The sequence below is a fragment of the Podarcis liolepis genome, assembly GCF_965112155.1.
Source record: "Podarcis liolepis genome assembly, chromosome: 9".
Taxonomy (NCBI): domain Eukaryota; kingdom Metazoa; phylum Chordata; class Lepidosauria; order Squamata; family Lacertidae; genus Podarcis; species Podarcis liolepis.
The window spans coordinates 39795933-39940111 of NC_139564.1; the positions used below are offsets into that span (position 1 = coordinate 39795933).

General features: G+C 42.4%; 2 protein-coding genes across 7 annotated transcripts; both read left to right on the forward strand.

Annotated features, from left to right (window-relative positions):
* The first annotated feature begins 1780 nt into the window (after window positions 1-1780).
* Window positions 1781-39209, forward strand: ARFIP1 (ARF interacting protein 1). Of its 6 annotated transcripts, none has more exons than XM_083520101.1 (10): window positions 1781-1969; window positions 9208-9287; window positions 13713-13814; window positions 22825-22933; window positions 23342-23437; window positions 25913-26025; window positions 28425-28646; window positions 30152-30309; window positions 32744-32918; window positions 37796-39209. In XM_083520101.1, the coding sequence occupies exons 2-10, from the start codon at window positions 9210-9212 to the stop codon at window positions 37952-37954; spliced, it is 1212 nt and encodes a 403-aa protein (XP_083376227.1). In that variant the 5' UTR covers window positions 1781-1969; window positions 9208-9209; the 3' UTR covers window positions 37955-39209. The 6 variants fall into 6 exon arrangements, with proteins under 6 accessions (XP_083376227.1, XP_083376229.1, XP_083376230.1 ...); XM_083520100.1 differs by lacking the exon at window positions 1781-1969 and adding an exon at window positions 3597-5187 and having other exon boundaries at window positions 6869-9287; XM_083520103.1 differs by lacking the exon at window positions 9208-9287.
* A 12204-nt stretch (window positions 39210-51413) lies between these two features.
* FHDC1 (FH2 domain containing 1) lies at window positions 51414-104556 on the forward strand. Its single transcript, XM_083460249.1, has 12 exons — window positions 51414-51757; window positions 66112-66739; window positions 76456-76517; window positions 77097-77199; window positions 84154-84239; window positions 84328-84428; window positions 88947-89017; window positions 89144-89251; window positions 90223-90293; window positions 91958-92075; window positions 95979-96143; window positions 100236-104556. Exons 2-12 carry the CDS (start codon window positions 66266-66268, stop codon window positions 102258-102260), a joined length of 3384 nt encoding a protein of 1127 aa, XP_083316375.1. The 5' UTR covers window positions 51414-51757; window positions 66112-66265; the 3' UTR covers window positions 102261-104556.
* The last annotated feature ends 39623 nt before the right edge of the window (window positions 104557-144179 follow it).

Below are 144179 nucleotides of genomic sequence, written 5' to 3' on the forward strand. Positions count from 1 at the left end.
ATTCTCCATGCAATCAACAGCACATGAAGAAAGAGCAGAGCCATGTGTGCTAGCCCTGTCATTGCATGTGTGCCAGGCTTGCCCCCACACTGTCTACAAATTAGGTGCGTATCTCCTAAGCAGAGACCACTGAATAGAACTAGTGTATGCAGCCTTACGTTTTCTCCACATGATGTTAATTACATGCAGCCCTGGCACACTAGCTGAGGACCTCACTGCAGCTCAACTCAGCTATGCCACCACTCACTGTCCTCACTGCTACCCCCCTCTCCCCTGGTGGTGTCTTAGCAGCAGGTGGCACTGCTTTTTATTGGAAGCCATGCTTAGGTCCTATCTATGGTGGCTGCCCACCATCTTAATTTACCCAGAACACAATGATCTATGCGATCCAAAGATGGTGGTTACCACAGATGGCAATCAAGGTCAGTCCTATTCTAAAGTGGCACCACTGCCCTTCCGAAGGTTAGATGCCACATTGGCAGCTCAGCAGGGAAGGTGGGTTGGGCTGTTGATTCCATGGTGGTGGCAGAAGAGGGGGTGAGGAACGCAGCTATATTAAGGGTGGGGTGTGTGTGTGTTATCAGGTGCGGTGGAGGCCCGTCGGCAGCACCTGAAGTCTCGTGTACAGTGGAACCTCGGGTTATGTACCGTCCTCCTTATGAACGCTTCTGGTAACGAGCTCTGCTAACCCGGAAGTAGGTGTTCCGGGTAGCAAACTTTGCCCTGGGATGTGAGCGGAAGTCGTGCGGCAGTGGGAGGCCCTATTAGCAAAAGCGCACCTCAGGTTAAGAACGGTTTTGGGTTAAGAATAGACCTCCACAACAAATTAAGTTCGTAAACGAAGGTACCACCTCTGGATGCCAATGGGATCTGTTCCGGAGCCCCATTTGCATCCAGAAGCGAACGCAACCCACATCTGCGGGTTGCAATTTGCCACTTCTGTGCATGCGCATGACATCATTTTTATTGTCTGCGCATGCGCGATCGACGAAACCCGGAAGTAATGTGCTCCGTTACTTCTGGGTCACCACAGCGCGCAACCCGAAAATACTTATCCCAAAGCTACTTCAACCCGAGGTATGACTGTATTTCCGTTTGCCACTTAGCACAATCCCACCTCTCGTAGGAATCACAGAACTGTAGAGTTGGGAGGGAACCTGAGAGTCATCAATGCCCTGCAATGCAGGAATCTCAACTAAAGCATCCATGACAGACAGCCATCCCACCTCTGCTTAAAAACCTCCAAGGGAGGCCCACCACCTTCCAAAGGAGCCTTTTCCACTGTCAAACAGCTCTTGCCGTCAGAAAGGTCTTCCTGATGTTTAGTTGGAATCTCAACACCTGAAGGCAACCCTGTTTAGGGAAGTTCCCGGGTGAAACAATGCTCTTCCTTGTTTTTGCAGCAGGCAATTGAATGCACCTCTGGGAGGGCGGGAAAGGAAAAACCACACACAGCACACCCCTCGCTTTCCGTTCCCACTGGCGAGCCGCAATTCGAAGCGGAGGAGCCTTAAAGGGCAGGGCACCCTATTCTACTTCTGCGCATTGGTTGCCCTACACAACCGGAGGAGCTCCTCCTTTTTTCCGCTAGGTCTGCAGCCGCGGCCCGCTTGTCGCAGGCGAGAAGCGAGAAGCGAGAAGGGGGGAGGGGGGAGACCGGCCGCAAAACGACAGGCCCGGATGCTGTTGCCATGGTGACAGCAACGTGGAAGCGGCTGCTGCCGCCGCCTAGAGCGGCCCCTTCGGAAGGTTACAGAGCAGCAAGCGGACGCTCTACTTCCGGCCAGGCAGTTCCGGTTGGTGCAGCCGCTCAGGGAGGGAAGCAGGGCGGGGAGGGGGGGTAGGGAGTGAGAGAGAGAGGCTGAAGTAACCGGCGCCCGTTTCCTCGCGAGCCCTTTCCGTTTAAGCTGCTCGGCCGTGTTTCCGTGGCTTTTGCGGGGGGAGCAGCTGGAAGCAGCCGAGCTTGAAGGCAAGTGAGGGAGGGAGGAGGAGGAGGAGAAGAAGGGTGTGGTGGGTGGCTGCTGTGGGCGGGGGTGACGAAGAGATGAGCGCCGTGTCCCCCCCCAAAAAAACACCTCCCCTCAGGCAGGACCGACGCGGAGCCCTCAGCGCCTCCCTCGCCGAAGCCCTTCTCGTTCCGCCGCTGCCGCCGCCTCTCCCGTTACTCCGCTCCTTCCTCCTCGCCCGCGGCGCCAGGCCGGTGTTCTTGGCCTCCTCCTGCTGCGGCCCCGGAGCTTCAGCCGGGGCCTAGGCCACGTATGAGGGAAGGGCGCGTCCCCCCACATTTCGCTCTTTCCCGGAAGAGACTGTTTCCTATCCGCTGCAGCCTGTCTGGCAGGCAGTGGCTCAACAGGTGTTGCTTTATTTTTATTTATTTTTTAAATGTCACAGCACGGAAGTATAGGACGATGAGGGAAGATTAGACCTTCGCCTGTTAGGTAACAAATCCGCTTGGGAGGCCTGTCGGGAAGGGGATCCTGGTGCGCACTCAGGGTTCCTGGTCTTTATCTCCTGGAGGGTGGGGCAAAGGGCAGGTGTAAAGCTGATGTGTTTGTGCCCAGGAGGAAGTACTTGTGCTCAGCGGAGAAGTACAAAGCTGCTCATGGAAAAACGCCCTTTTTAGTTTTCTTCTCTTTCTCACTTTATTTAGCCTTTAAAAAACACACAAAATCTTTAGGTTCCTTGGTGCTCGCACCCTTGACTTCCAAAAGTGAAGTTGCTGCTGCTTTGTTTTTGCTCAGGGGTTGTATTCTGGCCATGCACTCTGCTTTCTGCCCTGCTTCCCCAGAATCCATGACTCCCAGCCATTTGGATGAGTTATAGATGAAAGGTTTGGGGCTATGTTCACACACAGGTGGTTTTCTTCGTTGTGAAATGGAACTTGTAGTTCAGTACTGTCTGGGATTTAAAACTTGAATAGTTATGTCTTCTTATGAAGAAATTTAATATTGGATCAGTTCTTAAAGATTGTTAGGGTGGAAGTGACGTCTCTAAAGTCAGTACGTGAAGCTGATTGTCAAGCTAGAAAATACTGTAGTCATCCATAGGAAACAGACATGGAATGATTTCTGCAGGTACATTGAAAATACGGTGAGATGCACAAATGTGGCTGCTGCTTAGTTGAATAATGTACTCGGGTCTCCTCTTGCAAATCTTATACCACAGCATTCATCTTGCAGAGTACACTACTCTGTGTGTATTGTACCAACTCTTTCTGGAATTGTGGCTTTTCTGGTTTTATAGATGACTAGAACTTGGAGGATTTGCCCAAGAATGTCCCCCCCCCCCACCTGCCCCATGCATGCTTCTCCTTTCAGTTTTATGTGGAGGTCATAGCTTATTGTTCCTTAAGACATGTTTCCCTGTGTCTTTAGAGACAAACATTTTAAACACAAGGCTAATCACAAAAGCATGCACGTAATTCTGTGTTGTATTTCTGCTTTAATTCCATGATGTTTGCTGTACAGTATATATATTTGTAAGCTCTTACAGTTTTATGCTTAATAACATGCTACAAGGAGCAGCAGTTGCCACCAGTGTTTTTCTTTAAAATCTTAGGCAACTTTTTGGAAAGCCCCCAAAGCAACACACAATATTAAAATATGCTCATAAAATCAAAAGAAAAGAAAAGGCAGAAACAACAGAACCAAATAAAGCCTATATTTGAGACCCAGGGTGTAACTTTTAAAAATAAATAAAAACTACGCAGCTAGTGTAAAAAGGAAGTAATGGCATATATATAGTCTACCTTCTGCCATTATGATATTGTTTTATTGAAGGAAATTGTTGGGGGCTTTATAGCATGCATATATTATGGGATCATAATGATTCATAATATGACATAGTTCTGAGATTTCTGGTAAAAGAACTGGAATATTTTAGATTGCTTAATTGTGCTTCCAGGTCCACAAATTGTGATTCGGCTTGGTAGGTAGTGAGACTTTATTTGTTCCTGTGCCAAGATCAGGGGTCAGCAAACTTTTCCAGCAGGGGGCCGGTACACTGTCCTTCAGACCTTGTGGAAGGCCAGGCTATATTTTGCATATATATATATATATATATGAATGAATTCCTGTCCCACACAGATAACCCAGAGATGCATTTTAAATAAAAGGACACATTCTACTCATGTAAAAGCACGCTGATTCCCGGACCGTCTACTAGCCGGATTTAGAAGGCGATTGGGCCTGATCCGGCCCCCAGGCCTTAGTTTGCCTATCCATGCGTTAGGTGTTCTTCTTTTACACCCACTGACAAGGAAGGGGAGTTTTACAGGGAAATGATGGGAAGAGGTATATAGCAAATCCTAATCCAACCTAAGATAAGATACTCAGATGCTTCTTTAAGACAATGAACAGATGAGACTTGACTGCTACATTGAGTTTCAGCATAACCTAAATGAAAACTTGGATGTGGCAGGCTGCATGAACTGTTTGATGTGTGGTACAACATGGCCAAGTCACTGCTTCATGTATGCTCACCCGCAAAATCCTGTTTCTGTCTACCTACTCATATTACATCCCACAAGTGGCAGACTTCGGGTTTTCAAATTTCAGAGGTGCCCTGTGCAACACCAAAATTCAGCACCCCCTTTCCTCTCGCCTTCCATTCTAAGTCATTGTTGTGGTTTCCCCTGTGGCACCTTCTCAGCTTGGCACCCAGCACAGGTGAACCAATCACACTCCCTTAAATCCGCCTCTGACCACACCAGTTAGATGCAGGCTGGTGCTAACCGTGAAAGAAATGCTTCAAAAAAAATTTACTTGCATAGTTTGACTTACTGGAAGCCTTCCCTGCACATTTAATTTTCTGTTTACCACTAGTGTATTTGTGGGTTCTTGGCAGGTTAGAAAGGCATCATGTAAAACCACACTGTTAAACATACTAATTTGCAGTGAACTTTGCTTAACTTCCTCAGTCCTCAGAAGAACAGCGATTAATGGTAACTACTTCCACTTGTTGAAAATTCTCTCCATTTTCTCTATTGTGATTGACACAATGTCATTCATTATGAAGTGAAAGTTTGTTTAATATTAGATTAATATTCAAGTTGATAATGTCCCCTTTACACATAAAGTAAAAGTCTTGGACAAGACCTGATTTTTATTGTATTATTTTTTTAAAGTTCAGTGTATATTTTCTGAACTCATGGAAGAAGAGAAGGAAAGGGGCAATGGGTTTAAAGAGGTCATCTCACTGTATTTTGTTTCTACTGTTTCCGGCTGCTTTTAAAAAAGGAGGAAAGTAACTGAAAATTGAAACTAACTTCGGATTATTGAAACTGTGTTTAAAAGAGGACATATTGACTGATACAAATACAACTTGTTTTCCCCTAGTGGAAGCTCTTGAAATTGGTTACTTTACAGGAGCTGGGCTAGGGGAATTTCCAGTGCAAGATAAGAAAAGTGTGAGACTTTGGAATTGACCTTGAATTTCTAAAGTGTTATGGCAAATGGAAGGGGAAAAACAGTCGGGATGTCGACAGAGGAGGCCTTAGTGGCTGCATTATTGAAAATAAATGATTCGCTGGAACAACTTCACAAGAAAACAGATGCGAGGAAAATGAAATTGGATGTTGCAAATATTGAGACTGATTTAATTGTAGAAAGTTTAAATAAGTTGGGACAAAAGGTGTATACCAATTCAGAAACCACCCAGAAACTGATACAGGAACCTACTCTGATACGGCAAACTGCAGATGTAGTCAGGGAAAAAACCCTTGCTGCTGAACTTAAGGGGGTACAACTGGAGAGGAGAGTCCCATCCATACAAAGACAACTTGATGAACATAAGCTGACATTCGTTATGATTGAACTTAGAGAAGAGCGGATGAATTTGGGGACCAGGGCCCTGTCTGAGTTGGAGAAGGAAAGCCTGACAGAGCTTCAGGAGGCGACAGGACTAACATTGGTTGAGAAAGAGAGGTATTTGGGGGTTAGTATGACCGCCAAAAATGTGAATCTGCTTAAGGACAACTGTGAAGGATGTTGGATTGAAGAGAAGGGGAATTTGGAAATATGGACAAATCAGAAGTTGTTACTGTTGGGCCGAGTCGTTGTGGTGGGGATGGGGGCTGCTGTGTTGCTGGGGATGTTGCTGTTGTTTCAAACATTGCAAGCTCTGGATGGGATGGAGGGTCTCAGGAGGTGGCAGAGGGATGCTCCTAGAGTTGTTTGGCAGAGCGGGAAGCCTTGAGTTAAGCTTAAGATATTGATGGATGCTAAAGGAAGGAGGTGGACCTGCCCTGCCAGACCTTTAAACTTCGTTGTGAACCATCTGTCTTTTGCTGGTTGAGAGAATGGTTGCTTCTTGAAAACACCGAAGTGTTGGATAATGGCAGACGAAGTTGATGGACTATAGGGAATTAGCGGAAATGACTGGCAAGATCCGAGACCAGGGTGAAGAGTCGGTGGAAGAAGATTGGAAAAAGTTTAAAGACTATATATAGAAATATTGTAAAATTAAGGATTGTTAGAAAAATGTTGGAATGAACTTACATGGCTTTAGTAGAAATGTCATAAGGAATTAAGTATAAATAGATTAATAGAAAACTAAAGGAAAAGTATGGCAATAATGTGTTAAGATAATTATAGAACAGAAAACAGAGTAAGATGGAAAGGAATTGCTGAAACAAATAATAAAAGTAGAATACAAAAAGGGAGGTGTGAGGAAGTCGCTGGAAATAAGAGAATGAAATATAAGATATTGAAAATGTCTGAGCTGTTTTTAAATTGTTTTTGTTTGTTTTTGCTTGATTTGTTATTCGTATTGTTTTCTCTTTCTCTTTTCTTTTTCTCTGTGTTTGTAGTGCTGTGTTGGAAATTTTGAAAAAGTAATAAATATCTTTTTTTAAAAAAACAATAAAGAGGTCCAGAATGGTAAGACCATATGGTCAGAGTCTTCAACAGCAGCAGCAAAGAGTAAGAGCTGAATATGGGGTGAAACAGTGTGGGCTTTCCAGCAGCCTGCATATCTGAAAAGAAAGGGGACTAGTGTTGTTCCTTGACACTCAAATATTTAACAATTATATATTTTTTCAAGTTTCTGAAGTGCTTCAAGTGCATAGTGCAATATCTGCTAATTCTATTGTGCCAACATTAACTTCTTTTTTAGCGGGTGAGTTTATATACTTAAAATGGCATTTAAAAGTTGTTAAAGGTTTGAAAAGTTTTAAGTGCTGCGTTTTGGCTATGATAATGTAGCAAGATGTACATCAGTGTAATGTAATCCATGTGATTCAGTTTCACTATCTTACGTTCAGCGTGTTCTTGTATGCTAGGTAATGTAGCCATGTGATGGAAATACTTTTAATTAGATGCAGTATAAATAAAACATTCTAAATTGGTTATAGTGTTGAAATGATGATTCTTCAGTGGACAGGTCCATTACTTTTAGTGGGTCTACTCTTGAGTATAGCTAAGGTTGGAATCCTAACCTCACATGCCTGAATGTAAGCTGCATTTAATTCAGTGAATTTACTTCAAAAAAGACATGGCTAGGATTGTAGCCTTAGTTGGATAGTGCCTTTAGATGCTCTAGGTCTCTTGAGTTTAGTTGTAAATAGGCACTGAAGGCATCAGCAGTCAGTCTTCCTGTTCCCCTCTATAACCTTCCTACAGAGTGTTTGCTCAGCATTCAGTTTTGGAAGGGAACTAGGAAAACTTAGGTTTAGGGGAGGGTTTTTAATCAGGAAAAGTAGGAGCATACACATATTAAATAAGAAAGTATAGTATGCAGCATAGTCTTCTGCAATTTCCAAAAGATCCTTCTTGTTTATGGATCTAATCGTTCTGGAACAGGAGTTTTATAGCACTAGTCAGGGCTTGTGTGAAGAGGATGGTAAATTGCAGCATAAAGGAAAACTTTCTTTCATTCTTTTCCACCTACCTGTAACATTTTCCTCTTGTGCTGTATAATGCTAAAAGATTTGTGTGGACTATCATCAACAAACCTGATCCATTTGCTGTGTATCAGAGTGGTAGAGATGAAGACTATGTATTTTTAAAGGAGATGACCTAATTCATATCTCGCAGGCTTAAATTATGAATTGGAACATAATTTTGTAGTACAGTTCCTGGTTCAAAATGTACCAGCATGTGTTTAGGGTAGAAAGTTTAGGAATATGTACATTGAGATAAAATTCATACTTAAATATGAATATTTGTATGGACTTCTTTTTAAAATCAGATTAATGTTAAGATAGGACTGACCATGCTTAAGAGTAAATGCATGTAAAATTGACCCATGTCACTAGTGGACTGATCTATTCATCGTTAAAATTCGGGGGCTGGGGGAGGTTTCTGGAGAGGGAAAGAAAAATAGTACTAGTTCTGCTCCTCCTTCACCTGAAACCTCCCTGTATAGTTTGGAGAAGAGCCTTATTTTAACCTCATGACAATCTTCTCTTTGACCTTAATCCCCCTAATTAATCCCAATTATAGAACGTTGAGAGCTGTTACAAGCTCACCCAGAACAATTTCCCTTTTTATCTAATAACACTCAACATTCTGTATCTCAGCTGCCTTCAGTATTCTGTAGGTCCTGGAAATTAAGGATTAGGTTCTTCTGGGGGCTTCCCCCCTTACAACTAAAAACATTTCTGCAAACCTAAAAAAGTCCCTTGTTATGAAGAAAGTACTGTCCACTTTTTGGATTTCCCTGTTTCAGTTCCAAACTGATAGTCATGAGGCTATGTAGGTTTGATTGGCGTGTGACCGCTGACGTGTATGCAGATTTTGGCCCCGGAAAGGGAGCAGGGGCAGGGTTAGGGTTAAATGTGCATAAGTTGTAAATTACCTGTATCTAAAATATTGTTGTGGATATCTAATACTGAAAAAGGTTCTCAGGTGCTGGTATACAGCATTGTGACCTTGAGTTTATTGTGTTAGTCTCAGCATTTTGATCTATAGGTAGAACTAATAGTTATTTGTTTTTAGATTGCTTGGGAACATTTGTATTTTTTAATTAGTAGTTCTAGTTTAGCTGAGGGAGCCCTTAACTATTCTCTTGTTGTTCTGTCCCTTGTGTTATGAAAGAGAGTAAAAGTAATTTACATTTCATGATAACATTTGCTAGTGAATGAAAAGTGTACTAATTTGGATACATATAGTCGGAAAGGTTTGTAAATATTTTGAAGGAACTTCCTTAAAGCACATAATTTAGTTACTTGGAAGAACTCAATGCATGCTCAACTTATTTCACTTTCAGGTATGTCAGAAAACAGCAAGAATCCAGAAACTGTTGATGAACTTCACCAGGCTCCAGAAGAACTCCAGTCTGACTCTGAGGTGATTGGGTGATACAAGTGGTTGTAGCTATTTAAAATCAACCAATCCAGTAACAGGCTCAGACTGGGGAGAAAATTGAACCAATCTCTTTTAATTGTTCTTGATTATAACAGAATATTATTTGTCAAATTCAAAACATGATTAACTGAAAACAAATTAATTTTTACATTTGATTTTGTATTGCCCCATTAAACAGCAAAGTATTCTTTCAGAGCATAGGAACAATAAGGATTTTATAGATAAGCTTGCAAGTGTTCTTGTTGTCCCTTAGCTTCATTTTTGTCCCCACAGGTTTTTGGGTGGTTGGGCCCACCTGGTGCTTTTTCAGGAAAGATATACATGACAGACATCTGTGAACTTATTGATCCAGATTCTTGTGTGTTTATAGAGAAATAATTAATAATAAGATAGAATCACAGATGCTAGATGGTTTGATAAGTCTTTCATCACTATGCCCTGGTACATAAAATCTCATAATAACCCCCCACTGCTGTTCTTTGGCAAGATCTAGCTGAAAAGCTTTCAGTCGGCCAGGTAGAAGACAGGGGAGATAACATACCCATCTCCGGTATTTGCACCCTCATAATATGGATCTTTGGCTACCACTTATTTTGAGATTGAAAATGTTGCCTAGTCTCATCCTGAATTTGAGAGACTATTGCAGTTTCAGCTTTTGTTGTAAGGGCACAGCTTCCCCTTTTCGGGTAAGGAGCTTATTTGGTGCTTGAGTAACTTCTTGCAAAGTGTCCTATTAAGATGTGGAACAAAATAAAATGGCTGAATCCTGCTCTTAAGTCTGTCCTTGAACAGCTACAACTGGTGCAAAATGCTCCAGGCCACTTTTAGGTGATTATATCCCGTTGTTGCTGCGTCAGTTGTACTAGTTGTATCTTAGGATAAGGGCAGAGCCTTGTTGGTTGTGTCCCTGGTACTATGGCAAGCTCTGCATAGTGCAGTCCACCAGAGCTTACACCTGCAACTTTTAGAACAGTTGTGGGAAGTTCTGTTTTTCTATAAGGGGCCATACTCCCACTTGGTGCTGATCTCTTGGCAGCTGCATGTCAGTAGTGGGCAGGGACATTCTCTTTCTGGAATGACTCGATCAAGAGAAACACAAACATCAGGCGAAGGTGGCTGCGCCCAACAGAGTCTCTAATGAATTGCTTTTTAACTTGTAAACTGCTTCACATGATGGTTGACTGCGAATGTTGGAGGAAGAGTCTGTACATTGTAAAGAACCCTGTGAGTAGTGGCTACTCAGTGTTGGGAGTAGAGGCTTGGCTTTGTTTTATCCCGAAATGCAGCTTGTTCCCATAGGAAGGAAGTGTCATTCATTTAGGTGGGGAAAATGGACATCACCAGGGCAGTGGCAAAGCATGTCTCTGGTGAGTGCCCAAGGTAAGAAGGGAGAGAAGTCTGCCTGGCTGAATGTGGAGCACAAAAATCTTCCATGCTGCTTTCACTCTAGCAGGGGTCGGGTCCATCAAAGCACGACATTATGCATGGTCAGCCAGTGAGCTTCATGACTGAGTGGGGATTCAAATTCTGGTTTCCTTGGTCCTAAAGCGACTTGATAACCAGTACACTACATAAGTGTGTTTGGGATTGAAGCCAGTTCCATTGGACTCAGTGGGGCTTACTTCTGAATAGACATGTACTGGCTGTAAATGAAGGATGATGATGATGATGATGATAAATTTGTATACTGCCCCATACCTGCATGTCTCAGGGCAGTTCACAGGATAAAATCACAATATCAAAACACAAGAATGTCCCCTTTCCACCCAGTAAAGTGAGATGTGATAGGAAGGGTAGGACACTCATTCCTTCTTCCAGAAGTTCACTCAGCTTCCCTGCTCACTGCTGAGGAAGATAAACCTTTTCCTCTGCATCCACCTCAGAAACTACCAAAGCAGGGGCAGAGCAATCTGTCTTCCTTAAGCTCACCTGGCATCCCTCACAGACAGACCAGATTAAAAGTATGTGGAGGGGGATGAGGAGACTGCAGGCTACATAGGAATGTGCCATGGGTAAGTTTTTATGTTGAGTCAGACTTCAGTACAGTTTGGTGGTGTCTCCCTTTGGCTTTGAGAAAGCAGGGAACACAACCCTAAATAAGCAAGACTTGTGATATAAAAGTATTTAAAATAATCATAGCTGGTTAAATTTTGACCTGACTGATGTGATTTGGGGCATTTTGTGTTTAGGCTTCTTAAATTTTAGAACATGGTGCTATTGCGCTGAATTGTATAGCTGTAGGCTCAAAGGCTACTCGTGCCTCCAGAGTCATATAATGCATTGTAGATTTTATAGTGTGTACTAAAGTTTTATGAAGTGTCTTTTAATTTGTATTGAGAAACTTTTTATGGGTTTTTTGTTTTTTGTTTTTGCATAGAGCAACGCTTTTGATTACATCATAGAAAAAGTATTACACCTACGGAAAGTGATGCAATAATACCTTATTTCCTAGCATGAACATAGGATTGCATGTTGCTGGCAGGTGGATTTTATTCAGGAGACATACATGAGCAAAGAGAGAAGTGCATAACTGATAGCCTTCTTTCTACAATCTGTCTACTGGCAGAAAACAGAAAAGATTTGTTTATATATTGCATTTATATCCCAACCTTTCTGTGGGCAGGATTCAAGGAGCTCAAGGTGGCGTACATGGTTCTCCCTTCTGTCTGTTCTATCATTACAACAATCCTGTGAATTAGATTAGGCTGAGAGACTATTACTTACCCAAGGTCACGCAGAGAGCTTCATAGCCAACTGGGTATATGAAACCAACCGCAGTAGGTAAGGATTTTGCTAGCATATATTATGAAATCATGGTTCAGCATCAAGTGAACAGACTAGTAGAAGCCACAGAGAGGAGTGCCTTGGGAACTATTAAGCAGCATACATCAAACCATAATTTGGTTAAAACTATGGTTTAATATGACGTGCAAACCATGCCATTGCTTTAAGAACTGAATGCTACATTTGATTGATGTGACCTGATCTGTGGCAAGGCAGGTCTGCTTGAATGACTATTACAATATGTCATAAATTGTAATTTACAGTTTACCCTTACCTGGCTTAACTAATACAGCTAGTGTCTTAGCACTTTCAGCACTGGTCACTCTGCATGATGTACTCTGTGGTGACTTGATTGGTTCAGGCTTTTACCACATAGTCATGTGGACTCTTCGTTAGGTCCTTCCACAATCTAACAAAACCCAGAAGATGCAGAGAGATACTCTAGCCCATGGGGCATATGCCGTTTTGCAAAGATGAGCTAAAGTTACAGATAATAGCTATGTAGTGTTTTTCGCTCCATAAGATGCACATTTTTCCTCCTAAAAAGTAAGGGGAAATGTGTGTGCGTCTTATGGAGCGGATGGCGCTGCGCAGAGAGGGGGAGCTGCGCAGCGCCCCAGCGAAGCAGGAGGAGGAACAGAAGGGGCACCATTCCTCCTCCCGTTTCACAGGAGAGGCGCTGCGCAGAGAGGGAGAGGGTTGTTTATTAAATAGTTTAGTACAACATTTGATTCAGAATATTTTTTTTCTTGTTTTCCTCCTCTAAAAACTTACGGTCAGGTGTGTCTTACAGAGCGAAAAATACGGTAGCTTACACGTGTGCATTAGTCTTTTGATTTGCTTTCAGTACCTTATAAAAACAGATGCCATAGTTACATGAGTTTTGACTAATAAAATTGCAGGTGTTGTGTGAAAGAGGAAACAGTTTGCCGGTAAACTACTTATTCAGCTGTTTACAGTATCAAAATTGTACATCTGCTGAGATTAAATATATAACCTATTATAATACTCCAGTGTTAATGTGGGAACACCATGGGAGGTAAGTGAACAGCCGTTGGTTGGCCTTAGTCTTATGTACACTTTTATAGAGAAGCTGGGGAAACTAGAGTTTTACCTGGCACTGTGACAATCGGGTGCTTGATCAGATGCACTCATCAGCCTTACGGGCATTAATATTTGAGGCTGCACAACAAGAGGCAGATGACTCACATGCGGTGCAGTTCTCTTAAGTCCTTCTGTGAGCATCTTTTGATAACTGAAAAGGGTTGCCATGTACCAAAGTAAAAATAAATATTATGCTGTTTGGTAATGTTAAGTGACAGGAATATCTAATGTACTGTGACTAGGAGGCAGAAGTTACTATGTGGGCCATCAATTGTTTTTATGTGTGTCTAGCACTGGGGTGGGAGCAGACTGACCTGAACAAAGGGTACTTGATCTACTACTTGCTTTTTGTTTAGGAGACTGAATAATTTAACAAGCTATGTTTCATAGGATCATTGTGTTGGGATCTGCAAATATCCTCTTTGTGGTTCAGTGAAATGTGGTAGTTTAGCGAAATAGGTAAACATTTAATATTAATATCATTTTATAACACTCAACATATTTCTCTTCAAACTATAGGAGTGTTCAATGGCTGAAGAATCTCCCAAAAATTCAGCAGCAGAGATTTCTGTGACAAGTAATGGAGAACTTGAAGATACACATGAGCACAACTATAACAGGGTATGAGGCATAACTAAGCAGTTTAACAATATGTATAATAGCAATGGTTTTTAGTGTTTGAGTTTAATATATTTTCTCAGCTAGTGGCTTAATATTTTTCATGGGGAGTGTTACTTTTTGAATGATGAATTTGCACATATTTAGATCAGCTCAAAATGGGGTTTTTCTATTGTTAGTTTTTTTAAAAAAGCTTTTTGCTTTTAAAATTATTTTTGCTTTAAAAAACAGAATCCGTGGTACTGTAAGTTGCCTAGTGGCATTTTGCATTGGGCAACACATATTAATATTAATAAATAATGATGATGATGATAAAAGTATAGTGTAAATTAAATCTCTGAGCATTATACTAATAATCAAATTAGATTAATGCCTGGAGCAAGCAAATTCTAGGGTGAAAGTATTGCCTAGATTAATCTAATGTTCTCCTGCTTGGAGAAGGCTTGCCAGCCTTTTGTCTAGAGATGAATATAGGTTTTATCCTTTCAAATCGCAAGATATGTTGCAAATAACTCTATAAAAGTAATAAAACATAGAAGAGTAAGATGCTGTAATGTTTTAATTTCTTGCAGTTAAAGTTATTTGTAGATTTCATTTAATATTTTCTAGAGTATAATTTGTTTTGATTGTTGGGAATAAGGAAAGTCCAATATCCAGGTGAATAAATAAGAGAATCTGAGAACGTATTAGACTGCTAGACTATTCAGGTTATTCTCTCCTTGTTGACTCCAACTTTAGTTGTATTTTGAAACATTAGCTTTCTGGGACTTGAAATATATGCTTAATTTCTATCAAGTTGTGGTGACCAGGAATTTTGCTTGGGTAGGTAGGGCTTGTTAATACAGGCAGGATGAGAATATGTGGCTGCAAGTACATGAGGCACAAGGCTTCCCAACCTCAAGCCACAAAGGGATGGGGAGGAGAGCAAGAGCTATATGCTTCAGCCACCACCCACCCACAAACACCTCCCTTCCAGCACCAGACTCACGGGACCAGTATGTTTTGCAAGCAGAGTAGGAATGTGCTGCCACCTCCCTCCAGCACCCGTTGATTATGATTGCTATTTGAAATAGCATTCCATTGATACTAACTGATGGGATCATGATGCCGTGTCAGTTTGAACTTGAGGATTCTGTCTTAACTGCTTTGTGAATCAGACAATTAATGTAGCTGCAGTGATTTGAGAGAACAGGAGGAAAAGAATATCTAAGTATTGCTTTCTTTGCTGAGAGTGATAGGGGAGGTGTGGGAGCAAGTGGTGGTGGGGTGACTGTAAATGGCAGGATAGCAGAGTGTTGCGGCAGTCCTAGATGTCTGCTCAGATGTAAGCCCCCATTGACTTCACTCCCATGTAAGTGAGTATGGAGTTGCCGCCTGAATTCTGAAGGTTTGTTATTGATGGGAAGGATGAAAAAAGGTTCGTCTAGGTGGCTATGGAGAGGCTGGTCAAAGTAATAAGTGATGAAAATCAGTGCTGAGGGTGTAGAAATCTTTTGCATATGTGTCCTTGTTTTGCATGCTTTCTTTGAAGTTAATTATTTTTAACTTTCTTAGAATGTTTTCTGTGTTACTCCTTTTTGCAAAGAGCACCTTTTTCTGGCTGCAGGAGACCTACAAATATGGTGTGTGTTGGTTATTAGGGCTTATCTTCTGGATATGTAAAAGTATCATGCTCCCATTAAAATTATCCATAAGCAGGCTAGCAACTTTTGTTGGCTTATTTACAAGGCTGACATTGTTAAGTGAAATATTCTTGCCGAATAGGGATTGCTATTGTAAAATAAACACTGCATGAATAAAATGAAATTGTAACATACTTTTGTGTCCGCTAGGGGCTGCTCTGGTATAGGCTGTGTGGTTTGAGGGATAACCTCTTTCAGACTTGAAAAAGTCTTATGTTTTATACCTAGCTGGTTGGCTGTGCCCATAAAATGTTTGTAGAATCATCTGCTGCCTCTGTAAAAGTAGGAGAGCACTTTCAACAACTATTGAGGGAGATCAGATCTATTAATTTTCAGAGGGGAAGGAACGTACCAATATGAGAGGATGTGGCAGGGCGTTTTCCAGTTTATTTAAAGATTTTATAAAGCCTTGCTGCCACTTCATGTCAGTGGAGCTGCAATTTGCAGCCTAGCAGTGTTGCAATATGCTGCTACAGAATGGATCTATGGAAAAAATGGGGGCAGCCCTTCCCATTGTGTCATTCTGTGTAGGACAGGGGTCAGCAGACTTTTTCAGCAGGTGGCCGGTCCACTGTCCCTCAGACCTTGTGGAGGGCCAGACTATTTTTTTGGGGGGGGAGAATGAATTCCTATGCCCCACAAATAACCCAGAGATGCATTTTAAATAAAAGCACACATTCTACTCATGTAAAAACACGCTGATTCCCGGACCATCCGAAGACGATTGGGCCATATCCGGCCCCCGGGCCTTAGTTTGCCTACCCGTGGTGTGGGATGTTACAATGCTGCTGCTGCTGTTACTTAAAACGGTGCCAAGGCTTTTGATTGAAGGAAATCATTATTGCCTGTCTGTCAGAAGGATTTCCTAAACACATATAGTTGTTTTGATTTTGTGTGGAGTGCCCTACCTGGGTGGATGGAGCAGCCAAGTAATTTCGTTGTCCCCGAGAGGGGGCAATGACAATAAAGATATTATTATTATTATTATTATTATTATTATTATTATTATTATTATTATTATTACATGAATCTTGCTTCCCCTTCATCAGCCCCAGTTCTTCCCTCCATATTTGTAAAAGCGTTGTTTAGAGTATAGGATGTTAATCATTGTTTTATTGATTTCTAGAGATTCAATTTCCCTTCTTTTTTGTTCTATGAGTTTAAGGAGGTTTTTTGCTCCTGTTTGTAGTGTGATGAGAGGGTCATAATTTATTGTTCTAATTTACCAATTTTGGGGGTTTGTTTTTTAAGGGATTCTCTCTCCTTTATCCAGGCTCCTCTGGTGACCACTTTCATTGTGTCCCAGAGGAGGGGGTTATTATGTTGCCCACATAATTGTCCTTAAAGTATCTTTGGAGAGTTTTCAAGAGACTCTCTAGCCAGTTGGTTTGTGATCAGGACGGGGCTGAAGGACCGTGATGGGGTTGTTTGTGTTTCCTTTCCTATTTTGAGAGTAACTTCTACTGAGGTGTGCTCTATGATTTTAATGTTACCAATGTTTGTTGTTTTTACCACGGGGAACAGGCCTCGTGTGAGCTGAATTCTGTCCAGTCTGGACATTGTTCCATGGCATTCAAACTGGAATGTGTGGCTGGTGTCTTCTAGGTTCTTTTCTCCCTGGATGTCATAAAGGCCTCTGTTTCTTTGAATTCTCAGTAGTTTGTAAGAGTCTCTAATTGTTTGGGGTTTCCCACTGAGGAAGGTTGCCCATGGGGTTGTAGGATGGATGTCTTTTAGGGAGGTGCCTCTCGTATTTAGGTTGAGGTCATCTCCTAGGATTGCTTCCCCTTTGGAGGAGGAGAGGAATTTGCTTAGTGTCTTTTGGATGAACTCTAGTTGTTTTGTGTTTGGGGCATTTATGGATCCATTTGTCAGTTTAGTTTCCCATCTAGTACCCCTTTAGCAAAAATGAATCTGCCTTTTAGCACTGTTGTGGCTTTAAAATTTACCGTATTTTTCGCACCATAGGACGCACTTTTTCCCTCCTAAAATGTAAGGGAAAATGTGTGTGCGTCCTATGGAGCGAATGCAGGGGTGAGGCAGGCGGGAAAAGCCCCCAAGAGCCGCACACAAGCTCTGTGCGCTCTTGCGGGCTTTTCCACAGGAGGGAGAAGGGACTGACTGGCCGCATCAGTCCCTTCTCCCACCTCCCAGAAAAGCCAGGAGAAGCCGCGATCTCTTTAAAGGGGTTGCGCGGCTTTTGCGGGCTTTTGCGAGAGGTGAGGGAATTCCCCCACCTCCCAGGAAAGCCAGGAGAAGCCGTGCAGCCCTTTTAAAGTGTGCGCGGCTTCTGCCGGTTTTGCGGGAGGTGGGGGAATTCCCCCACTTCCCAGGAAAACCAGGAGAAGCCGCAATCTCTTTAAAGGGGTTGCGCGGCTTCGGCGGGCTTTTGGGAGAGGTGAGGGAATCCCCCCACCTCCCAGGAAAGCCAGGAAAGCCCCGGCAAGGAGAGGCTGCACGGGGCTAAAGGGGAAGCCAAAACAGCGAGCGGGATCCATCCCGCTGGCTGCCTTGGCTTCCTCCATAGCTGCGTGCAACCCCTCCGGCAAGGAGAGGCTGCACGGAGCTATGGATTCTGTAGCCCCACGCAGCCTCTCCCGGGAGGGAGAGGCTGCGCGGTGCTAAAGGGGAAGCCAAAACAGCAGGCGGGATCCATCCCACTGGCTGCCTTGGCTTCCTCCATAGCTGCGTGCAACCCCTCCGGCAAGGAGAGGCTGCACGGAGCTATGGATTCTGTAGCCCCACGCAGCCTCTCCCGGGAGGGAGAGGCTGCGCGGGGCTAAAGGGGAAGCCAAAACAGCGAGCGGGATCCATCCTGCTCGCTGCCTTGGCTTGTGCCATAGCCGCGCGCAACCCCTCCGGCAAGGAGAGGCTGCACGGAGCTATGGATTCTTTAGCCCCACGCAGCCTCTCCCGGGAGGGAGAGGCTGCACGGGGCTAAAGGGGAAGCCAAAACAGCGAGCGGGATCCATCCTGCTCGCTGCCTTGGCTTGTGCCATAGCCGCGCGCAACCCCTCCGGCAGGGAGAGGTTGTGCGCAGCCTGTACGCTGCTCTTTGGGGCTGGGGGGGGAATATTTTTTTTCTTGATTTCCCCCCCTAAAAACTGGGTGCGCCCTATGGTCCGGTGCGCCCTATGGTGCGAAAAATACGGTAGGTCTCTACTGAGTACTATGACTACCCCGCAGACCTTACCTGAGCCAGGGGCCACCCATTGTTGACTGAAGCAGGGTTCACTCAGGAGTTTGCTTCCTGTATTTGTATTTCCTGTAGAAAGGCAATGTATGATTTCATTGTGCTTACATACGAGGTGATGTGTTTTCTTTTGATAGGGTTTCCCAGTTCCCTCAAGTTTAGTACAGTTGCTTTTAAGCTAGCCATTTTGTATGTCTGTTATATGTGATGTTTTCCTGCCAACCCGTCTGGGTTGTCCTGTGTGTATCTCCCCTTACATTGTCTGTCAAACCTAGAGTGTTGTGCCGACATACAATGTGGGAGAAGGGGAGTTAGGGTTAGAGATGGGCTGAATAGTGGGGGGATATGTTATAGAGGGTAGCCTATATGTAGTTATATGAGTGTTTGTTTGGGGTAGCTTGGACCATTTGGATTCCAGCCTGTTGGTCCGGTCACCCATATTAATAACAGTTAAAGCTACAGGCAGCTGAGAATAGGCATCATTCATTTTTATGTTTCTTTGTGGATTTTGGTCATTGTCAACTCTGCATTTCAAAGAGTTGCCAGTGAATTACATTAAAGTGACAAAAGGTTGGTGAGAGAGTTGTCTATAAAGCAGGTGCCCTATTCCAACCAGGCCTTGAAAAAGTTACAGAAACTATACATGTTTTTTAAAACCTTTTAAAGCATCGAGCTAAAAATTGAGATATGGGTAGGCTTTTGGCATGGTTTTTTGTGCCTATTATGGTCATTAACATTGTGGTTTTGAAACTAATGCTGACAACCTTTCTCAATAGAGGCTGGATCTCTTGATTAGAGATTAAAGCCTTAATCCCTGGTGTTTGTTCATTGCTATAAGACTTTGGCACTTAGTTGAAAACAAGAAAATGTTTCAGATGTGCCAGAAGTTGGGTGTGGTAAGGGGATGAGAGTGACTCTAGGGAGGAATATTGTACAGAGGTCCCACAGAGCAGCATACTTCTATAGAGCATTAGCAGAATGGGCAAGTAACAGAATGATTCAGAAAACCGAGATTTGTACCTGGGAATAAAGTTGAGAAAGCCACTGAAAAGCAAATCTGGTTCATATCTTTATCAAATCTTGTTGAGGGTATTTAAGGGGATTTACCAGGGCTGAGGGGAACACCATAAGTCAGCTCTCTCTCTCTCTCTCTCTCTCTCGCTCTCACTCTCTCTCTCCCCCCCTTTAAAAAAACTAACAAACCACACATAGTTTTCTTGTAGAAATAAGCATCCATACCAAAGGAAATCAGTGCCTATTCCACCAGTCAGGGCAGTGATTGCTAGTCAACTGAAATGTAAGTTGTATTTCTGGCAAAAAAAGGGGAAATAAAAAAAACCTACTTAGTTGATCAGCCTATGCAATGCTGGGAAATGTAGCAGGGTGTTAACTGTGTTTCTTAACTCTGCCATACTGCTGGGTGGCAGAATGCTACCTTTGCAACTTTCCTTATTTCTGTAAGTTAGCATGTAAGGTTCTGACTTTTAATATGAAAGCAGAATACATGCAGTGAGAAGCCTGGACTCACAGACTTCTATGATTTCAGCCCTGGTGTGGACAAATTAGGATGCAGCTGTAGGATTCATTTATACAATCAAATCTCGGTTCTTGAACGGCTCTGTTTTCAAACTTTTCAGCTCCTGAATGCAAAAAACCCAGAAGTAAATGCTCCGGTTTTCGAACATTTTTCGGAACCTGAATGTGTGACGCGGCTTCCGCTTGAATGCAAGAAGCTCTTGCAACCAATTGGAAGCCACTCCTCGGTTGTCAAACGTTTCGGAAGTTGAACGGTCTCCCAAAACGGATTATGTTCAACAACTGAGGTTTGACTATATCCTCATTTTACTGTGGTGTAGTATTTCTTGAACTACTCAGCCATAATTAGACATTATGTTGAGAAAATCTTAGCTACACTAACATACCACAGACATGCCAATGCTATTGCTACCAGAGGTAATGGCAAACCCTGGGCTAGAGATGCTTGTCTCCTTTAATTTTCATTATTATTATTATTATTATTATTATTATTATTATTATTATTAGCTTTTCACCATGAGGTCCCAGGATTGGTCAGCACAGTGTAAAATACAACATTGAAAACAGTTTAAAACAAATTGCAATCACAACTAGAGTGGGTTCTTGTTTCACCATAATTGTTTATATTGAGGTTTGTAAATCCACTTGAAACCATTTCCTATTTTGATTAACCAACAAGTCATGAACCATAGTTTATCAGTTCAGATATTTCAGAAATCCAAAGTTAAATTTAGTTAATAGCTTGTCTAAATTGAGCCTTACGTCTTAGTCAAATGTAATGCTGCACATTGTTTGACATTATGTGCATGAACCTAGAACTCTGCACTCCCTCCTTCCCCTGACACATGGCAAGTCCCTACCTCTGATACATGTTTGTCTTGGGGTTTGTCCCAGCTTACAAACCAAGCTTGATCCTAGTCTACAGGCAAGTGCAAATTACAGTTTACTTGTATGTATAAAATTGCAAGCTATAGTTTGCTGCAAATAAGGATTGAAGAAGAAAGCAGAAGCATGTAGTCTGTAGTTTCTAAGGGTTTGTTTTGGCAACATCTAACTATAGCCTGCCATAATGTCTAAATGTAAACTTCTAAAAAACTTTTTAATTTTTTTTAAGGTAAAATAGTTCCCAATTTGGGGAATGGAGGGAGTTGGGTTTTTTTAACCATTTCAAATACCTTCTGAATTTGATGCAAATCTCTGACATTTGTGTTCATTTTGGAATTGCTCAATCATCCCTTGCTCCCAGGTCCTCTTTCTCAAATCTTCCCATAACTGTGGGTCAGTTGCATGGAGGACTGGCAACAGTAAATACCTTAGGCTTAGGACCTGGGCATACCAGCAGTTCCCTTTGTTGTCACTGAGCAGCGGAGGAAATGTAGCTTGCTGTGTGAAAACTCAAAATCTGGGGCATCTGCTGTCCCCTCCTTAACCAGGTTAAATTGGGGGGAAGAAGCAGTGGGATCCAAATTCTTGTCTAAGCCTTAATTCATGCTGTATCAGACCCAGGTTGGTTCTGAATGGAGCCCTGGGGACTTTGTGGCACTAAGTTGTGCTTGATACCACACATTTTCCTAACATGCTGTTAGGGCTAGCTCAGTTTATTGATGAGGACAATGATAATAGAAAGCCGTTTGCTAGAAACTGTTACGTTTTATTATCATCTCATAACTATATTCACCAAATTTGGCTTGTTGAGTAAACTGTTGCAAGAAGTGGCTTCTATATGTAAGGTATCCCAAACTTAAGAGATATTCTCTAAGGCAGAAATTATAAAACTCTGTCCTAAATGTCCTAAACACATTTATTTAGAATGCAGTTGCATTGAACTTGATGGAACTCGTTTCATTCTTAAGCCTTCCAAATGGCAGAGGGATACTTGAAGTCAAAGCAAATCCTTTAGGAAAGAAATTAGATATAAGTACTATATTGACCCAATCAAGGTGCATTCTAGACCACAAGTTATATTGCCCTCTCCAGTTCCTAATAGAAACCACTTTGTCTTTGTAAACCATTGGTATATAGCAGGCACATCCAACTCCCAAGAGACTGCGAACTACTCCCAGTAGAGCCAAAGTTGTTGACCTTTTTTTAGGGGGGGACGAAGCCAAAGACCTTTTTTAGGGGGGGGGGACAAAGCTTCTTTTAGGGAGGAATAGCAAAGCATGTTAGCTTTATTTTTTTGGGGGGGGGGACACCGTTCACCTATAACAACAATGTTTTCTAACTCGTTGGCAAAATACCCATTTGACACAACAAAGGAAAAGAGCAGTGGGGGGGGGCGGGAACTTTCACTCCATTGTTTATCACTACTGCCGATCTATAGGGATCCCGCGGTGCACCACAGTCATCCAGGGATCGATCTACTGGTTGGACACCCCTGGCATATAGCACCTGGTTCACAAATGTAAGTGAAATGTATGATGCAGACTGCAAAGCTGTACTGTGTTAAGTCATCATAATAGAATCTCATGACACCATAAACTAGATTCTAGGCTGTCAAATGCCTTGTTATAGAGGAGCTTGATATGTTGTTATAATGCCTACAAGTTCGTTTATCTGGGATCTTTACATGGATTTCCCTTTTTATTCAAACATTTCTAAGGACTTGAAGCACTCAATACCAGCTGGACTTGGTCTGTCTGAAACCCAAATTACATCACATGGCTTTGACAGTACCAAAGAGGGAATCATTGAAGCTGGACCATTTCAAGGTAAGTAATTACTGATTAACTAAGAATATTTACTACAAATACATTAATGATAGAAAAGGGATTCTATGTAGTATTCATTGTTACTCATTTGTATGTTTAAAAAAAAAAAGCACTTTGGCCGGAGAATATGTCTATTCGCAATTCATTCAATGAATTTGTACATGAAAAACTCTGCTGAGTTCTAAAGGCTAGTTCATGGTGGTGGTGGTGAGATAAATAAATGGTCAGTATACACAAAAGGGCTTGCCCTGTGGAGCAGCCCCCATAATGGAGCTGCCTCTGTTTCAAAGCAGCCCTAACATGAAATGTTGATGTACAAGTTTCAGTCTAGTTTCTCTAGTATTTTCTGTACATGTAATGTGTTGATCGAATAAGGATGGATTTTCATGGTGTATGTCCCATTTTCAGGTCCCTCGTCATTACCCATGTCACCTGTTGTATCTCCTAGCAGCGCAGCTGCTAGCAGACTGGCTGAACAAGGGAGTGATTTAATTATGCCGAAAGGTATTCAGAGGTTTAAGCAGATAACACTCTGGCTTATACAATACTAACTCCCAAGTTAGCAGATAATTCGTTATGATTCCTTTACTTGCTATTGCTAAGCATAACAGCTGCTTTTTCATGGTTCTGTCACTTGGCAAAGTAACCAGTGCATTTTTCTTTCTGTATACTATCTTTCTTTACTATTAAACATGATCAAACAAATATTATCATCAGGAGAATGATTTGAGGAATGACCTTGCTACTGCAGTTTTCTCTTGTAGTGGTAGTAGTGTTCCATTATAACAGGAATATATAATTTCCAAGGCTATACCATGGACTGCTTGGCTTTGATCAAGTTAGTCTAGTGTTGGTACTTCGTTCTGAAAGGGTAGAGTATTTCCCAGGTCTATTGTACAAGGCAGCCTCCCCCATCCAGGTGCCATCCAGATGTTTTGGACACCTCCCATCATTCTTGGACATTGGCCATGCCAGCTGCGGCTGATGGCAGTTTAGCCCAAAACCCATTTAGGACATCAGGTTGGGGAAGGCTTTTGTGTGTAGGGTATTCTGCAGACATTATTTGAGATATGATGAAGTTGAGAGTATGTGTCAGTGATCAGCACTGAAATCTCTAAATGTACCTGAGACCTTCATGTTTTAGCCTTTTAAAAATTAAATTCATGCATGGTTGGAATTGTGAACATATTTTAAAGGTTATAGAAAGCACTTGCTATCCAGTAATTGTATGAGCCACTTAGAATGAATTGATAATACTTTGGTTTACAGCAATTTAAAATCTGCTTGCTTGTGGCTCTGCTGGATCATCTGTAGAAATCAAATGAATTGATACCTTCCTAAAGTTGCTATTGGTTGTTAATGTTTAGGTCATAGCCCAAACATGTTCCTACTGGATTGTTAGCTTTCACATAGCAAACATCTCAGGTTGCAGCTTTTAGAATTGCAGGAGCTGGTGTGCTTCTTCTCAACATGCTCTATCCTGTATACTAAAATAACATCATCTGTGGGAGTCAACACCATCCTGACAGTTCATCTTTGTACTAGCAAGCTGCAATGCCACACACTTTTTTTTAAGTTAGCTATGAGTATTGCTATGAAGGAACATATCATAAAACTGGTATAGGTGAGGCATATGTTGCAATTTGGAATGTTTTCCAACAATTCTGTGCTTGTTTTTGGTGGGTGTTTGTAAAAAGAGCAGACTTTATGCACTCCCTATCTGCAGTTCAATGCCACTAAATATAGAGTGCTGATGGTAACATTTTAAAATTCACAGCCTTGGTTGCAATTCTTTTACTAACTTCTACTTATGGTTGGGTTCCACTGCTCTCTTAATTTTGAAGGTCATGGTAAAAAATCGTTTCAAAATTATTGAGATGCCTAACTGAATCATTGCATGAATTTGGGATAATAATTCTGATTTGGAATATGGTGCACTGAAAAAGCCTTCTGGTTGATGAAACTGCAATGTGGCTGCTTTCTCTCCTCTACCTTGCAGTGTATTTGTAGTCATCACTAGAGTCACTTTAGAAGCACTGTGTGATTCTTCACACATGTCTTCTGAGCATAAAAACATCTGAAAGGGGTGATTCATCACGTGCAAACACATGGTAGGCACATCCTAGGTTCACCACAGCTCACATGGTGGACATACTGGAAAGACATCTGCTTTAAAAAATTGGAAGCCTTCTTGAGTAATGGGGTGCTATAGAAGTAAGATGGGGTTGGAAGGAAGAGTGAGCAGCACTCAAGCATGCTGTACAGGTATTTAACTGTCAGAGCTATCTATCTATCTATCTATCTATCTATCTATCTATCTATCTATCCATCTATCTGTTTGTTTGTATATTAGTTATAGGGAAATTAATTCTGTCTGCATATCTTTTTAAAAGTGAGATGACATAGTTACTATGTCATGTAGATGTCCTCTTGTGACTTGATCTTGTTCCTCTCAACTCTGAAACAAGTCCCATAGAGTTCAGCAGACTGGCTTCCAGTTAAATGTGTGTAGGCTTGTAACCATAACTGCTATGCAGATATTTAAAAGAACAAGTCTTCATAAGCTTTACTGCAACACATGCCTTTAGTGAAAATACAAGATGCTGCATATTTTCCACATGCTGAGAGAATTGTTAATTCATCAGTGTACTTGGACATTAGTTCATATTGTGAACAATGCAACAGCTGGCAAATGCAGTAATTAATTGAGTCTGCTTTGTAGCATTTTCTAATATCCTGTCCGTATTGGATAATTTGTCAAAGTATTTTAAAGCTTCTTAATTAAGATCTCCAAATTACTGACTATTGTAACTTAAATCCAAATACCCAAGCAATCTTGTTCTTTAAGGTTCACCATAATATTAACACAGAGATTAGTGTGCTATTCACTTCAGAATGAAGCGGGAAATGCTTTACTTTGTAGCCTTCTGTTTAAGTGGCACACTTCAGCATGCCTATTTACATCTGGTTTCTAAACAGGCAATCTAAGAATGCAGCAGAAAAGTGGACCAGTTGTGCTAGCAGAGGAGGCGAAGAACCCAGCCATGGAAAAGCTGGAGCTTGTAAGAAGATGGAGCCTAAATACTTACAAGGTTTGTATTTCATAGTTGCAGTTTAGATCCCACAGATGCAAGCTAAGCATTCTCTCTTGGCCTGTTGGCTAAGAGGAAGCACTGTTTCCAATACTTCACATGTAAAAGGATTTGGCATTTTACCAGAATTAGAAGTCTTAAGAGACTGACGTGCATTTTGAAAATTTAATCTCCTTCTGCTACAGTGACCTCTTGGGATGAAGAGAGGCTTTTGGAATAGTGACATGTAATAAGAACCTAATTTGTTTTTCTAAAATTTACTTCTTCAAGATTATTTTGAGTACTGTGTGAACTTCTTAATAAAGTGGGCTATTAAGTAATTGCTTTGAAGTTATTTGAATTGGTCATCTAATAGAACTGCTGAAATTGGCAAGAAATGCAACACGTGTGTAAGATTTACACACAATAAGATCTCTAATTTCATTGTTATGTGTGCTGCTCATTATGTAGTCGGTAGATTTTAGATTGGAAAGGAAGGGGCAGTGTGTGTTTTAATGGTGCTGTATTGTGCTTAGGGTGTATAATTTATTACGTCATTTTGCAGCATATTCCCAGTGAAATTAATATTCACACCTTTAATCTGGAATATACTCTTGTTTACTAGGACAAGACTCTGCCCTACCTATAAAGACTGCTTATACTGCTACAGCTATATATGTACTTAAAATAGAAAACAAACTATTTTTGCTTCTGAGTTATGTTTTTTCTTACTAGCATAATTATACTAAAGGCAGCGGGAGGTATTCTTCCAAACCTGGGAAGGATATTTTATTTATTTACACCATTTGTATACCACTTAATATACAAAAATGTATCTTAGCGGTGTACAGTAAACTAAAACAGCACCAACAAACGTTACAAAAATACCAGGGAAACCATTCATATAGCTTACTAATAAATAAAGACTGCTATAAATTCCTTCTTCTGACACATTTCTTCCTTGAGCACCTCTCAGTCGCCTGGCTCTCACCCATGGCCCAAACAAACTCACTGATTACTCCAAAAATCTCACATCAAAGAAGGTCCGTAGAAACTGGCGACATCACCGTAGTTTCCAACTTTAGGCACCAAGGAAACGCTAGGATGCCAAACTTTTTCAGCTTAGGAAAATGTAGTATAAGTAACCATTAATGGATTTCTTCCTCATATAGCTAGTTCAAAGACACATTACATCTTTCCCATATGTATGTGCGCCTCACATGGAGAAACTTAATGTGCCTGTCTATACCTATTCATAGATGAGCTCATTTATAAATGAGTGACAAAATGTGTCCATGGGCTGACTGTTACCTTGCCCTCAGCTTTGTGCACCTCACTTCTGCATGCTGACATAGCATGTTAAGGCTGATTTGCATGCATTATTTCAACAAAGTTCAGGCTCACATGCTTAGATTCCCTCCCTCATTTTCTGATTCACAGCAATTACAGTATATAAATGCCACTTTCAACATGGGAGTGGCTAACTGGCTATATCCGTGATCCATGACTTCCACATTGTTTTTTTCCATTTACATGTATACCTATTGAAAGTTAGAATTTCTTTCAATGCGGAATCAGGAAATTGTATTGTGTGTGAAGTGGGCCATATGGAACTTGGTAATTTTAAGCAGGGTTGTGAATTGGCTCCCTGCTCTCAGAGTCTATTATGTGCATCCCAAATCATTCTGTGCTTTCATGTTTGATCTTTTTTGTTGATGGAAAATTTTAAGAATTATGATTGTTTCAAAACTTGCTGCTGTATTTGCTCTTGATCATGTTTTCTGTTTATCTGCTCACCGTTTGGCTGCCTCATCAGTTGCTGAGGACAGTATTCCTCGTTAAAGTTCCTGCAACTTTTTAAAAAAATGCAGTGGTTTCTTTCTTCACATTTCATTGTGGCCCTGTGCTTGGTTTACTATTCAGAATATTGGTGAGTTTCTTTGTGTGTTACAGCATATTTACTTAAGCCCACACAGAAGATTGACTAATACTAAAATCTGCTCTCTATTTTTCAGGATGAATTGAAATCTTTTTAATGAGCTTTTTCAGTCTCGAATGGCTACATAGCAGCAGTAACCCAAAATGACACTTTTACCCTTTAATCTGAAAAATACACTTGTTCTTTTTTCACATACAGAACCAGTATGAATTGTACTAGCTTGCTCTAATTGGCTTTTCACAGAGTTAAGTGAGTGGAATACATACTACAGGGATCACAGATCTACTTTTTAGAGTTATAGATCAACATTTGAATCACTAGTGTGGTGTACTCAGTATTTTAATATAATTTTTGGAGTCCTAAACAGGCTACGAATTGTGAAGAAAGCTTTTTGGGTGTGTTTTATTTATTTAGCAAAATATTTATACTGCCTGATTGTAAGAAAATTGTAATTTTACACTTTGTTTTGCAAACTTTGCAGTGTACTCGCCAGATTATCTCTGAGAAGCTGGGTCGAGGCTCACGAACAGTAGATTTGGAATTGGAAGCTCAAATAGAAATACTGAGGGATAACAAAAAGAAGTACGAGAACGTCCTGAAATTGGCACAAACATTGTCCACACAGCTTTTCCAGATGGTGAATACCCAAAGACAGCTGGGAGATACATTTGCAGACTTGAGTTTGAAATCATTAGAACTCCATGTAAGCATTTAATTGCAATAGAAAAATAGTAAAGTTACAGGAAAATTGGAAATGCCTCCATTTGTTTAGTCTAATTTTTAGTACGATTGCCTGATAACAGATAGCATAATTTAAAAAAAGAGAACAGCATGAATTGTTGCCTTGCATGTTAATCACTAGCTTTCTCGCTCAGTGGGGCGGGGGAGCCTTTTTTACTTATCAGGTCAGATCACCTGGTGTTACAACTATTTCAGTGGACACCATCTCCCTGCCTAGAGAAAAGAAAGGGGATGGACAACTGAAATTGCAGCTAAAATGGAGCAAAAGTATCCCTGACCAGGAAGGGAGTTCGCATTGAAATCCACAGCAGGGTTCAACTCCTTGTGCATCCTGATTTCTGCAGGGTTCAAATATGCAAGCTAGTTCCTGGGGTGGGGGGGGTGGGGAACCTAGCTCATGCACTTGAGCCCCACAGGATTAAACTTGCCAGACAAGAGCCGATGTGCAGATATTTTGGTCCTGCATTCCCTAGGGGTTGGCTGTGTAAGCAGCTGATCCAACCATGTGTCCACCTGCCCCACATCTAACATCACATGACATCAGTTGTGAGCCATGTGGGAATGGTTTTGGCAAATGGCTTCACAAGCCAAGTGGGGAGGCCTGGTAGCCCAAATCTGGCACATAGGCTGGGGTTCCCCATGCCTGCTCTAGCTAATCTCTGCACATTTGTTTCAATTTTTGCAATAAGCTAATTTAGGGCAGAAGCTGTACCTATTTGTGCTTAAGGTTAAGCCATGGTTTCTTATACAAACCGTGAGTTATTCCACAGATGATCAGACAACAGTTTCTCCAAAACTTGCTTTGTTTTTCAGCTAGTTTTGCCTTGTGCCTTTGTAGTTTGGTGAGCATTTGGGATGCAGTAGCCCAACTAGCCAATAATGCTTGAGTGTTTGTGCATTACACTAAGCCATAGTTAAAACAAATCAAGTTCATAAGCTAAAAATAAACCATGGCTTCAGATGATGATTTGCTGGAAGTAAATGAACCATAATTAAACCACTGGGTATGATTTGCACGTATTAGCTAAGCCATGGATTAATAAAATTACCGTAGTGTTATGTACAAACAGGACACCACAATTTTTACCCATAGAAAAGCCATTCATTCCACTTTTAAAATGATTATAGACTTGTGGCATATAGAATAAAGTTCTTACAAATTGAGAATTCAATTTTGTGAGAGAAGCTAATCAGTAAGCTAACACAGGCTATTTTAAGGCTTTGAAGTCTCTTGATTGCTATGAATAGTGTCAATAATTTGGCGTTTAATAAATAATGGAAAGTTACAGTTACAGATAGGTAGCCGTGTTGGTCTGCCATAGTCAAAATAAACAAATTCCTTCCAGTAGCACCTTAAAGACCAACTAAGTTAGTTCTTGGTATGAGCTTTCGTGTGCATGCACACTTCTTCAGATAATGGAAAGTTAAGCATTCAAAAACACTGTTATATTTCCAATCTCTTAACAGGAGGAATTTGGATACAATGCAGATACTCAGAAACTTCTTGCTAAAAACGGTGAAACTCTACTTGGGGCAATTAACTTTTTTATTGCTAGTGTGAACACTTTGGTGAACAAAACTATTGAGGACACGTTAATAACCGTGAAACAATATGAAAGTGCCAGGTAATGGATTATACAATATTATCTGATGTCTTCCTGAAGTATGTAGTTTTAACACATAGGCTAGTTGTTTGTTGAATTTTGAGTTCAGATATCATTAAGACATACTGTCCACAGAAACAAATTCAAATATACAGTCTGAGGCATTTTTACCCCGCTGTTTAGCCCGAAAGCCCTCACCAGCTTACATGAGATCAATAGCAAACAAAGCAGTCCCTGCCCTTGGGCTTAAGACATGACATAAAAGGAAACAGGGATGTGGAGGACATGTGAAAACTACCCAACTGATGCACCAGTTACAAATTTATAAGTATGTCAGGAAACCATATTATGTAGCTACAGCCTTTTTCATACCTTTTCTTTCTGGTCCTTTTCCACTGCTGAAGAAGCAAGCTGCTGTTCATCTTCGAAATTAATCTATTTGAGGGTGTGAGTTGATGTGGGGAACATTTCAGAGAAAGATCTGGCTATGCCATAGTTTCCAGTACTTGCTTGTAAATGACTTTATTTTTATCTTACTCATTTAATATATACCACTCTGTACTGAAGACAGTCTCTATACAGTTTACAAAATAACAATTACAAGACAAGACAAGACAATAAATACTGATAAATTACCATATAATTCACTGCCATAAAACATTTTTAAAAAAGCAGCAAAGCTACAGATTTTGAGACATCTTTATATAGAGTTCAGCCTCCCTCTTGCCAAGGCACATTCCGACTCACAAAATGAAACACTTACCCCGTTAACACATACACATCACACACACATTCTGCCTGTATTTATATAAATCATACATCACCTACTACTCATTCAGTACCACACACACATCCACCAGTACACACAATCACTCTCCCACTCAGTCACAACCGCTATCACCCGTCACTCCTTCCACTCAACAAAAATGTACTGCAGAAGCACCAGGAGACAATGAAACCATTCACTGACAGAACCACATAAATGACACTACACATTGCCACCCATCCGTCACTCAGAGATTCGCTGTTACTGATAGCAATCTGGCTCTCACCCGGATTGCTCTGTCTCACCCAAAGATGTGTTGAACTGCACACACCCCTCCCTGGTACTTCTTTCTGTCACCAAAGGGCCCTCAGACAATTAAACCCATGCAAGAGGCATTCCAAAAGGCAAAACTTGAAGGAGGGGCGCTCAGCCTTGCTGGTTCTGTAGCTCTCTGAGTGGATGGCAGTCATTAGCTGGTTCCACACTTCCTCTGCAGTTCTGCTCCAACAAAATGACTCCCAGGGCACCCAGTTGCAAAGTCATAAAAAAGTCAGTATCTCCCTCATAGAGTGCTATAGTCTCATTGACGAGGGGAAGGGTAGAGATCAGTCAAGGGTGGAAATGCCATCCATTATTGCTTTAAAATATTCTAAAGCAAGGGTGGGAAACCTGTAGCCCACAGGCCAAGGTTGGCCTCCTAGACCTCTCTATTTGGCCTGCTGAGCCATTTTCCCTAAACCACATTGGAGCAGGTATCAACATGCCTACAAAGTAATAATTAGGAGCTTAAAGTTTGCTATTGATTTTTCCTCTACTGGAGAAAGGTGCGCTCCCGCCACTTGTTGGGTGCACCTTGCTCATACAGCACCAAAGGTTTGCCTTGAAACGCTGTTAAAATGAAGCTTGTTCTTTGCATTTTAGCAACAGTTTCAAGGCAGACTGCTTGGTGCTATAGGAGCAGCAAAGCCCCACATACTGTGGTTCCCAAGTGCCCAACAACCAACTGGCTGTGGGGTGCTTAGGAAGTGCTGTGCAATGGACTTTCATGGATGGGACAGCCCACCTGCCAGTCTTCAATCATAATGAAGTCAGGTGATTGACAGATGGGTTGTACTATCAAAGCTGGCCCATGTGGTTTGGTCAGATAAAGATATGGCTCATCAAGCCAAAAAACGATTGCCACCCGTGTTCTGTAGCTTACAGTATTGCAAAATACCCTGCATGCTCCCATGAGCATTATTGTTGAAACCTGCAATATGAATGCTATCTGATCTCCCCTGCTCATTTATAACCAATTCCTACCAGGCACAGAAAGTGGAACTATTTGTAAGAGGCTCCAGATGACAAAATAAAAGATTTTAGCTTCCCCCATATTATCATACATTTGTAATCTTTTGAAAACATCTGTTACATGTATTGGTGAGACCCAGGGTAGTGTGAGAAGAGCAATAGATTGCTGTTAAGTAAGCAGACAGACTTATTGGTTATCACTCTGTGATTACTTCGGTCCATGTCATATTCCCAAATGGGAGCCTTTGTTCCCTTTTTCTGATTGCAAGAACTGATACCTGGGTTACTTGCGTGGACAGGGATGATATGTAAGCCTTTAAAATGGGGGGCAGAATTATATGTGTTTCTATTGCTCCATGGAAATATGCACAGGTCATTTTAATTCTTTCTTCTTCTCAGGGTTGAATATGATGCTTATCGCACAGATCTAGAGGAGCTGAATCTTGGCCCACGAGATGCAAACACATTGCCAAAAATTGAGCAGTCGCAACAACTATTCCAAATACATAAGGAGAAATATGACAAAATGCGCAATGATGTATCAGTTAAATTGAAGTTTTTGGAGGAAAACAAGGTAAGGAACTGCATTACTTCCTAATTTGCTATATACTTGAAATTCAACTTTGCATTATCAGCTATATATTAGATCACGCAGTCTATTGAATTTGATTATTTCTGTCTCTTTTCTAAACTATTTAAACTTCTGGCAGGTAAGTCCTAGAATAGATTTGAGTAAGAGCATTAAATCAGATTCTTTTTCTATTCTTAACTCCTTTTTGTTTTTCTTGTTTGTGCGTAGCACGACACCTTAAAATTATTTCAGTGCCATATTGACAACAAGGGGTTGATAATGTACCTGACTATTCATGAGGACCCTTGGAGCCCTTGAAGACAGATAAAATCAGGGCTCAACTGATTATAAAAGTTCACCACTGTAAAGGGAGGAGTGGAACGCTAACCCTGCTGGTAATTTTGGCTGCTGAGCTACAGTGACATGGACACAAGTTTCAACCCCTGCCACTGATCGATAGTCTAGCAGAAGTATGTGATGAGCAGCCACAACAATTAACAGTCCTGCTTTACTGCAAGGGAAAGTGTGACACATACACGCCTTCTAGAGGTGATATTAGCCCCCTCAGTTCTGAAATAGTTGTCATATTTGGTGAAATTAAAATGATTTATTGTCTGGCAAGCATAAGTTTTGCCAGCACTCTTCCCTTCCTAGAACTGCTTTTGTTTTGAGTTCCAAATTAGATTGCAAATTCATTTTTTATCTGAAGCTTGAGATGTCGTCTAACGTTGTATGCTTACTTGCTTCAGTTTTTGGAGAAAAGCTCAGAACATGAACTGAATGTTTCTCTTTCTGACATTAGTGTATTACTGGAAACCAAACTCTGTAATTTTGGGTGGTTGGTCAGTGTTTGCTGGCCAATATCATTGAGTTCCAGTTGCAGTACTACCATTAGTAGACCTCTGTTTCCTGACCAAATATGTCATTTTGGCTAAATATGTGGAATGTAACAGCTATAGCTATTCTTGTTAACATATAAGTAGTGTCGATTGCTGTCAGAATTGGAGTACAATGAACTTCTATACAAAAAGGGGCCAAGACTTTTTTTTATTCTCTATTTGACAAGTAGCTGCGTTGGGCAAAGGCAAACCTCCCAAAAGATTTATTTCATGTGTAATAGCCCACTGATTAAAAGTGCTAGTTTGAAGCAGTAGGACAACTATATAATGAGCCACTATCTGACTGGTTAATAGTTCTATTTGCACCATGTTAAGCCGCAATTTGGTACCTACCACATTGAAGGTACATATATGTACTTCTAAGACAGTTCCATATTTATACCTGTTGTGTTGGCTCCTTACAGGGAAATGAGTGGCAAAAGCTGTGTGCAAGCTGTGACTGATGTGCGTGGGTTGAAAGGAGGGGAAGGTGGAGACTTCATCCTATGGACTGAATGCGGTTCTGTAATATTTGCCAGATAGTCAGTTTACTTGAAATGCTGCAGGTTTCCCCTTTGCATCATTTTCAGAAATTTGCTAAGGATAGTAATTTGAAGGTCAATAATTCTTATGTTGATTGTCTTTGAATTCTGTCACAATGACTTCATTAGCTATAGACACCCTAAGGGGAAGGAGGTTTGGCAGCCATTCAGATGTTAAGATAAATTGATATCTTTGCTCTCTTCACAAAAAATAAAAAGCTGTACTGACAATGTGCAGTGATAAGTGTCTGTAAGATGTCAAAAACTCTTTTGACAGTTAGTAGCACTACCTGTTATTCTAGCCTAGTCTATGTTTGCACAGATTGCACCTTATTAAATGTAACCAACAATATCCACTCTTGTATAGATCTCTGCACATTTTGAGTAGCAGAATATTCTGAAATGTCATCCACATCTGGTGTAAATAGTTTTGCAATGACGCAATCTGTGGCAGTGATGGAAGGTCCTGCTAGGATCAGCATGCTTCTGTTTGCACACTAGTGCTTCCATAAGTGCCTCATATAGTATTTATTCACTGTGGGGAACAGCAAATTCTGGTAAGTTCCCCTTGGTTTTGAGCCACATGCAGGCAAAAGTCAGAGGAATTTATGGCACCCAAATTAGGGGGGGGCATTTTCTCTTGGAAATCACTCTTCTTGATTTTGTCTTTTTGTAACCATGAAGCACTACTTATGTCTGTGGATTAGTTTTGGACATAGCAGTCCCCTCTTCCTTCTCTTCCATACACACAAGAAAAAGATCTAAAATTTCTTCTGCTTTAGAGCATGCATGGAGAATCTCCAGCCTGTGGGCATAGTTTGACCTGGCATGGATCCCAGTATGGCTGTTTTCCCCAAGCTACGCCCTCCTGCACCACACCTGACATCATGTGGGGTTGGTAGAAATGTAGCAGCCAAGGAACAATTGGGAGCCTTAAAGTCCTTCCGGTCGTTCCTTGGCAAGGAATGCTCACTGTTGGTGCCAATCATTTGATCAGCAGTAACAGCATACAGAAAGCTAGATTTCAGGGGACAGGATTTTAGCCTTCTCCCAGCTTTCCTCAGGGACATACCTGCTATTTGTGATTCAAAGCTAATGATTCAAAGTTGTGGCTAAGAAGAAGGCTTTAAATATTTGATACTGAAAGATAGAGGAATATAGGAATATAAATAATTGCCTGAAAATAATTTTGCAGGCCTCTGGATTGTAGTGAAATCCACTTCTTCATGGGAAGATTTGAGGGAACATAATTGTTTTGCAATATCCTGTTTTTGCACTGCGTTGATCTTAGAAGGGTGTGTGGGAGCTATGGGACCTATAATTTTCTCCCTTAAGTTGCTGAGTTCTATACTATACACTCCTTTAAAGCACCTGCGTCTCCAAGAAATAAATGTAAAGTGTTAAAACTTCAGGACAATGGAACTTCCAGAAGATCTGTCATCTTAAATAACTATATGTGGCATGGCACACAGATCTTTTAGTTTGAGGTTACTTCAATAATTCAAAAATGCATTTAAAAGCCTTTGCTGTCTTCTAATGATGGCATTAATAAACGATAAAGCTACAGTTATAGCAACATTCATAAAAATGTGCTCTGTCCCGTACATTCTCAACAGTTCTGAACATTTTGAACACAAGCTAGTTTTATAGATGTGCATTTAGCGTTCAAATAGTAAATGAAAAAAGCATACATTGTTCCTTGTTGCCACTTCCCTTTTTATAGAAAGTATTCAGATATGATGGGTTGTATCCTATGCTTGCACTACAGAACTTTCAGTTTTGCTCCTTCCCTGCACCCCCCAAAAAAAAACATTTCTGGGGGACCTCCAACGTTTGGAATACGATTTTGGGGGCTTTTATGCTTTCTTTTACGTCAGTGTTGCTCTATTGGTATGTGTGAGTATTGCTGACTATTATGGGCTGCCATTAAAAGTATTGTGAATTATAAGCGAATACATAAATCTAACTCAAAACACTTGATTTTAAAATTCTGTTTAGTCAGTAAAATACAGCAATGTCTAGATGTGCTGTCTGAGTATTGTAATCAGATGTTCATATTATTTTAAGTGTGTCCATCCCACATAGTTCACCCACAAAGTCTGATTTCCCAGCCTTTAGTTGTAAACACCCAAAAGACTGAATAATAGAAGAAGTGAACAATGAACAAATAGTTGCCATACAGCACTGATGCCTTTTTTCACACTGACTTTTATTTTGATGTGTTGCAAGATTGCCACTCTATATTTTTGCTTATTAAAGGGAAGGAATATCAATTGAGATCGTATTTGTTTGCCTTGTAGCAAAAGTTGCTGCAGGGAGCCCAAATGGTAACTGCTACAGTTAACTGATGTAGCATATTTCCAGACGTTCTGGAGCAGGCATAGGCAAACTCGTCCCTCCAGATGTTTGGGACTACAACTCCCATCATCCCTGATGTTAGCTAGGGATGATGGGAGTTGTAGTCCCAAAACATCTGGAGGGACGAGTTTGCCTATGCCTGTTCTGGAGGGATAGTCATGTTTAGCAAAGCTATTGTAGCAAAACTAAAAAAAGACTTGTAACACTTCAAAAACTAACAAATTTATTATGGCTTAAGTTGTGGATCAGATTCATAGAAGTTTTTGTCCTAAGCTAGAAGATGTGTGGGGAGGGGGAGAGAGAGAGAGAGGTAGGTAGTTCTGGAGGAAACAAAAGTCAGTTTTGCAGAGGTGAAATAATAACAGAAAAGGATGATAGTACTGCTAAATTTTAAGAATATCCACGGATCAAAATTGAGTATGTATGTGAAAAGATGAAGCAGACGCCTCTCTTATAGGAGTCCACAACTTTTATTTTACTAGTCTCCTTCAGGGGTTTCCATCCATTCAGTCATCTGCAGCATTTGTTCTGCTCTTCTGGACATATCTGATAGAAATTCATTCTTACTGTTTTCACCTGAATGGTGTCCATTGTCCCTCCTGGACACTTAGATTGGAATATTGGCTGAAGTGTTTTTCAGCAATGTCCTGTGAAGAAAGTGGCAGTCCATTCCCCTTTTTTGTTATTTATAATTAAAAACCACTCATCTATATGTAGCATCATTTGAATTATGTGCTTTGTGCTGTTGTCATTTTGAAGAATGTCTGCAGAAGTAGAATGTTTGGCCTACCTCCTGATGATGGTAGCTTGTTGGAAGATACTTGACATAATCCAGGGTGTGCTGTGGCTTAAGAATGTAGGATTTTTTAAACTCTGAAGCTCCAAAATTTTTGGGTACTCTCTTTGCCTCCATACACTGCACTCTTGTTTTCCTCTCATATCAACAGCTACTGATTCCACATCTGCACAGCTTTTTAACTGTGAAGAATGTTGGAAAACTATTTGTTTGTTCTTAAAACTGGAACACCTTGGGGTTAACCTCTGATCATCTTCGATATTCAATTACATGCCTTTTCATCTTTAACTTTATCCTTGTCCACAGGTGAAAGTATTGCACAATCAGCTTGTTCTGTTCCACAATGCCATTGCAGCATACTTTGCGGGGAATCAAAAACAGCTTGAACAGACTCTTAAACTATTCCATATCAAATTGAAAACGCCTGGAGTAGATGCTCCATCCTGGCTTGAAGATCAGCAATAGGACCACAGCATGAAGATCCCTTGATCAACCAAGAATATTGTACACCTAATGAGAATCAATGAATTTGTATAAGGAGGACTGTTTGTAATGATACTTGCACAAGCAGCTTTAATTTCCCCCTTGATAATAATTACTATAATAGTTTGGGAGGGTGGATGGATGTAACCAAATGTAACTTGCCATTTCAGAAACAGATCTTTTTTGTATTTGAGGGTGGATGGTTTTCTGTAGTAGGGAAATATAGATTTGCACTGACAAAGATGTTCGTGATCTCCGGTAATTGTGGTGGCTAGATGAGAATTTTTTCAAAGGGAGATGCTCATGGTTTGTATCAACATCAGATATTTTATATAAATGTATTAAGCTTCTCTAAAGATTCTTTTTTCATGTAAATGTGTTAAAAGAATAAATGTTTTACAGAGTAATAATATAAGGAAGGCCTTCAAGCAACATCCACAAAATATCAGTGGCTGGCTGATACGTGGAATTGCAGCAAATAGCTTTTTTAAAAAAATGTTGGATCATTCAATTTTGTGGTTCAGAAACACTAAATATAGAATTGCCCTCTTGGTCTGAAGCTTTGAAAACACATTTTAGCATTGTAAAGATGAACTGTTGGAGAAGCAGACCATAGCCCTACTTCTTTAATATTTAAATGTCTATTAAAAAAAATACCTTTACTTGCCTTAAATTCAGAAGTGCCTTTTGCAACACACTTTGTACACAGTGTACATAATCTGTAAGAAACCCTCTTTGGATTGATGACTTTTTAAAGAGACAGTCTGAGGCCAGTCTGGGTTGTGTGTGCTTCTGTTGAACGGCAGACCATGTCACATGACTAATATGACTGATTGTTTCTTTTCTCAATCAATAGTGTAACCTTTATTAAACATACATTTCTGTTCTCTTATAGCCTTTTAAAATTCACTGTTATGGAGCATCCTCAATTGCACATTATCCACTGCTTTTTGTGTTTATATAAATGAAGTAAAAATAACTTAACACAGTTTATATGGATTGTACAATTATGTATTATATGTTGAAATGATTCAGTTGCTTCTTTAAATGGTTTAGTTTAAGTCTTAATGTAATGTGTGTATCAAGTACATTTTAAATCATTCCTTATTACATTCTTGTCTGTTCAATGACTTTTTGCAATTGGATTTTTTCTCTTGCAATAACTTTACCAAGTTACCATTCCTCAGAATGTGCCTCCGTTGTTAACTTTGTTTTCATACTAAAGGTGTTTGCTGCAGTCTGTTTCCTTTATTTCATGGGATTTGTGGATTAACATTTGCACAAACCTTTTTCTTCCAGCTAAGCCTTGGGGATACTTTTATTAGCCATAGCCCTACAAACAAGATATGATTAGCTGCCTTTCTGACTGGAACTTTTTCCCTCCAATGGCTTTTTCCCTCCACTGCTAGGAAGGGAAGCAAATGTTCTTGAGGAAGCAGGGCTATAGCAGAAATGTACTCTTCTTCACCCCCTTTGTTCACATTCCTTCAAACAGCATGTTCTGTTGCTTTGTCTTGTGTGGACTTACAGCTGGAACGTTGGAGATGCGACAAAAACCTATCAGGGTAGGCAAGGTGAGTCTGTGGTACCAAAAAACCACAAATCCTCTGAATAGAAGTGGTATTCATGTGTTTTCATGTATTATAATGTTTTTAAATGTTGACAGCTAAGTTAACAATCATCCTGGCTTTTGTACTAGTTGGCTAAAACTTTGCTTGACATATAAACAAAAACTTTCTAAACTGTCTCTTCCCTGCTTACATCCTCATGGCCACAGCTCTGGTAATGTGAAATGGCTAACTCTCAAGATGACAATATAGCAAGCATAGCAAAACTTGTTTGTCAGCTGGGTAGATTTAGTTGTCTCCCCCTAATTCTTCAGTCTTTCCTATGACAGTTCTTTCTTTTTTAAGTACCTAGCCCATTTATCATTTTATACTTTCCTCCAGCCGTAGGCTGTGCTGTTGGAATCCTTCATAAGTTTCAACTTCGCGTGTGACATCTCCATGCAGTAAAACGGCTAAATGGGGGCTGGGGGCTGCCTTGAGCTTTCAAACTTCCTCCTTTAAAATTTATCTAGCACTTTCACAAAGCAACTATTGGCCAAGTTCACATCTTTTGTGCTCAGTCTGATAATAACTGACTTCACAGAAACCCTGAGTTTGTTCCTAGAGTTCTGTTTTTACTTGTCACTGTCATTTTCCTTCTCTATTTGCATTTCTCACTTCTTATGGCGCTGTGTGACATGGTGAATTTCTGTATATCAGTTTGAGAAATTGTCTGGAGGTACAGGCCATGAAATATTTATCAAAGAATTTCAAATTCTGCACTGAAGAATTTGAAATCATCGCACAAGGAAAATCATAAAATCTTTTGCAAAATAATCTACATACACAAATAGGTGTAAATTGAATGTGGTACTTTGTATTATGCAATCTACATATTTTTTTCCGGTGCTGCAGGTTGTCATACTGCCATACTGGTGTCAGAAGCATAGATCAGTAGTAACTGAAATAGAAATCAGGATCACTTTTGTCTCAGGGAGTTGGACTAGATGACCCTTGGAGTTCCTTCTTACTTTTTAGTTCTATGACTATGCACAGTAAGGCACAATGCAATCCCACTATAAATGCACTAGATTCCACCACTTTTCTAGTGCAAGCTTAAGTGCTTCTATGAAGGGTGCACTAGTAAACATTGCAGTGTCTAAGCTCTTAGTTGTAAGGATAGTTCTTTATGACTAGATCAAAGACACGGACTAGATCAAATCCAGCTTGATGTGGACACAATAAAATGGAACGTTCCAAAGGATGCTTAGTGCTTTGATTTAAAAAAAAAATAATAATCAAGGTTTGTAAGATACTATAGGGACTTGGATATCTTAGAAAGCTGGGATCAGGGAAGTGGGTGTTTTTGGAGGGGAGGAATTTTTTGAACTTTGTTAGGAGCATTGGCTTCTCTCCACTGAAAGGAAATAAACACAGATAAATGAATCCAAACCTGGAGTGGCAGTGGCCTACTGTGGAGGTCCCTGCTCTACCCACCGAATGCATGAACAGGAGAAGCTACTACCAGTGGTAGTCAATGTACCATATTTCACTGCATAATAGTTGCACCACCACCCCTAAAAGCTGTCCCCAGAGCATTCCCCACGTAATAGTCGCAGCGGCGAAAATGCCTTGCCGGTGGGACATTAGTTTTGCCTAACAGCATTTGCCCGCTTTTGTAATTGAAATTGCTCTTAGCACAGCTGTTTCCCAGCCTCTTCCTGTTCCTACCTGTGGAACTTGCCCGTTGGCTGAGCCGGCCCTCAACCCACAGAGGATGAGGCAGCCTCGTGCGAGGAGCGAGAGCGGCAGCTGAGGAGGCCTCACCCGAGAGGAGTATGGAGATGGAGGAGAAATGTGGTGGCAAGGTCCTGGCCAGTGGCCTGTGCCCGTGGATATGCCCAGCAATTGTAAACTGCCTGCTCTAGAGGGGTGTGCGCCTAAGGCCCCTTGCAATGGGCCTACTTCTCCGTGGGGGGTTTGCAGGGCGGGGTTAAGAGACCAGGCTAAGCTATGCATTTACTGTATTTCACCACATAATGGTTTCCACCGCATAAGCCGCACCCCTCTTTTTTGAAAATAAAAATCGGCGTTAAAAATGTGACTTATGGGGTGAAATATGATAACCCTGGAATGAAGGAATATGGAACTGATCTAGCCAAGGAGCCACTGGACCCTAAGGTGCTCGTATCTATTGACAAATCTTGTGAGGCGTCTGAGCCACGCCTGTTTGCTGCGCCAGCCTGGAGGTGGTGCAGCAAATGTATTCTTTCCGCGCCCCACCTTCTACTCTGGCTGCCACAAATGGTGGAACACCAGATGCCGCAGTGATTCCCATCACTCACTACTTCCCTCCAGGAGTTCAGATTGTGCTCTTTATCTCATTGTTAAGGAAATTAAGAGGAGATAGTGAAGGATTTCACAACCACTCATTATACACTAGGAGTGTCCCATGTACCAAATAAGATGCAGGAGTTAAATACAAAATTCCTCACATGAATCTTGAAATAGGTTACTGACATGCTCTCTGTTGTTGCATAGATAGGCACATTTTTAGGTTCAGACGGCACATATTATCCAAAACTACTAAGTAATTCGTGACTGAGCTGGATTGGTATTACAGTTAAACCTTGAACAATAAACTGTCCTTGGTAGAGTGGCATACTGTTACCATTTTTGTTGCAGCTACTGATGTTGGTGGGAGTTTGCCGTCTGCATAAATGATAAAGGGAGGCCTTCGCGTATATGTCATCCTCAGAGCTTGGCCCTCTAAAAACAATGTCGTAAGTGTGCAGAAGGACAGAACGTTTCCTACGAAGAATTGTGCACTGTGTGGGCAGCTGGCCACTGCCCATAAGACAAACTCACAAACCCAAGTGGAAATTTTCCTCTGGGCTGTGAATATTCATAATGACAACTAGTAGAAATTACATGATCATTATTAGCATTACCATCCCTGACGCAATTCCAGTATGTGAACAAATAGGTCTACTTTTTCTAATCTCAACCGTAAGCTTGTATTTTCTTAGAAGGTGTATTACATTTTTGAGTGTGGCCTCTTGAGTGCTATATTACTGTGCAAACTCCTGAAAGGTATCTGGAGGTAGTCCTTGGTCTGGATAATTAATGATATCAGTTGTGGGATTTAATTGTGAAATATACATTATCTACCATTGTTAAGTGCTTTAAGATTTCATTTGATCACAATGGGAGCGATTAAAGCACTTACGGTAATTGATTTTAATGCAGTAAGACATAAGTGTTTAGCTCTGGTTAGATTGTTTTCCTTAGGTTGTTTTCTCAATATGTCAGAAACAATTTCCTCTCATAAAGGGAACCCCCTTTTTTCCAAAAAGCAAAAATAGTAAATAAGGATGGCCCCTCTCCCTGCTTTTGGCGGGACAGTAAGAATGCTTTGCTGTTGTAATATTTCTGCTTACAGTGCATTGATTTCAGCTTCTATGGTGTGTCTCTGTAAATGCACAAAATCCAGAAAACCTAGACACTAAACACTGGATTGGGAATGCTGGCTGGAATCACACAGATAGCACAAGTTCATGCAATTAACAGCAGGGTCGATTTGTGCTTTGACTTGGAGTGGTTGCAAAGCATTGACATGAGTCTAGTAAAAATCAACAAAGGTGATGCCCCCTTAGCCGTAGTTGTTAATTATTAAGGAGACTTACTATAACGATAGTAACATTAAAAAACACAAAAACAAAAAAACCCAGCCAGTACAGAGCAAGGCTGTGTGAACCCTACAGAAGCACATTCTGGTTTAAAATAATTAAGAGTTACTTATATATATATAGGTGGTGATGCTTGTGTGATAATCTGAACTTTTAAAGGGTTTTTGCATAAGCCTCATGGCAAGCCTTCACCTTAAGCAGCCTCTGCCATCACTGCTTGTGTTCTTTCTTTCTTTCTGGGTTTCAAAACGCTGACTTCTCTCTTCTACTCACTATGTGCTGCTCCTGTGTGAACTGTCTAAGCTTCTCCCGTAGCATACCCTGGCCTCCCAGATACTCTGGGAATTTGTCAGAAATTATTAGGATTTAGTGACTTGGGGGAAGGGCATTCAGTAACAGGCTCATTTTCTAAGAGATGGTGACTGGAAGAAGCCAAAATACTTGCAAAAATTGAGTTCTTCCCTTCATTCTCCTTCAACATTAATAACCCTCTCTACTGAGTGTAAGCAGACATCCAGGCACACTCTATTAATGCATTCAAACCAACAAAACTCCTAGTTCTCGGAACTGTGTTTACACTTCTAGTTAGATGGTTTAACTACATGGTTCATTCTAAAAAGAGAGAGCACTGCAGAAAGAAAAGAAGCATTTACAGAACCATGTAATGTTCAGTACACAAGCGTGGTAGAGACGTTGGGGAGCTTGGAGACATGGGTTCAAATGCCCACTCCGCCAGGATTGACTCACTGGGTCAATCATTGTCTCTCAGCCCAACCTATCCCACAAGGTTGTGATGAGGCAAGGATAAAATGGGGAGATGGAAATCCTGTGCACCATTTTACACCTCCTTGGAGGAAAGGCAGACTGTAAATGTAATAATAATAAATAATGAATATTTATTACCTTGATGTACAGGTAAAAAATGCATGCATATCAACTTTTTCTATACATCAGTTTCCCTGTAGCCCAATTTTCTACCGACACACAATAAGCCTCATTAAAGATGGAATATAACTAATAATAAATAATAACAACAACAGTACCCAGACAGACTTAGAAAATATGTAAAAATAATAAAAATACATTAAGCTAAAACCAGGGGAAAAACACTTCTCAGAGTGCTCACAGTCAGATTATTCACAAGCTCACAAGCACCTGCAGACACCAATAAAAAGGTGCTTCATAAGCAATATCCAGAGCTGAAACAGAGAAGACGCCTAATGCGACTCTACAAGCAGGTAGTCCCATGAGGAGGGTGTGACACTGGAGAAGGCAGTCTTCAAGAAAGCAAATACAGTCACACACACAAAAAGTCGAGAAGAGGGCAGATGTAAACGTGCATTAGGTATGAATACTCCCATTAACAACCTACTTGTATCACCTCCTAATGCCCAAGATTCTTCACAAGACAGCAGCCGGTGATACACTACAATCCTATACATGCCTACTTGGAAGTAAGTCTCACTTCCAGTGTGGTGTAGTGGTTAAGAGCGGTAGACTCGTAATCTGGGGAACCGGGTTCGCGTCCCCGCTCCTCCACATGCAGCTGCTGGGTGACTTTGGGCTAGTCACACTTCTCTGAAGTCTCTCAACCCCACTCACCTCACAGAGTATTTGTTGTGGGGGAGGAAGGGAAAGGAGAATGTTAGCCGCTTTGAGGCTCCTTAGGGTAGTGATAAAGCAGGATATCAAATCCAAACTCTTCTTCTTCACGGAGTTTGAAGGGGTTTGCTCCTAGGCAACCAAAAAAGGCTCCCCAAATGGCTTGCAAAAATCATTCCTAAGACAGAGCCTGTCTTCAAGCTTGCAGTCTAAAACTTCTGTGCTATTATGGCTCATTCATCTTTGCTGAATATACATGTTTCTGTGGTCTGGTATACCTCCCAGTTCCAGGGAGGGTGAAGGCAAAAAGCTTGTCTTGCTGAAGCCATGGGGAGTACATATTTTGTTAGCACCGGTTGCTGGGAACTACAGAAGGGATGCGTGCTCCTGCGCTCTGGCCTTGTTTGTGGGTTTTCCATAGGGGGCATCTGGTTGACCACTGTGAGAACAGGCTGCTGGACTAGATTGCCATTAGCTGATCCAACAGAGCTCTTCTGTTCTTAATTCTGATGTGCGTATAAATGTTGTCTATTCCACATGCAAGAACCTATATAGCAGCCTTTGCCAAAGATGATGATAAATTGACAATAAGGTTAGTGAGGGCTGTTGTCTAGGGTCCTGCTGCATACTAGGGGTTAGGGCTGGGAGAACTCAGGAAGGAGTATTCATGATAAGATGTACACAGGATCTACAGTTCTGCTGCATGTGCCCGCAGATCCAGTGGTCATGTGATATAGTTACCAGGCCACATGGAAGGTCTTGTTCTAAGTCCTGAACAACTCAAGACCAGGTTGCCTGAAAGACTGCCCACTCCTGTAGAAAACCTGTATGATCGCTACTTGTGACCCCTCACCTTACAGGATATTTAAATGGTAGTGACCCAAAACGGGCATTTTCTGCTATTGCCCCTGTGTTATGGAATTTCCACATCTTCTGCCATGTGAGGTAGTTTCAGGTACCTTGTAAAGACTTGGTCCAGGCTTTCTCTACCCCTGATTTATGTATCAGAATCCCAGTGAATTCCTATTTTATTTGCTGTTATGCTGCTGTCCTATTGGCTTTTGGTTGTATTTTTTACATTTTAATGATATTGTTCTGATATTGCACACCGCTTAGAGATTTTAAATATATAAAGTGGTTTATAAATGCTAGCTTGTCTTCCAAGACTGGCTTCCAGGATCTGGCCTTAGCCAAAGAAGGCTATCTGCACTTGAACTGGCAATGAAGTCTGCATCTACAGAAAGGCTTATACCTCTCCTGCTGTTCCCTATGCACAACACTGAGTGTGTGTATTTAGGGGGGAAGAGAGAAGAGCATCTCTGTACTGGGGGCCAATGTGTATTAAGGTATTTGCATATAGATCTTCACATCTGAAGAGGGGTGCACGCACATGAAAGCTCATACCAATAACAAACTTAGTTGCTCTGTAAGGTGCTACTGGAAGGAATTTTTGCATATTATCAGTTCTTAAATACTTCTCAATCTGCAAACTGCCTTATTAATGGTCTCAACAATTTGACAGCTTGTTTTGCAAATGTGAAACTGAGATGGAGCGACTGATTTGCATAAGGTGACCCGGTGAGGCTGGAGGACAGAGCTGTGGTTTTACATTACCCAGGTGTGTTGGATCCAAATGTGCACTGCCCATGGCAGCTATATTTATATCAGCTTCTTCAAATACTGTAAAACATTTGAGTTTTAATCTTAAATGCTCCCGAGTCATAGATGTGCTTTCTCCCCAGAGATAAGAATCTTTTCTTGGGGGGGGGGGGACATATATATCTGACTGCAGGCAAAATGGCACTGTCAGCAGGCTCAGGGGAATCCCAAGGTTTTAGAAGTACAAGAACAACAGCAACAAAAGAATAGGAGTGGAAAACCTTAAACATGGAGCAACCTGATGTTTGGTGGCCATGGAACGCTGTCTCTGTATGGGAATGGGGGAACTGAAAAACTAAGGGAGATAGACTGTGCAATACAGTACAGTGATACCTCTGGTTAAGTACTTAATTCGTTCTGGAGGTCCATTCTTAACCTGAAACTGTTCTTAACCTGAAGCACCACTTTAGCTAATGGGGCCTCCCACAGCTGCTGCGCCGCCGCCGCACAATTTCTGTTCTCATCCTGAAGCAAAGTTCTTAACCCGAGGTATTATTTCTGGGTTAGTGGAGTCTGTAAACTGAAGCGTATGTAACCTGAGGTACCACTGTATCTGTGAAGAAGGCATGGGTAGAATCCTGTACAGGAATTCTCCACTCTGCAACGTTTTGTTGCAGGTCCCGCTCATTTTCTGATTTTTTTTATTCGTGTTTGGTAATAAAAGCAATACAGTGGTACGTCAGTTTAAGAACAGCCCTGTTTATGAACTATTCCATTTACAAACTCCGCAAAACTGGAAGTAGTGTCCCGGTTTGCGAACTTTACCACAGTCTAAGAACGGAATCTGAACGGTGGAAGGGCACCGGCGGCAGGAGGCATCATTAGGGAAAGTGTGCCTCAGTTTAAGAACAGTTTCGGTTTAAGAACAGACTTCCAGAACGGATTAAGTTTGCAAAACTGAGGTGCCACTGTAAAACCAAGTTATTTTTTCCTTATTTAAGCCTATCCCAATTTTCTCCTGTGTTATTTTTTCTATATACTTCCAGCATAAATGTAATGTTTTGTGAAATACTTGCCCCCAAACCAGTTCACATCTCTTGATGTGCATGCAGGGTTTCTGCATGTGTGCTGCAACTACAGGGTTTCTGCATGCATAAGAGCCGCAACCTTCACGTTGCACCAAGTGGCAATTCCACCTAAATAGCTAAAAAGGGAGAAGGCATATATTTTTGGGCAGGTGTGTAGGAAGTGCACACTGCAGACTCTCAAAGTCACAATACTGTGATCAGGGTGACTGCTTATAAACGTGAGCATGCTTTGTTTACAAAGGTGGACCTGGCAGCAGGTGCTCCCCTCCCATTGTGAATCCGGTGTAACATGTTTTGGTACTACCTCCAGCATTAATTTGTGTCCCAGCCTTGCCTATCCACACAAATAGGCTGGGTCTGCTGAACCTAGGAATCCTCACTACTGACACTGCAGGGATATGGAATTGAAAATGAAATGGGAAACAATATTTAACTGAAAGCAAGAATGGAAGCTGCAGTGGCTTCAGCTTGAGAAACACAGTTCTTTTTCTCTCTCATGTGTATGTGAGCTACTGTGCAAGATCTTTTACATATTCAAAGTACTAAAACCATAGGCTTTTTGGAGTGGAGTGTGGTGGAGTGGTTAAGAGCAGTGGACTCCTAATCTGGTGAACCGGGTTCGTGTCCCTGCTCCTCCACATGCAGCTGCTGGGTGACCTTGGGCCAGTCACACTTCTTTGAAGTCTTTCAGCCTCACTCACCTCACAGAGTGTTTGTTGAAGAGGAAGGGAAAGGAGATTGCTAGCCACTTTGAGACTCCTTAGGATAGTGATAAAACAGGATATCAAATCCAAACTCCTCCTCCTCCTCCTCCTCCTCTTCTTCTTCTTCTTCTTCTTCTTCTTCTTCTTCTTCTAGCAAATGCAAGGGATTTGAGCAAGGGGTAAAAAGGTAAAGGTAAAGGGACCCCTGACCATTAGGTCCAGTTGTGACCAACTCCGGGGTTGCGGCGCTCATCTTGCTTTATTGGCCGAGGGAGCGAGCGTACAGCTTCCGGGTCATGTGGCCAGCATGACTACGCTGCTTCTGGCGAACCAGAGCGGCAGACAGAAATGCCGTTTACCTTCCCACCGGAGCGGTACCTATTTATCTACTTGCACTTTGACATGCTTTCAAACTGCTAGATTGGCAGGAGCAGGGACTGAGCAATGGGAGCTCACCCCGTCGCGGGGATTCGAACCGCCGACCTTCTGATCGGCAAGTCCTAGGCTCTGTGGTTTAACCCACAGCACCACCCGTGTCAAAAAGAATTAGTGAGAAGTGGCACTTGGCATAGCGTTTCAACTGAGGTTTGACAGTGGAAAGAGTAAATGTGAAAACATGACGGCATCTCAAGTGGCTCTGTTTAACTGGATCCAATGTGGTGTGTGGGTGTCCCTGTGGCATTTCATTCATTCACTCACTCCATACTATTGTATAGGGACGTTTTAATGTTTGATCATTTTATTTTGCTTTTATATTTGTTGGAAGCCGCCCGGAGTGGCTGCAGCAACCCAGTCAGCTGGGCAAGGTACAAAAAATAAATTAGTAGTAGTAGTATGGCCACCCAACCTCTTAGATCACTCTGTTTTCCCCTCCTAGGCCCTTGGTCACTCTGCTTTATGTTCAGGAGCATACCTGAACATATTGAGAAGCAAATTAAGGTAAAGGAAGAAGTGGAAGAGAGTGAGCTCTTTGAACTTCCTCCTTCAGCACTTTTCAAGGGGGAAGGGACAGGTAAGCATTCTTGGCACCTCATGGCAGTGGGTGGGTACACATAATGAAGTACCAATGGATTCAGGTTGTAGTAGCTGTGTGTGTGTGTGTGTGTGTGTGTGTAATCTGATTCAGATCAGACATACTGAAATCAATAGACAAAGTCATTTTTTTCTGTGGATCTACTCTGAGTATGACCATCAAATGATTGGGAATAATAATGAAATGCATCATTTGAGCCTGGACAGAAGTTGTGGAAATTATCTATCCTAGAGTTTCTTCAGGAGATGGGATAATAAGCATCTTCGGGGAATGACTGTAGTGGGAAATTTCATCCCTGGAGAGAGTTTAACACTGACTATCAAGGTCCCTTTTCAGTTGTCCAATATGATACATATATTCATATTCATAGAATCATAGAATCATAGAATCATAGAATCATAGAATCATAGAGTTGGAAGAGACCACAAGGGCCATCGAGTCCAACCCCCTGCCAAGCAGGAAACAAATATGTGAGTAGCCTATAGATTTCTAAGGGATTGCTTTCATGTAATTGTCAGGCTGGTTGAGCACAAAGTGTGGAATGTCAGGAATGCATGCTAATTGCAATTTAAATTGTTATTCAACTACCAAGCAACCAGGTACCCACAGACATAATTAATTTCCTTTACATTATGTAATACATTTTTATCCCTCTGCGTTTGCTTCATATTATACAACAAAAATATTACACAGTCACAGATCTGGTAGAAGTTTCTTATTAGCCATCCACCACCCATCTCCTTTAGATTCAAATTCCTCCTATTTTAGCCTTCTGTTTCTTTTCCTGTGGAGCTATATACAAGGTGATCCACTCATATCTCCTTTCAAATACTGCCCCCCCCTTGTACCTGTTTTGGGCATAACTTCTGAGGATCACCTAGCCCAACCCCCTGCAATGTAGGGATCTCAGCTAAAGCATCCATGAGAGATGGCCATCCAACCTCTGCGTGGAAACCTCCACGGAAGGAGAGTCCCTTCCCTTCTAAGGAGGACCATTCTACTGTTGAACTGCTGTCAGAAAGTTCTTTCTGATGTTTAGCCAGAATCTTTTTTCTTGTAACGTGAATCCATTGGTATAGGACCGGTTGTAGCTTGCAGCTTACACAGTGAAACCCTAGCCCTGTCTACACAGAACGTAGAGTGAATTCAGTGGGGCTATCTCCTACATAAGGGGGGGGGGTTAGGATTGCGGTCTTTCTGTACAAAGCCTCGCCCTCCACTAGGATGCAGTCCATGAAACGTTGCAGAAGATGGAATGAAGCACCCAGCTGAAAAAAGATTCCCACATTGATCTCAGTGACTTTTAGCATGTAAGTGGACTCCTCTCCAGTCAATCTGTGCTGAATCCCATTTTCAGTTTGCATTACTGAAATCCAGCAAAAAAGGACTGCAGTGAAGGGAATAAATGCAGAACAGGAGATACCGTAGCTTTACCTTACACATTCTAATTGCTCTTCAAAACTGTACAGAAACTCTCAAAAGTGTGGCTCAAGACATTTTACTCTCCAATGTCGACTACATTCTTAGCTACGGAAGCCAATTAGTCTGAAAGTTGAATCCTACTTCAATGGGATAGCATTCTCTACCATGTCACACCTGACGCAACATACTAATGGCGGCCATCTAAGGTGTTTGCAAAAGGCGGCTTTAGGGTAGTGCGACCGGTTCGGCTGCACTGGGTGCCACTCTGCAGAGGGTGCCACAACAATACTGTAGAATGGAGTGCAAGAGGCAGGGGGCTCTGAATTGTAGCGTTGCACAGGACACCATTGGTGGTTGCTTCACTCTGCCATGCAGCAGCAAAAAGGCTTGCTTGTGTGCAGACAATGGGCCTGGCTTCTTTCGTTCTGTTCTCTTTATCAATCACTGCCCTATAGAGACTGTTGTGACCCCAGCTTTGCTCCAGAACTTTCCCCCTGTACTTTCCCGCCTCAATGGCCCTTGTACACGTGGTCTACTCAGAAGCAAGCCCCATGGAGCTCAACAGGACCCCCACTCCCAAATCAGGATCTGTAAGGGTCCGCTGAGTCCAGTGGGGACCTACTCCTCCCCAGTGTAGGATCTGTGAGCCCCATTGAGTTCAATGGGAGGTCCTCTCCGTATAAAACGCCCAGCTCGCATCCGGGGCACCACCGGCTTGCCTCTCAACTTTGGCCATTCATTCCCACGAGAGTCTGGTCGAACCGAGAGGCTGGGAGGAGGAATCAGAGAACCTATATAGACAGAGTGTCCCCAGCACCAGCAGCAGCGACTGCGTCTTTCGGCTCGACTCGACTTGGAGAACAGGCTGGTGGCGTTACCTGAAACAGCCCCGCCTAACGCCGCGCCTGCGCGGTGCCGCCTCTCTCCTCCGCCCGGGTCCGGGCCGCAGTGAGAGCGAAGGGAGGAGGCAGAGCAGGCGAGGCGGCGGCGGCGCAGCAGCTCTCTCTTCGCAAGAGTTGGACAGGCAGCGAGAGCGAGTCCGGCGTCCGCGAAGGAGCCCCGGGTGGCCGAGGGCAGCGCGCACACAGCTGGGGGCTCCGGGTAAGTGGAGGCAGCAGCAGCAACCGCTCCGTCTGGGAAGGCGACGCGTAGACGGGTCGGGGGGGGGGGGCGGCAGTGGCTCTTTCCAGGGACAGGCTCTCGACCCCGTGCGGCTAAGCGGGGGCTTCCCACGCCCGCCCCACCCCTTCATACCGGGAGGGGTGCCTCGGTGCGCATCTTCTATGGGACCACGGAGCTGCTTTCCTCGAAATTGCGATCTGGTAGCTCTCCCGCCCCGCGCGACATCCTGGGCACTGCCATCTAGTAATCCGATCTGTAGGTGTCCGGGGGGGGGGGGAATTAAAATCCGGGCACGGGGCCTTGGACGAGGGAGGACCCGGCTTTTTATTGTGGTCCTATAGAATAACAGAAGCCGTGAAACCTCCCCTCCCCACGGCCCATTTAAGACCGATTCATCGCTGAGCCCCGGCAGAGGCTCCTGTAATTATGATTCGACGGCGGCAGGCGGGCTCTCCGGGGATCCTCGGCGCCCCCCCGGGTGAATCTCCTTCCCAGATTTCTCCTCGCTCGCTCGGGGTCTACTGGGTCCTTCTCGAGGGCAGCAGCAACGTTTGCTGGCGTTACGAGGCGGCGATCTGCGGCTTTCCTCCCGCCGGGTTGCGCGACTCGGCTGGCGAGCGTGAAAGGGGAGGGGAGGCTGAGCAGCCCTCGCAAGGGCAGAGGGAGCGCAGCAGCAGCAGCAGCAGCATCGGCTCTACGGGCGATGCAAGACCATTTTCTTTCTGCTGAAGTTGGAAGTCTGTAGCTGCTTCTCCCCCGCTCCAATTAGTGTGAGGTGGAAGCGAAATAGGGAGGGAGGGAAGAAACCTCTCTCTCTCTCCCCCGCCCGCCCTCTCCACACTTTTAAAATGCGCCGCGTATTGGTGACCCTTTGATTCCGGCCGCCTCTTATCTCCTCAGGGCTGACCTAAGGCGATGCTCTTATTGCCCTTTTCCTGGGAACCATCAAGTTGGGCGCGGGGTGAGGCTGGGAGTGCGAGCGAGCGAGACGGCGCACGTGAGAGGACTTGGCCGGTTGGCGGCGAGAGTTGGCGGTGGGAAGCCGCCGCTGGGTGTCCTTTCTCGGGGAGTCGCCCTCCGCTCTGTCTCTCCCCCCCCCCCGCCCGGCCAGCCTCGCGCGCTTCCCTCGGGCTGTGAGGGGAGGAAAACGGCGGAGATCTGATTACAAAGCGCCGAGGCCACCTTGGAGCAGCAGCCGCCGCCTCCCGCCAGGCGCTGCTGCCGCAAGGTGCCTGAGGAGCTCGTGTGGGGAGGGAAGGGGGCGACGAGGAGGACAGCCCCCCCCCCGGGGAGCGCGCCGGGAAAACAATAGGGCTGCGGAGAGGGCGGGCGAGGGGAGGCGAGCTTTCTTTCACACCCCGTCGAGGAAGGGGTATGAGGAGAGGAGGAAGCCGCGGGGAAAGGAGCTAGGGTGGGAACTCCTGAGCCGGCGTGAGGCGGAGGTCTTGGGACGGGGCAGCGGGGGGATTCGGGGCGTCCGCCGCCTGGGCTGCTCTGGCGGCGGCCGAGGTCTCTTCGCCGCCGCGGCTCCCGAGGGGGCCCCAATCTGGTCTCTGCTGCCGCCGCGCCCCGTCTGAAGAGAACAGGAGCTCTCCGCCAACTTGGTCTCTCGTGGCGGTGGGCTTGTTATTTTTAATTGGCCTGTTCTGTCTTTCTTTCTACCCCCCCCCCTCCAGGATCCGCCCTGAAACAAAACAAGCAATTAAATAATAATATTAATAATAATAGTAATAATGTTGGGGAGGGTGATGATGAGGGAAGGGGCGTTTTACACTTTTGTTGCCGTTCATCTGAAAGGGGGGGGGGGAGAGCAGAGAGAAGAGTCTGTCTCGGTTTTTTGTTGTTTAAATCACACCACACTCCCTATAAAACACTGGCTAACAATGGAGTTTCCAATTTCAAGTGTTGCATCCAGGCAACGATTGTTAACCAAACCAGGACCGGGGCAAACGTAGGTGAACCTTTTTCTTAATGATCAACTAGTAGTCGCATTTTCATGCCCAGCCCCTCTTGGGTGGTCTTGAGTGGACAAGACAATTCTATTCTTCCGAGTTCATGCCCCCTCCACTTTTGCTTTTATTAGCACGGAGGAGGTGCCTTTTAGCTTGTGAAGTGCAGGTTGCAAGTAGGCAAAAGAGAAATTAAAATTGTTTTTCAGATATTTAAGGGTGGGGTGTATTTTTTTTCTGTTGCAAAAACATGCTTTTTTACAACCTCCAGTAGCCTTAAATTGCATGTTGTGCTGCTAGCCAGAGGGACATTTGGGTTAATTGCTTGAGCTGGGAGTATAACATTTCTTTTGGTCTGATTTATACAAAGTGTGTTGCTTTTAAGAGAACTCTTTTATTCCAGAAGGTATCTTACTGGTGGTAGCCCCAAAGAACACCAGTGTGTCATTATATCTCAGTATCCTCTTTAAAGAGAATTGTACATAGGCTTCTGGGGAGGATATTCTCTCCAACTTTGCAAATTCAATTTTGCAAAGCAACATTTGAAAAGAGGGTGCTCTGAGGTTACAGGTGCCTGCCAGTAGATGCCAGCAACAAAATCGCCAATAACATTCACACATCACATTGCTTTCAGTAGTTGTGGTACCAGAAGTAATGTTCACCTGGTTAGTGCAATATTGTGGTTTTCAGTAACGACAAACTGAAAACTGCCAGCAATGGATTTGCTTCTGAGCAATGGGATATTATGTGAATTGCTGGCAAGGAACAATTAGCATTAGCACTGCATGGAAAGATTCCTTTCCATGGAAATAACATGGACTTTGTTCCCAGTTTAAATGTATAGGATTGGGCTATATGTTTTATTATGCTAAGCAAAACAGGCTTGTGTTTGTTTCTTTTTGGGAATGAGTAGGATTTCAAGTGCCATTCATTGAGCTCCTGCTAATGCATAACAATAGTTGCTGCAGTATCTGTGGTTAGTTGCTCTCTTTACCAATTTTGTATGAATGATGATACGTTACATTGGAGAACTGAGTCGATTGAAAGGCTGTTCTATATGTGGAACTTTAGGCATCACAGTTCTGATATGTAAGCAGGTATTTTGAAGTCTATTCTGCACTCATTGCTTGTGGCAGGATCTCTGCCTCCTATGCTCACCTTATATTCAATACAGCTGAATATTGCTGTAGACCTTTTATTTTATTTTACAGATATTTTAATGGTAGCCCATTTGTTTGGAAGAATAGAAACAAATGGTGAAAAGGCAAATGTAGCTTATTTCTGGAGCAATCCCAATTTGTCTATGGATCCCTGGTGCTAATTACTATCAGACAGATCCAGGCGAATGAACTATTTGTAATTCGTTGCCTAAACCTGGTGATGGTCTACTTGCTTTAGATGTAGACTGGAATGCTGTTCTCTCCCATTAGTCTTGTCTCTATGAAATAATAAAGTATAAATTGCTCTTACATATTCTAAGCAGCACTATTCCATTGCACAGTTGTCTTCTTCCTTTAGCACTTTTGGCATAATGTACTCAAAGGGATCTTTGCTGTGCACACAACATACATTTAAAGCAAATATTTTCCCTCAAAGAATGCAGGAAACCGTCGTGTGTGTCCCAAAGCCACAGTTTCCAGGTTCCTCTGGGGAAAGTCATGTGCTTTAAATGTATGGATAGCTCAGCTGGTTAGAGTATGGTGCTGATAATGCCAAGGTTGCAGGTTCGATCCCCGGCTGCATATTCCTGCTTTTCAGGGGGTTGGATTAGATGATCCTCAGGGTCCCTTCCAACTCTACAATTCTATGACTCTGTGATTCCACTCAGCCTTGCGTGTCACTTTTGCAGCAAGGTGTTCAAGTTCCCTTGGTGTGGTACCATCAGTACAGAGGCCCTTGGCCCCACTAAGGAGGAGGAGGATGAGCAGAGAGGCTCTCCAAACATAGCAGAGCTAGCACACCACGGTTTTGAAGCGTGTGAAGTGATACACGTTACCAACTGAAAGGTGCCCCCTTCCTCTCCAGAGTTTAGAATTACCTAACTGTGCCATTGTGCATCAGCTTTTACATTGCAAAGCAGCTCTGAGTATCTTTTTTTGTGCAGAACACAGGTGTGTATATGCTGCGTATGATGGCGCTGTGAGAGTGAGCCTTGGGTATGCACATCCCCTTCCTGGCCGCCCAGCACTCACTCACACCCTTTAATGTAAAGCAGGGCCCTATGTGAGGCTCACTACCGCACCCCACCTGTGTAACCTGAACACCTGGGTTGTATGGGAACCAACCCTAAGACCTCTTGGAATTGAAATGCCAGTTCCTTTCAGACTGGTTGTTCAGGCTGTTATCCCACATGCAGCAAAGTGTGTGGCAATAGCCTCCAGTTTTACTCTCGTACTTGCTTACAGGGTAGGAGACACCTGCTGAACCAAATTGAGCAATAGTTTTCCAGGCTGCTGTGTAGTTTGATAAGTCTCGTTTTCTTGAATCGCTGGGGACTGTATGGTGAATTTGCCTTAAGGTAGACCTTGGGTAAAACAAGAGCATCAAAATAAAACCATATAATTCCTTCTCCAATTGTTGGGTTTCCGTGCTGTGCCACAATGAAGTACACCCTTGCCTAAAGCAGATACAACTGACACAACAGTTTGCGTGCATGTTTTTTTTTTTGTGTGTGTGTGTGTGTGTGTACACACACACACCCTGCAATAAACAAAAATTGGGTGTTTTATCTAAAGCGAACCTTCAGCAAGACTAAGAAATGTGCCTGTAACAAACCTGAATTGAACTGAAATATGATACTTCAAATATAGTTCTGGAAGCAAAATTATTGGGTTGTACTGTTTTAATATTAAATTTTGTTCTCTGAAACATTTTACCAGGAGAAGCCTACCCAAATCTAAAATTGCCCACAGAATCTGGAATTGAAATACCAAAGTCAGATTTTCATCTGTGTCTGCTTAAATTCATTTTTATTATAAACTCTAGGTTTCCTTGAACATTCTGGCATTAGGTGGATTTGACAACTGGACAGCTCAGTTGGTTAGAGCGTGGTGCTGATGACACCAAGGTCGCAGGTACAATCCCCATATGGGGCAATTGCATATTCCTGCGTTGCAGAGGGTTAGACTAGATGATCCTCAAGGTCCCTTCCAATTCTACAATCCTATTATTCCTATCCTATTCCAAAAAAAGCTGGAGTGGGTCAGAGATGTAAATGTGTCAAAGCAGCTTACAGTAAAAATAAAATCTATATTGGTGTCAATCTTAAAATAGAATAGGTTATGTCTTCTAGTCTTCTCCTCTGAGGGTGGTCACACAATACCTGAGGAAAAAGAAAGTAACATGTGAAATAGTGTTAGGCGTGTGATCATAGCAAATCCATATGTATGGGAGCTACTACCATTTGCTGTGCTTCTTGTCTGAATGGTGTGTCTTTGGTGAGGGAGATGGTGAAGCCTATCTGTGGATATCTTGCATGTGTGATTTCACTACTACCTTAACATTTCGAAAAACCTGGCAATTCTCTAGTTTTGCCAAGAAAAAAGGCTGGAATACTGCAGAAAGAACTTACTGCAAATTGTGCATGGTGCCCAAATAACCACTGAAAGCTCATGGTATGTAGATATCTTCTTTCACACCTTGCTGTTTATTTCTCCCCCCCCCCCACTGCCCTTGAATTAAACTCAGAGACACTCTTCGTTCTTCCTTACAAGGAGGTGTATCTATTTCCTCCATCAGCTCCCAGAACAATGGTATGTTACTCTTGGGAGTACCTGGTTGCTAACCACTTTTTGGGGCACCTCTTCCTCTTCCATTCCTTGCCAGGGCTCAGGGATGGCAACAGGATTTATCTGGCCAATAGGAGTAATTTTGGGATTCCTGCCACCGCCGCCATGCAGCCTGTCAGCTGTAACCCAGCCTGCATCAGGGAACCCAGACACATCTTTGACGCAATCTAGGCGCGGGTGGCGCTGTGGGTTAAACCACAGAACCTAGGACTTGCTGATCAGAAGGTTGGCGGTTCGAATCCCTGCGGTGGGGTGAGCTCCCGTTGCTCGGTGTCTGCTCCTGCCAACCTAGCAGTTCGAAAGCTAGCAGTTCCGGTGGGAAGGTCAACAGCATTTCTGTGCGCTGCTCTGGTTCTCCAGAAGTGGCTTAGTACGCCGGCTCCCTCGGCCAATAAAGCGAGATGAGCACCGCAACCCCAGAGTCAGTCACGACTAGACCTAATGGTCAGGGGTCCCTTTACCGTTACCTAAGCTCCCCAAGGCCTGGCCAGCTCTATAGGGCCCAAGCACCTTGCTGTTTCTCAGCTCTTGTGGGGGCAGAGGAGCTTCAGAGAGAATTCTTTCACAATTCTATCATAAAATTATGTACATAGAAGGCAGTTTTCAATTCAGTTTGTAAAACTTGCACCAAAGTGATGTGTAGAATAGAATTATTAAACAAAGCAGTGGCTTCTCTTGCCACTTCCCAACGTCTTTGCCACTCTATGATGCTGCTCAGGAGGCGTGTTTTGTGTCTTCTCCTCTTGACTATAAAGGAATCTCCTTCCTCAACCTCTTGCATCTATTCATTCTGCACATCAGTGCAGTATTAGGAATGTATTAATCACTTCCTTTTAGATCATCCATCACCTGCTTCCTTTACTGATGGACAGAGCAGAGAATAATTTGTAGCATTCATTCTTATCTTGCACATGAAATGTAATTTGGGATTACTGGGCTTCTGTGAATGTTATGTATGTGTGTGATACATTTAGAGTGGTTACTTATTAATGCACATATTGAAAGCTAGACGGTCTAGTGTGGAAGGTGACTTCAATTCAGTCCTCCCTGTTGCAACAAAATGTCCTAAGTTAGATGTCTTTCTCTTAACCACTCTACAGATTTTCTCAATTAAGTAGCATGTTGTCAAGCACCCCTGCTCTGTTTTTGAATGCATCTGTTGTAGATCAAAGAAGCCAGTCTTGGAACAATGGCAGTAATCTCATTTAAAAAGCAACGTGATTCTTCAAAACGTATTTTAGAGCTGATGGTTAAGTACCAGTACCCTTCAGCAATTGGGCACAAACCCATGCAAATTTGCAGTGACCGGGAATTGCATTTAAAAAACCAACACTGTGTGACTTGCAAAGAAAAAATGAGTTGCAGCCATGGAGAATAGCCAGAATAAGGGAAAATATCCATTTCTGTGGGTGTCTTGAAAAGCTTCTGAATGAAGCCACTTGCCATGCCGGCAAATCCTTGATATGTTTCATTATAATTATTGCATAATCTAAAGAATCAAACTCATTTTTTAAATATCTCAGCAATCCAAAATAAACCTCTGTTTTTATAGATGATCTTTGTCCAGGATGTATTTACCTTTAATCCAACATCTTTATTCTGTCTCCCCCACTCCCAGGAAGTTTTAGTAATCTTTCAGTATTCCTGTAACAAAGAACTACATTGTTGTGCTAATGCAGAATAGTAATTGTGCTCTTTCTGCTGCAAGCTTTTTCTTTTCCAAGACTTGCTTGTGATCTTATTATCCTATGTCTGTTATGCGCAGTTGAGTAAAACCCCTGCTAATATGCCTTTTTTTGCCCAGCATGGTTTTAATTTCACCATATGCCTCAAAACCACTTCTTGGACCTTGTAGTCCATAATTCATCATGTATTGAAGCTGATTTTTTAGATCTAACAAGTTGCAGGATAAGGATCCTACTTCAGGTCTGTTAACTGGTTCCTGGTTACCATCAGTTTAGTAACTTGGCTCTGTGTACCTTTAGACACTGAAAAAAGCCCACTGTTGTGCATCTTTGCACAACGACACTGTTGTTTGGTGTTGTTGTTGTTTTGTAAAAAAAATTATAAAAATATTTATATACCGTATTTTTCGCTCTATAACACGCACCTGACCATAACACGCACATCGTTTTTAGAGGAGGAAAACAAGGGAAAAAATATTCTGAATGAAACAGTGGACGTATCATTTTTGTGCTTCATGCTGTGGCCACAGACATGTGATCTGATGGTGAATTTGGGGTGACCCAATGCAAAAATCCTGAGAATCCCTGTGGATCCATGCTTTGTAACCACGTTTTTGCACCATTGCAGCCCCAGGCAACAGTGGGTGCGTGATTTTTTTGGGGGGGGGACAAGCTGTAGCCATGGACATGCTATGTGCTCTGATGGTGAATTTTGGCTGACCCAATGCAAAGATCCTGAGGATCCATGTGGATCCATGCTTTGTAACCACGTTTTTGCACCATTGCAGCCCCAGGCAACAATGGGTGTGTGATTTTGGGGGGGCAGGCTGTAGCCATGGACCTGCTGTGTGCTCTGATGGTGAATTTGGGGTGACCCAATGCAAAGATCCTGAGGATCCATGTGGATCCATGCTTTGTAACCACATTTTAAGTGGGGAGGGAAGGAAAAACACAGAAGGCTAAGAATGCAGGAGAGGGCTATAACGTGAGGAAAGGAAGGCAAAAGTTTTCCCCCACCCACCCACCCAAGCCAGCCAGCGTGCGCTCTCTCTCTCTCCCTCTCCCTCCCACCAGCATGACAGAAGAAAGCATTTTAACTGCATTAAGAACTATTTAGCAGCGAAACCTAAGCTTTGCCATCCCTTAAGAGGTACAGACACTGTAATCTTCCAGATCGCATGAATTTACAGGCAAAACACTGTTTAAGGATTTCATCCTTTTAAATGGAAGAAAGCATATTTGAATGCTGTGTGTCTCCAAAAACAAAAAGTAGGAAGTCAAATCAGAATTTTAAGCCGAACCTGTAATCTCTCTTCCCTTCACATACATTGTTCCCTCCGGAGCAGGGACAGGATAGAGCGACGCTCTGCTCTCCTCTCTACTTGCCTGGAGGGGAGGGGCTTTCCCTGCTCTTTGTTCCGTTTGAGCAAACACAGTAACGAAACAGAGCAGGGTGGGCAGTAAGACCCTGAGGTAGAATGCAGGAAAACTGCCACTTCCTGTCTCACGGAGCTCCCTTCTCCCTGAAGCGCGGTTTGATTTTTGCCTCATTTTTCGGCTCCAGGGAGCACACATTCGCTCCATAACACGCACAGACATTTCCCCTTCCTTTTTAGGAGCAAAAATCTGCGTGTTATAGAGCAAAAAATACGGTACCTCTATTCATAAACATCAGACTAGGTTAGAACAATAGTGGAAAAAACCTATACAATAAAAACCATATTAAAAAAGCTAAAATCAGGAATCTGCTAACTACTGTGGAAAGATATCTTAAGTTTTCAGTATTTTATCCTAGTAGCTCATACTTGTGGAAGGAAGCACCATGTGCCAGTATAGTAAAATGTTTTTCCCCAAAGTATCAAGGGGAAGAAACTGCTTTGATAAACTTACATTTTCCCCTCTAATAAAATATTGTATGTGTGTAGTGTAGTGTAGTAAACTCTGCCACTGAGATGCAACCTAGCATATAGCAGACTTGATTTACAGATTGTGTTTTCATTAACATAAATTGCTTTGCCCTTGCTTTAATGATAAAATTAAATGATAAAATTGGACACTAATAAAGAGAAGTATCACCATTCAATAGAATCATAGAAATGTAGAGTTGGAATGGACCACGAGGGTCATCTAGTCCAACCCCTTGCAATGCAGAAATATTTTTTGCCCAACATGGGGCTTGAATCCACAACTCTCAGATTAAGTGTCTGATGCTCTACTGACTGAGCTATTCCAATAGCTTTCTTCAAAGGAAAGAAGAAAGCATACAAGAAAAACTCTGTACTGTAGTGGTATTGTCAATCACTTAGAGACAGTCATAGCAAACATTTGCTATATGCTATATGCAGGGGGAAATGATCTAAAGTATGGCTTGCATGTTTCTAAACATCTAGTAGACATGCGCCTGGATGTCCTGATGGCCACAACTGCATAGTTATGTGTCACACCATAATACTTACTATGGCACCAAAAGCCTGCTGCATCAAGCATGAATGGGCCCTTATTCAGTTCACTTAGTCTCACAACAGCCATATAGATAATTACTACTCCCATTTTATGAAACTCAAAAACTGAGGCTAGGAGTGAGGTTCTTAGGTGACTTGTCCTAAGGTTATTCAACAAGTCTCATGCTCATCTAAGGTTTAAACCTGTTCTGTGTAGTTCCAAGTCCAGTACTATTGACCACAGTGTTAGTTTTCCTTGCCTGGTTTTTTTGTTGTTTTTTTAAGTTGTACCTTTCACGCATCTTTAAAACGTGGTTCATTGGATGTATCTGAAACCTATCTGGCCATTATACGGTGACACAAGAAAGGGAATTTTCTGTAGCAGTGGAATTCCTTCTCCGTGGAACCTAGTTTGTCCTTCTCAGTGACAGCTTCCCAGTATCATCCCAGGATCCACTGAAGACACAACTGGTCACTTGGGTTTGCGGGTAATGATAGCGATATTGAGCCTCAAAGTTAGTCTATTTTTTATTGCTGTGTTATGGAAATTGTTTTGGCTGATGGATATAGTTTAATACTCTTAATTGTTTTTAGAACCGGTTGTTTTATGTGTGTTTTGTCTATAAACCACCCTGGGATCCCATGGGAGGAAAGGCAGTTTAGAAATTAAGAATATGTGCCCTTTTTCTGCCATAACTGTGTCTGATATCCCATCTGCATGTTACGAAAATGAAAATATTTAGCAACTTTTGTATGTTTCTCTACACACGTTTAGGGAATGCAAGTAGGGTAATTGGTTGCTAAAATTTCTGTTCTTAGCAACTGCCTGGTTTTGCTTCCTTTCTACCAATTCTGCTACATTTGTTTTCTTGTGGGTTTTCCATTCACCTTTTTCTGTTCACTGTTTTCAAATGTTGTAGTTTTCCTGTAATGCAGTTGTGCTGTTTACCACATCCCTGGTTAAGCCCTCTTCCTTATCTGATTCTTTTGCTTCATCATTTGAATTGGATAAGGTTTCACCGAAGCATTGGTAAAGACTGAGAATAAAGTAGTTGTTGTTTTTAAAAAAGAGAATGAATTTACACTTTAGGATGATTCAGATTTCAAAACCATGAAAGACTAAATTTAAAAATATGTATTTGCTTCCAATGCCGTCTTTACTTGCTGGATGACGGCAGTACAATTATATGGTTGTTGTCCCGGCTTTTAAAGTTCCCATTAAAGTCGTATGAGGCAATCTGGACATACAGGTTTGCCTATGTAAATTCTTAGCTTTGCACATATGTTGAGTTTAAGGTACACATCTTCCTCTCCACATTGGATCATTTATTTTACTGACTTTGCAGTAGCAGTCTAAGCATTGAAGTGTGTCCATGGAATTATTATTTTTTAAACCCAGTGCTGCTGAATTTCATTACGTAGTTTTGCCAACGGGTGGTTGGACTGCTGGGCTGCTCTCTTGTGGATCCTTGGTTCATCCAATATCCAGAATTTGGTCTTCAACAATTATATTAATCTTACAAAATGGTTAATACTCTTAGTGTGTGGGTTTTAAGATTAAGACCATGGCTTCTGCAATAAACTGCCTATTACATTTAGAATGAAAAATACACTAGGCATTTCTAACTAGTTTATTATTTTAAATGCTCTTGTGCCCACCAGTAAAGGGTTAGGTTGTCTAGCATGACAGAAGCGGCCTTCTCAGTGGAGGCACCACAGTTACAGAACTCTCTTCTGAATAATTGAAGTATACTGGACCCCACTATAGTGCAGGCTCTCTTTTCAATGCTCCCCTTCCCCAAGGGTACAAATTGGGTGGCTAACCTGTGGCCCTCCAGACGTTGTGATACTCCAGCTTCCACCAGCACTCAGCTAGCATGCCGAATGGTAGGGAATGATGGGAGTTGTAGTCCAGCAACATCTGTAGCACCACAAATTAACCACCTCAGTGTGCATGGTTTATGTGATTCAGGGAAGCTTTCGCATAGATAGCAATGTGTACCATTCTGATGTATCTTAAACAGTACATCTTGTGTACATTACCTTGCGAGAGCATGGCTCTGAAAAGTGCCATATAAATACTTTGAATGAATTAAAAATTAGTCCATTGTACAGAGTCTCTGTATTACATTTGGACAGTTTATTAGCATTTCCTTTTATTGCCATGGGGATAGAGGGGTAAGATCATTTTCTTTGTATACTTTGTTACATTTCAATTAAATAGCTAGTTTTAATCTTTATAATGGTAACTGGCTACACAATTAGGTGTTTTTTAATCTGTTTTGTAATAGAGAGCCATTTTCTAAGGCAGGAAAAATGGCATTTGGTTAAATAGACGTTTCAGGTCCTGCTATGTATGTGGGCAGTGGTTCGGAAAGTCAGTGTGTGTGTGACTATGGCTGTGTACAGACTTCTCCTTTAAAATCTGAATTTTAAAAATGAGGATTTTAGTTGGTAAACACCTGACTCCAGAAAGTTGACAGTTCACAAGATCTCATATTAATTTCTCAGAGTTTAAAAACTGTGGCTTCCTATATGTACATATCTTTCATAGGAAGCCTTGACTTCTGCACTCAGTTCAGGATAATTCTAAACTTGCTGTTCCATACAAATGTTACTCTGAACAAGGTGAAATGACTAAATTGCTAAACAATTCCAATTCAATTAAATAAATGTTTGGCACATTGTTCTATTATTATTAGTCATCGAGTTCCCATGGCAAGCTTTTGTGGAGAGTCTTGCATGCTTAAGGATAACAATGTTAGATAGTACTATGCAATATGTAAAGCATGCCTTCCTACTGTAGCTTGGCATCCATACCTCGTGATATTAATGATATGAAAGAAATGTAAATGATAAGCAGTGATGATGAAGTGATGAGTCCAAGGTCTACAATTAACTTTTTATTTTTAATGCAGTTATAACAAGGTTTTAAGTGTTGGTATGATGAGTTTGAGAAGGCTATCTCAATATTTTTTCCATTAAGCTAGTGTAGATCTAGTTATCATAAAAGTTGCTATTAAGCGTTCGGATTACCTTTGTGTTGCATTTAAAACAAGGAAGCTGCATTTCAAGTGGAAATACGAAATAAAAGTGTTAGACAGTATCAAGTTTTCACTCATTAGGTAAATGGAGATCTGTCTTAATTTTTGAAGTACAGGCTATAGCAATACAGTAAGAAGAAGAAGAGGAGGAGGAGGAGGAAGAAATTATTTCTACCCCGCCCATATGGCTGGGTTTCCCCAGCCACTCTGGGTGGCTTTCAACAGAACATTAAAAACAGAATAAAACTTAAAACATTAAAAACTTCCCTAAACAGGATTGCCTTGGATGTCTTCTAAAAGTCGGATAGTTGTTTATTCCCTTGACATCTGATGGGAGGGCATTCCACAGGGCAAGCGCCACTACCGAGAAGGCCCTCTGCCTGGTTCCCTGCAACTTTGCTTCTTGCAGTGAGGGAACCGCCAGAAAGCCCTCGAAGCTGGACCTCAGTGTCTGGGCTGAGTGATGGGGGTGGAGACGCTCCTTCAGGTATACTGGGCCAAGGCCAAGGCTAAAATAAATTTTATATTTACTCCAATTAATGGAATGAATAATACTTGTCCTTTTGCGAAGCTGTATATGTAATTAACATCCCATATTAGCTCAGTGGTAGAGCATCTGCCTTGAATGCAAGAGGTCCCTGGTGCAATCTCTGACATCTCCAGGTAGGGCCGTAAGAGCATCCCTGCCTGAAACTCTGGAGAAAAGTTGCCAGTCAGTGTAGACCAGGCACCCCCACACTCAACCCTCCAGATGTTTTGGGACTACAATTCCCATCATCCCTGACCACTGGTCCTGTTAGCTAGGGATGGTGGGAGTTGTAGGCCCAAAACATCTGGAGGGCCAAGTTTGGGGGTGCCTGCTGTAGACAGTACTGAACTAGATGGACCAATGGTCTGATTCATAGGTAGTTTCCTATGTTTCTGAAAAATAAGTAACAATGTCCTAACACTGGTTGCATAATAAACTTCTTTGAGTATCCCTGTGGATTGTCATGGCTGTCTCCTTCATTAAGGTGCCGCCTTCATTTGTAGGGTCTTGATTTCATTGCTCAATTTTACTGCCAAAGAGGCAAGGTCCTTTGGTGTTTCAACAGCACATTGACCCATTAGGAATGGAACTACTTCAGTAAAATCATGGACATCTCTCATGTGCATGACCTCCTCCTTTGGATCATAGTATGTACACTCAAAGACTAGGCTAACAAGCCTTGAGCAAGAAGGTTTAAAGCAATGGTCCTTGCCTCTGTTGTTTACAAACATGGCACTAAGGTGTCTCCTAGAGCCCAAGAGCCATAGGGTGGGGCTACTAATTGGTGTGTCTGGATTGGTCATCCTATTTGCACACAGCCTACAAATTGATGCTTCAACCATGCTACTCAGCATATCCAGTCTAATTTTGTTTCTCTCTGCTATTATTTTGTTGCAGGTTTCTGAGAAATGACTGATTTCCTGCATTCCCCGTCGCTGATGGTAAATTAACAGTTCTGGTGTGCAGATAATAAGTTGCTGCTGTGTGTTTGGTGCTCCATGCACATCTGAGGAAGTAAGTCTCTCTCTCTCATAGAGAGAGAGGCTGTAAAATGCACGTTATGAATTGTGTCTCTTTGGTCAATGACAAAGAAAATGGAGCTATTTCAGTTGAAGCTGGATTAATGATTGGAGATACGACAGAACCAGAAGAACAACTGCCTCCAGCACCACCACCGCCACCACCTCTACCATGTCCACCTGCAGAAGCTGGATTTTCTTCACTAGAAGTGGTGCCACCTCCTCCACCCCCTCCACCTCTAGCACTGAGCAGAGCTCCACTGCCACAGCTGGTAAATGGGCATGGCCACCAGAGCAAGAAAAAGAGACTACGTAGCTTCTTCTGGAAAACTATACCTGAAGAACAAGTCCGTGGCAAAAACAATATCTGGACTATTGGTGCTAAACAGAATTATCAGATTGACACAAAGACAATGGAGGAGTTCTTTGGCCAGCAAGAAGAGACGCCACCCCGAGGTTCCAAAACCAAAACTTTAAGGAGGTCCTTTAAAGATACTAAACAAGAGGTAAGTGTGAGCGTACTTCCTCTTCGTTAAAGAAAACCTTATGTGTTGGAAGTTGCTATGGAACTTCTTGCCTTCGTTTCCCTTGCCCACTGTTCTTGTGCTGTAGCCTTATTCCTATCAGGAAAAATGTTTGTTTATTAAATCTGCACACTACTCTTTATCTGTAGCTAGAGCCTAAATTTGTGTGTCGCTCAAAATTGATGGTTGAAGGTGTCTGTAGATCAAGATGCAATGAGATGGGGTTAATGTATTTGTAATTTGACATTGCCTGAAGTATTTAAGGATCGTTGGGACTTTGTATATTAGTGTGTGGTTCAGATACATCTGCTCTCATGAAAAGGGCAAGCCCCTATCTCTCATGAAAAACTTGGACAGTGTCTCAGAACTTGTGCTGTCCAGAATTCCCACTAGTTTTTTATTTGTTAGAGCTCGAGTGGACTCTATGCTTTACTAACCAACCCAGTATTTGTTACCAGAACACACTCTCTTTACCGGGTAGAGGCTTGCCTGAAATACAGCTCCTTCTCCTCAAAGTCCCAACAGTTCAGAGCTGGAGTGCGCTGAGGTTCTTTGTTCCTTGGCGCCTCCACCATTCGAGCTCCAAGCTTCCAGCATCGGAAGGGAGAGGTGAACTGTTTTGCTGTGCCTCTGTGCAAACAGGTGCTCAGAGCTGGAAGGGAGAGGCAGAAGCTGGTTCTGCCTCTATGCCTGACTCGTGTTTAGGAGCCCTCATGCCTCCACCTCTTCATTCCAGCTGCCAGAGCTGAAGGTGGGAGGTAGAGGCTTGTAATGGATCTATGATAGCACCCAGTAAATCAAGAGTGGCCCTACCATTGGGCATAGTGAAGTGACACCTCAGGTGGCACATGTTGGAATGGTGGTATTGCACGAAGCTCCCCTTGGCTGTTTCTCCAAAGTCTCCCCCCTAGCCATTCCTGTCTGTTGGTGGGTGGAGACTCTTTTTTTGCAACTTGGTCTGTCCTGCCCCCTCTCCTGCCAAAAAACCCCCACACTATCCTGCTGTCTCACGTGCAGTGGAGGATATAATATTGTCACTAGTGATGAAGTAAGATTCCAGCACCAGTCTATAGTTAGTTTCTCTGCTGGGAAGGGGTGCTTTACCCGTCTTGATTCATTTATTTTTTTTAATTTGAGGCAGTGTAAAATAGATAAACTAAAGCAGGTTTGTTTTATTGCATTATTTTGCGTGTAGCATTTGCATTGTTTGACACAGAATACGTGAGAGTGGTGGTATTTTTCTTAATGCATGGCTCTGTAGTCTGCAGCTCACTTCTTTTCTTCTGACTTTGAGGCAGTGGAGGTGACCCTAGTACCTGGAGCAACGAACCTTCCTGAGTCAGTATGGGCACACATGTTTCTGGTGTGCTTAAGGTCTTTGTCTTGGCTACTTGTTAGATCTGTTTGCACATAATTCATTTCTTCATTCAGGAAAATTGAGGTTGCTTAGTGAATGCACACTAAGGAAGTCAGATTATCCTCCACCAGGGCCAGGGCCTTCTCAGTGATGGCTCCGACCTGGTGGAATGCTCTGCCCCATGAAACAAGGGCCCTGCAGGATTTAACTTCCTTCTGCAGGGCCTGTAAAACAAAGCTATTCCACCTGGCTTTCAATCTGAACTTAGCCTGATCTTTCATTCCCCTTCCTTCCTTCCCTCCCCCTCCCCTTTTTATGAAGATTACCCGCTCTGGGATCTCACAGCTAATTCTCCCCTGGTCTCCTCACTGGCCCAAATAGGACTAATTTAGCCAGCTAGCCCTGGTGATCATCTAATGTTTATTGGATGGTTTTCCCCCCTAAATTGATTTTTGAATTCTGAATTTATTGTTATTCACATTTTATATTGTATTTTATGCTGTTTTTTTGTTGCATCAATTAAGTGTTTTGAATTTGTTGTTAGCTGCCCTGAGCCCAGTTTTCTGAACCGGGAAGGGCGGGCTATAAATAAAATTTTATTATTATTATTATTATTATTATTATTATTTGACCTGTACTAATGAGCTGGTGAATATTAAAGGGATAAGGAGGTTGGGCCACTAGCTATGTACAGTGGAAAGAAGTAAAAGCAGTCTAAAACCTGGAGGTTGGGCACTGCATGCATGGAGGGCTTCCATCAGCAAAGAAATATTTGTGTCAGAAGTGGCTTTCTTTTCAGGAAATGCTGTATACAAAATGGTTCATGGTGCCATTACCCTCATAAAGTTAGTTGTTTGGATTGTAGCCAGAAGAGTTGGTAGGCAGCACATTTGCTGCCATGCATCCTAAACTGTGCTCGGGTGTTAGGGTTGCAATCCTAAGCACACACATTAGTGAGTCACCTCCCTTGAGCTCCGTGGACTTGCAATCCTAAGCATGTTTACTGAAAAGCATCACATGATAGGAACATGTTAGCTCTTCTTGAAAAATTACAAACCGATTTAACTTTTATCTCGTGGCAAATGCCTCTAAAATAACTTATGGGAGATTATTACAAATGTATAAGGAAGACTAAATCCATAAAACAACACTGCATTTTTGTGGAAATATCCTTGTGTAAATATTTTATCAAATTACCGTATTTTTCGCTCTATAACACGCACCCGACCATAATACGCACATAGTTTTTAGAGGAGGCAAATCCGTAGGCATGCCACCCATAGGCATTCCCTCCATAACACGCACAGACATTTCCCCTTACTTTCTAGGAGGAAAAAAAAATGAGTGTTATGGTGCAAAAAATACGGTATGTGTTCTCGAAAAAAATAATTTGATACCTTGTGTATATCATAAGCAGTTCCACTGCTTATTTATCATTCATGAGTGTATGTTCTATAAACTGATCGTTCTCTTTTTATAATATGCTAATATGTTTGGGCTGTGCCTTTTGAAGCTTTTGCCTCTTAGCATTACTGTTGTGTTGAAAATGCAATCTAGACAGACTTTTGGAAAGCTGCTAATGTTAGGTTTTGCTAGGTTGGGTGTCTGTGTGGGGACGTCATCATGTGGTTTGGGAAAAATGTCTAAGATAGTGTGCAAGCACAATTAGAAGAAAATAATGATGCAGTCTCTGGTAGAAATTCACAGAAAAGACAAGTTCATGCATATAGAACTAAACAAGAACCACCTGATAATTCTAGGAGCACATTTAGAAAAAATCTGCTTGGAAGCATCTTTCTGTCTGACTACAGATTGTTACAAGTTGGTAAAGGAGTTTGTATACTATGACTAAACACATACACATATTTGGTAAGATTGAAAGGGAGGGTAGCAAAGTGGGTGTATATACTTAAGTGTGTTAATCATAGCTGTGTGTACATTTGAAAAGTTACTTAAAGTTCTTGTCCACCTCCTGCAGAGAGGTTGCTACCTGTAGTTTTTTGTTGTTGATTTTAGTAGCTGACCTCAAACCACTTTATTCCAGAGTGGTTCTATAAATGTTTAATGGTGTTGTCACACAGAAAATAGTTTGAGGTCTCAAAACAAGTTATTTCATTGCCATGGAAAAGCAATATATACATAAAAGGTAAACGTAAATGACCCCTGGATGGTTAAGTCCAGTCAAGGCGACTCTGGGGTTGCGGCGCTCATCTCGCTTTCAGGCCGAGGGAGCCAGCGTTTGTCCACAGACAACTTTCCGGGTCATGTGGCCAGCATGACTAAACCACTTCTGGTGCAACGGAACATCATGACGGAAGCCAGAGCGCACAGAAATGCCATTTTACCTTCCCGCCACAGCAGTACCTATTTATATGCTTGCAATAGTGTGCTTTTGAACTGCTAGCTTGACAGAAGCTGGGACAGAGCAACAGGAGCTCATCTAGTTGTGCAGATGTGAACTGCCGACCTTCAAGTTGGCAAGCCCAAGAGGCTCAGTGGTTTAGACCAGAAAACATACTGCACGTAAGCAAAATGTAATGATCTGAAGGAATTTAAATATTTTGCGTGAAACTGTTGGGTTAGATTAAACCCCTGCCAAGTAAAAATCTGCAGTGAAGACCAGGTTGTTCCATGGCAAAGGATGCAAAGTTGACCCATGGCACAGTTTAGCTTGCCCATCACTGTGTATCTGTAATATTTAACCAAACTATGGATTTGTATGAGTGCAGACAGAGGCTGGGGTAAAGACAGGTGTACCATTAATACTAGGGCTCCGGACTAATCTCGAATCGGGCCAAACCTGGATTGATCCAGGATTTGCCACGGAGCAGGCTGAGGCAGTCTCTTGAATGCCCTGGGTTGAGGCCACCTGGAGTGATCTGGGGCTGTCATAGCAGGAGGGGCAGTTGGGCAATTGGGCATGCTTCTACCCCCCCAACTACATGTTCAAATAAAGTTTAAAACCCTGATTAAACATGTGGTTTGGAGGGGGATCACATATTTAATTAGGATGCATCGTAGGCATACCAACTTCCAGACACTGGTGTACAATTATGATGGTAAACTAAAAGTCATTCCATGCTGTCTTCAGCATGTGGCGCAGGCATGTGTATACCTGGTTCAGTGTGACTGGAAAGCAGCAGAAATTGATCGGAAGCTTTTGATTCCCACTATTACGATCCTGAGAACAGGCCCCTAGAGAGCAGTTGAACAGCTGAACCACAAATGACTGAATGCTTTACAGCAGGCATAGACAAACTATGCCTGCTTTCCAGTGTTGCTGTGATGAAAAAACATGGATCTGAGGCATATCTCCATATAATCCCTCATAATTTTTACAAGAGATTCCACCTATTAAACAGTAGGCCACCCAGTATATGAGTTCTGTGATTTGGTGATGGGTTTTCTTGTCAGCCTATGTGAAAATCATGAAGATCCATGTGGATCTGTGCCTTGGATTGATGTCTTTGTGGCAAGCACTGGATCTGAATATATTTTTTTTCCCTCTGCAATCCACCAGCATAAACTTAATTTTGCTGGTGTTTTGGGGAAATCACACAAATTCAAGGCAATCCAGTTTAATTCCTCTGCATCTGATTTTTATCCATATCTCGTGGAAATTGTGCACACACAACCACATATTGTGTATTTCTGTTTTGGACAAGTGACAAGGGAGGGAGAGGGGGAAGAATGAACCAGAGGGACTGAGGTGCTATGACAACTTTTCAAAATTCCAGGTGTGATCATGGGGTCCAAAAGAATGGTGACCCCGGCGAGAAAGGAATATACAAGTCTTTGTTGATGCCCCAATATTATTTCTTTATCTGTCTTGTGATTTTTATCTATAGCTCTAGAGCAAGGGTTATCAACCTGGTCCCTACCACCCACTAGTGGGCGTTTCAGGATTCTAGGTGGGTGGTAGGGGGTTCTACGGCACAAGCCGAATCCTTCTTTCATTGAGCGCTGGTGGGCGGTAAGGGAATTTTACCATCAAGAAAGATGCATTAGTGGACGGTATGTATAAAAAGGTTGACTACCCTTCTCTAGAGGGTTTTTGTTTGATTTCAGACTTGTTCCTAAAGATGAATCCAAAACAGGCATGCAAGGGTCGAAGTGCTGTGAAATCTACTTTTTCAAATTGTGGAAAAAGCAGTTTAAAAGTGAATTGCCAAATGACAATTATTGGACTATCATCTTGTGCCAGGTGAAAGAAATGGGAAGTTTTTACTCAATAAGAGTATAATAGTAAATTATTCCCATGCAGATGAGGAAAACTGAGTGCTCTTCAAATATAAGTAGAATATAGGTGTATACATACATATACACCCTGTGTATGTGTATATGTACAAATACACACACACTGTCCTAATGAATGGAGTGTAGTGTAGTGCTGAATGTGGATATTACTTTACATTGCTAGTGAGGAAGAAGGATATTGGTCAAAAGGGTTGGGGAAGGGGAGATGATTGGAAGAGAAGACATCTTGGAATTTCATTTCAAAATGCAGTGGTACCTTGAGTTACAAATGCCTCAGGTTACAAATACTTCAGGTTACAAACTCCACTAACCTCGAAGAGTTACCTCGAGTTGAGAACTTTGCCCCAGGATGAGAACAGAAATCATGTGCTGGCAACGCAGCGGCAGCAAGAGGCCCCATTAGCGAAAGCTCGCCTCTAGTTAAGAACAGTTTCAGGTTAAGAACGGACCTCCAGAACGAATTAAGTTCGTAACTAGAGGTACCACTGTGTTTCTCTTGTGCAGATGACAAACTTAAGAGATTTTAAAAGATTAATGTGTGTTGGGGTAAATTATAATTCCAGATTTTTCCTATCTAGAAGAATACATAACTTTTATGCCAAATTGAAAAATCTATGTAGACTAAAGATGTTTGGGCTTGAAATAGCAGAATCTGGTTTTCTGTCTATAGATCCTTCCTTCAAAAGTCACTTTTTTCTACATTCAAATAACTCAGTTATTAGACTGCCCTGTCTCTCGTACATTCATAAAATATGGGATAAAAGTGGGTTTCACTTAATGACTCTTGAAGAATATCAGGAGATATGACGCTTAATAAATCTATGAGCAGCTGGTTATCCAAAAAGAATGGAAATGGAACACCTCAGATAAAAGATGGTGGTGAAAGAGCCTTTGAGCTCCATTTCAAGACTGAGAAACATGATGAAAATTGTAGCTTGAGCTTTCAGTCCAATGCACATGTCTTGCAAGTTTGGCTTCAAAGGCAGGGAAAGAACTAGTGTATTCACTTTCAGGTTGAATCAAGTTACAATCTGTTTAACATCTTTAATAGAAATGAGCTATCAACATTGCACTGAGTATAATTTTAGTTTATATCAAGTGCTTAATCTTGGTCATCTGTATGACTAAACTTTATATATGACTTCAGGTCAGGAGGCATGAGGTTGCAAAGATGCTCAAGTCTCAGGACTGTAGAGTAATGAAAATGTGGAAATATGCTGGCATGCCTTTTAAGTAAGTGCAGAGCCAAGCCCCAGAATGAGGTGATGGTTGTCAGGAATGCCAAACAGGATTTAGGAGTGATAAAAATGTGGCATTTACATGTAAAAGCACAGATGATAATTGCCATGTGCTGAGCAACACTTTAACAGGTTTTAACTTTTGTCCTTGCTTGTCTTCCTGGATTTTTGAGCACTTCCAAAGGGTGGGTGCTTATTAGTTCCTGAGGCTTCCTGCTAAATACAGTACTTGTTTGAAACATCTGAGGGCAAGTGTTCAAGAAAGCATGTTGCATGAATCAGTAAGCAAAAGGGAGAAATTTGTTGGTAGAGTGTGGAAAAAGTAATGCTTGTTGAACAGAGAGAGCTCTTTTCACCTTGCCTGTTGCATCTTCTTCAGTATCTGACTGCACAGCTCACTAAGAGGGTCTGATAGGTAGATGTTTGCAAAAGAGAGAATATGCCTCAAGTTAGTACCCACCCAAGGAGATGGTGTACTTTTATCTATTTCATGTGGTAACTTCAAAATTGATAGTATGATATGACCCCCCTGGGGCTTATGTTTGCCCCTCCCTTTAACATAGTGATCTGGTATCTTTTAACACATCTTATAAAAATTATAAAGGATTCCCTTGCATCTAAATATGGGTTTACCAGTTAGCCAATGAAATTGCTGTTCTAGGGGTCAATGAAAGTACATTCAGGAAAACATTTGAGAACAGATTAGATAGTAGATACAGCTTCTGTAATGACAGTTCAGGCCGTACTATATGCATACGTTTTCACTTAATCATGTACTCCTTGCTTTGGCAAATATTCAGAAGGGGTTGTTCTTTATATAAGACTGGACTTGCACTAGAAACATCTAATTAAAAAAATAAAACTTAGTATTAATGTTTTAGTTATAAACAGCAAATTGTAACAAGTGGGGACTATTGTAATGTTTGTACATTCTCAGATAAACACCAACAGTAATTTATCAGGAAACTTAGGGTCTTGTTATCAATAGTTACGGTGTTCAAAATTAGCAAGGTGCCAGGCACATTTTGTACCCGACTATTGCCCACTTGCAACTAAGTGAAGATGCCTGGGCGCCAGAATAGTGCCTGACATCTCCACCATCTGGAGGTACATGCCCAGGGATCAATGGATCTTGGCTATTTTCACTGCTTACTAAGAGTCAGAAACAGTGCAACTTAGCCTGAAACTACTTTCCAGACCATAGAGTCGTTTGGAGGAGAATTCTGATATCACTTCTGCTATCAGTCAACATTATAGCATTGGAATGACTAACTGATAACTCTGACTTTGCATGAGTCAAACAACTGTATTTTGTGAGTAAAGGTAAAGTGACCCCTGACCATTAGGTCTCGTCGCGGACGACTCTGGGGTTGCGGTGCTCATCTTGCTTTATTGGCTGAGGGAGCCGGTGTACAGCTTCCGTGTCATGTGGCCAGCATGACCAAGCTGCTTGTGGCGAACCAGAGAAGCACACGGAAATGCTGTTCACCTTCCCGCCAGAGCGGTACCTATTTATCTACTTGCACTTCGTGCTTTTGAACTGCTAGGTTGGCAGGAGCAGGGACCGAGCAATGGGAGCTCACCCCATCGCGGGGATTTGAGTACTACCACACAAAATCCACAATTCACATTTTCACCCCTGCTTCAGGGAATTGAACAATACGGTATATTTTTAGTTTTATATTAGCAAGTGTGGTATGCTATGCTATCCTAACAGGAATTTAACTGAGGGCTGCTAGACTAATCACTGTGTATGATGGAGCTATTCTTGTACAAAGACATTATGCTTTTGGGTATCTGCCTTTGCTGGCCGACAGGTGACAGTTGTCATAAAGCAGTTTTCTGCTGCTAATGAACTGCATGGGGGTTAATAGCAGCAATGAAAGCCTAGTTACCAATGTAACGTTTTTACCTAATAACATAACGTGGCATCATTCCAGGTAATTGGTTCTGGCTATTTAATATTCCAATGTGGAATGTGGTGAAGTACTGTGTCTGGAGTGTGCAAAATGGAAGCCACACACTTATTTGGGCTTTTAGCATTTCAAGACTAGCCACAGATTCAAATGGGTAGGCAGGTATATCAAAAGGAGTCAAGAAAACTTTAGAGGGTTAAGATAGTCTTCAGGTTTCATTTGTATTGTATCTCCCCACCCCACCCCCCAGGGTCCTACTCGAGTGTAGGACAGGCTCTGGACAACATTTTCACCTTTGTTTCTTATCATTCATTTGTGCATGTGCAACTATGCACAGCAATGTTGGCTAACCCCTGACTGGGCTACAACTCAGGGTCGTTTGCAGGAGCTGATATAGTAATTATAGTATTATAGTATTAGTGCTAAGGTAAAATGAATTTTAGTTAGCATGAATGTGAAAACCGTGGATCCAATCTATATTTGTTTTTTGTCAGATGGATATTAAACAAATAGCATCATAAAGATGCAATGCTATTTTTAAAAAGCTTAAAGTGTATTATTTATGTTCTAAGGCAGCAGTACTTAAAGTCAGCTTCATTTTGTAGAGGTGATGATGTTTGATGTGTAACAGTATGAACTGTTAACAGTATTGTGCTGGATACATGCATTGTAAAGTTTGTATAGGGGAAAAAAGAGAAGTAATTTCTGGTTTACAGATAGTTGGCTCTAATGGCAACTTCTTTCATGGTGTATGAATGTTTACACAGTATTTGGGATTATCTGCATATCACAGAAGAATTATCCTTGCATTTGCTATAGGATAGAACTTTCTTCTGCTTTTCCATGCCAGGAAATGTAAGCAAAGTAATCCAGCATTATTAAAACATTCTGTTTGAACAAGCCTTTTAATGCATCACTCTCTTTTTTCAGATTAATATTTTGGATGCCAAAAGAAGTATGAATATTGGGATCTTTCTTAAGCAGTTTAAAAAGTAAGATGTTACATGACTATTACAACTGTCAGACATGGTGATAAAAATATGGTAGAAAATGAGAAATACCTCCCCAAAAGTAAAATAGCTACAAGCCCAATCTAACTAAAAAATGGGGTACAGATGCGTAAACTTTACTTGTACTGTATTTTCCTTATACATGTGCTAATATTACTGTAAAGTTGAGCAGTCTATAGTTAGATACTTCATTTTCAGTTGAGCTCAGTGTTTCTCGTCAAGGATTCAAACCCATTGTAGTTTGAAGATTAATGTTTTATTTTTCTAAAGTCATTTATTTTATGTGTGAAAAAGGCTAAGAGTAAGAATTGTGGGTTACATTGACGTTAATGCATTATTGTTCTAGACAGTTCTATTCATTTCAGTGGAACCTGCAATGAGGACACATATGAATACCATGCATGGCCACTGAAAGTTGTATAGCAATGAAGCTGTCATAGCATATGAAGCAAAAACAGCTTGGTTGTGTTCTTGAACATGCAAGAAGTCTAATGTTCTATCTTATGGAAATGCAAACTTCCTAGATCAAACTGTTTGTCTTTCTTATATTTCCCCACCAAGATCAGTTGAATCCATAATTGAAGATCTCCACTCAGGAAGAAGTGATCTCTATGGTTCTGAGATACTACGTGAACTCATCAAGTTATTGCCAGAAACAGAAGAGGTAAGAGGAGGATTGTGTTGAAAAACTTCTGTAAATTGAACAGGGACTATTAGCTACATGTTCTTGAAGATGAGAAAGATATGTCTTTTTTTGGGGGGAGGGGGTATTCTAACTGGCCAAGATAGTGAGTCAGATCCAGACTTGATCCTGTATGGATGAAAGGGTTTCTTCCATTGGTTCTGGGAGCTAAGATCCCGCAAAAGTTTCTTATTCCATCTGCAGCCCAAGTACCACCTCAAACAATGTTCTAGGGGGTCCCCAAAATTCCCAGGGGCAGTTTTTAAGGGAGCACTTGTGGCTGTGGAGAATAGGAGGGGTGATAGATAGATAGATAGATAGATAGATAGATAGATAGATAGATAATTCACCCTGCCCCCTTTCTTCAGCAGTGGTGGAACTCTGCTGAACTCAGGTCAGGATTAAACCAAAAATATAATGCTTATCCTGTGACTTGCTGACTAATGTCACAAAACCTGACATTACAGCAGCCTTAAAGCAATGTTAAATTTGAGCAAATGTTGTTTAGGAGGATGCTAAAGCTATATCTTGTAAAGGTGGTGTTATGGAACCATCAGTATACATTAGGGATCTTAATTACTCCTTTCCTGTTGTGCTCTTGAGCATTTTTTTGAAAACATTTTTTGTTACATATTCAGTCTTGCTTAGTGGAAGGATTGTATAAGTGATGAAACAGTGCTGATGGACAAGAAAAGACAACCCTAAGGAGTAGGAAGGCAGTGGCCAGTAACAGAATAGGCCAGGAAAATCTTTCGGGGGGGGGGACTGGATTGTGTGGAGGAACTAAAAGGAAGAATGGAAATTTGAAGCGCAGTACTAGAGAAGTTGTTCCAGGCATAAGAGCAGCATGGTTGAGAGAAGGTGTTCTATGTGCTAACAAAAAGAGAGAGAATAAATAGATTGTTGGGGACTGGAGAGTAAAAAAGTCCATGTAACTATAAGGACAGAAGTTTGTAGATATTGACTATTTCATGGAAAACCAACTCTGACATCCAGGACTACCACAGAATGTTCATGTGGAATTGCTCCTTGGAACCTTCATACAGAATCTCTTTTCATATGGAGGACTATGTCATATACTTCCCTGAATATATAAACTGGCTTGCAGATGTTATCACTAAAGGGAAAGGTGGCTTTAGCAGAGACCAGTGTTGAGGCCCAGGATGACCCAGTCATGAAAGAGTGTCCCAACAGTAGATACAAACAGGGGAAAATGACTTCTTTTAGATATGCCGGGGGGGGGGGGGGAGGAACCAGAAGTTGTAAGACATCTCCTCCTCCAGCTTGTGTATAAGAAGAGAAGGAAGGAACAAAGATGAACACATGGCAAAAGTTGCATATTTAGGAACAAAGGGAAATAGGTTTCTCTAATGGTGGTTCCAAAGGAATGGGATCTGTGTATGTGTTTGGGGGGGGTTGAGGGGGGAGGGAAGGTGAGCAATGATTTCTGCATTCAGTCTCAGATGCAAGAGAAGGGAGAAACATGTATGTGCACATGTGTGAGCACAGGCCCAAAGTTCTGGGTCTGAAAAGTGTGGAATGTCCAGGGTAGTCTTGGGAGTCTTCTAAGGAAAGTATAGCTGATTCCATGAGCACGTGAGTTCCCAGGAATGAGAAGAGTGACAGTAAGCATTGTTAAAGACGAAGAGCTGCCAAATGAGATGACTTTACACAGATGGACTGGGAAAGAAGAGAGGGTGGTGTGCAAAGCCAAAGGAAGTGAGGGAATAGTAGTATTGCAATTAGGGTTGTGTTCAAGTGTATGCCATATCATGGATGCTTTTGGTAGAACTCAACATCAACATGCTTCGACTTGCACAGTTTTACTGCTACGGTGCAGAAGTAATGAAAATAGTCACACTTTGCAACATTTTGCTGGATTGCAAGCTAGCTCTTTATTGAAGTGTTAGCTTGAAGATCTGAGCAAGCTAAGAAGCTAGCATGTTAATCCCCAACTATTGTTGCACTTTAAAACAAAACAAAATAAACAAAACAATAAAAAAATTCCTTCCAGTAGCACCTTAGAGACCAACCTAGTTATTGGTATGAGCTTTCATGTGCATGCACACTTCTTCACACGAAAGCTCATACCAATAACTAACTAAGTTGGTCTCTAAGGTGCTACTGGAAGGAATTTTTGTTTTGTTTTGTTTTGTTTCGACTACGGCAGACCAGCATGACTACCTACCTGTAACTGTTGCACTTAAGGCAGCATTTTAACTACCCATATACCCAGTGCACTGTGTGCTACAATTCTTTTCCTTCTTCTTTTTTAGGGAAGGAAGAGTGGAAATTTGTTGTTGTTGTTGATTATTTAATCTCTGTACAGCTTAATATATTTTAAATATATATCTTAAGCAGTGTACAGAAAATAGAAACAACAACAGATAACTAAAACAAAATATTACAGAAATACACAGTTACATATAAAAATGTTACATTACTACAAAGTTACTAATATAGAAAAATCAGTATCAGTTGTGTGCTACAATTCTTTAGACATTGTATTTGCTACTGGGTGTATAATAAAAAACATTCTGGCTTTTATTACGAGTTCAGAAAGTAAACAGAGTTCAGAAGGCGGCAGCAGTCATGCTACAGGATCTTCTTGCATAGCTCCCTGAACACATACAGAAGTCCACAAATGTCGTGCCCCTTTCCTAAGTTCTCAGAAGACAGAAGGGCTCAGGATAGGAGTAGAGGCTCATCTCTGACTTCACGCTGTGCTTTGGAGCTGCTCAGAATGTTTCTATAAAGTGTAGCATGGAGACTGGGAAACTTCCCCCTACAAGCTTAGGTTCAGGAAAGAGGCAGGGCTTTTTGAAGCTCAGGAAGTTGAAGATGAGGGCAGGGATGATTGCCAGAGGAAGGACGGACAGTTTCCATGGTGACTAAATTTATGGACTCTTGTTTACACCGTTTCACTTAGTTTACATTGTTAAAGAATTCAACTTTCATTGATTCAGAGTTGAACAATGTATCACCCTGTTTACAGGTCCCAGCCCTTGAAATATTTCCTTTGCATAGTATTCCCTGCCAAAGTATCTTTCTATCCATCAGTAGCAAATGGCTCATTAGGAAGCAATAGGCTACTGAAGTTCTTCTCTTGAGCAGTTATTCCTTATTGTACCTGCTCAGCTAGAAAGTTCATATTTCTTATTTGTCAGAGGCTTGTGACATTTGGAGCAAAGTGCTTAAGCAATGTTCCAATCGTTGGGTTGTCTTTTAAAAAGATGTACAAAAACTGAAATGCAAATAGGTTGGGGGAAAGAAAAATAGAAATCAAGCGTGATGATAGAGAAGTGGCAAGTGGCTTGTGTTGTGTTAAATAATACATCATTTACTTTGTAACATTTTTTCGGGGGGGGGGTATGAAATATTCACACGAGTTGCATTGTTGTATACTCAAAATAACACCAAATCCTGAATGTGCGAAACTGTTTTTGGGCCAAATCTGTACTTAATAGCATAGAAGTACCTTCCCTGTAACAAGATCTTACTGTATGCAGAAACTATATAGGTAGGACTTGCTTCATTCTTTTTCATTCAGTTGCTGCCCATCTCCCAGGCTGACAACTGATAATATATGTGATGTCCAACTCATAATTCTTATACTAAGGTAATGGGTTCCATTCATCTCTTTGGAAGAGTTCCAATCTCTTAAATGGGTGGTGGACATTGCATATTTTCAAAGACCCCGTTCATAAACCACCCTTGTTTTATAGATTGCCACCAGATAGATTCTGCTCTGCATTTGGATACAGTGGTACCTTGGGTTACATATGCTTCAAGTTACAGACTCCGCTAACCCAGAAATAGTGCTTCAGGTTAAGAACTTTGCTTCAGGATGAGAACAGAAATCATGCTCCGGTGGTGCGGCGGCAGTAGGAGGCCCCATTAGCTAAAGTGGTGCTTCAGGTTAAGAACAGTTTCAGTATGGACCTCTGGAACGAATTAAGTACTTAACCCGAGGTACCACTGTATTTGCATTATCTGTTTCCATACCAATGTTCATAGTCTCAGTGGAGGGGAAAATGGCAGGAATCCACACAACCCATGTGAGCAACATCACTGTGTTACTGACTTTGTGAAGGAGCCAGATATTTGAGTCTATTAAAAATAATGGTAATTGAACAAAGGGAAACTTTGCTCCAATGTTCTCCAAGTTTTAAAACAGGCTTGGTCAAACTCCGCCCTCCAGCTGTTTTGGGAATACAACTCCCACCATCCCTAGCTAACAGGACCAGTGGTCAGGGATGATGGGAATTGTAGTCCCAAAACATCTGGAGGGCCAAGTTTGGCCATGCCTGTTTTAAAACATTTGGATATAGGTAGGGTTTGTTTAAGTAGCTCTTGGGCACACCCCAGATCTAAAAACATTGGGGCTCAGTTTTTGAATGTGTACAATACAGAGGGTCTTTGAACATGTGCAGAATGCTTTTGCCTTCACAATACCTAATCATACCAATGTATCTCCACCCCACCCCCTTGTCCCGTTAGAAATCTGGGATTCAGTTTATGGGTCCATACAGTAAGGGGTGCAGCTTCTTGCCATGTTTCTCACTTCTAGTTTTAGAAATCAGAACCAGGTGTGCAAAAGGGTTAGGGTACGATGGGATGATAGAAGCTGTCCACCTCCATTTCTGCCTAAACAAGCCTATTAACTTCACGCCTTGTGAAATATGCCTGCCCTGATAAAGCATAGCCAGTTAACGTTGCATTTGTATTTTGCCTACCCTTCTCTTCAGCGTGGGTGCCTTTTTTTAAAGTACCTTATGAGTACTGAAGCCATCTGTACACCCACAGCTTCCACAATCAGTGTCTATGAAGGATTCAAGGAGCACTAAACAAATACATAGCAGATATTACGATCATTAATTTGCATACTAAGTAGGAGTGCTTCAATTATCTTTGCAGCAAAGCAATTATTAACTTTTTAAAGAGGTTTTTAAAATTCTTACAGGTTTGCTTTAGGTGTTGCAAGTTTAGAAGTATGTAAAAGTTTGATTTTAATTTTTTTAAGTAAACTATTTTCCTCTTCATGTTCTATTAATCTACCCACAAATTGTAAAGTATGTAGGCTCACGTTTTCCAAAAGTAATGTAGATACCATATCCTTGTCTGAGTAAAGGCCAAGAATGTGTGAAATTGTCCCCCTAAAGGAGAAAGGGAGGGAGGGAGGGAGGGAGAAATGAGACACAACTTGTTTTTGATAATTTCCACGGTAATGTGTTGGCAGGCTGTCTCATGCTGTCTTGTAGCACTCAGTACTATTAACTGCCAGGTGTGTTTGCCTTATGCCAGTTTTGTGACAACATGGAGATTGATCTCGTGGTCCTCTGCATGCCTGATACCTGTCAGACAAAACATTTCAATGATAAGCAGTCAAATGAACACATTTAATGCTTGTGGAAATCTCTGCTTTTCCTAGCAATGCACTTATTCATTGATGCTTTCTGCTGCCCCAAAGCAATATTTTGCATTCAGGCAAAGTCTGAATCGAGCCCATGTTTGAAACAGAGGCGTGTGTGAGTGACAGTTAAATTTGGGGGGGGGGGGGATGTACCAGGCTCCTATCATTTTTATATTTCATTACCTGCTGAAAACGTTGGTTTTGCCCAGGTTTTCTAGATAATTAACTGGATTCAGTGTTGTTCGTTTGTTCTGTATTTTATTATTTTATTATTGTTTTAATTTTTTTGTTGTACATTGCCATGAGATTTGTTTTGAGCTGATGGCTTAAAAATACTCTTATAAACAAATAAACAGTTGAACAACTCTTTGCCCCCTTGTTAGTTCTAACCACAGAGAGAACTAGGTCATTTTTCTAGAGTCTGACTTGTTTGACAATTACATTTTCAAAAAAGTATGGTTGAAAGAAGAGCAGGTTTATCGGACACAGTTCAGCCCTGCAGACACACCAGGAGCTATGTAGGAGCAGCTGGGAAGGTTTGCTGTGATACAGTTTCCGGACAAGGACTACTTGCTACACATACACCCTGCCTGAGCACACAGCAGCTCAGGGGCTCATAACTCACAATTCCATTTTTCCCTGATAAGGAGCAAATGGTGCACCACAGCTCAGCAGTTGGCATGTGGGGAGAGGGACTCTGCAAAGTTCCTGTCATTAGTTGGCAACAGTGTGGGTCCTGGGAAGCCTTTGTCCTGCCTTTCCTTTATGAAGTGCAGGCATAGGCAAACTCGGCCCTCCAGATGTTTTGGGACTACAACTCCCATCATCCCTGACCACTGGTCCCGTTAGCTAGGGATGATGGGAGTTGTAGTCCCAAAACATCTGGAGGGCCAAGTTTGCCTAAGCCTGGTGAAGTGCCTTGCTATGAAAGCTAGTATAAAAACATTTAAATAAATAAATGTGGGGGCAAAAGAAAGTGTAAGCTTGTTTAAGTAAATACATTTCAGGCATGGTGGCATACTTCCTAGATGTATGCTATCAAGCTTTGCCAAAAAGAAAGCAAGAAACAGAAACAAAAAACCCAACCCCACCTCTAAATGTTTGTATTAAACAAAGTGTCTTGGGCTTGAACTAGATCTTACAGCAGACAAAGGATCCTTGTTGGAAACAGCAGCCCAGTGTCCTATCTCTCCCCCCAATGAATGTTAGTGGCAGAAAATGAATGTTGTGCTGAGATATCCTGATCCTGCAATAACAGACAGGTGAATCTGGGGAAGAGAAACTTAAAGGACAATGGCAAACCCAATATTACTTGGTAATATATGCATGGGCATTGCTTTTTGTTGTAGCTATCTGCCATAAGATCTAGTCCTAGCACCAAAAACAATTTTTAAAATCATGGTGAGCTCTTAAATCTCAGTTCATTCTTTAACATTGGTTTGAGCAGTGACCAGTTTGATTCTTATCAACCTCTTATCAACCTCTTCTCTCTCTCTCTCTCTCTCTCTCTCTCCCATTCCTAGGTAAAGAAATTAAAGGATTTCAATGGAGACCTATCAAAACTGTGTCAAGCAGATTCTTTTATGTACCTACTAATCCAGGTGCCAAAGTAAGGAAACACTAAACCCTTTTCTATTCACTATAAATTCTCTCTCACTTGTATACCAGTTCTAAATCTTAATTTGTTTGTTTTTCAGCTATTCACTGCGACTCGAAGCCATGGTGTTAAAAAAAGAATTCTCCCCATCTTGTACTTCTCTTCAGAAAGACATGACAATTATAAGAATGGCTACAAAGGGTAATTAAACATGCTGCAGCATGCATTAGGCACTTGTTTTTCTTAGCAGGTTAATCAACTTAACTAGAGAGATGAGATCTGGAATTTCAGGTACCTATTAGCTATTTAAAGGAAGCTAGCCAGCTCTGACACATTCCACAAAGGTGCGTGTGTGTTATCAGTCTGATATGTGTCTCAAAATTCTTAACTTTGATCACAAGGCCACTTCATTGAAGTCATTTTCCCACTTGTTTGTACTGATGATACTCCTTTCCTGTATATGAAATATCTTGCAGTATTTTCTCATTTGTGGAGTAGTGGCATCCATTCTGGTAATTTTCAGCTGGGACCCCTCATACAGCCAAAACACATGTCCATTTTTTTCACTTTATATTTCTATGGTTGTAATGCTGTCATTGTGATCCACCTTGAATCAGGTTGTGATCAAATCAAAGACCATGGTTTGATGTTGGTTTACAAATTTCAGCTTGTATTTAACCATGGTTTCTCATCACACCTGATCTTGCATTCCTGGCATAACCCTGGTTCATTTTCATGCCCTGCCCTAGATGCCCACCTGGCTACAGAGCAGTTACAATTAGGCAAAACAAGCCACGGTTACGTGCTCATCTACAAGACTGATCCTGGTTTGTACTGCAAACCACAGTTAAAATAAACCATAGGTTAGTATCCTATATGACTGAAGCCAATAAAGCCTTGAGAAGTTCTCCTTACCATTACTCCAGTCCCTACACTGCATTTCTCATCACCATTTCAGGTTGGCAGGTGTGCGCACTCAGGCTTGAATCTGCTTTTAAGAGCTATAAGGTCATGGATCGCTACCCACTTGCCAAGTGCACAGAGAAGTGTTCTGGCATTAAGGGGTAATGGCTTTATGGTAAGCGCTTGAAAATGAGGAGGGAAGCATCAGCATCGACTTGACTGTACATAGAAAATGTACACTATTTCAATACGTTAAGAATTGCATATAGGTTAATTATTCTGGCGGTTGTTGTTGTTGTTTAATCATTTAGTCGTGTCCAACTCTTCGTGACCCCATGGACCAGAGCAGTGTTTCCCAACCTTTTTTGGGCAAAGGCACACTTGTTTCATGAAAAAAATCTCGAGGCACACCACCATTAGAAAATGTTTAAAAAATTAACTCTGTGCCTATATTGACTATATATAAAGTAACTCTCTTTAATAGGAATCAAATAAACACAAAGAAAGTATTTTATAATTACTTTATTATGAAATAGTAAGTAAACAGAAATATGAAAAATTATAAAATACTTTATTCAGTGCGCAACCTGGGCCTGTTTGGCTGAACACAAAGCTGATATTCTGGCTGGAATCGAAGAAAGACACACACGTAGCTCTTCGTCAACAGCTCTCAGTCTCTCTCTGTATTTAGTTTTTATAGCAAATGAAGGAAGAGTAAGCAGGCTGGGGTGGGTTAAGTAAGGGCTGAAAGTGCCTAGATGAAGTGGGGGAAGCTAGAGAGGAGGTACATTCTGACGTTTGAGGATAGACTAGGTTCTTTATGTGAATGATAGGTGAGTTATTTGACAGATCGAACTGAGAGCAAGGTGTGGCTTGTGTAGCTGGGGTGGACATGAATGTTTGGGGTGCAAACCCCAGGCCGGCCAGGTCTGAGGGGGGGCAGGGAGAGACGGGCCTGCCTGCCTCTGCCTGCGCTGTGGTGTGTTTTGCCCCGACCGACGGACGGACGGACCGACCTGCCAGCTGTCTCCGCAGTAGCAGCGCGGACTGGAGCTCCGTCATTCTCCCCGCCGGTGCCCGGGGAGGGGAGTGTGGGGCGGCCGCTGTGGAAGCGACGGCGTGCTCCTCCTCCTCCTCCTCCACTTGCCGGGCTAGAGCCAGCCGGCTAGCGCTCGCCCCTGCTTGCTCGAGCCGACCCCGCCGCCGGGGGCCTTCCCGTCCTCTCAGCGGCGCCACCTCGCGTCCCTCGTCCGGGGGTTGGGAGGGGGCTGGGGGGGAGGAAGGGGGCGAGGGGGAGCAGCCGCCGCCGCTCCTGAGGAGATTCTGAGGCGGTGGCGGGCGACACGTGGCGGAAGAGGAGGGGTCCCGCCAGCCCCGCGTTTCTCTCTCTCTCTCCCTCACGGAAACCTTCCCCTCAGCTTCTGCCGCTTTTTCTCTTCTTTCCCTCTTCCTTTTTTTTTTTTAAAAAAAATGAAAAATCTTTCCTTTCTCTCTTTTCCAGCCCCCCTCCCCTCTTCACGGAATTTCACTGCGCTCGGCCGCCGCGGCGCGCAGGCGCACTGCTCGCTCCTCTTTCCGCGCAGGCGCCTTCTATCGCTGTTTCGCCTCCTTTTCTTTCTCTCTCGATGGTCCGCCTACAAAGGAGCGAGGGAGGCGCCCGCCATGTTTGGATTTGCATCCAGCAGGAGATGCCGCCGCCGCCGCCCCGCCTCTCGCTGCCCGACTCGCCCGCCTCCCTCCCACGGCACACCAGGCAACGTCTCGCGGCACACTAGTGTGCCGCGGAACACCGGTTGGGAAACACTGGACCAGAGCATGCCAGGCACCCCTGTCTTCCACTGCCTCCCGCAGTTTGGACAAACTCATGCTGGTAGCTTCGAGAACACTGTCCAACCATCTCGTCCTCTGTCATCCCCTTCTCCTTGTGCCCTCAGTCTTTCCCAGCACCAGGGTCTTTTCCAGGGAGACTTCTCTTCTCATGATGTGGCCAAAGTATTGGAGCCTCAGATTCAGGATCTGTCCTTCCAGTGAGCACTCAGGGCTGATTTCCATCAGAATGGATAGGTTTGATCTTCTTGCAGTCCATGGGACTCTCAAGAGTCTCCTCCAGCACCATAATTCAAAACCACCAGTTCTTTGGCAATCAGCCTTCTTTATGGTCCAGCTCTAACTTCCATACATCACTACTGGAAAAACCATAGTTTTAGCTATGCAGACCTTTGTCAGCAAGGTGATGTCTCTGCTTTTTAAGATGTTGTCTAGGTTCGTCATTGCTTTTCTTCCAATAAGAAGGTGTCTTTTAATTTCATGACTGCTGTCACCATCTGCAGTGATCATGGAGCCCAAGAAAGTAAAAACTCTCACTGCCTCCATTTCTTCCCCTTCTATTTGCCTGGAGGTGATGGAACCAGTGGCCATGATCTTAGTTTTTTCGATGTTGAGCTTCAGACCATATTTTGCGCTCTCCTCTTTCACCTTCATTAAAAGGTTCTTTAATTCCTCCTCACTTTCTGCCATCAAGGTTGTGTCATCTGCATATCTGAGGTTGTTGATATTTCTTCCGGCAATCTTAATTCCGGCTTGGGATTCATCCAGTACTATTTCTGATACATTTTATTTCTTGCTGGTCAGTGGTTTAATTGTGGTTTTTTTAAAAACTATTTTGTAGTGTTTATTATGATGGTTAACTTTCCTAGGCTCTCCCAAGAGGAAGGGTGGGATCTAAGAAAAATAAATCATACTATATTTGTAGCTTTGTTTAAACACTTCATACATCCAAATTAGCATTTTGCAGTTCATGAACTGACCCAGAAACTGCAGCGTTTACTCAAACAGACCATTCTAAGTTCCTGTTTCATTTTCTTGCTTCCTCCCACATACTCCTTATAATGTATGAATTTAATTGTGGCCTGGGTGCATAAGCATTGGTTACAGGAAAACCTTTGGCCTTTAGGTCACATCTATTGAACAAGAATAACAGTGGCCTCTTTCAGAAATGTGCAAATTAATAAGTTGAGGAATAAAAAGTGCTTGTAGGCTGACAATGATTTGTTGGCTTCCAATGCAGCACACTAGGTTAATCAGTATATTGAAAGAACTGTGACTCCCCAAGATGATGTTGGACTACATCTCTCATGCTCCCTGACTGTTGACCATGCTAGTTGGGGCTGATGGGAGTTGTAGTCCAGCAACATTTGGAGGGTTACAGGTTAGTTGGCCCTTGCCTGACAGCCTTGGTGATACTCAATAGACAAAACTGCTTGTATATTTTGCCTCTTCAGATTTCTCAGATTACTTGCCCTTCTTTTATTGGTAAGCGAGTGACTGAAAACATTTAACAGTTAGGAATAGAATCATAGAACTGTAGAGCTGGAAGAGACCATGTGAGCCATCTACCCCCAACCCCTGCAATGCTGTAATCTTTTGCCCAACATGGGTCTCGAACCCACAACCTTGAGATTAAGAGTCTCATGCTCTGCTGACTTAACTATTCCATAAATAATGTCAAGCACCTTATCAGGCTGTAGTGCTGGTTTGTACATCGCTGTTAAGTGAACAGGCAATCTGGTCAGACTCTTTGCAGAATTGGTTCCAAAATACTCAGTGTGCCAGTCAGCTTGAGGCTTGGCAGTAGGGCTTTGGCTTTTCCCTTGCCTTGCTTGGGAACTTTCCTTTAATCGCCCTCCAAAAAAATTAATAATGCCTGGTTTGACTGCAGCTTTTCTGGAGCAACAAAATCTTTCTTGGATGCCATTTGAAAACAGCCCATGGATTCAGAACCTTATGTTGTTGTTGTTGTTGTTGTTGTTTTTGCAGAGCTAATGTGCTGTGAAGAGTTACATTCCATATTGCACTTGGTCCTTCAGGCTGGGAATATTATGAATGCAGTAAGTGTACAAGCTTCAATTTGGGGGATTGGGGGGAGAGGGTCAGCATTTACAGTATTGCAGATTGACATCTTGTACCTCTTCTGTCTGTCTTTTCCATCACCCCCTCCCTTCTCCACTCCTTAGGGAGGATATGCTGGCAATGCAGTTGGCTTTAAGCTATCCTCATTACTCAAGTTGGCAGATACAAAAGCAAACAAGCCTGGGATGAATCTGCTTCATTTTGTTGCTTTGGTATGTAAATAACAATCATTTCCAAGATAGCAGGCTGCAGAAATCTAAGCAGCAGGGGGAGGTGATTGATAGGCGGGGTGGGGGGTGGGGTGGGCATGCCAGCCACATAATTTAAGAGCAACATTTAATTTTAATTGTTATTGTTAAGCTCTTCACAGGTTTCATTAATTTATTATTGCAATGCTAAAATGTGCAGAGTAAGCATGCAGTTAAAAGTCTTGGATTAAATACAAGTTAAATACAATACCCAGCACTTTCTGGGTATTGTATTTAAAATTCCCAATTCTAGATTGTCCTGTCTACCTAGCTATGCCAATCTTAAACTGTTGTTTGTGAAGAAGCTACCAGATCTGATGGATTACTTGCTGATAATACTTCAGGGTGTGTGCGATTCTCATAAGATTTAAGAAGAGGGCAATGCCCTCTTATTTCTTTTGAAACTGGTTGCATAGATCGAGATTTTCCTTACATGTATATAATTGTCCATTTGCAATTAGTTTAACCTTGATGGTGATTATAGTTAATCTTTGCCTAGTTTGTTCTAAGTCTTAGCATTAGTTTCTGTGACTTTGTGAATATCCCTGTGCAAATAGGTTTAACAGCTAATCTGAAGGCGCTGGGGGAGGGGGGCAGAGAAAAGAGGGGATATTAGGTGGAGATTAAGCAGGAAATATTGTATTAGATTGCATACATGGCATTAGTACACTGCTTTTGCCCTAATAGCTCTCCTTAGTGCACCTGGGTTGAATTCACTGAAGGATTACTAATTCTCAGGCTCTCTAAAATAGAAAATGTCTTTTTTACCTTGTTTAATTAGATCCTTCCTAGCCTTCTAAAAGAGAGTCTTCTAAAACAAACACAGCAGGTTTAAAACAGAAAGCTCTTCGGCTGCACTTCCAAAAAGACCTCTAAGTTTATGTACTGTTTCAGCATGGGAGTGGAATTTTATGGGGTCATCTTGTTTGTTTTAGGAAGCCCAAAAGAAGGATAGAGTTCTTCTAGCCTTTTCAGACAAACTACAGCACGTTCAGGAGGCAGCCAGGTAAGCAAGAAAACTGAGAACATTGACTGGGAACTTTTTTCTTTGTGAAGCACTTCAATACATGCACAAAGTTTTGGCGTGAAAACTGAGATCTTAACAAGTGTTTACTATAGACTCTGTGGTTTCATTTTCACTGTGGATAGAACGATGCCTGAAGCATGCCTTCATGTTTAGAGGTTTTCTGAGTTTATCTTTAAGGGATTTTCAGAAGGACTGCTAACTCGTTCAAGGTTATTGGTCTCCACATAATTTTGTTGATAGAACAACTGATTAGAGTTAAGTATTGGTATTACAGGGGATTATTTGGTGATTTAACAACTTTCCTCAACTGACCTAGGTAGGGTAACTCTCTCGGGGAAGAATTATCCCTGTGGTTTGGTGACAAATCCTTAAAAAATCCTGCAAGCAGAAAACCAAACTTTAGAATCAAGTTATGTAAGGTTGAGCAGAAATAGTGCAGTGGTTTATTATTTTTAAACTGAGAGCTGATATCAATTTGCAGGGAACTAATGAACCGAGAACAACAATTGGTTCTCTTTTATAATGTGGTTGTTAAGAAAACATACATGTTTCTCTCATCACCAGGTGGGAAGCTCTGTTATGGGGGTGATGAAACAAGTGACTAGAGCTTCTTAAAGCACCTGATAGGCAACCTGTGACCCCAGAGGCCACATGCAACCATGCCTACTAAGCTGTCACATTCTTCCATCCCATTAGAATTCCTTCCTTATTTTTCCTGGCTTCTTAAAGTGTTTTCTCACTTTCTGTGTAGGTTTACAACAAGGAGCAATAATCTATTTGATTAACATTTTGTTTCCGTCTTTTAATTTTTCTCTGGTTGGGGGGGAAAACCACTCCTACCCTACCCCACCAGTCAAGATGTTTGAGAGCATATTGGTATGCTTCTGCCATGCGTGTGCAAAAAACGCTAATGTTAGAAAAGAATTAACTTCCACTTGCCTATCAGAACAGTAGCTGTATTGGTCTGTTACACAGTACTAGAAAAACACTCTGTAGATCCGAAATTACCCATCAAAACAAGAAGCTTGCTGCTAAATAGGGTTGGGATTCTAATCTAAGGTGAAAAAGGAAGCAAATTCTGGATTAGTTCATCCATAACACTTTGCTCTCTGTTTCTGCCCGCCTTTGGTCTGTGTCTCCTGACAGATTATTCCCAAGGAAATATTGCCCTCAAGGAAAAAAACATGGTGCACTCAGCCCCTGCCTTAAAACTTAGTTAAGTTTCTGTGGTGATGGACAGGGCTGCACAGAACAGGAGTTATAACATTGCAGATGTTCCACCACTGTTACGACTCCTTGGGCGCCCAAGATCTGTGACTCGGGGAATCCCAGGCTCTTTTAATTTAGTGACAGGTAGTCTGGGTAAATATTTTGCCCTTTGGTCAGAGTCCATTACTGAAACTTCTTGATGAAATTGCTTTGGCATAAAACCTTGATCACTGAAAATAATGGGAGGGGAAATTATTAGGTCATATCTTCTACTGTGGGAAGATTTGCTAAACTGGCAGGTCCAGTTTGTTCACCTCGTTGTGTTATAACACTTGCTGTCATGTGTGTGTTTTTAATTAGTTAGGTAGTCAGCACTTATTGGTGGGTAACTCTTCTCTCTAAAATTGCTTTCAATTACAACTCTTTCCTTGCAGAATATCTCTTGAAAGTATAGAAGCAGAGCTCCATTCACTCTCTGTCAAAACAAAGTCTCTTAAGGATAATATTCGGCGGGACTCTGAACTGTTTCACCAGATGGAAGGCTTCCTCCAGGTTTGTTGGGAGATTTCTGCCACCTCAGTTCCTTCTTATGCCCATATTCTGCACCCTTGGTGAATTTCACTAATGTCCTTAAAAAGGCTGTAATATTTAGTCTAGGAGTGCCCTGCCACAGTGCTTCATACTACTGGTAAGCATTTCAAGGGAGCCTTTTTACAGAGAAGAATGCTGAGTGTGGGGGCAATCAGGCTTAGGCAGCTGCCATTAATAGATAAAGTAAAGGGACCCCTCATCGTTAGGTCCAGTCGTGGCCGACTCTGGGGTTGTGGCACTCATCTCGCTTTATTGGCAGAGGGAGCCGGCGTACAGCTTCCAGGTCATGTGGCCAGCATGACTAACCCGCTTCTGGTGAACCAGAGCAGCACATGGAAACGCCATTTACCTTCCCACTGGAGTGATACCTATTTATCTACTTGCACTTTGACGTGCTTTCGAACTGCTAGGATGGCAGGAGTCGGGACCGAGCAACGGGAGCTCATGGGGATTCGAACTGCTGACCTTCTGATCAGCAAGCCCTAGGCTCTGTGGTTTAGACCACAGTTGCAATTTTATCTGCTACTTTGAAGAGCAAGGATACATTTCATCTTAAATTAGGTGGCCCTAAACTGTATTTCAGTAATGCTTCTGAACTAAATTATTGATTTTATCTTTTGCTTGTGAAGAAGTAAAGATTTTAAAATAATTTTTCCCTGTAGCAGACACCCCTCCTATGTGCTGCCTTTATCCCTGGGTTTGTTGGTTGGTTTGTTGTTTTTTGGAGGGGGTAGCTTTATTTTAATTTGACGTGTTTGGATATCCATTGCAAACAATTCCACAAAAGCTTCAGTTTAAATACAGTGGTACCTTCCAAGACGAATGCCTCGCAAGACGGAAAACCCGCTAGACGAAAGGGTTTTCCGTTTTTGAGCTGCTTCGCAAGACGATTTCCCCTATGGGCTTGCTTTGCAAGACGAAAACGTCTTGCGGGTGTTCCAATTTTTCCCCGCTCCCCCCCCTTTATCTAAGCCGCTAAGCCGCTAATAGCCTTTTAGCCGCTAATCCGCTAAGCCTTTAATAGCTGCTAAGCCTTTAATAGCCGCTAAACCGCTAATAGCGCTAATCCGCTAATAGGGTTGCTTCGCAAGACGAAAAAACCGCTAGACAAAGAGACTCGCGGAACAGATTAATTTCATCTTGCGAGGCACCACTGTACTGGTAGTCTGCAGGGAAGATGCTGATGTCATCCAGTGAATTGCACAACTTGGCTTTCCAACTTGGCTTTCCTGGGTATGCATCCTGAGAACCCCAGCTTTTTGTAAAGAGGAACAAGTTTGTAGCTCTCCCAGTTATGTAGGGAAACTTAAAGATCCTGGCTGCTTTCTGACCCCTTTCTGACCCCTTCCCATAGACCTGTTTGCTTCTTGTGAAATGCTTGATGGAGACGTTAGAGGAGATGAGAAACAGTCTCATTTGTCTCTGTACATGAGTACAATAGTAACTGGAGAAACACTTCACCAGTGGCAATGTCTCAGAGAATATGTGCCTAGCACATCAGATTTGATTGGTTTATAGCTCCCAAATTTTTAAATAATTTGCATCTTTCTCTTTCTATGGAACTTTGATTTCTGAATTTCAGGAAAGCAAAGGACCATGCTTTTGTTTTGGGGTTTTGTTTTTTTTTAATCAATGAGGTTATTTTATGAGTGTCTGAAAACATCTGTAGGAAACAGCATTTGCTCGTACTGTTTTCTAGCAATAGCTGCTAAAACTGTAGAAAGGGTTGGCTTTGCACTAAACAGAAGCAACCTCGTTTTTCCCCAAAATCCTTCAACTGTAGCTGAAGGTGGGGACCCACAAATCTTGCTCTCAATGGCTGGGTGCGAGAGATAGAGCTTAATTCTGGTTTCTTGCCTTACCCCTGATTTAAGATTCTGAGTATGCAGTGAAATCATGGCTCAGTTTGCTTAGCAAAGCTCATTCCCTGGTGGCTATGCCTGGAGAGATAATAGCAAGACCTGCTTGTCACGTTGCTTGCTGGCAGGCAGATGGGAGAATCTGGAATGCTGCTTTAGCCCTGGTTTGCTTGGAGCAGATGTATAAGCATGGTGAGCGCAAACCAGAGTCTACAAACCCAGTTCAAACAGTAATTTCATAACCTGTTTTTGTGTTCACACTTTAGATATTCAGATGCAATTTATTTATTGCTCCGGAGAACTTTAGATTCTGTCCTGCACATTTCCTATAGTTGGCTCTATATAGGTTCCCATGCGCTGCTCAGCATATTTGTTACCATGTCTGAACAATTGCATTCTGCCCCATTGCTCCTAAATTTGCTGTATTAGGCCATGTTTGGAATCTCTTTAGCATCCATGTTTTTTGTTTTAAACATCAGGAGTAATTCCAAATGAATCTCTCTTCATTTTACAAGGTTCACCTTATATAACACTTCCTAAAAATGGTGGGTGAGTAACCTGATTTAAAATTTGGCTTCTCCCATCCTGGTGAATAAGCTACTAATATGAAAGGTGGAGCCAATTTTCCATGTCGCTCCTTTAGCTTATCTCAATAAATACCTTGCTGAGTGACACTCTTTTTTTTCCTTTTTGGATGGCTGACAAAGTGAAGATTATCTACCCTTCTGAAGGCAACATTTACATGCTCCCCATTTGCAAACCCTTGGGCTCCCCATTTGGTTTCTTGCTTTGTAAGGGAAACCACCGAGAAAACAAAGATTAATACATTTCTGGCACTGGCTTCATTGTTAAATAATGCTCTTTTATTAGATGAGTAAAGGTTTCTGCAAGTACCTGTGTGCATGCTTGTTATGAACAAAGGGGGATAGGAAAACAACAAGTTAATCTTCTTAAAATCCATGGCTGCAACATCTTATCTTGATGAAACAAATGTTGCTTGAACAGTGTTTGTCAAATCTCAAACTGGATTTGAGTTTCAAACTAAGTGTTCCTATAGGCAAATTCTCACGATGTTTGAAAGGCAGGTATAAGGCTGAGTTCTTGCAAGCTGTCTAAAAATGTGTTGTGCTGGAATTTTAGTGTCCATATAAAAACATAATATAAGCTTGCTGGATCAGTCTGGCATCCTGTTCTCACACTGACCAATCAAATGCTTGTGGGAAGTAGGGTTGCCACCTTTGGTTGGGCAAAATACAGGACATAAATATCATTTTCCTAAATGGATATCATAAATACAACCAGAGAGCAAGAGTTTGAGCTGACTCACCACCACCATTGCAAGGAAGGCGTTTCCAGCGTTTTATGTGCTCTGCTGCACTCCGGACGCTGTGCTGAGTATGCTCAGTAAATTCTTTTTCTTCCAATCTTTTCTACATTTCGTTTATTATTTGTTTATTCACTATTGCTTCTAATAAACTGGTCTTGAAGGTTTCAAAAAACCTGTTCGGCCAGTGGAAGAAAAGGTATATATGTTCATCTAGAGCAGCAAAGCTTCAGCCAAACAGCTCCAAACACTATAGTCCTGTAGTCTCGAGCCAGTTAACATTAATAATAATAATAATAATAATAATAATAATAATAATAATAATAATAATAATAATTTATTTATACCCCGCCCATCTGGCTGAGTTTCCCCATCCACTCTGGGCGGCTCCCAATCAAGTGTTAAAAACAGGACAGCGTTAAATATTAAAAACTTCCCTGAACAGGGCTGCCTTCAGATGTCTTTTAAAGATAGGATAGCTGCTTATTTCCTTCACATCTGAAGGGAGGGTGTTCCACAGGGTGGGCGCCACTACTGAGAAGGCCCTCTGTCTGGTTCCCTGTAACCTCACTTCTCACAATGAGGGAACCACCAGAAGGCCCATTAATCCTAGACTTTAACAGATGCTAAAACTGGTCAGTCTCTGTTTGGATCTAATTTTTATTTCGGTTTTATTTTAAGTTTGCTGTAAAAGAGATAAAAGAGCTGGAGCGCTGGAAACGAGAACTGCTGAAGGAATCACACGCCCTTATGGACTTCTTATGCGAAGATAAAGAAACCATGAAACTGGAAGAATGTTTTCAGATATTTAGGGATTTTTGTCTTAGGTTCAGCAAAGCCGTTAAGGTAAGAAGAACGTCTCTACAAAACTATGACAGCAGTATTCAGCTAAGTTGTACTTGGCTTTTTGAAATTAACAGATCTAACTTAATCATGCCGATTGACTTTAAAGAATTTATTCTGAGTAAAACTTCATTGAATATTACCTGAAATATCCACTGACTTTTATGCAACTAAACTGCATTACTGTTGGATGATTTTAATAGTGGTAATCCTTCATATGATATGTAAGGTTACCAGATTTTTTTTCAGTGAATCCGGGGACACTTTTCAACTTCAGTGGATTTTGTATGGCGACTGATTTGTAAATCCAGGGACTGTCCCTGGGAAATGGGGACGTCTGGTAACTTTAATATAATGGAACAAAGTTGTGTGTGTTGTAGGACACCTGTTGCAACAATGGCTTCTTCCAACCTCAAACCAACATTTTGTTACAGAAAAGATTTTATTAAGCTATAGCTGTTTAAATTTCATTGTTTGCTGGGCACAGTTTAGGATTATTTTAATTTACTTACTTATTAAATTTGTATAGTGCTTTAGATCTCTGCAAGCAAATCCCCACAATGCTTTTTCTTGGTTTGTATTAATGGGTGAGGGGAAAGGGGCATTATCAGGCCCATTGTCTTGTGTAGTCCATTGTCTTGTAGCCCAGTTTTTTTGGGTGGGAGCAAAGACACCACCAGCCATTGTCTAGAGATAAAACTGCAGGTGGCCACACGATTGGCCTCTGTGCCCGAGGCATGCAAACACTGCAATCTTTCTGGTGCTTTTTTAAAATGACAATAGGCAAAGTGCCTGGAGTCATATATGTATACTGAAGAGCATTTGGCTCCTTTTGATCCAAAAGGTCATGCATCTGTGGCCTTGAACAGCAGTGTAAGCAGGTGCACTCCGTGTACGTTTTTTAGTATGCAGCAGGTGTTGCTTCTCAGAATAAAAATGCTGCTAACTGGATGAAGAGAGTGGTGTGTGCCATTTTATGTTTCAGCTCTGGGGCATCCATTAGAGAGAGAAGTGTTAAATGGAGGGGGTATCCATTAGAGTTTGGGACATATGGCAGTAGGAAACCTGGGTTGCAATTCCTACTCCTCCATGGTCCTTCTTGTATGCCTTTGGTAAGCCTCTGGGTGGAATTGAATGCTAGTCTTTCGCAGAGTACACCCATTGAAATGAATGAAGCCAGGTTAATCATGATTGTACAATTCTATGTTTATTAACTTCGGTTGGTCTACTCTTGAGTCGGACTAGCATTGAACACCTCCCATTGGGCAGGAGTCACCTAACAAACCCCATCAGCAGAATCTGTGGTGGACTTTGGGCTTTAAGATTTCAGCAGCATCCTGTGTGACACCAAAATTTGGTGCCCCCCTACCTCTTGCCTTCCATTGTCCATTGTTGTTGTGGCACCCTCTCATCTTGACACCCACCGCAGGCAGACTGCTCACACTCCCCTAAATCCATCTGTGGCAGAAGTCCCAGGCTGCAACAGTATTGCAACCGATCCAAGGATGCTCAGGAGGCTAAATCCAAACCTAACCATTATTCCTTGATTTATAGATTTGCATAGAAAACAGGGGAAATCCTTTATCTGTTGGGTCAATTTGCACATATGTTGTGTGAGGAAAACATATTTGGCTGTAAGCTGCCCAGAGTGGCTGGGGAAACCCAGCCAGATGGGTGGGGTTTAAATAAAGTAGTAGTAGTAGTAGTAGTAGTAGTAGAAGTAGTTATATTTGGTACTGAAGAACTGACCTGGATTCCTGCTTAGCCAGTCTCTGTCTTCAGAATTTTCATCAGGCAATGCCCACATGCTTTCAAACCTATTGTCACATGGCCTAGAAACCTTATACTGAATTTGACTTTCCTTACCAAATTCAACCCTTGCTCAGAAATTGAATTTAACCGTAGTGGGGTGTCAGGCGGTGAGGTGGTTGCTCACGAGTAACCAGGCAGGTTTCTGACCTATCTTTAGCAGGTTTTTATTTGTGCAAACTATTTACAGTGCAGGACCAGAAAGTTCATGTCCGTCTCAATCACTTGCAGATTCCGGGAGTGGCCCCTTCCGCCCCCCCCCCAGCATAAGAACTTAGACACCCCAAATCTCCGCCTTCCCTCCTTGTGTTTCACCCCTCTGCGTACTGGGCGACGGAAAAGGCGTGCCTGTTTCCTGGCCGGCCAGGCTAGGTGAGGCGCTTGGGCTCTCAGTAGCATATTTGAGCCCTCACCTCGCTCAGCTTTCCCATTCCCCCTCTGCTCCACTGGAGGTGTGGCTTTCGCCACTGTTGAACGAGGAGCTGCTCCTCAGAAGCGTGGGCAGCTCTCTGCATGCCCATGCCTCCCTCCCCTGTTCCGATGTCAGCCTCCTGACATGGAGGACATACTGTTTTGCAATCATAGCCCTAAACTAATCAATTGCTGAAGCTTGGATGGGGGCGTATCATTCATATGGTGAAGAAAGTATAGTTGCTCCAGAAGGAGAGTTAAGCAGTGTGGAATACATGCTTTGCTTGCAGAAGGTCCCGCATTTACTGACTGATGCTTCCAGTTTAAAAATAAAGAATAGAGTAGATGGTGACAGGAAAGATCTCTCCCTGAAAACCTGGAGAGTTACTGCCACTCAAGTCACTTCCAGAGTGAGCTTCTTAACTGTTCATCCTAATTTGTTAACTGGGAGGTTTGAAGGCATTGGCTACAGATTGAGCATTCATTCTGATTTGATTGTGGGAAGGTTAGAGGATGTCAACTTCAAGCATTATCCCACACTTTTCTTGCATTTCCCCATCAAGGTCCTTATAGCAAAAAGTAATATTTCAGGGAGCGGGCAGCAAGTGGGATTGCTGTGCAGGAGCACCCAATCAACCTGAATTGTGCAACCTGAATTTTCTGGTATGTGGTTGAACCTGACCTTAAAATAGCAACAGTCTGGAAGAAGCCTCAGATGAGACAATAAGCAAGGAACTGGCAGGATGTAATGCTGCCCATATGTTATTTAGATCAGCCCAGCAGCCTCTTCTCAGTGATTGTCCAAATGGTGCTGAAAAATTGCCACTCTTACGAACCACCCCTTCAACCAGTAGTTGAAGTGGCAAGAAGGCAGAGTATTGCAAGCCTTGGAGGATATTGGACATGCTCCGTCTCTTCTGATGTTTGCAATGCTCCAGTTGCCTCCCTCTTCAGCTACCGTAGCTTTAGGAAGCAGAGGTTCCTAAAGGCTTTCCTTGCTGTTCTGTTGGGAGCTGGTACCTCAAAATAGCATTTCTGAAAGGAGCAGCTCTCTATTTGCCACTGCTCAGCAGCTTCCTAATCAGTTGACCTGGAGGGAAGGAGGAGATCACAGTGGGGGATTTAAAACATCCCATTCTCCCATGGAAGTGTGTGCCTGGGAAAGGAGCTGCATGCCTTGTCTAAAAAGATGCACAGTCTGACCAGGTATAAGACAGCTTCACATGCTCCACTTTGTAAGTGTTCCAAAACCACAAAATGTTTAGTTTGCTTTAGTGCTTTTAGGTTGCATACATTCATGTATGAGCAAAGGTTTAGAGTTTCCTGTTCAAGAAAGAGCAAGAAACATCATGTCATAGGCACCTTTGCCCTTTAAATAAACAGCAACTTCTTATTTGAGAGAGCACTTTGAGAGTAGAAGTAATAAATATCTAAGAATTTATCTTTCTGTACTCAATATACTCTGTTTGTGAAAGTTTAACCTGACCAAGAATTTTATTACATTTACCTGGCTGACCTGCATTATGGTTTTCTTGTTTTGTTTTTTAATTGGCGGCTTCCTTAAGCAGTACCATTTAACTAGGGTTCAGAACAATATTCAAATTAAGTTGAATTGCAAAGAAAGCTGCAGGATAATGAACCTGAGCATGAAAAGCAAGTATGTCATAACATCTTCACCAGCCAGGCCTAAATAGATGCTTTTGGGGGAGGGAGCGTTTTCCTGCTTTAACCGGTACCTAAGCAGAAAATTGTTGTCATAGTAATTTGTACTCAAGAACCAAACTCAAATGACAGGGAAGAACATGAAAAATGTAAAAATGTTAAATTTAAAAATTTTGAATTTATTTCCCCCTCTCCTTCTCTCTTTCTAAACAGGAAAACAAGGAAAGAGAAGCCCATGAACTTCAACAGCAACAGCGATTAAAGGAGTTGGAGCTAAAACGCCGATCCTGGGTTGCCGGGGATCTTGGAGCTTTTGGCAGGAGCAGCAGTGAAAATGATGTTGGGATGTTGACAAAGAGAGGACTTGAAGAATTTCTGCCGTTCTTGCAGCAGAGACCGCAAAGTCCTTCTTACAGAAATGTCAGCACCAGGCGTTCCCGGCATTCCCTGGGAGTCACTGCAGACAGAGAGCTGTTGAGTTTCCTGGAGACCTCAAAGGGTGAGGATCCAAACAAGTCCAACAGCCTTCCTCGTGAGCATGCAGGTCAAGCAAGACCCAGCGTGGCCTGGACTGAATCTAGAGAGCCTGGAGATCTTGGTTTAACCAACTTGCACTTGCACCAGGCACCAGAAGAAGGCGTGGAGTGCAGCTACTTCCAGTTGCCCCCATCTCATTCTGATCACATGGTAAGCCTTGAGGACGATAGCACTGCCCATGCTAATCTCTACAGCGACCAAGAGAGTGCTGACAACGACAAGTATAGATTCGATGTGCCTTGTACGAAAGCCACAGATGCAGCCCCCTGGGACTTGTCCCTTGAAGAAGATGAACATGTTCCAGGGCTGCTGAAGCTTGACCCCCATGAACCAGATGATGTGGAGGACCTATCTGCAGTACATTTTGAGGCTGATGTGAGAGGTTTGGAGACTCTGGGTGACTCAAGCTTATACACTCCGGGCATAGTAGCTCCTCCTGTACCAGCCTTCAGAAAATCAAAAGCTGACCATGCAGCCAAAGTAGCAGGTCATGCCCCTGAGGGTCTGGAACCAGGCAGTGATAGCCCCACATCCTCAGATGGTAGTGTTTCAGGAAATAAGGCACATGGACCAATGTTCTATGTATCTGAGACTTCTGACTGTTCTTTGATGTTTGATCTGCCAGAAGGAAATGATCCAAGGCTCGGGGGCAACAACAAAGTGAACAGCAAAGACGGTGCTATTGCCCCTTTTAGGAATGATCTTCAGGCTGGTGGGGATGCCGTTTTGGGCCTGAACTCGCTTTCTGCTGATAAGGATGACTCCGGCAGCAAGTCAGGTCTCCCAAAGGAAAAACCTGTGAGAAGCAAAGATGCCGTGGGGCCAAAGAGGAATTCTCTGAAAGATAAATCTTCAAGTGCTGCAAAACCCGGCAGTGGTCCACTCAACCCCCCCAGACCGTCAGTCAGAACGCTGAATTCTTCGGAGAACGCGAGCATGAGAAAAGTAGTGCCCATTTCCAGATCAACTAAAGCAGCACCCCCGAGCTGTACCAAAAAGCCAGATCCTAAGCCAGCACCCCGAGACACCGGTGCACCTGAAGCACGACTCACGCGTCGCAACTCCATCCGGGGCAACTCCGCAGAGGCAGCGCCAAAACCTCAGTACAGGCAGAGCACATCTGTAGAGGAACCGAAATTCCAGAGGGGGACGGCAGCTTCAAGTAGCGGCCATTTTGAGAGGGAGCCGCTCCAGCACAAGGGCTCCTTCAAAAAGCCAAGCTCCAAACCAGTCAGGTATGTCCCCAAGTCGAAGAATGACGAAACCAAGATGTGCCGCTCTTTGACCAAACCCCCATCCCCTACAGAAGCCAGCAAAAGCACAACAGCCCCTGTCCCCAAGACACCAGCTCCAGTTCCGAGCTTTGCAAGGAATACAGTGGCCTCTTCCTCAAAATGCGCCAAGGTGGATTTGCCAGTCCCTTCCAAAGCTCCGGCCCTCACAAGGTCTCTGTCTCAGAGGCTTCCTAGGATGAAGATGACAACAGCCTCTGACGATTCTTATCCAAGGGAAAGTGGTGGAGGCACGCTCAAGCGAGCCAACAGTGCTAGGTTTATCAAAAGGAACACTGACAATGGTGACCTTCTAAGTGTTAAAGCGGAGCCCGTGCTAAAGGAACAAATGATAATGGAAAGGTCAACATCCCTCAAATGTAAAGATGGAAATCAGACTACAATAGGGAAACTGCTGAATCACTTTTGAAAATAAAGGGTGTGTGTGGTGTTTGGCAATACAGAATGTGAAAACCAGCTCTTTTAAACACTGCATTTTCCTGCTGTGTGAAATAACCCCAAATGTTAACGTATTAATAATACCAAATGCAAACTAAAGGTACATTGTGTGGATCCTGCTGTATGTATGAACTGAATGTATTGACCATTACTGTGATGGAATTGCTGTAACAAAGTTCCTTTGCTTTTGGGAGATAGTACCTCTACATGAATTTTACACGCTAAAGGAATGCATCTGTTTAATGAAAAGGAAAGGAAAACAGAGCTAGGGATTATGGCCAGTTGTATGAACACTGCTTTTCTGAAAATGCCGTCCTGAATTCTTTTTTGGGGAAGTATGGAAAGCAGATGTGGATTGCTTTAATTCATTGGGTCCAAGAAAAAAAAGTGTCTGTTGCTGGGTCCATTGCTGGCAATTGGACACAAAGAACCTCTGGCCTATAATAGGATCAAACAGGATATTGCTGTGTTGCGGTGGGGAGGGGCGTTGATTGTAATATCATCTGAGGGATTTGCAGCATGTCTTAAATTGTATGTGTGTCTGTAGGAAGGAGGGGAAACTCTGCTGGGCAGAAGGTTTATTCTCCAAGAGTGTGACAAAACTGCCTTGCATGTACAAATAGAATAGCCAATGGAATGACTGGTGCTGGAATTAGTAGGATTAGCCTGAAAGTTGTGACTTTCAGAAACCACAAGTAGTAGCTGGGGGGAAATGGCTACAGGTGACTTGCCTTGTGTCAGTTAACATGCAAACTTGCCAGCTTTTGGCATATACAAAAGTGCCATATTTATATTACACATCACAGATACTACGAGGGCTACAACCTCTAGCAGAGCACTTTTCCTGCCAATTCTCATTTCCATTCGTTTTTAACTACTGTCAGGTGACTTTAAAATGCTGCTATGGCTCTTATGGGGAAGAGCCTTTGATTTCCCTGCTGCCTATTTTCTTTTATCAAAATGTCCAGCTGGCCCAAAACATGCAAGTTCCTTCTTTGCGTGACAAAAAGCTCCCCCCCCCCAATTTTTGGTAAATTAAGCTTATTTTGCTCCTGATGCAGATTTTAACACTACTTTTTAAACTTCACTTTTTTGATAAGCTTTGTTTTTATATATAAAAAAGATTCTAGTTCACTGCAAAAAAAAATGACATCAGGTCAGACTAAGATACAGAGAATGAGGAAAAACTTGTCACTACGAGTTCTGCCTTCCCTTTGGTCCCTTTCCAGATACATATATGTAGGTGGGGAAACTGGCTGTTGCTGCTCAGCCTACGTACTTAAATAGTTGCTATCCAAGTCATCTATGAAAACCCTTTTTATTAAAAATACCCATGCAATGGAAATAGTTGGACAGATGACTTTGAGCTGGTCATCCCTCCCCATTAACACTTCCCACTTTTTCTTCCTTCCTTCACCTAATACTAAGTGTAACCAGTCACAACAAGACACTTGCACTGATGTGACAATTGTATCTTGAGAGTTGAGTCCCTCCGTTGATGGGGAAATCTTTGATCTAGCAGATGCTTCCACTAGCAGAAGGAAGACAATTCTCCCTTCCTTCTGCAGCCCACTGTCCGACTCCCATCTGCTCAAGGGAGCGGGGGAACTTCAGGAGTGATGTGGTAGATGTCTGCAGGAGAAAGGAGAGATTTGCTAAAATAAACTCCCTCCATTTCAGTTCATGGAGCCTCCATTGGCTCAGACTCTTTTGTCAGCAGAGAGGCACCATGCTGAACTTGACTCAACCAACCAATTCTACTATTTCAGTTCATGGCCTTACATTTTTATTTCTTTGTCCCATTATAGAAATAGTTTTCAGGAACTCCTCAGAAAGTATGCCAGAATGTCACCAAGTGTGCTACTGGGCCCTCTCAGACAAGACACCATCTCAGTGTGATAGTTGACTTGGGCTCCCTCTTTATAGTAAAGGTGCTTGGAAGGAATCCTTGTTGTTGGTTTTATAAGCTTCTTGGGTACTCCTCCCTCCATGGTTTGAATGCAGTAATCTGTCCATTTGGCGCTACCTGTATCTTTTTGTGTGCTCATCTGCAAAAGCAGGTGTTGGATTTTTTTTTATTACCTTTTGATGGTAGTAAGCTTGAAAAGAGAAAATAATTTAAATGTTACATGTTCGGAAACTGTAAGTAAATTTCTATATAAGAAGTATCTGTAAAAATGAACTGGATGTATTTAATGGACCATTTATACATTTCTGAGTTTATCTTGCTAGTTTAATAAAGTTCCCATTTATGGGGGTTTGTGCTATATGTTTCCATTATTCCATTGTAATTTTGATTAATGTTTGAGGCTCACATTGGAGCAGATCGTGCTTAATTTGGTGTCCCTGAAAGGAAATGAATCCATTTTGAATAAGGTCTCAAATGATGGGTTGAGAACATGTTTCTTTTCAGTGGTTAAGCCTTTCTGAAACTAAATGAGGCATGCTGGAAATGGATCTTGAATGCCTATCACCCTCATCCTAGGAACATAGAAGGAACCCTGTTGCATTAGATCCTAGTCCATGCCTCAGCCAACCAGCTGCATATAGGAGGTCCACAAACTCAACATGAGGGCATTAGTCCTCCCATGTTGTTGCTCCCCAGCAACAGGTATTCAGAGTCCTGAAGCCTCTGGTCCTAGAAGTAGCATATAGATATCATGAGTTCTGGCAAAGGCTTATGGGAGTTGTAGTCTATAATCTGGGGGACACCAGATTGGGGAATGCTGCTTTAGAATACAAAGATCTAAGATCAGATAGCAACTGTGGTCAAATGAGGCCTTTTTGAATGTGAATGCAGATCCTTTGACTCTTTCAGTGCACACACTTATAATAAGATATATTCTTTAATTCGTGTCCTTGTTTTGCTGTCAAGGATTGGCAGTGGAGGGTAGAAAAAATGGGTCTGTGTGTGTTGTAGCAGCCTAGTAAGATTCAAGGTCAGAGTGGAGAGGTGTGATTTTTGCACACACACCCTGGGCCTGAGCCCTTGATGGGTGCCAACCTAGCTAACACCCAGGTACACCCCAAAGCCCTCCATTTGTTGGGGGCAGCACTTAGACCCCGAGGATCAGGGAATGTGTCTCTTCTTTCCACCTTCCCGAATGGGGGAAGAATGTTTGAATGAGGTTATCAAAACAGTCAATGGAGCCACAAAAACTCTTCTTCTTATTTTAAGAGTGTAGCCTTTGGCTGTTTATTTCCACAGCAATAAAGCACATGGCTTCCTCCAAAGAATCATGTGAACTGCAGTTTGTTAAGGGTGCTGGGAACTGCAGCTCTACAGAATTCTTTGGGGGTGTGCATGTGAGGTAGAGACTTAGCAATGATACTAGAAGCAGCTGGGCCTTGCTGGATAACTCTTTAAAGGCATGACTCTATTTATTTCGATTAAAAGACACTGCTGCAAAAGCGTGATATGTTAACTGCCAATTGTCATTTAAAAAGAGGGTGGGTGGATTTAAAAGAACGTTAGGTGGAAAGCCTCCTCCCTGTTGATAGTGCCTGTATGCCAAGAGGCTCAAAGTTATTCTATATTAAACAGCAAGAAAACAAACCTGTAACAAAGGACTTGAGGTGAAAGGTCTACATGTGGAGGGACTACCGCATCCGGCCGTGATACAGAAAGCACAACAATGAAAGATCACGAACCCTGGACATGCAGCCAAAGTTAAAACCTTTCCCAGCCAACCGAGAGAACATTAACCATGTCTATCACACCTAGTGCTATTTTTATTTGGTCTCATATTCTTTCTCTCATATCTGGGGTTAGCCAATATTGAGGGTTTCTATAAAGTGGATACTCATTGCCAGTTCCTTTTCTCAGGAGATGTATATGTGTTTGAGCAGCTATATGGCCTGAATATCTTCAAACATCCCTGTCATGTGGACCTATTCAATTCTGGATTTTGCATTCCTATGTGATTCTAAATGCTGCTTTTCTACCTGTTGTGTGATCTGTTGGCTTATATTCTACAACTGGATGAATTGCCTAAGAACAATTCCCACTTGGGGCATTTCACTGCTATTTTTTTCAGACACTGTGGGCCTGACTATGACTCTAGCAGGGCTGTTGCTGAAAAAGGCATGCCACAGTTTTAATAGAAAATGCTAGTTGTGTACAGATGAGCGGGTGTGTTTTAAACAAAAATTGGCCCTTCCCTAACCATGGCCAATCTTCTGTGAAATTAAGGCATGCTTTAAAAATACATCCCCCAAACAGCTGCAGCACTTTAACATTTCATTATCAAACTGCTATCCCATTCCCTGTTGCACTTGCTGACAGTGACTCAAAGAAAATTTCAAACACAACATCCATTGACCCTGAGAAACTAGCAAAGGAACTGCAAGCTGCAAAAACCCTCCCCCCACAACAGGATCACTTCCTTCTCTTTGTTACTCCTTCCATGTGATTTGGATTGTGGATTTCAATGCAAAGATGACTATTAGCATAGTGAATTCATGTTGGGAGGGTTCTTGCAGATGCAGAATCAGTCTGAACAGGGGGGTGGGGTGTTCAGAAGAGGGTAGGAATTGCATAAGTTGTCAGCTGAGACGCCATAGTAAAGAGTGTGGGGTGGGAAAATTCCATCTTAATGTCGCTGCTTTGTTAGGAGCAGGAGCAGCATTGCATATTCGCCCTCGGTGTTTTTTCACAAGCTTCACACATTTCCCTTCCTTTCCTAAAGTTATGTGTTAAATACTCTGACCCATAAGCTAAGTCAAGAGGATCTTTTTAATTCAAATACCTTGCTGTCCAGCTGCAGCAGATTGGAAACTCAAGCAAAACTGTAGACCACCTGAAGCAGATTACTGTAATTGCAGCTAAGAGTTGACCATGTCAAAAAAACAAAAACAAAAAACTGCTGGTAGAATAGCTGTAACTTTGGCCAAAATGGGTTTGGTTCTCTACTCCCCATGGCTGTGGAGTTTTATCACAGAAAGCAGCAGAAATAAGCTTTCAAGGTGAGTGTGTAGTATTCTATTAAAATAAAATAAAATTGTCATGTGTGCTGTCTGTTGGCTCACCTGTTTGCTAACACAAGCGCACGTTAGTTTGTTCTTAAATACAGTTGCAGAATATGGCTCTTGTGTTCACCCCATGCTGAGGAAATGGGGAAATTTGCATAGAGATTTCCTCTTCATAGTGAGAACTATTGAAGCTACTCCTATGTTGCAGGGGAAATATGGGTAAGGAGTGGGAAAGAGCACTAACCTTAGCAGATATACGGTTTATATCACAGTATATGGGTGGATCACAGTATTAAAAATACCATATTAAAATAAGTTTAAAACAAATTGCAGTCAATAGGATGGGTCCTAAAATACGTATTGCTAGTGTCAAAGACCAAAGAGGTATGTCTTCAGCATACCTGAAGATGGAAACTGACTACATGATAAAGGTGCCAGACACACCTTTGTGGGGAGGAAATTTCTGCCACAAATTCATCTCCTGGATCACCATTACACATGAACTTCTGAGAGCAGTGGAACAACTAAGAGGGCCCCTCTGCTAATCTTAAGACCTAAGAGACTCTGTGGGGAAGGAGGATGTCCATCAGATATTGGGGTCCTTTTGGGTTTTAAACACTAATGTGAGCATTTTGAATTTGGCCTAGAAGCCAGTGCAGCTGTTTAGAAAGGGGGTAATATGAGTTATAAATGGAAACCCAGTCATTAATTTAGCTACTGCATTTTGGACTAGTTGAAGCTTCTGAGTTCTCTTCAAGGACAGCCCCATGTAGCATGCATTGCAGGTTAGAAGTTTTCAGAGCATGCAGTATGGCAGCCAAATTGTCTCTGTCCAAAAGGAACCTGTCCAAAATTGATTTGGGCTGAAGGATCTGGATTTTACTCATTTTACATATAGACTAATCTGTGTGTAGCGAAAATTATAAAATATTATTCAATAAAAAGTATAAATTTAAAAAGGCCATTTTGTGATGGGAGGGAATGCTTCCATCTCCTATGCTGGGGTTTTTTTTTGGGGGGGGAGGAATTGCATTCAGACATAATTATGCATAAGTGCTAGTTAGTGCATGAAGGGGTTAAAATTACAGAGTTGTGTTCCTAGACTCAGTTCAACTCCCCACTTTCTCCAACAAGGGAGAAAGTGAAGCTTTTTCTTCTTGTTCTCCATTCATCTTTTCCCTGTGCCAGTAACTGATCAAGGAGGACTTGCCTAAGCAACCTCCAAGCTAAGAGCATGTGTTTGAATCTATCTTTCTGTATGTTCTATTCTGTCTGTGTTCTCCTTGCTGCTGCTTGTATAAATGCATGAATCTGACCTTTGGAATGTTTTGTGAGTAGCAGTGTGTGGTCTGCTCTTTGCAAGAGGGGCAGACTAAATGGGATATGCAAAAGGTTTAACAGCATACATTCCTAATGCTTCACCTTGCTGCTTGACTTCGTGAATTTAAACTCTGCTACTAGGGCTCTCTCCTGCTGAAAGGTGCATTTAGCTCTGTGTTTTGAATCCAGGCACTCAGCCAATTATTTTATTTATGCCCCCCACGTGTGTCACAGAGATTTCTATTTCTCCCACACACAAATTTGAGATTGTAATAACTTTATTATTCTCCCTACAAGGTTACCGCACTGAGATCCAACATGGCTAGGTGATCGGTTCATGACATAGCTAATGCAGCATGGTTTTAGTTCATTGCATACTCTCATCTGAATCCCAAGAACCAAAATCCACATAAGTGCCCCCCCTCCCCTGGAATAACAAAGATTAAATCTAATGCTTTACCTGGTACAACTTGTTTAGCCAGCTGGCTGTATGCAAATGGAATTAAGATGTCACAGAACAGATTCAGGTTCAATATTAGGAGCAACTTCCTAAAGCATTAGAGCCCGTGATCAGTGAGAAAATTTGCATAGGGATGTTGAGGAATTTATTCCTGTGTCGGGCCTTTGAGAAGGGTCTAGATGGTCATCTTTCAGAAGTGCCGTACGTTTTAAGTTTTCTGCTTCAAGGTAACAATGGCCTCACCTCTTCCCTCTGTTCCTGCCGCTGACTTGAGGCTCTAAGAAGTGCTTCAAATGTCTTATCAGGAGCTGAAACAACATTACAAATGAGTGATGAGAATTCATTCCAGTGCATGCACTATCAAGGCCTTTAAACAAAATTTATTGTAGCTTTGCTTACTCATATGTACAGCTCTTATAAATAACTTTTTTGCAGCCCCATTTAAGGTTCTGCACTTAAAAAAAAAATGGTGCGAAAATGCTTCACCTACCGCAGGGCTTGTTTATTATAATTATTATTTTCTATACCACCCTTCATCTGAAGATCACAGGGCGCTTTACAGTATAGAAACATAAAAATACATACCATAATAACAAACAAAAACAACAGACCATCCCCAGTTTAAAAGTCCATGGATTGTTTAATTAACCAAGGCCTGAGAGAAGAGGAATTAACCTGGGTGCCCAGCTTTAGGTTTCTTTTGTGTGTGTTTGATTACAGAATTTCCCCAATGCAGAGGTTGTTAATGATTCTATATAAAGTTGTGGTTTAAAAAAAATAATAATAATAAAAATCTTAAAAGTTGCAGTATTTTTAAAATATTTCCACATGCGCTTTGTGTTTCCCTTACCAGTCTGATATTTTGGTTTTTCTCTAATTCCGACCCTCCCTTTAACTATGTCCAGGACAATTTCCTCCCACTCCCATCCCCTTTATTGTCTCTTTTTTCCATCCTTCTCTAACAAGCCCTGCTGTAACTTATATTTTCTTTATTCAGGTTGCAAAGGGTTTTTTGCTCCAATGGCTTCTTTCTTTCCCCCCAACCAAAAAACAAAACATCACAATAATGCAGTTCTGTAATTTTAAATTCTGAACATAACCGTCATCCAGACCACATCTCTAGATAGTAATGTTTATTACTTCATTCATTTCAAAATGTGGTTACGCCAGTGTGGCTGCCTTTTCATATCCTCATTCTCATTTTTCTGCCCCAAAGCCAAGCCACCTGATGGTATCAAAGCTGGTACACTTGAGTTGTTAACCTGGAACACACCATCCTCCAGTTTCAAATATATGATACCGACCTTAGCCTTCTAAACTTATGAGGGAAGAGAAGCTGGGGGAAATACCAGACTACCTTATGGAACAGTGTCTAAAGCTTAAAGCTGCCACTTCATTGCTTTTCTGCCATCATGCTGAACAACGATTACTGACCCCAAATAGAGAAACTGGACTTATTGTGCAGAAAATGGATAAAGGTTACTAATAAGATGTTTCAAGGGCAGTTATAGGCATGAAAATATTTCCTGCCTGGCCAGAGATTCCGCTGATACAACTTTTCCCATCACTGCATCGTTGATGCAAAAAAGTTTTACTGTATCAGCTATCAATACATCCCACAAAACATATTGATACACAACACCCCAATCTCCACTGAGTGGATGCACAAGATTCCAGACACTCACCCAGTTGGGCAAACAAGGCACAGCAGAGACTAGTGACTTTAAGAAATATGGTTTATCTACACCAGGCATCCCCAACCTTCAGCCCTCCAGATGTTTTGGACTACAATTCCCATCATCCCTGACTACTGGTCCTGTTAGCTAGGAATCATGGGAGTTGTAGGCTAAAACATCTGGAGGGCCGCAGGTTGGGGATGCCTGATCTACACGTATTTACACTTGGATCTACTGTGGAGGGAGTTCAGAACATTACATCTCAAAATGCCATCTAGATCCAGTGACTGTTCATTTTTAAATTTGCCATTAAGAGCTAGAACTTAGTGTTTTGTCCCCACTTTTCACCTCAGTTCTTCAGGCCGCCTTCCTGAAAAGCTTAGTTCAGCCACAAAGATCTGCCCTATATTTCCTGCTGTGAATAAAGAGACAAAGACTTCATTCAGCTTCTCTGCAATCTCCTTTCCCTTCACTTGCACACCTTTGACTTCTTTGTTGTTCAAAGATCTTATTGCCTTCCTGTTTTCCTACTTGTTATTGGTATATATATATATATATATATATATATATATATATATATATATGCAGGTTTTGGTGTCTTCGGGTGTCTTCCCGTGTAAGAGTTGGGGTGTCTAGGCGACGTTTCGACGAGGTCTCACTCGTCATCTTCAGGCTGGTGCTTTCGGCTTCTTGTTACTGGAACAGAGCAGGATCTCAGTGTTTGAGTTCCTATAAATACTGTTGAGGGGGTGTGGTGTATAGCCTCCAACGTTCTGGGCAGATAGTTCCGTGCACACTAACCTGGGAACCTCCTATCTGCCCAGAACGTTGGAGGCTATACACCACACCCCCTCAACAGTATTCATAGGAACTCAAACACTGAGATCCTGCTCTGTTCCAGTAACAAGAAGCCGAAAGCACCAGCCTGAAGATGACGAGTGAGACCTCGTCGAAACGTCGCCTAGACACCCCAACTCTTACACGGGAAGACACCCGAAGACACCAAAACCTGCATTCCTGTACCCGTGAAAATCTACGAAAGCAAATATATATATATATATATATATATATATATATATATATATATATATATGTATGTATATGTATATGTATAAAATTGTGGGACCTAATATTTTAAGTGATGGGGCGCATATGTGTGTGTGTGTGTGTGTGTGTGTGTGTGACCTCTTATTATCTGGTTGCATATATTTTGTCTGAGTTTGTGTCCCTCTTTGTTCCCCGCATTTGGACAAGGCTCCCATTTTCTAAAGAAAGCCTTCTTTCCCCTCATAACTTCTTTGACTCTGCTCCTTAACCTTGCTGGCGTCCTCTTGGCCCTGGGGGTACCTTTCCTAATTTGTGGCATAAATTCTAGATGAGCTGCTATTATTGAAGTTTTGAATAATTCCCAAGCATTCTGGAAAGATTTTACCCTCTTGATTTGCCTTTTCAACTCCTTTTTTTAAAACAAAAAACAACAACAACCAATCCCCTCGTGGTGAGGAAGCTTCCTCACCTGAGCACCAGAGATGAGGAACCACCAGCTACTGAAGCCATCCTACTTTGTCTGGCTCCACCCCTGGCTCCTCCCAGCATCCCTGCATCACGCACACATCATGCATATGTCATAACTTCCCTGCCCCCCAATCTTCTGCTCAGGGTGGCACCTCTGAACCTAGCAAAAACTGTGAGGGAAGGTGCAAAGCAGGGTTGGTGGGGGAGAGACCTGGAGGGCTGCATTTGATTGGCTCTTGAGCCTGAGGTGCCTCATCCCCGACATGTATTGCAGGGAGGTATTATAAAAGACACTGCTGGGAAAACAAGTTAACGGCTGCCGGGGGGTGGGGGAGTAGTAAAAGAAGCAAGAAAATAGGAAACCTCCATATGACCATATGAGGAGGAGTGGTTACAAAATGTTATTAGATAATATAATCATACAATGTGCCAGGAGAGGAGAACATAAATTGACAAGGGATTTTTGTGCCAGAGCGCTGAATGCCTGGGGTGACCATTATGCAACATCATGGGTTCTGTAAGCTAAAAATCTTTTAAATAAAATCATGTAAGTAATAACATAAAGAGAAAAGTGGCTGCCTGTCTTTTCCACCCTCTGCAGCTGCTATTAGGGAAGGAGTTATAGTGGTAAAAGAGAAGGGGGGGATCTCCCCCAGGCTGCAGTTCCCGTCCAGTTGGATGTCGGCCACTCCTTTCATGGTTGCTTTTAATTATAAAAAAGGAGAAAGGTCTGGTGATGGATCTCCCCCATCTCGTGTAATCTGGCTCTTCCTAGCTGAACATCTTAGCAAATCAGGGATTTCTCATCCAGACTTAAGGTTATTCACACACAAGACCATGAGAAGATCCTGAAGGATCAGGCCAAAGGCTTAGCTAGTCCAGCATCCTCTTCTCCAGTGTCCAACCAGATGCCTATGGGAAGCCCATTGTCAGGACAGGGATGTAACAGCACTCTCTCCACTTCTGATTCCCAGCAACCAACATTCAGAGGCATATTGCTTCTGCTGATAGATTGCATTTGTATTCCACCTTTTCCTCTAAGGAGCTGAAGGTGATGCACCTCATTCTCTGCTCCCTCATTGAACCCTGCAGTAGACAAGGCTGTGAGACAGTGATGGAGCCAAGGTCACCCAGTGAGCTTCATGGATTTGAACCCTGGCCTCCCAGATCCAAGTCCAACACTCTAAACCCAGTATTTCCCAAACTTGGGTCTCCAGCTGTTTTTGGACTACAGTTCCCATCGTCCCTGACCACTGCTCCTGCTAACTAGGGGTGGTGAGAGTTGTAGTCCAAAAACAGCTGGAGACCAAGTTTGGGGAACACTGCTCTAACCACTACACCACACTGACTCCCTATGGAAATAGAGCAAAGCCATGCATTGATTGCCTTATTTTCCATTAATAAAGCCATTCAAGTTGGCGTACATCACACCTTCCTCCATTCTTGAACAGATCTTTGCAACAGCTCCTGAATGCAAGTAGCTTTTCATTCCTGATATGATTGGCCATGAAATTTGCAGGATGATCTGGACTAGCCAGCTTATTGTCTCCCACATTCCTTCACCTCCCTTGCTCTACTCTTACAGAGTAGGTGTGGTGACCCAAGACGGACATATGTTGCATCAACAGTGTGAGAGTACATGTATTCAGTGTCCAAAGATTCACTTTAAAGGGCACTTTTGCTGCTTGCATGGCCTAATGGGTTTCCTGCATTAGAACCATGGGTAAAAGTGTGTGTGTGTGTGTGTGTGTGTGTGTGTGTGTGTGTGTGTGTGTGTGTAATATAAATATAAGTGGGTGGCGCTGTGGTCTAAACCACTGAGCCTTGGGTTGGCTGTTCGAATCCCTGTGTGTGGTGGGGTTAATTCTTGTTGCTCAGTCCCAGCTCCTGCCAACCTAGCAGTTCGAAAGCACGCCCCCCAAAAAAGTGCAAGTAGATTAATAGGTACCACTCCAATGGGAAGGTAAATGGCTCTGGTGTCGGTGTTCCGTTGTGCTGGACCCATGACCCGGATCAACTGTCTGCGGACAAACATCAGCTCCCTCGGCTTTAAAGCGATATAAACGCTGCAACCCCAGAGTAGTTCACAACTGGACTTAACTGTCAGGGGTCCTTTAAGGAAGAGTATGGATTTCCCTACCCCTGCATAATATTGCCTGCAGCAAGGTTATTTCCTCCCATCTTCAGGTGCTCAAAGGCTAATTAGCACATGAAGCTGGTGTCAATCTGTCCACTTAGGCACAATGCATGCATCTTACATCTCAAGCAATCCACATATCCCTGCAAGCAGCTATCCATAGTATGTGGTTGTCGAATCTTGCAAACAGTACCATTTAAAAAAATGTGATCTGATTCCAACCAATACAGCAGAATCTGGAATAAGTGGAACATAACAGCTGTCCGATTGGAATCCTCAGATGTGGCTGTTTATCATTCTAGATAGCTAAGTCCCCTATTTGCCCCCCCCTTTCTCTGCAGAGAGCAAACATGCTCTGTACACACTCTCACTATCCTTCTGACTTTGTCTTTTTGACATTATGGGGAATTATTTTTCTCTCTTCAGAAGTCACAGCCGGGAGTTCTATAATTAGTAGGTATTGACCAAAGCATTAATGCATAGCTTTGTTTTTTAAATGAGCAAGCTTTGATTTTTCCTTCCCCTCATTAAGAATGTGGTTAACACACGTAGCCTTGAGCTATCCCGATCAATCTTGAGTGAAAGGACTTGGAAGGCAATCAGTTAGGAACTGTAATTTCTCAGCACTGTTCCCCCCACTTTGAATCAATCTTGCACTCTGATGTCTATATTATAAGCATGAAGTGGTTTAATTGTCCTGCTCCCTGGAATCTTGGGAGCTTGCCTTTTTGTGAATGAAATGAATCGAAGGACCTCAGCACACACACATTGCTGCAAGGCTGAGAGTTCCTTGCAGTGATAGTAATGGATAAGTCCCTTTATCTTTATTACATAATCAATTGATAGAATTCACTGCCACAGGGTTTGGCACAAAGCTTGAAAAAGCGATAGACAAAAAATTCATGGAGGATAAATGTGTCAATGGCTGCTTGGCCATGATGGCCACACTGTGTTCAGATGTCATTGAATGTCAATTACTTGGGTTGGGGGGGGGGGCACAACAGTGAGAGAGGCCAGTTGCCTTCATGCTCTGTTTGTGAGTTTCCTGGACACACCTGGTTGGAAATTGCAGGAAGCAGGGTGCCAGCCTAGAAGATGAATCTTTGGCTGTATCCAATGGGGCTTTTCCGATGCCCTTCTATGTGGAGAATGTGCCTGAAGTCAATCTCTATTTGTTACTTCTTCAAGGATGCCCTTGTTTTGTAGGTGCAGGCAGCTTCACAATTTATCTTCAACACCTCTCTGGAGCAGCTGACGTGGCCCTAATTAGGACTTCCGCTGCAATCGTGCCTTAGACGAGGTGCCATGGTGCAATTTCCAACTGTGGTCATTTGCCAGTGTTTCCTCCATCCAAAGTGATGGGCTCACCAAAGCTGGGAGGTTAGGAGTAGGTTGGTGAGGAGGCAGGAGTGGGGCACTTTGCTAATTGCTGTTTGTGGGTGCTCTGGGTGCTCTGGTAAACACCATTGTGCCCCAGCCCGTTTCACTGCCAACCTGATCTTCAATCCATTTGTTTACTCAACAGTGGGGTGAGTAATAGGGTGGTTTGCTTCACCAGAGCCACACCAGGCAGATTCAGAGTGACTCACCGCAGCTTGAGAAGACTTGCATTGCTTCCTGGGCTACCAGAAAGATGCAATAATTATCACTTGGTGATGGAACATGTGCGGGATCACATGTAGAGCTGGGTGAGCAGCCAGGCAAAGCGCTATTCCAAAAGGAAATGCTGTACGTAAGGCACCAGGAATGCATTAATCATAGGGACAAAAGTCAAGTTGGGACACTTTCCCTCGCAGTCAAGCCTCAAGATGCTCAGAGAGACACCTGAGGCTCCAGCACTGGGTCAGGGGACCTGCAGCCCTCCAGATGCTTGGGACTTCAACCCACAACAGCAACAGCTCCAGCCAGTGGCCCCAGAGTTCAGGGATGATGGGAGTTGTATTCCAGCAATATCTGGAGGGCCATAGGTTCCCCACCCTGCCACAGTGGGCTTTTTATAGTGGGAAAGCTGGAGTGCAATAGACAGGAATGTCAATGAATGAAACACTTCACTCACATCCGCTGTAAAATGCAGAGTCCTGGCCAGAAGGTCATGGCAGTCCAGCACTTGCAATCCACCGTATGGCACTGTGTTTCTCCAGCTGTTTTTGGACAACGGTTCCCATCATCCCTGACCACTGGTCCTGCAAGCTAGGGATGATAGGAGTTGTAGTAGTCCAAAAAACAGCTAGAGGCCCAAGTCTGGGAAACAGTGGTATGGAATGTCATGACTTTGAGATGGGCAGGCCTTGAATGTGATCATAGCTGTATGATGTGCAGTGACTGATTTAGATGTATACAAGAAGGGCAGCTTTTCACTTATCTGACAATTCCAGTATTATTATTTGGGGTGGGGGAATGGATAGAGTTTCCACCTTTATGCTAAATGCTGGATGCAACAACTCAGAAAAGGCTTGATTTTGAAAACACACAGGCAAATCCACATAATTCCATAATATGTGTGTGAGCTTGCGTGTGTGTTAAATATGTGAACATGGGCGAGGGGATTATTTGCTTGTTAACATTTGGATTTGGCAATCGTGGAGAAGTGGTTTCCTAGCCACGGCTGTATTAATTTATATAATGCAACTGACTGACTTCCTAATCTGTCCGTGCTTTACCCAGCCAATGAAGCTGCGAATGATGTCATGCTTGTAACTTGATATCCCTGCTGGGAGGACCTGCAAGGCTGGAGCACCTGTGTTTGTGAATTGGGATTAGCTCAGTGCCACTAGGAGAGAAATCCTCCCACTTTGTTCATCTGATTTGCAGACAATGTTTATTCCTCCAAGGGCCACCAAACCCTGTCCCTAGACGCTGCCCTTAAGGCTTCTGAGACTGGCAGCAGCTGTTACCCCAGCTGCAGGCTCCTGGCTCCACTGTTTCAGCATTGCCGTGTCTGAAAAACTTGCTAGTCTTGCCTTCACACTCTTCTCTTCCTTTTTCTAGCTGAGCAGGAAGAAGAAGCCTTCCAGAAAGTGTGACTGTTCAATCTCAGTGTTGCAGAGGTGGAACAATCTCACTTCCATCACTAAATAAAGAACAAATAGCACAAGGTGAAAGAATTTGCTTTTGTTCTTTCCCATGGTCTGTTTTATATATATATATAATGGGTGCCCCATTTATGGCAGGATTGGGGACAATGGTATGAGCGGGTTAACACTGCAGGATCTTTGTGCTCCTACTATTAACTGTAACAAAAAGAAGTGGAAGATATGATGTACACAAGCTCTAGTTTGCAGTGCAGAATGATGCAGAGCTGGGATACCGTGCATAAATCTCTCTGGTCTCATGTCTGTTGAAAGGCATCCAAATAATGGATCATGATAGGAGTTTTCCTCCCCCATCGGGGTTCCCCTAGTGGTGTTAGGCTTAACCTTCACTAAATCAAGAGGCAAGGTCCTGGGAGTAAGGCCAGGTGGGTTGCAGGCAGCAGGCATCAATGAAGCAGGGTGGGGCAGATCAAGGCAGAGGTGAAGACCAAGAAGAATCATTGAATTGTAGAGTTTGAAGGGACCACAAGAACCATCTAGTACAACCCCCTGAATTGCAATAATCTTCCACCCAACGTGGGGCTCGAACCCATAACCCTGAGTTTAAGAATCTCATGCTCTACAGAGTCCTGTTATTGCTCAGAATGGAGAGGAAGACTGGCCAGGAAGTTTTTGTAGGATTCAAAGAGACTCTTCTAGCATTATTCCTCTGCAAACGGCTTCTTGTCACATCTGGCTCTTTGGGTTTGTAGTTCCCTGCTTGGCCAGAACTTGGCAGCTGCACATAGGCTGAATTTTTGTTCTGTGCATCTTCCAAGTCCTATATTTAGTGGGCTTGAGTCCTCCTAGCAACAGGTTGTTGTGGCCATGCACAGGATGAAAACTATCATCAGCCAGCAATATTGTTTAGGGCAATTGTATTTGGAAAACAAGTTTGATATCATTTTGAGGAGCACAACACTATGTGTGGAAAAGATAAATACCAGTTAAGTGCTCTGTGACTTCCTCATTACACTATATTAAGGCATGAGGTCTCGTTGGAATGTGCTCGGCAACCAAAGGATGAAGCAACAGCCCTGTAAGGAAAGGTTGTGGCATTTGGGACTTTTTAGTTTTGATAAAAGGTGAGTAAGACATCGTAGGAGTTTGTGAAGTTATGCATGGCATGGAGAAAGTAGATAGAACCAAGTTTTTGTCCTGCTGTCATAACACTAGAATGGGTGGACCTCTAGTGAGGCTGAATGTTGGAAGATTCAGGATGCATAAAAGAAGGCACATAGCGCATAGTCTATGGAACTCCCTCCCACAGGAAGCAATGATGGCCGCCAATTTGGATGGTTTAAAAGAGGATTAGATAAGCTCATGCAAGATATGGCTGTCAGTGGCTACTAGTGATAATGACTATGCTCTGCCTACATGGTCAGAGATTGAATACCACTTGCTGGAAACTGCAGGAGAGAAGAGTGCTCTTGTGCTCAGGTCCCGCTTGCAGGTTTCCCACAGGCACGACAGGCTCTTCTTATGCCTGGGAATAGACCCAAATTGATTGAAATCCTTGGGAAATGTTTCCCATGACTAACTTACTGAAACTGATGGAACTTAAGCACAACTAAACTGCTCTGAGGTTTACAGTATCTTTGAAAAATGGAGGGTTCATGTCAGAATATTCATATTGCAACAGGAGAATCCTAACTCTTCTTCAAAAGAAGGTCAGTTGTTTTCCTGCCCCTATCCTGACTTGGAAAACATACAGAACAATTACCCTAAGAATAGATTAACAAAAGAGGGCCTATAAAGTCAGCAACTAATTCTAGGGAAACCTCTCAATGACTATCTAGGATTATTTGAGTTTTAAAATGGATGAGACCAGGCCTGCAATGACTTAATTCAAGTATGCTTAAGTCCATGAAAGCTGGTTAAGAAACTTAAAATTATGTGCTTTGCAAATTCCTATTTTCACTACAATTTTCAAAAATGCATTTTTCATGTTGCAAGATTTGGCCATTTGGGGATCTTGTTTGTTTTCCCATTTCTTGTGCTCCCTATAATATAAGCCATATTTTCTGTCCAGGAGGAAGAGCTCTTGGGGACTCCAGAGCTCCCTTCCCTACTATTCCCAGCAGTTTGATGGATAGCATGCATGGCCTGAGCCATTACGACACCTTTCTGCTACATTCTTCCTTTATTCCTGGACTTGACAAATGTTAGCACAAGAAGCCTGCCTTTCTTCAAGCTATATTTGTTTAAACCACACGTCCATGATTCATTGTACCACACTTTAGCATGAAGATGTTGGAAGCCTCCTCTAATTAGCACTTAGCTTGGATTATAAAAGGGGTGATTTAAGGTAATTCATGCTCAAACCTGGAGGCTAGGGGCAGGTTTGCACATTTGGGTGTGGGCACCACCTACATTTGGGTTTAGGCAATTATGGTTTGAATTCAGTGTAGGTAATGTAACAGACATAAGTTTCTGACCTCTCCTGAAATGCATGCTGTACACAAACCCATCAACTGGCAATTATCTTACAGTACTACTTCCGCTGGCAAAAGGGATCATTAGGATTAATTGATGCATCATTTTTGGTCTTAGGTTATTTTCCTGTTCACTTTTTAGCTGATCCAGAGTAGCACCAGGGGATGCAGAGAGGGACAGGAAGCTTCAAGCCATGCCCCCAATATGGATGAGCTAATATTTGCTCTTGAAACAAAAAAGCCACTCATTTAGTAATTACATGAATGCCATATTTCATTTGGCTTCAAAACTGATGAGTGTAATGTATTTTCCTAGGATTCATGCAAATGCTAGACTCTGAAGTGTAATGTTTGACAGTCATGGGCATCTTAAACATCAAGGCTCATTCATTAGGCTTGTTCAAAGCTATACTAAGAACCCTTTGTTTGTCCGTAATACAAGGACTCAATGAAAGGGATCCACTTCCTTTTGTGCTGGATAAACAGTGAGCTAGTTAATGTTTTAGCTTGATGATTATTGAAATGAGTGTGGTTTCTGTACATTATTATTGGCTATTGGCCAGATGTAAATTCAGTTTGGCTAGTCACAAGAGGATTAGCCCATTTTTAAGTTGCCTCTCCAATAACTTTGAGCTGCTGTACATTCAGCTGGCAGTTGAACAACACAGTGTGTGATATTGTGCTTTAGGAGACCCTGTTCTCCTAGTAAATCCAAACAGCTTCTGTAGATGCAGCTGGAAAAGAATCCAGTGGTAAACATTCACTCACTAAATAATCGTTTTGAAATTACTCATACTTAAATTTTCTAACACAATGTATCTAAGGTTAAAATAAAAAAAATCCTTCCAGTAGCACCTTAAAGACCAACTAAGTTAGTTCTTGGTATGAGCTTTCGTGTGCATGCACACTTCTTCAGATACATTGAAACAGAAGTTGCCAGATCCTTCTATATAGTGAGAAGGTGGGGAGGGGTATTACTCAGAAGGGTGGTGGGAGTGGGTGATTGGCAGATAGCTGAGATGAGCCTGTTGACGACTCTTAACGACTGCAATAGGTCTTACAGGAAAAGGCAAGGGGTGAGAAGGTGAAAAATGGCTTAGTCATGTACTAAGGAATTTACTGGAAGGAATTTTTTTATTTTGACTATGGCAGACCAACACAGCTACCTATCTAAGGTTGTAAGCCTAAGCACAGTTACCTGGGAGAAAGTTTCACCGAGTCCAGTGAGATTTAACTTTGAATAAGGATTACACGGTAAATTCTTTTTAATCAACTACAGATAAATATCCTACAAACAAGCACCTGTTGCTGTTGGTTGTTCTAGTCTTCTGTGATCTCATATCCTTTATATCCAATATGGAGAACCTGTGGACATCCACTCCCATCATCTCTAGCCAGGGCTTTTTTCAGCCGGAACTTGCTGGAACTTAGTCTGGCACCTCTCAGGTGGGCACCATTGGCATTATAAGAGGACAAGGGAGGCATTCATGGTGAGTTCCGGAACCTCTTTATCTAGAAAAATAGCACTGTCTCTAACCATTGGCTATTGTGGCTGGGGCTGATGGGAATCCAAGAATATATGGATGGACACAAGTTTCCCACCTTTGCTTTATATTTGCATTAAATGAAAAACGTTACAACCCGGACAGGTTGGCAGGGAATCGCCCGACATAATAGATAAGCAAGATGGCTAACCTAGAAGTAATTACATTAAATGTGAGAGGGTTGGGAAACCCCATCAAAAGAAAACACATCACCTCATACATAAATACCATAAATGAAAAATGTTCAATTAAACTGTGTGTGTATCTGAAACTCCAGCTTTCATTTTTAACTAATTTGTATAGTGCAGATGCTAGTCTCTCTGTGAACACTCCCTTATGTTACAAGATGTCTTGTAAATATCACTATTCATTCTTTCCTTCCTTTTTTAGCTGAAATGACGATCTTTTCCACCAGGCCGCAGAGTCTTGGTGAGCTCAGTCTTACCTGCGGCTAAGAAGCAAGAAGATAAAATGCCATGAGACGATGTTTGCAGTGGGTGAGTGACAAAGAGACCATGACACAAAACTCCTATGGTTGTTTAATCAAGATCTCCCTGTTTCATGTAGGTTCTTGACATGCTTGTACTCTTTTCAGTTTGTATTGCACGCAATATTACTTCACCCTGTTCACTTACTCTTAAGTGACTTAGACTGAAGTGGGGGAATAGAGAAACGGTAGTTTGAAGAGAGAACAAGAGTTTTGAGAGAGAAGGAGAGGGTTTTCGTTCTAGGCTGCTGAATATATTTAGCCTTTAGCCTTGATTCAGTTTGAGCCATTGCTTGGAAAGCTTACTTTATTATTTGTTTTAAAAGTATTTACATACCAACATATCATAAGTTGAAACAGTAGCATGGCTTTTCAGATAGGTAAAATGGTGACTATAATGGCCACAAATCAAACACAGAGTTAAGTGTGAGGAGATATCCTGTATACACACACACACACACAAACATACTGTTCCCCAGAAAATTATAGCACCTACTTTCAGGTGTAATGCAGAGGATTAATTTTTTTTAAAATCAGTGAGTTTAGTTAATCTGAACTACCTCGTTCTATGCACTGGTTTGACCATTGTACAAAGGTTGTGTAGAAGGAAGGAGATGTGTTTTGCTATGTGCAGAAAAGCATAATTCCTAATTGCATCTTCTTCCCAAGGTCCCAAACAATTCACTGGAGTGGTGAAATTGTGCAGACAAGATTGGAGGCCTCTGTCAGCCTCATGAACTTCATTCTTAAAGAACATTGCATTTCCTTTTCCTTTTGGAAAAGCTACATACATGGGTCCATATGTGGTTGTGTTAGGATGGGCAGATGAAAAAGAGGGCAGGGGTCCCTCACCTTTTAATTGTAATATTTCAGAGCCAAATATACACATAGATAAATGTACACACACACACACACACACACACACACAGAGAGAGAGAGAGAGAGAGAGAGAGAGAGAGAGAGAGAGAGAGAGAGAAATGAATGTGAGTACCAGGGTCATTGGCAGCTGTACTCAAAGGTATTACTCCATCCTCTTTGTGCTAGAGAGTACTAGCCATGATACTTAGGCTGGATTCCTGGGCACTTTTCCCCATCCAAGCAATTGCTTGATTGTGGTGCGGTGCAAATCCAGAGTGCATGTGAATTGCACTCGAAGATCCACCAGGATGGAGGCTGCTCCTTAAACCACCACTACTCCTGTTTCAGCAGTGTCTATGCAGGAACTCATTATTCATGATTTCATCTTGCTACTTAAAATGCGTAATAGCTCAAAGGTTCCGTTGATGGATTTCTTCCAGCTCTTTGATGAGCCAAAGATAATTTCTCCATGTTCTCCCCTAACCAGTCCCCACTCCCTGTTTGTTGTTTAATGTTTACACTTGTGCTACATGTCTCTACTAGACTGGAAGATCCCCAGGGCAGGGATCTTATCATATTTGTCTAAGTAGCATGCACACCCATGAAGTGATAGATAGTATTTGCAGCTGCAAAGCATGGTGGAAATTGCTACAGCGGAGTAAGCATATATGTTGTCTTTGTGTGTAATACCCCAGACTTTCGGTCCCTGTCAACTGAATACTCCATGGAAGCAAACAGAAATCTCTGCACAGCAATCTGGCACTCAGCAATCTTTTCCCACGTTATTTGATTGACATGGACAGAAAATTGCCTTTCCAAGCTCTTTGTACCTGCTTCATGTTTCAGAAATCAAGCCCAAGCATAGGAGTAAGGACATCTGACTATATAAAGTGCCTTCACTTTCCCAGTCTTTTACAGCTTCCTCTTCCCCAGAACACCTTCAACAAAATTATATCTTCTGCAGACCAACATATTTGAGTAACTTACTATTACTACTACCATACACAGCATTTTAATTTGCAAAGATTACTACTGCTGCTTTTGCCATCCAAGTACATGGCACTTTGCAGTGCAATGTGGGCACAAACAAAAACAGGTTCCTGCCCTTTTACAATCTTTGTGTTGAACCCTACAAAGTATATAATTGCCACTTCTATTGTACAGGTGGGGAATTGTGACAGCATGGTTTGCTGAAGGCCACACTACAAACCTCTGATGGAGTTGGGACTTGAGCCAAGGTCTTCCATGACTAAGACTAATTCCCTCGTTCTCCCCTCTCTAAGCCTAAGGGCAGGGTAGCCAACACAATGCTGGACTACAAGCTCCAGATATTATTGGGCTACAACTCCCATAATCCTCTGACCATTGGTCATCCTGGCTGAGGCTGGCAACATCTGGGGGGCAGCCCATTGGCTACTCCTGCTCATACCCCTTCTCCATGCGTAAGAGGAGCCCTGCTCCATTGGACCTAATATCCAGCTTTTCATGAGTAAGCAAACAGACCCTTCTCTGAAAATCCCACACACAGGGAACTGAAGGCAATGGTCCTTCCTAGCCGTTGCTCCCCAGTGAGTTGTATTCAGTGGCATGTAGTAACTATAAGAACTTAGGCAAATTTGGTGTTTCCTCTTCCGCTTCCCCTCCCCCCTTTTCCCTCTTGTGTCTTCTCTTTCAGATTGTAAGCCTGAGGGCAGGGACTGTCCTGTTTCTTATTGATCTGTAAGCTGCTCTGGGAGCTTTTTTGGCTGAGGTGCAACCGTGTAAATAGATAATACAGAAACACGAAGGCTCCATGCAGCTATCATAATTAATAGCCAGCTATTGTTAGACGGGTATCCTTATTCTCTTCAGTGGAGACAATGAACACACCCTTTTCATACCTTGAGCTGCTTCCTCCTTGGATGCCGTTGGTGGGAGATGGCAGTGTGCACAGTACTTCTGCAGACCAAAGTGATGCTGATCTACAGTTCACCCAAGAACCAAAGGATACATGAAGATCTTTCCTTTCACGCAGATTGTCAAGGCCACTTCAACTTCATATTGACATTAGTTGATGTTGGAAGTACCTATTCTGGAGAGTTATTTAACTCTCCACTTCAGATTACCTGAGTCAAAGCATTTTTTTAAAAAGGCACAGCAACTGAGATGTTTCTGCAGTATGGCAGCCCCTCCCCCCTCCCTAGATGTCTCTTGTGTATTTAGAGCAGGAGTGGGGAACTTTTGGTCCTCCAGATGCTGCTGAACTACAACTCCCATCAGCCCCAGCAAGCATGGCCAATGTCCATAGATGATGGAAACTGTAGTTCAGCAATGTGCACATCGCCAAAGGTTCCCCACACTTTATTTAGAACAAAATGACAAGCACAAATTCAATCATGACAAGAAAAAAACAGCCTATTGGTCTAGGAGGGGTGTATTGGGCATTAGAGGTAGTACCTCCAGTGGGGGAACATGTCAAGCTCCTTCTTTGGCCTTATCCTGCACTCAGCTCTCACCTGTGGCTCCTAGAAGCTGTCAGCATGTGACAACAGCCACACCCCGGGAAAAAGATTTGACTGGCTGGCTAAACCAGGTGAGGGTAGCCAATGGATCTCAAACCTTCATTGAGTTAGGGACTTTCCCTGCCTACAAAGTGAGTTAGGGACTTTCCCCGCCTACAAAGACAGGCTGCAGCATATTGAGGGGATGAGAGCAATATTGTGTCCAACAGGGAAGAAGGCAGTTTCTCACTAGCATAGCTGGGGGGACGGGGTGCACTGGGCGGCCACTTACTGCAGGGGCGGCACTTACCACGGGGGGCCTGCAGTGTGCCCAAGCCACGTGTCTCTCCTGGGAGTGAATCAGTGGCTTGGGTGACTGTAGGCACCACGCCACCCCAAAAGGTGATGGGGGCTCGCCTCCGCCTGCCACCTTCCTCTTAGCAGCTCCCCAGCTGAGGGGGAGGCGGCGGGCAGCTGTGAGCTCCACACCACCTTTTTGGGTGGTGTGGCCTCCTTGCAGACTCTGCCCTGGCTCACCCCACCCCATGGGCTTCAAATCCTGTCCCCACCCCTGGGCGGCTAGCTACGCTGCTGAGTTTCTGCATGTGCTTAGAGGGAAATGAGGGCCAGATGGGGCTCATCAACCTAGGAAGGTAGCCCACCTAGGAGAAGGAGAACTCTGATCCTAAACCTCCACTGCCTTGCAGGATATCTTCAGGAGAAGAAAGGGGGTAAGGAGTAAACCCTACACAAATCCCCAAGACAGTCAGATGGTGCCTTGAAGGCCTTCTTCTGGCAACTCCTGCAGCCAAGCTGGTGCCAAATGTATTGCTCTGCTTTCCTTTGGACCACATCAACAAGGCGGTTGTCTGGGCAGCCCAAGACCTCCATACACACTGCCCAGCCATGTGCTCCAGGCAGGTCACTTCAGTGCTGCTAGTGCAGCAGTATGACTTCAGCCCCGGAGGTATACTTCATTGTCTCTCAAGACAGATGGATGCCCACAAAATAGTCTAGGAGCCCTGTCCCCCCCCAAAAAAAGTTAAAAACTGACATTGCTGCCCTACAGCTTGTTTGGTAAACCACTGTATTGGAGTTGGCTGAGCCTGTGCCAGCAGCAGTAGATGTTGAGAAGGGATTGCTTGCCTGGACTGTCCCTGGCCAAAAAGAGTTGAAGATTGTGGTTTCCATCCAGATGATGCACATCTGTGCTAATCACTTTTAAATCACTTTCTCAATGCCAACAGGGCTGATTTTTCCAGCCCTGCATACAGCATATATTTCATGAATAATTGGCTGCTCAGGGTAAAGTTGGATGAGTTTGAAGCAGCAAGGGAGAGAGAGATTGGCATTAATTGCTTTGTGGTGTTCGCTCATACACTTGTTCCCTCCAGTGCAGGTTACAACAGAGCCTCCACTTTCTTGCATTTGTTCTATTTGCTGCCTCAGCTACCTTTGGTAATGAACTACGAGATAGATGGCCTTTAAGAGCACATGCAACAATAAAACATAAAAGCCCCACTGCCAACATAATCTAATAAGCTTTCTAATTTGCTCAGGTTGAAGAGCTTCACAGATGTTGGGAATTTAATAAAATCTATCTTTCTTCTGCATCTTTGCCAACAGCTGAATCCTTCTGGAGTTTTTACTGCTGCAGAAACAGGTCTAAAGCAGTACATGGAAAGTAAGGATCCCACTAATGGACTACTACTAAAGGTGCAGCTCATGAGAACTGGGCTGTAGAAAGAAGGGAGATCAGTCTCATAAGAGAAGAAAGTAACCAGCTGATTGTCAGGGCTTGTAAAGCACCATGCCTGCATAGGTTTCTTTCAAACCAGATTGGTGAAAATGGGCCACTTGATGTCAGGTGATTGATAGGTGTCAAACCAGGTGTGCAGGGGAGGTAAGACTCGAGCCTACCAACTGAATCCAGTTTCAAAATCCTGGGGTAGATCAGGGTTTCCCAAACTCCAGCTGTTGTTGGAGTACAACTCTCATCATCTAGCAGGTCCAGCAATCAAGGATGGTGGGAATTGTAGTCGAAAAGCAGCTGGAGACCCAAGTTTGGGAAAGCCTAGTATAGATGAAATCAAGCTGGAGCAGTATGACTCAGTAAAAAGCAGCTCCCTATGCTACTCTCTTACTTCCTTACACCTGACTTTCTAACTTCCTTGCCTGCTCCCCCCCCCCCTTACTATAGATTAGAAGGTGACCTCTACTACTGTGAGTACAACTCACAGAATCTGCCTGACTCCCAGTTGGACTTGGTTAATTGATCTTACTAATGAAATAATCTTAAGCAGCCAAGCCATGTGTCCCCAGTTGGATTCAGAAATACAGGACCATCTGCTGAGGTCCTGAAACAGCATTTTCTGGCGTAAGCCAAGACTCCAAGACAACTGCAAAGCATTTAAAAGCCAGCAGTAAAACAAGATTGAAAAGGAAGGCTGCATGTGTCAAACAAGAAGAGCAACTAAGAGTGGGCTAGAGGGGGCAAGAAGGAGGTGTTTAAGATCTAGACACGAAAGGGCTGTGGCAAAACCAGGCAGTTACCCTGCCCTTCCTGTGCACATCTTATGTGGGTTAGGAGGAGGAGGAGTGTTTGCTGCGATGGGCAGCTCAGTAGTGATTCAATTGCAAAGGCTGGTGGATCCTCTTCCATTTTTGTTGCTGCTGTTTTGGCAAAAGGTTCTTGTTTACTTCTTCTTCATTTTATTTTATTTTACTTCTGGGATGGGAATTCACATAGTGCTGCGCACGCCATTTAATAGTGAATCCTCTTGCCCCTGACTAGATCAAGGATGAATCACTAGATTAAGCTGTCATATTATTATTAGGTATTTTTTTGGTCCCTTAGTACCTGAAGTTTTCAACAAGCTTGGACAAGATGACCCTTTGAGTCCCTTACGACTCTGCAATTCTGCTATTCTAAGCACATTTCCCTCCTTTGGATTTCCTGCTCGGAGACCAGTTTTTGAGAGCCCTTTCCTAAGGCTAACCCTTGTCCTGGCTGCTTACGTAATCCATGGCGTATGGACACTGCAGTTGAGCATAGTGGTTGCTGGTATCCCACCCTCTCCGTTAATGCCTGTATTCATTAGCAAGAGAGCTAGCTTTCAGTGGTAATTTGGGCAATATTCTCAGCAACTTGTCACTCTACGTAAGGCTGGAGGGCTTCTTAAACCTTTCAGCTGCCACCGTCTTGGCGAGTCACAATGACCCTTTTCTGCAAAGCTTCAAACACCTGCATCTTATGAAAGAATACATTGTGTCCTCAAGTGGGGAGACAGCCCATGTAGTGTCTGGTGCCTCCCCAGCAAAGGAGGGGAGAGGGTGTCTTCCCATTGATTCATCCCACTCCCCCACCATTGCATAGGGGCCTTGCCATTTCCGCTCATCTGCAACCAGCTCCGGGATTTTCTCTGGATTTATTAACGGGATATGCATGATGTGCCCGTGTCTTTAAAGGTTGCTTTAAGTGTTGCTCTGAGAAAATCCCCGAGAATGAAATGGTTCATTTTTCTCCCATTGTTGCTATAAAACAAAACGGGTCATGAGTTCAGAACGTTATAACAGGCAAACGCTAAACCTGACATCTGCTAAAAAAAATACACAATGATAGCCGGAAAATAACATGGATTCTTTTATATACTTTTGGAAGCAAACCTTTGTTACGCCTTTCACTTTGATGGTTTCTTTCCTTCGTGCTTATTCAGACACAATGTGATTCTAAATTGCATTCCGCGTAAGAAGTGCTGTATTTATTTAGTCTAATGTGTAATGAAAAAATTATTTCATAGGCTACGTGCACAGATTTTATTTTAGAATAAGTGTAGCCTGAGCACTCCCCCCCTCTCGTGTAGTCAACATGGTCTAGATCTGTTGCATTTATTTATTTTTTGTCTCTGAAAAGAGCTTCTTGAGAAACTGGTTTCACTGCAAAAACAAAAGTGCATTTCAGATGGATTCTGCATCGCCCTGCAGTGCATCCATTTGAAAACAGACGTAGGCAGTCCAAGCTACAGATCCACACCTGCTCAATGATGTTGTGGGTAGGCCTATACCAAGATCCCAATCACCTCTTCCTTCATGCAACTGGGGCATATGAAGAGAGGAAAAGACATGGCTAGCCTAATCAAGGGTTTTCAAATGAATATCAGGCAACCACATCCACCCTTGTGGATGACAGGATCTGGACTCAATCCAGATTAAAAGCAGGATGTTTGTGGACAAGCAAGAATGATTCTAGATTGAGAAAATCTACATTTTTTGTACTTCAAATAGGTCTCACACAGCCATAGACACCTCTTCCCCAAAGCTCCAGAACTTTACCTTCCTCATTGTTGCTCTTAAGGCTGTATGCACATAGTTTGAATGGAGAGGCACCATTTTAGCTGCACGTTTATAAATGTGACTTTTAAAAATGTCCTCCCTTTAATTCCAAAACAGAATGTAAAGCTTTGTATTTGATAAGGATCTGACAGATGACTGCAGCTATATCAGGAGTAGTTGTTGTGAAGTGATTTAAGGTAGTCATTATTCCTTTTCTACCTAGTCTATATTTATGTCCAGTGCCTAATTAGTAATCTAGACAAATGGTGAAGTGATTCAACGTCTTATCTTCAGTAATTACATAAGAGAAGATGGAGTTCTCCTATACAATCTCCATCGGTTCCATATCTGTTAATGGTTTGATGGAATAATAGCCCATGCGTGAGTCAGAGGACTGTCCCATTTGGCACACCTCTTTCTACACCTGCTGCCCTTGTTGGAACAGAGGGAGCTGTCTACATCCAGCGCTAGCTTTTTCTGTTTGTCTAGCTTGACATCATATTCTTCCCAGCAGTGTTATCGCAATGCTATGCATGCAATTGCTTCATTAACACTTCACCTGTTTGTCAGCCTAGGGCAGATCCACACTGTACATTTAAAGCACATTCAACACACATTTAAAGCACACATTTAAAGTACAGATCCACACTGTACATTTAAAGCACATTCAACACACATTTAAAGCACATGGCTTCCCCCAAAGAGAATTCTGGGCACTGTAGTCTCATCCTCATGGAGCTACAGTTCCCAGCATTCTTAACAAACTAAGCTTGTGGAAGTGTTGTGCGTATTGGGGACTGAGTAACATCAGTGATTCATTCACCTGCCCATCATATGCCATCATTTGTATGCAGTGCCCTTCTGTTTTCTACAAGGGTCAAACAGACCAGATGCAAAAAAATTAATGCAATGTGATCTGGCATCAGAAATAGCAATATTCATAAACCAGTAGGAGAACATTTTGATCTACTAGGACACTGCTACTGATCTTAAGGTGGTTATACCTGAATAAAGGGATTTTGGATTTTGCTATGACAGACTAATATCTGGAAATCAGGTAAGTGAGTTGGCAATGCATGAGATGATAAAGAGAGATTATCTGGAATGCTCAGATTAGTTTGGGAAACAGATGGTTTGCTATCTTGAGCCTGTCACTATGGGTGTTTCCAGACTGTCACTAGTTCCAGGTGACAGAACTAATTACATACCAGCCAATTTCAGGATGCGCAGTTAAAGCCGATTTGGAACTCTTGCACAAGGAACCTGTTTCCCCCAAAGAGCAGACTTTTGCGATAAGGAAAGTGATGGGGGAAGTCCAGTGGAAGTGCAACATAGTCTAGCCTCCCTGCAAACAAATCAGAAGGAATGCTCATTCAGTAGAGCATCTTTTATGGATGCTCAATAAACAGGTCACCTGGAAGACACTGAAGAAGCAGTTGAAATAACCTGCCACTTTCGGATCAGCAAAAAGATGGAATATAGCCTAAACAAATGTTTTTGGAAAGCATTTTCTTGGACTCTTGGACTAGTTATACAAAATTCACACCCCTACCAGTATACGGTTAGCTAACTTACAAGACTACTCACACACCAGACAAACAGAGCTCTACCCTTGAAAGTTTATGCTGCAGTGAATGATAACCTTCAAGTCTCTTCTATTTAATAGAAATGAACAAGGAATAAGTGTCTGGCCACATACTTCTTTCTTTCTTTCTTTCTTTCTTTCTTTCTTTCTTTCTTTCTTTCTTTCTCAGATTTGTTGAGTGGGAATCATGAATGTGGCACAGGCAGTAGGAGAGCCAGGATGAGCACCTGCATTCATATCTTCTCTAATCCAACCATAGCTTATGTATATGTGTTATTTGTATTTGTTAAATCTCGGCAACAATTATTATATATGTGCCCACTGATACACAAAATTTTGTTCAGTTGTAATGGAAAATGCATTGTGCTATTTAGCTGGCTTAATTATCTTAATTTATCTTAAAGAAGGCTTGGGGTTGTATTTTTATGTGGATGTTACAGCGTTGAGTGTTGTAGATTTTCACTGAGGATCTTCAGCTTTCACAGTATGGGGGTGGGGGCTGTTTAAGCTATTCTTTAAGTTCTATGAATGTATCCTAAAATGCCTAAATGAACCAGATTACTCAAGTGACTTTAGAGTTCATCCTGCTTATTGGTGTCTTTTAGGTGATGACAGGGCAAGTATCAGATCTGAGAGTGCCAAGCTAGAATTACCCAGGAGGCTAACTGTTTAAAGTATCAAATCAGTTTGTATCCTGACATTAATGTTACAGTTAGGCTGTTTGGCAACCCTGGGCATTTCTGTCTTATGTGCAATGTATGTATGGATGATGATGAGGTCATAATCAATGTGATTGGTGCTTGACAGGGTACGAGAGTACATGCCTGTGCCCAGAAGGCAAGTTACTTATAATCTGTGATTATGTGCAAGAGAACTATAGAGGAAAGAAAGGGAAAGGTGAGCAGATGAGCAACTATTTTGCATCCAGAAGGTCCCCAGGTTAACTCCCTGGCATCTCTAGGTAGGACAGTCAAAAGACTCCAGTCTGAAAACCCGAAAAGCTACTAGCAGTCAGTGGAGACAAACAAGGCTGAGCTAGGTGGACCAGTGGCTCTGCATAAGGCAGCTTCGTAAATTTCTGTGACGTGGAGGCAGGGGTAAATAGGAGAAGAATATGTGCTGTTTCAATAGGGCATGAAAACAAAGGTGACCTGCAGGTTAATCTGTAATGTATTTATTTATTTAGGCTATTTTAAGGCTGTTGTAGCCTTCATGTCAATGCATCCCAGGGTGGGAATGCAAGACACAAAAACACAAAGACAACAAAACGCACAACCGTAATATGTAAAGGCCTCTTTGAACAACAGGATCATCAAAACCACAACTGAGTGAATCACGTTTATCAAGTGACTGTTATAGAGTTCATCAGCTGAAACCACAAAGCAGGTTACCTGCCCCGAACTAACTGACAACTCTGAAACACTGAAAATGCCTGGGCAAACAAGTATGTCTTCCCTTGGTGCCAAAGTGTCTGGTCAATGCCAAGTGTGCTTCTAAGGGAAGGGCATTCCTCAAACAGAATGGCACTGCAGAGAAGGATCTTTGCTGCAGCACTACCTAATGCAATTCCGGCACACACAATAGTGGTGTGCAGAGAATAGCTTCCTCCGAGTACTTGTCATAGGCAGCATAGTTTAGGGAAAATCACTTCTTCGGGTTTTTGGGTCCTAAGCTGTTTGTCAGCCATATCAGTGTTCGGCCTGGAAAATGCAAGTTTGATCTTTAAAGGGAGACATTGTGTTTTACCTCTGAAAAAGAGAGAGATGCTTTTGGATTCCTGCTTTTCTAGAAATGTCACACTTTGATCTTCTACTTCTCATCCCTAATGTGGGAAAACTCTTTGCAGTTACTCGGTGGGAAGGAGAAATGTATTCTACCTTTGTCAGGACTGCTTTCTGGATATTCAAATGTTTTCAAATGTTCCAGGGTTCAGTTTCTCACATTGAAAACAATTGTGAGGGCTCGGCCCTGGCACAAATCGAACCCTAGAAGGCTAGGGAATGGCTTATAGACCTGGCATCATAGCCAAAGATTAGACTAGATGAATTATCTGGTCCACTCTGTGATCCTACAAGTGAATGCAGTGTTGCAGAAGAAGCACATTCATGCATTCACTTGGCCTCCGCTATGCCATGAGACGTCTGACAACCATCCCACACAGGCAAGTTCTGCCAGGGTCACACAATAAATTAAACAGTTTTGCAAACAGCTACAACCCCACAGCCTGGAAAGCTGTTGTCTTTGTGGTTAGCAAGGTTCCTGCTGGTTGTGTAACCATACAGACAGAGTTACTAGTTCAAAGGGCAATAAATTTTCTCTTTTATAAAGGATCACCTGTATTTCATCTGCCTACATGGACTTGAAAGAGAGGCAAAGCTGGGAGCCTGGGGGAAAGTAATCCAACATTACACAAAGATACGTAGTCATCAGAAATAGGTCCTTCATAAAAGGAATATTCACAGGGCTTTTATGTCAGAAGGTTGTAACCAATTTGCATATTCTAATTTCACACTGGAGTCACACAATTCCTACAATTTGTATGAAACCGGTGGTAGAATTATGCCCTGTGCCTTCTAGTGCCTTCTGAAGCTCACAATGCCTTATTAACAATACTCACTAACAGTCAGAAATGAAAATGGGTTCACACATAAATGTGCACATTGCCAATGAAAGACATAGTGTGCAGTATTCCTTAGGTAAAAGAATACCTTGTCTGAAGTCCTCTGGACTTTAGTCACCCTGGGAAACTTGCTGAAAGAGGGTGGGGTGTAAATAATCATTTATGAATGAATGAACAAGTGTATGATTGAATAACTTCAAGGAGCACTGAAAGAGCTTCTCTTTCTAGAGTACCATTTCCACACAAGAGTTCTCACCTTTGCCTTCTCCTTGTGCCCTGTTCAGAATTTGACATGCATTCTTAGCTCTGAATGCTTTGAACTTTTTCAAGGTCGAGTGCAGACACAATACTGACTTGCTGCTGGTGGTTCATGAATCAGGAGCCAGTTTGGGGTGACATGCACCCCTCCTGCAATCTCTCCTTCCCTTTCCAGCATCACCTCCCTCCCTCTCTTTTCATGCCTGCCTCATGTATGTGTTTTGGCTGAGTGTGGGGAGGTGTGGGGATATCCCAGGGGAGAGCGAGTGGGACAGTTGGAGGGCAAATTGGCATCTGACCACTTCACAGGTCAAAGCTGAGAATTGGTGACTGATGATGATGACGATGTCCAGGGTGAGAGCATAGAAGCTGAGATACTAGGTGAAAGGCATGAAGTTTCTGTTGAGGCTGGTGGAGTGCTAGATTAGATTTGGTTTTTGCCTCATTGTGTCAGACTGCAGTGTTGTAGTGCGGTCTTTTCTACAGGAATCTGGGGGGTGCTGGAATTGGTAATTGTTGAACATGAGCAATGGGGTTTGTAGGTATGTGTGTGTTTAATGTGAGTGAATGCATGGAGGTGTGGCTTACTGAGGCATGGGTTTGTTAGTAGCAGTTGTGGGATTTGTGGGATTATTGATTGAGCAGAATCTGGTTTTATGGATTTGGACACTTTGGGTGCAGTATTTCATTTGAGTTGTTTTATATACTATATTATTTAATTTTGTTTAATTTACTTTGCAAATCGCTTTGTGATATCCTGGTGAAAGGCAGTATATATGAAAGGGATATTTATTGATTATTATATATTCCATAAAACGCATAAACCACTTGATTGTTTAAGAAAATCTCAAAGAAGTTTACAGAAATATATAATAAATAAAAGAAAAACCAACAACAATAATTAAAAGTTAAAACAACAATAGTCTAAGAACAGATTAAAACTCACACAGCTTTCTAAACATGTGGGTAGACTTGTCTAAACAAAAATGTTTTTAGCAAATACAAAAAACCACACCCTGAAGGTGGCTGCCTGTTAGTAGTAGGTTGGGGGTTCCAAAATGTAGTTGATGCTACACTAAAATATATAATACATGCACCAACAACATTATTTTTCAATGCATGCTAAAAACATATCTGTTCACACAGGCTTTCCCCGACAAGATATGCTACTGCCCAAAATGCATATTGTATTGTTGTGGCTCTTTGTGCGAGTTTTATTTAGAAGATATGCACTCAAATGAAGAAAGAGCAGCAAGAGCTTCGGGCCATTGAGTAATGGATGGTAGGTGTTTTATCTTTCCATTCTTGAAGTGTAAGCCTCTTTGCAACCATAAGAGTGATGCTTTTAAGTAAATAAAATAAAGGAGACACATGGCCATGTGACCGCTCCTTTCCACATACTTCATGGCACATCCAGCCACACGAGGAACTGATTGTCAGTGGCCTCTGGCAATGGGGTGAGCTGTGAATGTGCTATCACACACCACTTCCTTGCATTTTTGGGAAATGACTGGAACATGTTGAAGCACCTGCCAGTCTTGTGGATGGAGGCTCCAGATAACCAGGTATGCAGCACATAAACAGTCCTGGCTGCCCTTACTCCCCAGCTTCTAATCAAAAGCCACCAGAATAACTACAACATTTCAACAGTGAGCTCTGCATGCACCTCTGAGTGAACTCCTGAGCATCCAAGAGCCATGACTGGAGGGGTGATAGGAATGAGAAACACGGCATGTTGAACACGGCAAAGCTTTCTGTTTGCTTTTTGGTTCCTGAGCTTTAAACCCTGAAAGAAAGATAGGAATGTTTGCTTTCTTCATACCTATGAGCGGAGCGCTCAACATTTTATAATAAATGGAGATTATCTGACATTAGCCTGTCAGCATGATCATAAGGCTTGGGAGATGGGATTTGTTTTCCTTTCCCTGATCTGCAAATGTGGGCTGCTAGCAGCATGACATGCACAGATGCTGATACTGTTCAGCAGGTGACTAATGCTAGACTGGCAACCAGAATTTGATGGATGGCTCTGAAGTGACACCCAAAGAACGACGAATTAGGATGGCCAAAGGCCAGAAAAATGGTGGCACTTAAACTAAGTAATGGTTAGGGATGGATTTGCTAGATGGCATGGTTGTGAGGCCTTAGCTTTAAAACTGGGCTATGTTGCGTGTGTTCAATTGGCATGCCATAGAAACTGAAAACTGAGAGTAGCTGTCCCAGGGTTGGATGGGGCCTTCTAGGACAAGGGGATCCCCAACAGAAGGTTGTCTAGCATCTGCCTGGAGATCTCAAGTGAGGGAGAGTCCACCCTCCCCAAGGGAATTGGTTCCAGTTTTCAAAGTGCTATTACTGTAAAGTGAAATGTGTTTTCCTGTAACTGAAGCTTATTAAATCTAGCTCTGCCCCAAAAGGCAGGAGAGGACAAGCCTTTGCTCTCTTCTAAGTGACAAGGCACCAGGTTCCCTCCTTTATTGTATTTTTAACATTTTATTGTATTTTTAATATTTTATTGGAAGCCACCCAGAGTGGCTGGGAAGACCCAGTAGATGGGCGGGGTATAAAGAATAAATTCTTTCTTCTTCTTCTTCTTCTTCTTCTTCTTCTTCTTCTTCTTCTTCTTCTTCTTCTTCTTCCTTTTCTTTTCCATGCTGCTTCTCCAGCCTTTTCTCATAAGATGTGCTTCCCTCGCTCTTCTCTAAACCCATTCCATTTGTCCTACATTCTTCCCAGATTGCCATACCCATAGCTGGACACAGTACTCCAACTGAGTTCTGACTCATGAAGATTAAAGAAGCAGTATTGCTTTTTGTGGCTGCAGTCCTATTAATGCAGTCTAAGATCATGTTACTTTTTTGTAAGCTGCATCACACTGCCGGCTCATGTTTAGTTTGTGATCAACTACAGCCCCAAGATTTGTTTTGTTGGGAGTAAAACAACACTTGCAGTAGGTTACCTGAATTGGAGTGAGTGGGTAGACAAAAAGGTAACCTATTCTTCTCTTGCTGATCCCTTCTTGAGTAACCTCTTGTCATGTAGATTGTGTTCTCATTCTTTACTTCCTTCCTGCTTCTTCTCCAGTCAGTCTTGTTTTGTAGGAGGGAAGTCTTAGTACTGGACCTTCTGAACCACTTGACTCAATCACATATAAACCTGTACTTACTCAGATTGGCTTTGTTTGCTCTGAGTAATATACTTTAGGTTTCTTTCAACCACCAGGCTTACTTGACTATTTATTTCTGCACTCAGGTTAACTATATGCTAAACTCCAACAAGTTTCAGTGCCAACTCAGGCTTTACCTGTGAATTTTGTGCTTTGGTACTTCTGTGATAGTTTTTAGGTGCGTTTCTTTAGCTATTGGAATGAAACAGAATAGTAAAAAGCGAGCACGTTGAGGAGCATCCCTCAGCAGATGCTCTCTTTTTGAAGAACATTATGATGATGAACATTATCAGCCCATAAAAATAAAAATTATCAGCCATCCCAAACATGCACCTGATTGTGGAGCTTTCCTCCATGTGTCTGATAGCAGAGCTTGATGCTGTGCGCATGTACATGAGACCAAAGCAGGTAGGATAGAACTGGACACCAGCTGCTGGAAACCACAGGAAAGAAGACTGTTCTTGTGCTCAGTTCCTGCTTGCAAATTACCCACAGCATCTGAGAACCAGGATGCTGCAATGGCTGGACCACTGGCTAGATCTAGCAGACTCTTCCTATGTTCTTACTTATGATATTGCATGACATTCCTTATTTGCATTTGAACCTGGATTATTCATAGCTGTTCTGTCCATTTGTCAAAATCATATTGTTTCTAGCCCTACAAAAAAAGGAAGGTATTTGTGAATCCATATATGCTATGTATTTCCTAGGGGTGCAAAGGTGATCAGTTATGGATCGCTATTTTGTTTTGTGAATGGTTCAAAATATATTGCAACGATCTGTGTTGATATGTCTTCTGTGTTCTGGTGCATTCAGAAAACTGTGTATCTGATACAAGCAGAGCAAAAAGGTGAGTTTGCTCTGTCAAGGTTTGTGAGAATCCACCCTTAATGAGAGCACTGTTGGAGGATTTTTAGACAAGACTGAGCGAGCCTTTCCCATCATCCCCTCTTTATGTGAAAACAAACAGCAGCAAGCTGCTTGACAAGTTTTCTGTGGGAAGCACAAATGTTTTGTTCACTATAATTCATGCTTCTCATTTCCCCCCCAACACAATAGTTTGCTTTATCCCCTCATCTTCCCTTGTTTTTAGCTGTACTCCTTCTCTCATCTATAAACTTATTTCAGATAATTTTATTTGTGGGGCCCCCACCCCCACTTTACTTTTTGGGGTCTTTGCTCTTTCTGACCTCCTTCCCACACCCATCCATCACTTTTTCTTTCCTGTTTCTTCTCTGGTTTCCTACTCAACTTTGGGCCTGACTCACCTGCCTGGTTTTCTCTAGAAGCAGCTCCCAAGGCCTTTGATGGTGATTGCATATATTTAACAGAAACGTGCAACCAGACCCTGAAATAGCACCTGATAGTTTTCCAGCTAAGGGTCTTGGTGCTGGACAAATGGGTCACAGCAAAATCCACAGGACCAGGGCCAGCCCACCCATGAGGCAAGGTGAGGCAACTGGCTTGGGCAGCCAGATCCACAGGAGCAGCTGATCCCGATGTCAGTCTTCCTTCCTTGTTCCTGATGTAGATCTTCCCTGGTGGGAAGAGAGGAGCCATTTGCCTCAGGTGCCAAAATGTCTTGGGCTGGCTCTGCACAGGACATTAAGATATATAGTTGCTAATATCTTTCCTTTTTGTTTAATAAGCAATAGATTTTTGCTATAAAATTCTGTTTTTGAGGGGAAAATACATCTGCTCACTTAGGACTTACATTGGATACAACCAGCTGTTTTTGAAGTTTTTGTAAGTTCGTGTTTTAAAATTGTAGGTCACTTTGGAGGCCCTTTCCTGCCAACCTAGCAGTTTGAAAGCACGTCAAAGTACAACTAGATAAATAGGTACCGCTCCGGCGGGAAGGTAAATGGCGCTTCCGTGCGCTGCTCTGGTTTGCCAGAAGCAGCTTAGTCATGCTGGCCACATGACCTGGAAGCTGTACACCGGCTCCCTCGGCCAATAAAGCGAGATGAGCGCCACAACCCCAGAGTCGGTTGGAGTCCCTTTGGGGGGTGCTGAAAGGCAGCTGAAAAATAACTTTACATGATGATAATAAAAATTAAAGGCAGTGGTTCCAAGAGAAGGATCAGGGAAGAAAAGGATGTCTGAAAATATGTATCACGCCTGCAGCTGTATCAAAAAGAAGGCCTGGCTGCATAACAAATCAGCCACACAGCCATACCTGAAAGGTACCCAGGGGCTTCTGATACCTACAACTTTAGCAATCTTACTATAACATGATTCTGGACCAAAAACAGTTCAGTACAGTTGATGCTCATCTGTGCTGTTCTTCCTAACACAATCACTTCTGGCCCTTTTAGGGAGCGATTCTACACTGTTCCCTGTAACAACTTCAGTCAAACACCTATCCAGACTCTGCCGAAGCAGTTGTTTTTTAAAAGTGGAAAAGGAAAGAGGGCTTGGGGAGCTGATCACCAAGCTGATCTTTATCTGTAAAGGGAAAAGGTCAGAGGTTAGGGTGGGGTAAAGGAAATCTTACTGTCACTTGAAACCCCTAGAATGTTCACAGGGCTATCCTTCCTATCGACCCCGATCTTCTTACCCCCCAAGCTGCCTCCTTCTGTCTGCTTATTAGCAGCCTGCTGAGAAAGACCATAGATGATGTTGTTTGCTTTAAGGAGAGCTGCCACTTTATTGGCCCAATTAACATACAGCAGCCTTAGGCCCTAAAATTCCCAACACCGCCTGTAACTATGCTTGATCACAGAACTGGCAGCCTCCAACTTCCAGCAGGAAACGGAGAAAGTGGCAGCTGAAATCCCCTGCCTTCCAGCTGAGCCCTCCTTGACCGAGCGTCCACCAGACATTTTGGACTACAACAGCCATCAGCCCCAGCCAATGTGCGTTGGCTAAGGCTGATGGGTATTGTAGTGCAAAGTGTGTCTACACGGTGGGACCTGGTTGGGGAAGGCTGTCTTTGCCTATCTGTGAGCCTGTTGCTCAAGAGCTACTTTTTAATGACTCCCTGTCTCTCCGCCAGGGAGTGGCAGTGACCTGCCCCGTTCTTCTTTAACAGGTGACAAAAGATTATGTCATGAAGGTAAAATATGAAGTTGTAAAGCTGGTCTAGCTCAGGGTTTGCATTGTCTTGAGCTGGAATAAGCTGAGCAATGCTAGTGTGGCCTTTGGTTGGCTCTGGCAACAGTCCCTCATTGGAGGAGCACAGCAAAGCAACTTTCCTGGCCATAGTATTGAAGGGGCAGCAGGCCGTTCTCAGCTGGATCAGATGGAGGCGTCTCCCTGCTGCCTTTCCCTGCATCAGACCATCAGTCCATCCAACCCAGTAATGTCTGCCCTGACTGGCAGGTAGGGCAGGAGTCTGTCCCAGCTGTACCAGTTGGGGGGTTGTGATTTGGAGACCTTCTGCATGCAAGGCAGGGCTACAGTCTTGGCCCCCTCCCACCTGCTCACCCAACTGAACAGGTGCCTCACCCTGGCTAATGGGAGGGGACTCGCCTCCAATGAGGTGGTTCCTTAATTTCTCACCCTTTCACTCTCATCCCCTCCCAGACCTGTTTAGGGCTGGAGCAGGCCAAGGCGTGATTGGCAGTGGTTGACTTAAATGGCAAGCTCCACAATATGCCTCCCACACAAAGTGTGCCTTGTCAGAGTTGGAAGGGATGCTTGCTATACTTTCGGCTGGTGGGAAGGAGAGCTGGCCTCCACCACTCACAACTACTCCCCTTTTGCAAATGATTGAGGAGTGATAGACATAAATCAAATACCTAGATAGAGAACCGCATTCTGGCTATGCTTCCATGCTGTCCCCATAGAGGTCGCTTAAAGGTAAAGGTAAAGTACCCCTGACAGTTAAGTCCAGTTGTGAACAACTCTGGGGTTGCGGCGCTCATCTTGCTTTACTGGCCAAGAGAGCCGACGTTTGTCCGCAAACAGTTTTTCCAGGTCATGGGACCAGCATGACTAAGCCGCTTCTGGCAAAACCAGAGCAGTGCACGGAAATGCCGTTTACCTTCCCGCCAGAGTGGTACCTATTTACCTACTTGCACTTTGACCTGCTTTCGAACTGCTAGGTTGGCAAGAGCTGGGACCGAGCAACGGGAGCTCACTCCATCATGGAGATTCGAACTGCCGACCTTCCGATCGGCAAGCCCTAGGCTCAGTGGTTTAGATGACCTAATTATTGAACATGCATCCTGATTGTTTGGACAAAATTTGCAAGGTGATTAGATGACACCAGCTATTTATTGAGCATCTGTTCCAATTTGTGGGGAGGTTATGCAACGTGGCATCAAGCATTCATTATCCCACACTTTCCAGTGCATTTTCTCATGACTTTCCTTAATGCAAAAAGTCTGGGGAGCGGGTTTGTTGCACAAGAGCACCGCAGCAACTTTAATTGTACAATCTGAATTTGTCAGTATGTGATTGAATTTCACCCCCAAATAGTTACAGCTTCGAAGAGCCAAAAGGCTCTTTAAAAAAACAAAGGAGGAAAATAAGGATAGAGTCTGTGTCTTTGGTATTGAAATAAATTGAACAGCTCTAAAAATATATGTTCCAAGTGGCCAGAGGGTCTTTTCACACTGCTTCAGTCAGCTTTAGTTCCAGCAGAAATGGTGGGTGTGCATTTTGCCTTTGTAATTGGAATCTGTCTGGAGGTTTCACAGCAGATTGTGACGTTGGGAGCTACGCTCGGAGCAAAGTTATATGAACACAAGACACAAAGATTTGTGATAGCTAACAACTTTCTTTGGCTGTAAAGCAACTGCATTGATCTTGTGCCAGAGCCGAGCCCATTCAACATAAACAATAAACAGCAGACTCTGAAGGAAGTCCTTAATAGTTTGCTTTGGGGTCCTCTGGACGATTTGTTTCAGACTCTGAAGAGGCAAAAAGCTGCCTTTGTGAGTGAGCTGGGCTATTCTTTAAAGTGGCAAAAGAAATCCAAGAACAAACGAAAAGAGATTTTAAACCTGGTCCTTCTCGTTTTGCGGATCTGAAAAGGTCACAGGACTCTTGATCTGTTTCCCACAATGGAAGAAGCTTTGCTATCTTATCACCAGGTAATCAGTTAACAGTTTTAGACAATTGAACCACCTGGCTTTTAATTCATTATCCAATTGCATTTAAATAAACTTGCATCTTAGCAAAACTTTAATTAGGTGTTGTTGTTTAAAGCAAAAAATATTTATGAACTGTAAGGTAATGTACAATTCAGGATGCAAAAGCTAATACTTTGTTGGGAGGAAAATCTCACTTTATTTATTGGTTTTAAAATATTTACATACATCATACATACATAATTCTATTGGCATGTCGACTTTCCATAGTTCAAGCCACACTCAAGGCAGCTTACAACATGGAAAAGGTACATAACTGCAAACTGAACAAAAGTAGCCATAAACAATAAATAAAACATCAACAAGTACACAACCAAACTGAACATTTCCACATAAATTGTAATAAGATCAAAAATAAAGATACAAAAAAAAGCAACAATCCCACTGTCGACAAAACTCCCTAAATAAAAGCCCAGCTCACAAGTCTGTTCAGCAACCTCAGCTTTTGTAGCTGGAGTCAGTCAGGGCCCCATCCTCCCAGGCCAGGTGGAGAAAGTCCAGCAAGGCAGGGAGCAGGTCTTCCAGGACTTGCAGCCAAGATCCTTACAAAAAGATTAACTACAAGATCTTGGGCATGTCTACTCAGATGTAAGCCCACTAAGTTCAATGGGACTTATTCCCTGGTACATGTGTAAATTTCAGTCCTGAGACAGCAATTTTCTGCCCAATCACCTTAAAGTAAGACCCATGGAACTCATGGAGTATAATTTCTCTGTAAAATGCAGTGATAATATGCATTTTTAAAAATGCAGTGGAAAGCAGCAGCTGAAGACCATCTGCAAAATCAAAGTACATTTAAAACCAGCAGCAAACGTATTCCCCTAACACAGATCCCTTTTTGTTAGTCTTTGGAGAGGAAGTTTCAAAACCTTCATTCTGTGGTGCTCAGCTTTCCCTGAGGGATAAACTTCGTCCAAGATAACCATGTTAATTATATGTATGCATATGAGATGGTGGGGGAGAGGATATGACTATTCATTGTTTGGGATCATCAGTAGCTGCATGGTGTCTTGACAGCTCCTGTAGAACTGTTCAGAGAGACAGGCAGCCATAAATGATTTCCTGCCAGAATTTTTAGCGCCGCCCCTTTACAAGGTGGATGGAACAACAAGTGTAGATTTGGAGTCAACTTCTAAAAGAATAGGAAGAGGAGAGCTATGTATTACTGCTGCTACATGCCTAAATGCAGGTTAGAGTTGTAGAGCGGTTCCTACCTTATGAATATTTGGATACTGGTGTTCCTTAGCATTTGATATATCATGGTAGAATATTCAGCGCCTGTCACATACTCATTATTTCACAGACCTTACAACAACTCGATAGGGTAGGTCAGTATTGTTATCCCCGTACTACAGATGAGGGAGGAGGCCGAAGTATTTGTGCGGCTGAGGTGATATTTCAGCTGAAGACTCTGCCATTCATAGCTCAAGTTTAACAACTGCATGACATTAGCTCTCAATATGAGATGCTGGTTGGGTTTGAAATGGGTTAAATGAATCTATGAGAGAAAAGAGGAAAAGGAACACATTTTTCTTAATCCCTTTATTGGAAATATATATATATAAATATTCCCTAAGAAAGCCAAACTCGTTTATAAACTTCAAAAGAAGGAAAATCAGCTACAAAACATTAACTCAAAGCAGCTTTAGAGATGAAGAGTTTGTGAAGAGTGTGACCACATTCAAAACTCTTCTCTTACATTTTCATTTGGCTTATTTTGATTCCAGAGCTGATTCCAAAGCTGCCTCAGGATTCTCCTTTTACAAACTTTTATAGGCCATTGAAACAGCAATCCTATAACCACTTACTTGGAAAGAAGTCCTATTGAACCCACCGGGACTTCTGATCAGACAGGTATAGGGTTGCACTGTAATTTATT

What these genes read in the sequence shown, in the direction of transcription:
- ARFIP1 (XM_083520100.1), top strand. Translation starts at nt 9,180, where the DNA reads ATGCATGCTCAACTTATTTCACTTTCAGGTATGTCAGAAAACAGCAAG. An exon ending in ATGAGCACAACTATAACAGG is followed by an intron (nt 13,815 to 22,824) that starts GTATGAGGCATA and finishes AACATTTCTAAG; the next exon opens with GACTTGAAGCACTCAATACC. An exon ending in TGATTTAATTATGCCGAAAG is followed by an intron (nt 23,438 to 25,912) that starts GTATTCAGAGGT and finishes GTTTCTAAACAG; the next exon opens with GCAATCTAAGAATGCAGCAG.
- FHDC1 (XM_083460249.1), top strand. Translation starts at nt 66,266, where the DNA reads ATGCACGTTATGAATTGTGTCTCTTTGGTCAATGACAAAGAAAATGGA. An exon ending in CTACTAATCCAGGTGCCAAA is followed by an intron (nt 84,240 to 84,327) that starts GTAAGGAAACAC and finishes TTTGTTTTTCAG; the next exon opens with CTATTCACTGCGACTCGAAG. An exon ending in CACGTTCAGGAGGCAGCCAG is followed by an intron (nt 90,294 to 91,957) that starts GTAAGCAAGAAA and finishes CTTTCCTTGCAG; the next exon opens with AATATCTCTTGAAAGTATAG.